Below are 144,179 nucleotides of genomic sequence, written 5' to 3'. Positions count from 1 at the left end.
TTCTCTTCTCAAGACTGGTTGTTCATTCCTTCTTAGTGACTTTTCATTGGGGAAATAAAAGTTATGTCCATGTGAACCAACACTGGAAATTCAAGATTCAAGGAAGCCATTAATAGTTTGAGATAATGTCTGAGAACAGATTAATTCAGTTTGACTACTTTGAAATTTTTTTAAAAATTGTCCTAGGATCTCATACAGTAGCCTCGAAATAATATGTAGCTCTTCTTTGTTTGGCTGAATAGATGAAAACAAAATACCTTAACAGGTATTAAATCCTGTGATTTCAGCTGGATATTTTCAGGGATTTCTGTAAGTTGAGATATAAAGCTATGCTAGCTGGCCCCAGAGAAAGAAGCTGACACAAAACCAATGACACGCTGGGAAGATGATCTCGTGTGAGCATGCGCGCCGGCCACCTGCTCTTGCGGGTTTCTGATGCACATGCATGCACAAAGACCAGCTGGCCAGTGTGCATGCGTGCACCAGAAACAGGAAGATCATCTTTCTGGCACATGTGCACCGGGCAGCTGGTCTTTCAGTTTCTGGTGCTCCCACGTGCGTGAAGACCAAGTGGCCAGCGTACCGGAACCTGGAAGAGCAAGGGGAGCAGAGCTGCCAGCCAGAATGGGCGGGCTGGGCTTCCCTCCCTGCCCGAGCAGGCTTCTTGTGCAGCCCCAGCCCTCCAGCTTGCAGCACCGATGCGCATCCATGGTCCGGAGCACATGGTCAGCTCGGGCGCATGAGGCAATGTAGCAGTGTTTGCTGGCTGGGTGTCTGGCCGCCCTGCCTGCTGCTTCTGCTGTCGTGAGGGACGAGGGGGCGGCAGCAGTTCTTGTGCTGCCACTTCCGGCCGAGATGCTGGAGCAGCCAGAAGAAAAGGAGGAGCTGCCGTCAGGGAGGCAAGCTGCCCCACGAGGGCCGGAGACCGCAGCATGGAGACACTGCCAAGGGGTAAGAGGCGTGCCGGGCCTGCTGGGAAGTGGGAAGGCACCGCTGAAGGATAAGAGGGGGGCTGCGCTGGGTCTCCCGTCTGCTGGCCACCTAAGCCAAGCCCCAGGAACGCTGACGCCTCTTACCTCCAAGGCCGGAAAACGGCTCCGGCTTTCCCGCAAAGGGAGGCAGCATTCCCCACCCAACTTTCTCTCCCTGTCTGGGGCTGCAGAACTGGGTCGTCGATCGGGATGTCCCGTCACCCTGAACGGGGACCAGGGGGCAGGCAGGGGGGTGGGCAGGGAAGCACGAGGACCCCTGAAAGGCAAGAAGGAGCTGGTACATGAGCGCCAGACAGCTGGTCTTCGCATGTGCATGCACGCCAGAAACCGGAAGATCAGATGGCCAGTGCGAATGCACGTGCCAGAAACCAGAAGTTAATCTACTTTTCTGGTTTCTGGTGAGTGCATGCGGGCACACACATGCTCCCATTTTGGCACTTGGTGCCAAAAAGGTTCACACATGCTCCTGTTTTGGCACTTGGTGCCGTAAAGGTTTGCTAACACTGCTCTATATAATGGTTGATCCTTTAAAAGCAGCCTTGTTTTAACATGCCTTTTGGCTTTCAGTATTAAAATATGGAAATACTTCTTGTTATGCTGATGCTTGAATCTGTATTTTGCTCTGTTAATTTCTACATTGTATTTTCTGTTATATTGTTTTTTACTTTTACAACATCCAGCTTCTTGGCTCAGATGAAAATGTAAACCAAAATGACAATTACTCATGAAATGTCTCCTTTTTACAAGCATCTGGATCCATTCTTCACTTTATGAGAAAACTGTCTCTGTACAGTTTACTTTCAAAAACCATTCAGTGTAAAAAGATATACAAGTATTTCTTATTCAGAATGCTGAATCATTCATTGACTAACATTTGATTTTTGATATTTTGCAGTTATTCTCCTCTAAGATGAAAGTGATAACTTCTTAACTGACTGTAAACCAAAACTATTTTCATATAATTATTACAAAAATAGTAACATATCAAATTAATTCATCAATGTAAACAGCCACAATTTTTCTACAAATTCTAAGGGAAGCATTAAGGAATGGGTCATCTATCATTAAATCATAGTTTTAATAGGTTGCATAAGTTTCATTTCCAGAAATGTACCCTAACCCTGCTAAAACTATCGTCCAAGTAATTACTAATTTAAGTTATGCTTTTGACTATCAATCTTTGTTGACTCTGCTCAACAAAACTAATGCTGGTTATTTTAATGCTGTTTAAAAAGTTCTAACATGAAATATGCAATTGTCTAATTAGTTTAAAACTAAATTATTATATTTAATTGTGGATATTGTAGGCTGCTACAGACTGTTATAATAGGCTGCATTGCATTCTTTTAGTTTAGTTTATTTTGGATTTATATACCGCCCTACTCCCGAAGGACTCAGGGCGGTGAACAGCCAAAGATAAAACACATATAATATAAAATTTAAAACACATTAAATAAATTTGGCCCATACTGATTAAAACCCCTTGTTTTTTTAAAAAACCAATTAAAATTAACAATTAAAAGAAAGTTAGGCCAGGCCAGCCTGTTGGAATAAAAAGGTCTTGAAGGCATGGCGGAAAGTGCATAAATCCGGGATCCTCCGTATCTCCGGGGAGAACTCGTTCCAAATGGCAGGTGCCCCCACAGAGAAGGCTCTCCCCCTGGGGGCCGCCAGTCGACACTGTTTGACCGATGGCACCCTGAGGAGCCCCTCTCTGTGGGAGCGTACTGGCCGGTGAGAGGCTACTAGTGGCAGAAGGCGGTCTCGTAAGTACCCAGGTCCTAAGCCATGGAGCACTCTAAAGTTGGTAACCAGGACCTTGAAGTGCACCGGGAAGACCACCGGGAGCCAGTGCAGCTCACGCAGGAGACATGTTACATGGGAACGCCACGTCGCTCCCATAACCACGGCCACATTCTGGACCAGTTGGAGCCTCCGGGTGCTCCTCAAAGGGAGCCCCATGTAGAGAGCATTACAGTAGTCCAGGCGGGAGGTGACAAGGGCATGAGTGACCGTGCGTAAGGAGTCCCGATCCAGAAAGGGACGCAACTGGCGAATCAGGCGAACCTGATAGAAAGTCCTCCCAGCCACAGCCGTCAGATGCTCTTCTAAAGTCAGCCGTGTATCCAGGAGGACACCCAAGTTGCAAGCCCTCTCCGTGGGGGCCAGCGACTCGCCCCCAATAGTCAGTGATGGCACCAACTGACTATATTGGGACGCCGGAAACCACATAGTTTGTACAACTATTACAATAGTCTCTTACAGACTATTGATATCACATTGTGTCACTGAAGTATAAAAACTAACTAAAACAGAAATAATTTAAAATAGCAGCCCCCAACCTTTTGGGCATCAGGGGCCAGTTCTGGAGGGGGCATCGTTTCATTTGCTGCCTGCATCCTGTGGATGGGGCTTTGCTTGTTTGTGTGGACCTTTTGTTGACATACCATGAACCGCTGCCGATCCACAGACTGGAAGTTGGGGAACTCTGATCCAGGGGTGAAATGCTACCAGTTCGGTCCGGTTCACTGAACTGATAGTAAAAAATGTTTTTTTTAAAAGTTCCGACGATCAGCTGAGCAACCTGCGATCATCGAAACTTTTTTTTTAAACTTTTTTAGCATTTTTTTTACTACTGGCTCTGGCGAATAAGTAGTAAAAAATGCTTTTAAAAAGTAAAAAAAAAAGCTCCGATGATCACAGCTGTGCCGTGAAATCATTGGAGCCTTTTTTTTTTACTTTTTTAAACCATTTTTTACTACATATTCGCCCGAGCCAGTAGTAAAAAATGCTTTTAAAAGGTAAAAAAAGGCTCTGATGATTACAGCTGTGGCGCGCGATCGCCGGAACCTTTCTTTTATGGGGGTGGGGTGGGGGGTCCGTTTTTGCTCCCAGCATGCTTCCCTGAAGCCTGCTAGGCCAAAAATGGGGGATGTAGGCAAAAAACGAGGTGGGGGGGTCCGTTTTTGAAAGAGAGAGAGAGAGAGAAAGAAAAAGAAAGAAAGAGAGAGAGAGAAAGAGGGAGGGAGGGAGGGAAGGGAAAAAAAGGAGAGGAAGAAAGGACTACAAACCTGACACTAGACACAGCTTCAGAGGATAATCCAGGGCTGGAAGGGACCTGGAGGTCATCTAGTCCAACCCTGCTTCAGCAGGACATTGTGAGTTTCTGTCTTTTGATCCCCCAGTCACATGGTTACATAGCCATGCCCACCCAGTCACATGACCCCCCCACCAAGCCAAGCCCACCAAGCCAAGCCCACAGAACCGGTAGGAAAGAAATTTAGATTTCACCACTGCCCTGATCTACAATACAAAGTGTAAGCACTATAAACAACCACCATGTCAGGCCTGCTTCCATTCAAAACTTAAGAAAACTGCCAACTCCATTGATTTAGAGAAGAGATATGTTGGAAATGAATTCAACCAACAAGCATGGGTCGATGAAAACAAAGAGACTGTATTAAAAGAAAATAATAAAAACAATTTTGCAAAATAGGGTGGTATCCCAAGCAGGCCTCAACAAGGAGTTTGAGCCAGGAAGCCACACCTGAAATTTCAAAAGCATTACATTTTATAGTTCCCTATCTCGACGCCCCCCCATGCCCCTCCTACATCGCATCCAGTGACAGATCATGGCTAATCCGAAGCGCCTTTTAGAGAGAACATCATCTCTTTCTCTAATTACATGTTCATCAACACCTCCCTATACCCACACAATATTTTGCAAGCATAGCTCTTTCTTATCTCTATTGCCTTGGCATTCAAGAGTGGGCCTCTTTCTAACGGTCCTAAAACAAAAGAAGATTTATTCTAACACAACATTGTTACATATTGGTATGCTTTCAACATGTCTTTTCTCCAACTATCTTAAAGCAGAATAATATCTAACAAATTTATCAGAGTAGCAGAGCTGGAAGGGATCCTGCAGGTCATCCTGTCCAACCCCCTGCCTAAGCAAAATTGAATCTTCACTTATATGCATTTCTAACCTATATACCTACATACTATTTTATTTTTGAATTTTCTCATATCCTACAGGTACTTTTACTAAGTTTGAAGTGATAGCAGCTAAAGCAAGGCAAGATCTGATTCAAAACGCATGAAAGTTACAGATTAAAAGTCACCCCAAATCCCTCCCCCAGCACTGGTCCAGCACTGAGAGTCCAATAAATTTCCAGTATAATGTTGTGGAAAAGCCCGCCTTCAGGTATTTCTCTCATCTGGAATCTCAGGATGGTTGGCCTTGACAGAATGTAAACACCTCCCTTCAGTAGTGCCATAATTCATGAGTGCAAACCACCCTTTCAGTTCTCATGAGACTACACCTGCTCACTTTCCCATCCAAAATATCCAAAGCCCCTTCCCCGTTACTATGGTAACCAATGGCAAGCATGCTGAAGAAACCCATGCTGGAGATCCGGCTGACACACCATGTCAAAAAGACAGCAAGCAGGGGAAGAGAGGAAGGTAGGCAGAAGACTAGCAGAAAAATAAATAAATATATTAATAAGTGAAATATGTAGGGAACATAACAAAAGTAACAATATCTCAACAGTATTTATGCAATCTTCTTTGAGAAGCCTTTTACTATTTATCATTTATTTATTTATAGATGAACCAATTTTTCAATCTTGATGCCTGTCAGCACTTGCTGTTTCTTCAGTGAAGTTGTTACCAATCTACATCTAAATATATCATTACAAGTATCTATTTGGTAAATAATGCTGTGCAGTATTATAAGCAAAATAATATATTTCATAATATTGCTACACGGCATTTTATTAAATGATTCACATTCACTGGTAAAACTGCACAGTGATTAAAAAAAAATCCTGAATATCACTCAGTCTAATAGAAGAAATGAATAGAACAATTTGCCTCCTTGAAATTCATAGTAAATAGTAAAAATTGCCACAGTATGTCCAAACATGAGAATTTAAGACCATGTCAGGTAGCAATTAATGTTTACTTCCCCAAGTGATGGAAAATTGTCTTTTTTTTTTTTAATAGAAAAGTAGCTTGCTCTAGGAAAGGAAAATAAAAACTAAAATTATAAGGTTTCAAAACAGTGCATTTTAGATAAATATAATAACAACTGCACTACTGACAGTGATCTGTAACAAGCTGCAGCAGACTTTATTGAGGCAGTCCTGCAAAATACAAGAAACAAAATTTTATTTTAAAACTGTTTGGGTCTGCATATAGCTACATTTTGATGGTTTGACTCTGTATCTATCAAATAAACTTGTACTGTAAACACACATACCCAAGTATATATGTCCAGAGAGATGCACCTATAGCAGGGGTGAAATGCTAGCGGTTCGGACCATTTTGGCTGAGCCAGTAGCGATGGCGGCAGGTAGTTTGGAGAACCGGTAGCGACGGCAGCGCAAGGCTCCGCCCACCCACCCGGTTGTCATTACTTCCTGGTTTTAACCAGGAAGTAACCTGTTTTTTACCCTCTGCACATGCGCAGAAGGGTTTGCGCATGCGCAGAGGGTCCACGCAGCACGTGCACTTCCGAACCAGTAGGGAAGGTAAGTAGATTTCACCCCTGACCTACAGGGACAAAAACACAGTTGGTAATTGCTTTCTTGGCAAAGAAAATTGGGGTGCAGAGCATAGCAGCAAGGAAAGCACTAGATTGGGAGGGGGGGTGAAAGGTGCAGTACCCAGTAGTCTAAAATGAACACTTGGCAACTTGGTATCAAAGTGTGCCAACACAAAGAATGTGTTTTCAATCCAGCTTTGAGTCCAGAGAGCATCAGTGAGGAACAAGAAAGCTTGAGGGTGCAGTGAAGCTATGCAGTTAGGCAGGGAATTCAGCTAAATTGATTAGATAGCAAGTTGAAACAAAGAAAGACAGAGCACTTCATGAGAGGTATACTAGGCATTAGTGTAATTTATATTTTTAAGTGAATAACATTTCAAATGATTTTCAGCTCCGATTTGTTTCCCCATTTGTGAGTTTCTCAAACACTTCTGAATTGCTGGTCTGCATTCTAACTCATGAATACAATGCATTCAGAAAGTATTCAGACCCCCTTCACTTTTGTCAATTTTGTTCTGCTGTAGCCTGATTCTACAGTTGTTGAAATTCATTATTTTCATTAATCTACACTCAGTACCCCATAATGACAAAATGAAAACAGAAATTTAGAAAAGTCCATTAATTTATTAAAAAAAAAAAACTGAAATACCACATTGGTATAAATATTCAGACCCTTCACTCAGTACTTTGTTGAAACACCTTTGACAGCAATTACAGCCTCAAGTCTTTTGAGTATGATGCAACAAGCTTTGCACCCTTGGATTGGGGGATTTTCTGCCATTCTTCCTTGCAAATCCTCTTAACTCAGTCAGGTTGGATGGCAACCATCGGTGGACAGCCATTTTCATGTCTCTTAAAAGATGTTCAGTAGGGTTCAAGTCAGGGCCCTGGCTGAGCCACTCTAGGACAGTGTCCCTAAGCCAGTGTCCTGTATTGTCTTGGCTGTGTGCTTAGGATCATGGGGATACCCTGTATTTTTCTCCATTCAGCTTTCCCTCAACTCTGATCAATCTCCCGGTCCTTGCTGCTGAAAAACACCCCCACAGCATGATGCTGCCTTTACCATGCTTCACTGTTGAGGTGATATTGGGCAGGTGATGAGCAGTGCCTGGTTACTTTCAGATATAACATTTAGAATTGACAACAGTTCAATCTTGGCTTCATCAAATCAGAGAATCCTGTTCCTCACAGAGAGTCCTTCAGGTGCTTTTTTGCAAACTTCAAGCGGGCTTTCATGTGTTTTGCACTAAGGATAGGTTTCCACCTAGCCACTCTGCCATAAAGCTCAGTTCGGTGGAGGGTTGCAGTGATAGTTCTTCTGGAACTCCGTCCCATCTCCACACAAGATCTCTGGACTCTGGAGCTCGGTCAGAGTAACTAACAGGTTCTTGGTCCCCTCTCTTACTAAGGCCCTTCTGCCCAGATTGCTCAGATTGACCAGGAGACCAGCTCTTGGAAGAGTCCTAGATGTGCCAAACTTCTTTCATTTGAGAATTATGGAAGCTACTGTGCTCTTGGGAACCTTCAGTGCAGCAGAAATTTTATTGTAGCCTTCCCCAGATCTGTGTCTTGCAATAATCCTGTTTCTGAGCTCTACAGACAGTTCCTTTGACCTCATGGCTTTTGCTCTGCTACAGTATGCATTGTCAGTTGGGAGGCCTTCTATAGAGAGGTGTATTCCAAATCATGTCCAATCAATGTAAGTTACCACAGGTGGACTCCAATCAAGGGGTAGAAATATGTCAGCAACAATCAAGAAACATGTCAGCAATGATAAAGACAAGTGAGAGGCACCTGAGCTAAATTTCAAGTGTTGTTGCAAAGAGTCTGAATATATCTTCTTTACAGCAATAAACTGTATATATAACTTACTGTATAATATATTATAACTTTACTTCTTACTCTATTGTTACAACATTCTTCTATAATCTGTACTGTCTAATCATCAAAACCATCAAAACTTCATTTTTTTCTATAGGGGATTTCCAATCAGAAATAACATAGTTAACCTTTACTCTGATCAAGGAAGTTAATTTAGCTATCTCAGCAAGTTCCATCAACTTCAACAAAACTTTTTTTCCCCAATAGAAACTAGCAATAGTAATAGAAAACAAAGTATATTTTTCAGTATGTAACAATTTCTCCTGGTATTTTAAGTAGAAATATAGTATTGACATTCTGGACAATTTAGTCAGAGAACAGACGGAAGCCCTCTTAAGTTCTCTTCAAATTCAGAGTTCTGAAAAAAATTGCAAACTGATGTCTCACCATGGCAATACAGCAGCAAGCTAGAGGAAGCAAGATAAAGTTGGAGGAAGAAAGATAATTTGAAGAGAGAGTTTCCTAAACATAAAAATATTTAGGGACTGGAACAAATTACACAGGAAGTTGTAAAGTCCTCATCACTAGAAGTGAACTTCTTTAAAAATAGATTATTAGGTAAACATATGTCAGACTGTTTTAATGCTGTTTTGTACAGTAAAATAAGTAGGATTATCTGTTATGGTATTTCACCATTGTTAGTGATGTTGTATCACAATTATTTTGCCTTTCTGTTCCATAAAATAGAATACAATAACATTTAACATTGAATTATAAGCAGAATCTGTTCGGAATTGCTCCTAAATCTGTAAATTTATGTGAGTGAATGAATTTACTTCCTATAAAGGGCTTGATAGCTCAGTGGGGGAAGCCATTTCATGCAGATATTGCTACATTCAGTCTGCAAAATGTTTAAATAAGGCTGCAAAAAACCCATATCAGAAACCCCCTGAAAATAGTTTCTAGACAGTACTCATAATAGATGGATCAATGCTATGACTATTTAAAAGACTCAATTTTTAATAATCAATTATAGTTTGTAGGAGTTTTTGAAAAGTATGGTGCCTTTCAACTTTTCTGCTACATGTTTGAATAATCTTCCTGGTGTCAGCCGGATCTCCAGCATGGTGCTTGCTTGATGCTTGCTTGCTATCAGCTGCCATAATAAGAAGGGGGGGGGGCATAGCATTGGGATTTGGCAAGTGTGCTGGTGTGATGAAGGCCTATGTGAACTAAAAAGGAGGTTTGCTTTCAAGAATTACTGCGCTGCTGAATGGAGTTGTTTACACTTAGTCAAGGCCAACCATCCTGGAACTCCAGATGGATGAAAACATCTGAAGATGTGCCCCACATGATACTATGTGGGGTGTGGATTGGACATTCAGCCTAGGTTCCTGTAAACCTAGTCTACTGAGGGGGTTGAGCACACAATGTCAACCCATGGGAATGCACCATGCGAGGTGGCCTAGCATGGATTGGTGCTAAACTATATGTCCCTGCCAGATTTAGGATAACTGCTGCAACGGGCCCATGATTCAAAAGCTGCTGGACACTTCGGCTTCCTGAAAATTTTACACCTAGTCAAATGGCAGTTCTGGTGGCCCTCGTTGAAAAAGGACATAGAAACCTACGTGGCCAGTTGTCCTGTGTGTGCTTCTGCTGAAGCCTGTTGGACTCCTCCAGAGTGTTGCCAGTCCTAGTGCCCCATGGAAGGAAATGTCTATGGACTTCATTGTTGAACTACCTGAGAGGGGAGGAACACAGTCATTTGGGTGATCATGGACTTATTTTCCATGCTTATTTTCCAGGGTACTTTGTACCCTGCTCCAAGATCCCCTCAGCAAAAACGCTTGCCAAACTGTTTGGTTTTTGTTTTTTTTTTGCAAAATATATATATATATATATTTTCAACATAAACATAAAATATATCTTTCAAGAGCGGAGTCTCGATCCGGTCACAGATAGGTACAATCGCTTACATTTTTTGAAAAAAAAGGGAAAAAAAAGAAAAAAATGAAAGAGGAAAAAAAGAAAACTCCATTCACCAATTCCATTGCCACTTTAACAATTAAAAAACAGAACATAGAAAAAAAACTTTTTTAACATAAATTGTAATATCTTAGTCAGAACTATTCAAAAACATAGAAAATTTTTTCCCCTAAAAATATTCTAACCTCTTAATCTAATTGTTTACCTTACAATTTTATCACCACACATCTTAATTTCAAATTCAATACAGCTCTATTTTTATTTCAATTTATACATGAGAATTCTTTCTATATTTCTTGGTATCTAGACCCTTTCAACAAATCTCTAAATCTTAAGCTTTATCAATTACCTTTAATTTTACACATTTCGTAATGGACAAATTTATCTCAACATCAGTATCCCCCTCCATAACTCCTACTATTATTTGGCTGATTTCCAGCATGTTTCATTTTAGCTAATTTCCAGCATAGTCTCCTCCATACCTCCTTTCTGTTTGGCTGATTCCCAGCATAATCTCCTCCAGACTCCCGTTATTGCTTGACTGATTTCCAGCATATTTTATTTTGGCTGATTTACAGCATACTCTCCTCTATACCTCCGATTTTTATTTGGCTAGTTTCTAGCATATTTTATTTTGTCTGATTTCCAGCATAATCTCCTCCAGACCGCCCATTGTTACTTGGCTAATTTCCAGCATATTTCTATTTTGGCTGATTTCCAGCATGTTCTCCACCTAATCTTCATCTCTTACTTGGCTAGTATTACCAGCGTGCTTTACAGCCTATTACATAGGTTGCGTTTTCAGCATATTCTCCTCTACATCTCCCCCCAATTTTATATAGACATATATTTCAACAACAAACTTCTTGTATATTTTCTTCTAGATTGTTCTATTTTTTTCTATGAAGATCACACTTTTTCCCACCTTAAAAATCACTTTTCTCTGATTATTAAGTCTGTAAGTAATTCTTATTAAAAATTCAGAGTTCAATTAAACATGAAGACATTTAAAAAATCATATTTTTCTTTCAATCTTCATATTTTTTCTGGTTTTTCTATAGAGATTATATTTTCTCCCGCCTTAAAAATCACTTTCCTCTGATTATTAAGTCTATAAATAATGCTTATTAAAAATCCAGGGTTTCAATTGAACATTTAGACATTTAAAGAATCATATTTTCCTTTCAATCATTTATACTCTTATTACCTAACCAAATTAATATTTGTATATTTATATAGTCAAATTCAATAGAAATGGAAGTAGAAAGAGAAAAAATGGAAAATAATAATAGTAATAAAAAAGAAATAAAAAAGAAAACAGAGAGAGAAGAAAAAAGAATAAAGATGTAACAGAAAGAAAATAAAAAGAATAAGAGAAAAGGGAAAAGAGGGGGGGAAGGGAGGAGAAGGAAAACACCTCCTAACAATATTCAAACTTCAAATAAACAGAAAGTGTTACATCCATTTTAATCAAACTGTATTATTTTTCTTATCTTGCTACCCAGTATATTCAATTTTTTTTCTTTCTCCAAACTATCCAAAAATGTTTCTTTTCAATTTCAATATTGTCAAGGTTATAAGCTCTATAAAGTTTAGTTCTTTTGTAGAAATTATTCCATATATGGTATCATCATCTCTTCTCTTATTGCCACACCTTTCCCTTTTATGTTGCGCTCGTTAATTCAATTTTAATTGTTCCATTCCACTGTTCTGTCCCCGTCTCACACCCACACACCCACAGACAGGCAACAGTTAAAGTACTCAGCCGACAACAGTTTATCTGGTATCAGAATTGGCAGCATCTCAGTGGCTGGTTGCCAGGTATTCTTTACTCATAAGGGGGGAGTTTCTCCTTCGTCTGGGAACAAAGCCAATACACAATAATCAACAAAGTCCAGTAAAACAAAGAAGGTCGTCCAATATCCGTTTTTTGCTTGTCACAGAGCTGAACCGGCCACCACACCCTCTTTTATACCCTGTGGGGTGTGGTCAAATGACTCAGCCTAATCCCTGGCACGCCTCTTCTTCTGTTGTGCGCGCTTATCTCTGCGACGCTGCCGAGGATCCAGCCAAGACTCATCTTCCTCATTACTGTCCACCTGTGGCTGCGTGGATGTGCTTGGCCCCAGGCCTATCTCTTGACCTTCGTCGGACACCGAAGGCATTGCCAGAGAGGAGGGTCCTGGAGAGGGAGGCCTTGCCAACTCCTCTCCTTCACTCTCGGAGTCCTCTCCTGCCGATAACACAGGCTCAGGTAACGGAGCCACAACATCCACTTCTTCTCTCCAACCAACAATAAGTTTTCCAATAGACAGATTGGATATCTCCAGAATCAAGCCTCCTTAGTTTTTCCCAAAATAATCCAGTTTAAGTAACAAGACACAAAGTTTCTCCTTCCAGTCGCTAGCAATCCACATTTTATCATTTTCACTTTGTCACAGCTGGTGTCCATTTTGTCTATCACCGCTTGTCTTTTCTCCTTGCTTTAAAAAGTTCCTGTTTACCTTTTCTTCCCTTTTTCTCTCTTCAAGTAATCCATTCTCATTAAGAAAAGAAAAAGTGCCAAATTTTTGTATATTTCCAAGAAAATGATTCTTCCAAAACAATCAATGATTACTCTAATCCGTTAATGAGTCTTTTCCTCTTGTTGTTTATTTTGCAAAATTCTTTTGCCCAGATAGTTTGTAGCCGTTAGTTAAGGCTAGGGTACACTTGTTATAAACCAACACTTGAAAGCTGCTCCCGCCTGGGTTAAATCTCACTCACCAGGCATTTGAGTACATCACTCTGTTTTTCCACTTCTTCCTCCTGCATGTTACTTCTCCCAGTTGTCGCAGCCTCGAGGCAGCCGCCATGGCTGCCGCTCACCCGCCGCCGACACAGAGGACAATCCTCCAGCCCCGAGGAACCTGCCCATTCCTCTCGGCTGTCCGAGGGGTCCTTCTCTTACCCCCTGTCCCTATAGGACAGGGTAGGTCTGCAGACCTGCTGGCAGCGGCTTGACAGACGGGGTTTTCGCGGGGCTCCTTAGAGCCCCACTATTTCCCCGTCTGGATCGCCGCGACGCCAACCGGAAGTCCAACGCTTGCCAAACTGTTTATTCAACATGTGTATCGGTTACACTGGGTTCCTGACTGCATCATTTCTGATAGGGAGGTACAATTCACTTCCCACATCTTGAGGGTTTTCCTGAAGTTGTTAGGCTCTGCCCAGGTTCTAAGATCCACCAACTAACGGGCCTGTGAATGCGCAAACTCGGTTCTGGAACAGTACCTCAGGTGCTATATAAACTACCAGCAGGACAATTGGGCCGACTTGCTGCCTTTTGCAGAAGTCACTTACAATAACTCGATCCACAGTAGCACCACCCCATTTAAAGTTGCTTCTGGTCCCAAGGGAAACCCCAGATCCCTTCCTTAATGGAATGGATTGAACAGTTTCAATGTATTTGGCCCATCACCCATTAGGCACTAGACGAGGCACATCAGCTCATAAAAGACAGGCTGACAAGAAAAGAGTTAAACGGAAAGAGTTTCAAGTAGGGGACAGGGTCTTCCTATCCTCAAAGACCACCCAGAAATCAAAGAAACTGGGGCCCAAGTATGTAGGCCCTTTCCCCATTGTTAGGATCGTAAATCTGGTCACGGTACAGTTAGAAATACCCAAAACCCTTAGACAGATCCACCCTGTGTTTCATGTTAGCTTGTTGAAACATGAGCATGTATCTCCTCTTCGACCAGGCCAACCTGCCCCTCCAATTCCTCTTCTCATCAAAGGTGAACAACACTTCGAGGTCAAAGAAATCCTGGATTCCAGGAAGCATGGGGGAAAGTACAGTATTTGGTGGCTTGGAAACATTTCCCTCCCTCACAGTCTGAATGGGTGAATGCTCGAGATGTCTGGGCCCCTAACTCCTACAACTATTTCATACTAAATACCCTGACAAGCCTTAATGTTATTTTACTCCTCTGTATGGTAGATTGCTTCTATCCTGTCTATTTTGTCTTATTTTTTTTTCCTTAGGGCTAACACCTCTACTGCAGGAGGGCCGAATGTCAGCCAGATCTCCAGCATGGGTTTTCCCTTTGATGTTTGCTTGCTATCGGCTGCCAGAGTAATGGGGGGCGGCATGTCAATGGGGTTTGGGAAGTGTGCTGGTGTGATGAAGGCCCATATGAACTAAAAGGGAGGTTTGCTTTCAAGAATTACTGTGCTGCTGAATGGAGTTGTTTACACCTAGTCAAGGCCAACTGTCCTGGAACTCCAGATGGACGAAAACACCTGAAGATGTGCCCCACATGACACTATGTGGGACGTGGATTGGACTTTCAGCCTGGCTCCCTGTGGGGAGGGATTTGGGGAAACTTCCATTATGTAACTTTTGTGCTGTTTGGCTCAGATCTTGCTTTTCTTTCCCTGCTATCATTTCTCTACTTCAATGGAGTCGGGGGTTTTCTTTCTTGGGTTTTGAACGGAGACAGGCCTGACAATTGGTATATAAGTGCCACAGAGGTATTGCACATTGTCACTGAAAAAAAGAAGACATACTCGGAGACTAAAATGAATTGTTGGAATCTGCTAAAGTTCAGAGTGTTATGTTTTTGATTAATAATGATAGGATTCCCTTCTCACCAAGGAAAAATAAGCCTTTTCATGTTTCTTCGGCTAAACATCCTTCCTATTTTTATTTGTTTGCTTGTTAGAACAATGTGACATACACAGCATTATCTTTTTCCATAACTAGAATCCTGTGAGATGAGTCAGCTGAAAGAAAGTGACAGGCCTAACGATCAGCACTTTCCATGTCTTAGGATGGATCTAAACCTGGTTCTTTCACTCCTAATCCAACCTCTTAATCACTATACATTAGTTGCACTTTGCCTATGGAGATTCTCAATTATCCAGATCATGCTATTTCCAAAAGGCAACTGGATTTTCTTTTTTTTTCCTTTGAAAACATCTTGCTTCTCATCCAAGAAGCTTCTTCAGTTCTAATTGATTAGTGGGAAATGGAAGGATTTATATTTTTTGCAGTCATCTGATCATTAGCACTCTGAGGGGTCAGTCATTAGTTCTCTGAAACTCTTTGAGGCCACTTGGAGGTTTATCTGTACTCTCAGAGTCATCTGAAACAGAGTATAAATGGGTGTAAATCTTGGGACTGCTGAAAGAATTGTATTGAAGACAGGAGATAGATGATGCCAGAAGAAGAAGAAAGGAGGAGGGGGGGGGAATAGCATTCTTGGAATAATTGCATTTTGATTCATCCATCTTGCTAAGTATCCATCATGATATTTTTTAAGCCACAATCTACAGCCTTAATGCTAATTAAACCCTATCTGACACTGTCAATGCCAAAAAAATCAAATTATGGCTTTTGATCTATGATCCAGCCAATCTCTGCAATAGTGGATCCTTTTTCTTTTTCCTTCTTTCAGTCTTTGCTGGCATGATGTCTGTAGTTCAGTATAGTTTCAGTAGCTGAATAGTTTGCAAATATATTACTCTTACAGATACAGATGTATTTCCAACTATGTGATAAGAAGTTGATAGCTTCTTTTTGTGGGAAAATGATTTTTCTTAATATGAGGAAAATTAAAATACTAGTTCAGATCTTATCTATTCTGGTTTACCACACAGACTTATTTATAGATTTTGAAAGTACATAACCAAATATGGTCAAAAGCTATTTCGAGGGAAACAGTTTTTCTGTTTACCTGACTGCTTTCATATTTTGAAGCAATAGCTTTTGTTCAAGAAATGCTTCAATCTGAGATTAATTTCTTCTGTGTGCACACAGTATGCTGCAAATACGGCCTACCTTTGCCAATATGGGGCAGATTTGAATGACATATTAATCTCGTGTTTGATATTGTTCTGTCCTCACTACACGTTAGTCTATGTGCAGCTCAACATGCAGCTAAACCCACCTATCTTGCAAGAAAACAGACCATGTGGGCAGATCTGGATGCTTCATTGAAAGAATAGGATATGGTATAACTGGGGAAAATAGGAATACATACAACGAGAACCAAATACAAGATAGGCAGTATTGAGTTACTGCTGAACATAGCAATTAATAAATATAAATAATCTAAATCTCACCAGCAATCCTCTGTGTGTGGGATGTGGGTTTCTCCTTGGATGAACATGTGCCACCGATTAAGATGGATTTTTCTTTGTGTTTCTACCTCATCCAAACGCTAAAGGAAAATGGAGTTGGCTTCCCAGCGTGCACTTATTTTGAGCGTGCAGGCTGATGGGTAAAGTGGCTGGGTCAGCTTCAAACAATATAATTGGTATTTGTCCTTCCAGACACTAGATGAGGCTAGAGAGCAACAACAGTATAAAGATTATATGTTGGGGCATGACAGATATCATTCTAAATAAATCAGAATGTTATATTACTCCACATCAACAGGGAATCTACTGAAACTAGCATTTTAATTCTAGTGATGCATGAAAAAACTGCAGCCTGCACTTACGGAGAAAATACTAGGAAGAAAAAAAGACTGTATTGTTGTGGAAAATGAAAGGCTGAAACACATTCCTGGGTCAGACAGATTCATTTATTTGCTCAAAGGTTCAGTGCAGTGTTTGGTTCTAGCAAATCTGAACAAGGATTAATTATGATTTCACGATTTAAATATGTTTTCAAGACAAAGAGTTCTATGAGCCCTTCCGGCTTCCATAAATGGTTACATTAAAAATACATTATACTTACATTACACTTTACTAATTACCAAACCATTACATACTAGTTAATAAAATTATTTTGGCTACACATTTTTAGTACTCCATCATTTACTCATAATTAAACTATTACAACTTTACTGAACCCATCACTTTATAGTTTACAACTTTCCTTTAAGTGCTGTTATGTTTAAATGCAGAAATTATGGCTAAACAATAAGTAACCTTCTGTCTCCCATGTATATCCGTTTGGATGTTCACATATATCTGAATTTCCGTAGTTTTTGATTCTATTAAGAAGATGTATAGAATCAGTGTGTTTGACACAGGGCCATAGGTCAAGTAATTATAGGGACATCCATGACCGGATGGATGACAGCTGGGCCTCATCAGAAGATATATTTACCAATAATGAAGTTCAACTGCCTTTAACAAGCACGTATACTCACGTGAATAGATAAGTTCTCTCAAAGTTTAATAGAGAAGGTTATTCAAAGTTCATATATTTGATCTGACTTTATGTTATCTGACTTGGTATGATGATTTCTTTTATTCACCTTATTTGCTATTGGCTATAATTACCTCATTTCCCCCCCCTTATGGAAGTTTTTCCATGCATAAACTTTCATTACTTCTTACACAACACTCTATGTCTTTAATACACAAAGCTAATATATAATATTCCACACAATACACAACATAAATTAATCTAGGCAAGATATAGGTCTGTCTGGATGTTTTATTCTCCTAATCTATGGAGGTATTCCCTCCATTCTCTCCCCGACCCCATTTTGACATATGTGTCTGTTTCAGGAACTTTTTCTTCAAGAAAGCGCTCTGTCAACACGAACGCCTTCTCATTCTGTATCTCTTTCACTGCTCTGATAGATAGCTGTCTTAGCACAGGGATTGCACAAGGAATAAAAGCTAGGCCCGCCACAGCACAAATCAACAAAAATAACATTTGTTTAATCCACCCAGATCCAGGCACCCAAGAAAACCACATGTTTGTAATCTTTGACCTATCTTGGATGCCCTATCCTGCAATTCCTTGGCAATTCCTGTGACCACACCTGATTTATTCATGTAGAAGCAACAATCTTCTCCCTGAAATATATACATACCTCCTCTCTCTGTGGTTAGAAGGTCTAAGGCACGTTGATTTTGTAGGACCACTGCTGCCAATGAATCTATCTGGTCTTGGCTTCTACCAGGGTCCCAGCTATTTGATTCAGGCTTTCTTGGAATTCTTCTGATAATTGCTGAAACTGTATTACTGAGTGTGTTACACCACCTATACCTGTTCCTACAGCAGTACCTATTCCCATGACTACTAATAGTGGGACTAGGATTGGTACCCGTTTTTGAACATGCCCCATGACAGGAACAGGGATGGTATGTTCTCCACTGACAACACCTATTTTAGGAAAAAAGTGTACTAGTGTGCATGTTCCAGTCCAATTTGTTGGCATCTTTTCCGCAGAAGAAGAAAACTCCCTTTTCCCCTACACACACGCCTATGTTCATGGAGAAAGCATGGGTCCGATGGTTCTTTTCATTAGTCCAGACCCCCAAAGTCCCTGCCACAAACATTCCAGCCAGGGGCTGTAATGGGACTTCTAGTGAAGGGTCCCTTTGCTTATCTCTGAGGATTGGGCCTTCTAGAAGATATCGGGAGGATATCTTCCCCAGGGGGAAAGAGGATACATAAGCCTGTGCTGGATGTAATGGAGAGCCAGATAGGGAAGCGAGGGGGTTGGAATACACTGGGGCACCTTTCCTGGGATGCATTCCCGGATCCCTTCCATCCTCCCCATCTTGTGATGGTCGCACTAGGTGGTAGTGAGAAAGTGACCTTATGATGAGATGAGTGATGTGCAGAAGGAAAAAGATCTTTGGTTAGTTTTACATCCATAAGGTCTGTTTTAGGACCAAAGGAAACTTCTGATGGACATTGTTCTTCTGTGAGAGATCCTATAGGCCTACCAGGTTTCTGATATCTCTTTACACACAGTGAAGGTGTTCCTATGAGTTCCACACCAGTGGCTATTGGGCCAGCAATAGGGAGGCGGCTTTTTCCCAGCTGTTGGAATGCCTTATAAAAATCTCCTTGTATCGGAGATACTGGTGCTTTGTTCCTACTATCTTTTTCAAGGACTATTGTAGCCTTTGTCCTAGCCCAGAGTTGTGGATTGACAGGAATGGCATGATAAGATGAGGGGCTAGCAGATAAACACAACCAGCATTTTTGACCTAGGTTAGGGTCATACTGATTGACAAGGTTTTGACCCAATTCCAGTATCCTTGATATGTAGTCTCCTCTTCTTAGTTGTTGCATGGGCCTGCTCTCCTTTTCTATTCCCCCAGGTACTGGGATTGTTAAACTCTTGACCTCAGGTCTAGGAGTTGGTTTAGGTCTAAGGCTCCCTCCCCACCTTATGATACCATGCTGTTGGCGGGAGTGGACTTTACCCAAAGTGTCCCCATTCAGTGTCCTGATGCTGTTAGTTCCCCTGGGATTCTTGACATCTTTAATTCCTTCTACAGGGACAAGGGGAATTTCTTGAACATCCACACAACATGGGGAACTACTGTTCAAGCTAGCATCACTCATTAGACCTTTGGCTAATAGTACCCACATCCCTAAATAAATCATAGTGACCTTATTCCCACACCCACAGGACCTTAAGAGCGCAAGACCCGAAGTTTACAAATTCACCAGGTCAGGAAGAGATTTAGAAGTATACGTAACTTGGGTGAGGTCAATATCAATCGGATCCCTAGGTTTCCCACAGAGTTGGTCCTTATATATATAAAACAATACCCCCAGAAGTACTAAACCAGTGGTGGCCCAGAGTCTCCACACCCAATCTTCCTCAACCATGAGTGTGTTTTTAATAAGTGCTTACTGGATACTATCACTGTTAATGGGTTTTACATTACAATTTACAATCTTGGAATGTTGTCTTTCTCCGTTCCAAGCTTCGGCCGTGCGCTGGGAACCAGCTTCCGGGGTGGTTCAGCAAGGCTGACGATCACCACCGTGCATTGAGAGTCCATTGCCGGTAGGACTCAGCAGGGTGTATTCTTCTTAAACCTCAACACCAAGGGCCTGTCAGTTTTTGTCACCTGGTATGTGACTGGATCACTCTGGTCTGCGGGCTTCAGTCTCATCCAGTGGATCCAGGATCTTCCTTCCAAGGTCTTAACTGCAAGAGGTGAACACATCACAACAGTATATGGCCCTTTCCATCTAGGTTTTAAAGGCTCATTTTTCCAATGTTTTATCCATACTCTATCACCAGGTTTGTAGTTGTGACCTGTAGTTGTAATAGGGGGAGGTCTACATTCCTGCATATAATGCCTCAGTTTGTTGACATGATTGTTGTGCTGTTGTAACTGCAAAAGTAATTTTCTTGCTTCTACCCCCACTTTTTGAACTAAATCTGGCCAGCCTTGAAAGTGGTGCTTGAACAAGGCAGGGGATCTCCCATACAGAAGTTCGAAAGGAGACAGCTGGTATTTGGTTTGAGGGGCTGTTCTAAAAATGTACAAGGCCATGGGGAAAACTTGAAGCAATGGCAAGTGGGTTTCTAAGCACAGTTTTGTAATGATTGCTTTCAATGATCGATTCGCACGTTCAATCTTCTCTCTCGATTCTGGCCGAAACGAACAGTGATACCGCCATTTCAGGCCTGCAGCTTCAGCCAAGTGGCGATTTATACGTTGCACAAATTCTGGGCCATTGTCAGAGCTGATGGTAGATGGACATCCAAATCTAGGGATTATTTCCTTTAAAAGAAAGCGTGCTATTTGTATAGCTAACTTATTTCGAGTGGGGAAGGCCTCAATCCATCCAGAGTAAGTGTCAATGAAAATGAGCAGCGCTTTATAACCATTGCATTTGGGCATATCAGTAAAATCCACCATTAAATAATCCATGGGTAAGTAGGACTAGTAAGCTGCTGTCCTGGTGGTAAACGCGGTCCTTGCTTAGCATTTACTTGTGCGCACGTAGGACATTGGGAAGTTGCTTTGGCAACCAGATTCTGCAAGTTAGGTATGTAGAATGTTGCTTGCAACTGTTGGGCCAAAGCCGTTTTGCCACTATGTGAGGTTTGGTGTGTCTCTGATACTAAAGGCCAGGCGAGTGAAACTGGTACCACTAGGCAATTGTCTGGAAGGGTATACCATCCCTTCACCAGATTGGCTTTCAAATCTCCTTCGGCTTTTTCCTTCTCTACCTGAGTGTAGGTGGGATAAGATCTTTCAATGTAGGATTCAATTTCTTGTGCCATATAGAGATAATAATCATTCCTATCCAGGGGCAGGTGTGCTGCCAATTTGGCCTCTCTATCAGCAAATCGATTGCCTTGTGCAATGAGTGTGTCCGTCTTCTGATGACCCGGACAATGGATGACAGCTAAGGATTTGGGAAATTGTGCAGCAGAAATCAACCTTTTAATTAAAGGGGCATGTTGGATTGATTTGCCTGTAAAGCCCCTTTCCTTGTAAATAGCCGCATGTGCTTGAATAGTCAAAAAGGCATATTTACTGTCCGTGTACACATTAATAGTCTTCTCTGTGGCTAATTCTAATGCTCGGATGAGTCCCCACAACTCAGCTGCTTGGGCACTGGTACCCACTGGAAGAGGGGCACTTTCAATAACTGCGTGTTGGCTAACTATAGCATATCCTGCATAACTAGCTCCTTTTTCCATAAAGCTTGAGCCATTAGTGAACCAGGTAAGCTGGGCATTTGGAAGAGGGGTGTCAGTCAAGTCTGGTCTACAGGAATACTGATGATCTAACACATGTAGGCAGTCATGCAGCGGGAAGGATGTATCAGGTACAGGCATGAGAGTAGCTGGATTAATAGTGGCACATTGGTGAAGACTTATCTGGGGGTTTTCTAACAGCAGAGCCTGATATTTATGCAATCTCTGGTTACTTATCCACAAGTGTCCTTTGTTTTCTAGGATAGTTTGCAATGCATGGGATGTGTAAACTGCTACTTCTGAGGTAAAAGTTAGTTTGTTTGTGTCTCTCATAAGTTCTGCCACAGCGGCCAAAATTTTAAGACAGTGTGGCCAGCCTTGAGCCGGGCTGTCCAACTGTTTGGACAAATAAGCCACCCGCCGTTGCCATGATCCTTGCTGTTGAGTTAATACCCCTAGTGCCACATTCTGACGGACATCTACATAAAGACGGAAGGGTTTGGAAAGGTCTGGCAACCCTAACGCTGGAGAGGATGTAAGTGCTTCCTTTAAATGACTTAATGCATTCGTTTGTTCTTTGCTCCCTTCAAACGGGTCTGTTTCTGCTCCCCGGGTTGAAGCGTACAGGGGTTTGGAAAGTAAGGCAAAATTGAGTATCCATAAGCGACAAAAGCCCATGACTCCCAAAATGCCTCACAGTTCTTTTCGATTTTTCAGCAGGGGCAGTTGCAAGATCGCCTGTTTCCTAGGCAAGCCTAAATTTCTCTGACCTTGAGACAGAGTGTATCCCAAATATGTAACCTCTTTCTTTACTAATTGAGCCTTTTTCCTTGAAGCTCTGTATCCACAGTCTTTCAGTAATTCAAGGAGGGTTTGGGTATTTTTGAAACAGTTATCCTGAGTGGTTCCTGTTACTAACACATCATCTACATACTGAAGGAGACAGTCCCCTTCTTGAACAGGTTGGAAGTATTGCAAGTCCAGAGCCAAGGCGTGCCCAAAAAGGGTAGGAGAATTCTCAAAGCCTTGGGGTAATCTTGTCCAGGTATACTGACAATGTCTTCACAGTTTAGAGTCTTTCCACTCAAAGGCAAACAAGTCTTAGCTATCAGAGTGTAAGGATATAGTGAAGAAAGCGTCTTTCAGGTCTATGACGGAGAACCATGCGGCTGAATGAGGGATGGTCCCCAACAAAATGTAGGGATTTGGGACTATTGCATGTAGCATGACCACAGCATTATTGATGGGTCATAAATCTTGTGCCGGTCTCCACCCCCCATCCGGTTTTTTTATGGGCAAAATTGCTGTATTCCATGGGGATTGAGTTTCTCTAAGTATCCCGGCGGCTAAGTATTTGTCAATTAAAACTTGAATGGCTTCTGCCGCTTCTTGAGGAACATAATACTGGGGTACTCTAATGGGCTTGTATCCCAATTTCAGTTTAACTTCTACTGGGGAGGCAAATTTAGCTAGCCCAGGGGGGTTGTCCTCTGCCCACAGGGTAGGAACGTTAAATTCTTTCCATATACTTTCCTGAGTTGAGTCTTGCATTAACATTAATCACCAAGTTTCTTCCACTGGATGTGACACTGTCAAGTACTGTCCATTATCATTGAAGGAAATGGTGGCTCTCAATTTAAAAAGTAGATCTCTTCCTAACAGCGGAACTGGGCATTCAGGCATATACAAGAATTGGTGTTCTACTAGGCCATTCCCAACCTTGCATTTAACCGGTTTCAGTAGGCTGTGTGTGGCTGGTGTGCCTGACACTCCCTGGACTCTGACTTTCTCCTTTGATAAGGGGGCCACTTGTTGATTAATTACTGATCGACTGGCTCCGGTATCAATCATCATGCGGACTTGACGTCCTCCCATCATGGGCTCCAGGGGTGGGTCCGTGGGGCCCTGGCCTCTTCAGTCATTCCATTCCATCTTGGCTAGGCCGATTACTTCCTCCTTCTGGTACTGCTGGCTGGGTTGTCTGTCTGTACCTCTTCTTCCTCTTAAAGCTCCTCTCGGGGTCCCTCTAAAACTTCTTCCTCTCAACATAGGTCGCCCACGCCCATAGGATACTCCTCTTGATCCTGTACTTCTATGGGGGCACTCTCTCTGCCAATGTCCTTCTTCTTTACAGATGGCACATTGGTTGGCTCCTAAAGTAACTCCTCCCAGGGCCAAAGCTAACATTTCAGTCTTCTTTCTTTCTCTAATAACTTGCTTCTTTTCTTCTTCTCTATCTCTATTTAGGTAAACTTTTCTGGCAATTTCTAGGAGTTCACTGGTGTTCTTTCCTAGAGTTCCTTCCAATTTCTGTAATTTTCTCCTGATATCCGGGGCACTTTGACTGATAAATCGTTCATTCAACAGGTATCTATTTGTCACATCTTCTATGTCTATCCCAGTATGGATTTTATAGGATTCTACTAATCTAGTCAAAAAGATCTTAGGGCTTTCATCTTTTTCTTGGAGTATAGTAACAGTTTTGACATAATTAACAGGACCTTTTGCTGCCTCTCTTAAAACATTTATGCATAAGAGGCGGTAGGCATCTAATAGAGGCTGGTGTTGGGTACTATTGGGGTCCCATTTGGGGTCAACTTCTGCAGCTGCTTCTGTTTTCTGTACAGCATTTCCATTACCTGGAAACATTTGGGTTAAAACTTTTTTCTTAGCTGTTTTGAATTTTTCTCGGTCCTCTATGGAGAGTAAGGTGTTTAATAATTGCTGAATGTCTCCCCATGTGGGTCTATGAGTTTGCATTATTGTACTGAATAGATCCACTATTTCATTGGGCTTTTTGCTAAACGGGCCATATTGCTGCTTCCAATTAAGTAGATCTGTAGTTGTAAATGGCTGATATTGAAACAAGGGACGAATGATGGGCAGTCCCTGGGCATCAGTTCCATGACTTAAAAGCTCCCTCAAGGGGACCAGAGTTTCTGCCTTCTTCAAACTCGTCTGGCTCCGAGTTCGAGAACTAATGGGTTTAGATTCTTCTTCTCTTTCTTCTTCCCCATCACTCTTGACTTCCCGTTTGGCTTGTAGTTGGTGTTTCTGGGGGGGCTGGTCTTTGGCACCTTATCCGCTGGCAAGGGTGGATAGAGGTTTTGTCTTGGGGCTGGCAAGGGTGGATAGGGGTTTTGTCTTGGGGTTGCGGGATGTGGTGCATATGGGGGAGGGTGACTAACTTCTTCCTCCTCCTCCTGACTGAAAACTTTGTTTTTAAATATCTTTCTGTTGGTTCTATTTTTCTCTTTCATCAAACACAATTTCACACATTCCTGCTGACATTTCTTAAGCCAAGAGGGGGCTGCCTTTTGAGCAATCTGCCACTGATCTATGTATGGAAATTGGTCCCAATGGCCCTCCCGGGTAATGATCCGATGTACCTTGGATATCACTATTGGATCCAATGACCCTTCTTCTGGCCACCTTATGCCAAGGGCAGGCCAGGTACTTTTACACAACATCTTCAAGGTTTTGGGATCACACGGGGAATCACCATAAGTTCCACTATAGGCACTCTTAAAATTGGCTAACATGCATTGTAATGGTGTCCTGGGGACACTATTACTTCCACCCATTCTAACAACACTACCCCTGGCTCACGATGCTGGATGTTCCGACAGTCGTCTATGAGAACCGCAGAGGTTTAATCACCCACGCCAAAAAATTCCTTACTGGAGGTTTTAGGACGACACCTTGTCTCCTAGGGGGGTGATTAGACCCCCTCTTCTACCACTAAATTGGTAAGTAACCCTTTTTACTTATACTTGCCTGCTGGCTTTTCTTCTGTCCTGGTGGCCATCTGTGGAGAGGTATGAATCTGGTCTGACCTGAGGATCCTTGACTGGTCTGCGTCTGGCAGCAGGGTTCATGGTGTCTTCTCACCGAAAGATTCCGTAGACTTCAATGGAGTCTTTGTGGCCGGCCTGTGGATTTTCCTTGGGAAGGCGTCGGTCCCTGCCGGAGCAGCTATCAAGGCAGAACAAAACGTCTTTGTCCTTCAGTCCCTTCGTGGTAACGCCAGAAAATGTTGTCGAAAATGAAAGGCTGAAACACATTCCTGGGTCAGACAGATTCATTTATTTGCGCAAAGGTTCAGTGCAGTGTTTGGTTCTAGCAAATCTGAACAAGGATTAATTATGATTTCATGATTTTTTTTAAATTTGATTTATATGCCGCCCTTCTCCGGAGACTCAGGGCGGCTTACAATGCGCTAAGCAATAGCCTTCATTCTTTTGTATATTTATACAAAGTCAGCTTATGGCCCCCACAACTGGGTCCTCAATTTACCTACTTAGGAAGGATGGAAGGCTGAGTCAACCTTGAGCCTTGGCGAGATTCAAACCTGCAGTAATTGCAGGCAGCTGTTCTTAATAACAGGGTGCTTTAGACCACTGTACTACCAAGGCTCTAAATATGGCTCTAAATAATTTAAATATGTTTTCAAGACAAAGAGTTCTATGAGCCCTTCCGGCTTCCATATATGGTTACATTAAAAATACATTATACTTATATTACACTTTACTAATTACCAAACCATTACATACTAGTTAATAAAACTATTTTGGCTACACATTTTTACTACTCCATCATTTACTCATAATTAAACTATTACAACTTTACTTAACCCATCACTTTATAGTTTACAACTTTCCTTTAAGTGCTGTAATGTTTAAATGCAGAAATTATGGCTATACTTTAAACAATAAGTAACCTTCTGTCTCCCATGTATATCTGTTCAGATGTTCACATATATCTGAATTTCTGTAGTTTTTGATTCTATTAAGAAGATGTATAGAATCAGTGTGTTTGACACAGGGCCATAGGTCAAGTAATTATGGGGACATCCATGACCGGATGGATGACAGCTGGGCCTCATCAGAAGATATATTTACCAATAATGAAGTTCAACTGCCTTTAACAAGCACGTATACTCATGTGAATAGATAAGTTCTCTCAAAGTTTAATAGAGAAGGTTATTCAAAGTTCATATATTTGATCTGACTTTATGTTATCTGACTTGGTATGATGATTTCTTTTATTCACCTTATTTGCTATTGGCTATAATTAATTCAGTATCATGAGACTAGGCATATAAAATAATTTAAAACAATATAGTACAAAATGATACAAAAGCAAATGGTTTGACAAAATAATACAAATAACAAACAAATCATCATGGAAAGACTCTTCACTGGACTCTATCCAAAGGCCAGAAGCAAAACTACAGATTTTAAGGGTTTATTTAATAAGTTCAAATAAAAGCTGTAAAAATCTGGGCAGAGATCATTCCAGAAAAGAGGAACAAAATCGGGTCAAAGTTGTCTTTCTTTTTTAAATTGTAAAATAAGTTATAATAGAAAAAAGTGAAAATTTATTTATTTATTTTTATTTTATTCAATTTGTATACCGCCCTTCTCCTAGTGGACTCAGGGCGGTGCACAGCCAAAACTAAAACACATAACAATACAAAATTTAAAATTATTAAAAGAATTATATACTTTGGCATATAATATCTATTCCTATTTTAATTCAGTACTAAATATCCCCCTAGTTCTGATTAATAACAGAATAACAGTGTTGGAAGGGACCTTGGAGGTCTTCTAGGCCAACCTCCTGCTCAAGCAGGAGACCCTGTACCATTTCAGACAAGTGGCTGTCCAGTCTCTTCTTAAAAGCCACCAGTGATGAAGTAGCCACAATGTCTGAAGGCAAGCTGTTCCATTGGTTAATTTTCCTCACTGTTAGGAAGTTTCTCCTTAGTTCCAGGTTGCTTCTCTCCTTGATCAGTTTCCATCCATTGTTTATTGTCCTGCCCTCTGGTGCTTTGAAAAATAAATTGACTCCCTCTTCTTTGTGGCAGCCTCTCAAATACTCTTGTTCTTTTCTGTACTCTTTCCAGAGTCTCAACATCTTTTTTATAATATGGTGACCAAAACTGGATGCAGTATTCCAAGTATCATCTTACTAAGGCTATATAAAGCAATACTAGTACTTCACATGTTCCCTCTGTTAATGTCATCTGTAAATTTGATAAGTTCCCCTTCTAATTCCTCATTTAAATCATTTAAGAAGATGCTGAAGAGTACTGGGCCCGAAACAAAACCTTGGGATACCCCACTTGGTTTCTGGTTATAACTTTGCTTGTTTCTAGGTATTTGTAGATCTGTTGCTTGATTATCTTTTTCAGGATCTTCCCAGGTATTGATGTCAGACTGATTGGTCTGTAATTTCCTGGATCTGTTTTTTTAATGAGTTTAAATATCATTAGAATTTCCACCATCTTAATATGACGACATGTTTGAGAATTCACCTAGAATGTTAAAATGCTACTAAAAAGGTAAAAGTTTCCCTGTCATGTCCAACTCCAGGGCACAGCGCTCGTCTCTGTTTCTTGGCTGAGGGAGCCAGTATTATCTGAACACAATTTCTGTGGTCATGTGGCCAGCATGGCTATATGGTAAAGGTGCACAGAATGCTGTTACCTTCACATTAAAGTCATACCTATTAATCTACTTGCATTTGCATGCTTTTGAATTGCTAGGTGGGCAGGAGTTGGAACAGGAACTGGAGTTCACCCCATTGTGTGGTATTCGGTCTCAAATTCATGTTATTTGGGACCTAGTCCCAAAGGTTTCAAAAGCCAACTGAACTTCCCTTCTCATCCAAGAAACATCCTCAGTCCTGACTGAATGCTGGTGAATAGAAGGATTGTCATTGCATCCTACCTTTGAAATACATTGGGGGGGGGGGGGTTAATGATTCTCAGAGAGCTAATGGTTCACCTTCAAAGTGCTAAGAAACAGATGACTGCAAATAATATAAATCCTTCCATTCCCCAACATTCAGTCAGAACTGAGGATGCTTCTTGGATGAGAAGTGAAACATCTCCAAGAAAAAGCACAAAGTCTAGTTGTCTTTTGAAAAAGCACTTTTGGGACTATGCCTTGACAATGAATGGGAAAAGGAACTTTATAACACTTTATAAAGTCTTTAAGAAAAGGGAATCCATGTTGGTGTTGAGGACATCTAGAATCTTTAGAGTTATCCATTTTATTTTTAGTGTTCCCCCCCCCCCACACACGATACATATATATATATATACATAATGCATTTCCAATGTATTATTAAGAACACAGGACACTGCATCTGTAATTCACTATATTGTAGCTTGTGAAGCATTGAACAAATTTAGTTTCGCACTGAAAAACTATCGCCGATTTAGTAGTGTGGAAATTCTCACGATCAATGGGAAGAGAGGTTTTAATTACCTAACTGCCTTGTAATTTTTAAAAAAATCTCCTTGTACGACATAACAAAAAAAATTCATAGGGGAATGCTTAAAAATGTAGGCAAATGTATGTCTGATACAGTGACATTCTATTAGCTTCCTCGTGGATATTATGTGCAGTGCCCGAGCCTCTAAATAAGTGCTGTGAGGTAGGATGATGAAGAGAGGAAGATAAGATTATGTAATTTAAGTGTATATATATCTGGTTTAACAATCCCTGTGGCTCTCAGGACCAAGGAGGTTGTCCACCTACATATTCTCCAATCGAAGTATGGGGCATCAAAGACAAATGGACAAAAATGTTTGAAAAAGAATTTTTTTAAAAAAAAAAAATCCTCTTAGAATACTTCTGTCTATTTATGTGTATTCACCTAAATACAGAAAAATATAGCTTCATTTTGTGTGATAAACTACAATTAACTGGATCACAACTATTATAAGCTATATTTCTTTGTTTAAAAAATTTATATAGCTGCCCATGGTATTAGTATAATATAATATCGGTATTATAGTATAGTATAAATCACCCAGGGTGATTTATACATATTCTTGAGTCTGCCTCTTCTCAGGGGATGAATTTTTAATCAGATTAAACAACACAGATTGGCAAAATAATCTTAAAAATGGTGTATGAGAGATACAAACAAGGTCATCTATTAACTTAAACATGTAGTAATAATACCCATACACAAATATACAAACTGGTTCAACCTTAATTCTTACTTCAATTTCATTGCTAGAATCATAAAAAGAAGATGCTAAATTTGTAAATGAACAATCATATCCTATGAACCATACAAAGGCTAGTTATATGGTGAGAGAGAAAAAGCAATTGATACGTTAGGGGTGAAATCTGGTATGAGTATTTCTTTTTAATGAGTACATTTTAATCCTTAAACTCTTATCTCTTGCATTTTAAACATGAAAGTGTCGAATGTTCTTTTTCATGCACAAATATTTATTGAATGTGTTTATGAAGTAATCACAAAAAGCATCTATTGCACACATGAGAAATTACAGATAGTCCTTGACTTATAACAGTTCATTTAGTAACCATTCAAAGTTACAAAAGTACTGAAAAAAGTGATTTATGACTGTTTTTCATATTTACAATGGTTGCAGCATCACCATGGTCACAAGATCAAAATTCAGGCTCTTAATATCCAAATTAAGCAATATAATCAGACACTTTTAAAAGAACTCTTTGTAGAAACCAGACTTGAAGCTTTGTTCTTGTCATTTTTCCACTTTCCTGAGACTAAGAATTATCTTCTTTTCAAAAAGCTTTTTAAAAAACAGTGCATTAGTTGGGATTCTAATTCCTGAGAAGCAATAATCCTGATGCTTCAAAAACAGTTTTTTTAAAAAAATAAACTGAATGGCTAAATATCTCAGCTAGTGATATCCCTGCTCAATCAGCTTTGTTCACTGTTCTGGGAAGGGATTGGAAAGTGGAATTCAGTATTAGATTCCATCTGTTCGGTGCTTGTGAACTGGCAAACATGGAAATTACATTCATGCTGAATGATATAGATATCAGAAATAAACAATTCAAGGCTTAATCAAACAAATAGTTTGATTAAGTTTATAGTAAATAGTTTAACTATTTAAGTAAACTATTTAAGTAAATAGTTTAACTATTAACAAATAGTTTGACCCTACTGTTCCGACAGGTGGGGTTGTCTAATTGAATGATTTTAAATTGGGTTTTAACTTTGGGTTTTAAAATTCGGCCAAAACTATTTAATGATCTCTTCTGCGCATGTGCGAAGATGGCGGCATCCAGCTAGCTCCCGTCTGATGATGGGACTGTTTTGGCCTTTTTTGGGGGCGTAGGGGCCGTTAATACTTTTTACGGCCCCAGCCCCGGCGAGGAGAACCCCCACCCAACCTGGGGAGGGCTTTATGCCCCCCGGAACATCTTGGCTGGAGCTAGGGAGCCAGCGGTCTATGAGGCCCTGTGGAGCGCCGTGGAGATAAGGGTGGCAGCGGCAGTGAGGGAGGCGACGCCTTAACTCAGCTGCAGCGACTTTCCTGGCTGCAGCTTGATGCCAACAGAGACAAGGGGCTTGGAGGGGGATGGCGACTCTGGCGGCAACGCGAGGAGTCGTGGGCAATGTCCCCCCTCCCCCCCATTTGAAGTGGCAGCGGCGGCGGCAGTGGCAATGAAGGAGGCGACGCCCTAACTGCTGCAGCTTGATGTCAACAGAGACACGGGGTGACCCCCTCTCCCCCCTCCCCCCCCACTTGAAGCGGCATTAGCTGAGATGTGAGGGAGGAATGAGGAGGTGAGGGCGGCCAGGACTTATACATCGGCGGAGGAGGAGATGTTATCCTCCTCTGGGGATATAATTCCCCCCTCCCTCTCCCTGCCTCACCCTCCCCCCTCCCTTTGCGGGTTTACGAAGTGCTATGCAGGACCTTTTCCCATGTTCCAACTTACGCCTCTCGCCGGAAGGAGAGACCAAGCACTACTATGGGGGAGCTGAGGGACTTTTTATACCCAACGGAGGAGACAGAACATCATCCCTGGTGTAACCATCTCTAGGGAGACTAACCATCGTGAGAGGATGGTTTGGATATGGCCCTCCGTTGGGTGAAAGAAAAACATCAAAGGACATTGGATCTTCTCCCTGTCGTGAGAGGACAGTGGAGTCCAGCTCTACGATGGACATTTGTGATCTGTGCATGGTTATCTCTCTGGACTAGGATTAGTGCCGCCACATGTTTATTGGACCCGTGTCCCTCCTGGTTGGTACTGGCCTCCCGGGAGGTTACACGAGGCTGGCTCCAGGGGATTATAAGTGCTTCTCTGAGTGAGGGTGCCTTTCCTGCTGCTTTGAAAGAGGCGGTGGTGAGGCCCCTCCTCAAGAAGCCTTCCCTGGACCCGGCTGAATTAGCCAACTACCGTCCGGTCTCCAACCTTCGTTTTGTGGTGGAGGTTGTTGAGAGTGTGGTGGCACGACAACTGCCCGGGCACCTGGATGAAGCTATCTATCTGGACCCATACCAGTCGGGCTTCAGACAGGGGTACAGCACAGAAACGGCATTGGTCGCATTGGTGGATGATCTCTGGAGGGCTCGGGACAGGGGTTGCTCCTCTGTCCAGGTCCTGTTAGATCTTTCAGCGGCTTTTGATACCATCGACCATGGTATCATGCTGCAGCGGTTGAGGGGGTTAGGAATAGGGGGAACCGTTTTGTGGTGGTTCTCCTCCTTCCTCTCCGACTGCTCGCAGTTTGAGTTGATGGGGGGCATGGGGAGTGCCGCAGGGGTCAGTCCTCTTGCCCCTTCTGTTCAACATTTATGTGAAGCCGCTGGGTGAGATCATCTGTGGTTTTGGGGTGAGAGTCCATCTGTACGCTGATGATACTCAACTGTACATCTCCACCCCAGACCACCCCAACGATGCCCTTGATGTGATGTCTCGCTGCCTGGAGGCCGTGCGGGTCTGGTTAGGGAGAAATAGGCTCAGACCGCGACGCCTTGTGCACAGTCACTCACGCCCTTGTCACTGTTGTGGCTCCGCCCTCCGAGCCTATCCCATCAGAGGAAGAAGGCTCCAAACATGAAGAAGAGGAGTCGGCCAGGCCTCCCTCTCCAGGCCCCTCCCCTCTGGCACTGCCTCAGGTGCCGGCCGAGGAAGAGGAGATTAGGCAGGAGCCAGGTGTCTCCGATGAGAGCGAGGGAGGTGATCTGTCATTCCTGGATCCACACCAATGAAGGCATGATAAACGGTTGCAGCAGTTAAGGAGGCGTGCCAGGGATTATAACTGAGTCACTGGACCACACCCCAGAGACTATATAAGAGAGTGTGGTGGCCATTTAAGACTCTGTGATGAACAAAAACTAACTCTGGCTAGTCACTTGAACAACACCTAAATCTGTCGAAGGTTCCTTGTTTTGAGCTGGACTATTTGCAATTTGTATGTATTTTTCTGTTTATCTGATGAACTAAAGCCCTTGGCAGTCGATGCTCGTATAACTGCCAAGTTTTAGATAACAACCTGTGTGCATGCCAAGTGCTTTCTTAACCCTCGGCTGGCTGTGTTTGTGTGTGTGTGGAGACGGGGACAGAACAGTCACCTCCCAACTGGACTACTGCAATGCTCTCTACATGGGGCTCCCCTTGAAAAGCACCCGGAGGCTCCAACTGGTCCAGAATGCGGCCGTGCGGGTGGTTATGGGCGCAACTCGTTGTGCCCACGTGACACCCCTCCTGCGTGAGCTGCACTGGCTCCCAGTGGTCTTCCGGGTGCGATTCAAGGTGTTGGTTACACCTTTAAAGCGCTCCATGGCATTGGATCTGGATACCTTCGAGACCGTCTTCTGCCACCAGTAGCCTCCCACCGGCCAGTTCGCTCCCACAGAGATTGTCTCCTCAGGGTGCCATCAGCCAAATTATGTCGGCTGGTGACACCCAGGGGGAGGGCCTTCTCTGTGGGAGCCCCTGCCCTTTGGAATGATCTGCCCCCAGAAATTCGTAAAATCTCTGATCTCGGTGTGTTTCGCTGTGCCCTCAAAACCATGTTGTTCCGCCAGGCTGGGCTATCAATGTAAAGATTTTAATTGGTTTTAAATGGGATTTTAAATTTGGAGTTTTATAAATTGAGCCTATTATTTAATAATTTTAATTATTTTTAAATTTTGTCTGTCTTTGTGTTTTTAATTAGGCTGTACACCGCCCTGAGTCCTTCGGGAGAAGGGCGGTATAGAAATAAAATAAATAAATAAATAAATAAATTTTAAGTATGATATTGTATATTTATGTTTTTAATTTTGGCTGTACACCACCCCAAGTCCTTCGGGAGGAGGGCGATATATAAATAAAATTATTATTATTATTATTATTATTATTATTATTATTATTATTATTATTATTATTATTATTATTATTATTAAATAGTGAAGTCTGCACTGAGATCAGGCAGTTTTGTATAGCTCAAAAAATAGTTAGGGCTGAAACTTTCATCTTCTGTTCTTGGCAATTTAAGAAGCATGCTACATTTTCTGTTTCTTGTTAAAGCTTATTTAGCAGTAGCAGCAATATAAATTGTGCTATTATTCTTTGTGACAGAAGAAAAGCCCAAAGAGCTGTATAATATTTTGCTAGTTCCTGTCTCCTCTCCAAATAGATTCTGGAAACTTTTAAGACAGTTGAACCAAATAAGAATGATTAGGTGTGTTTAAGAGGGGAAAATAATTCATTGTGCTGTAAAGGAAACAAATGAGCCTTTCTGTCTGTAAGAAACTGTTTTGTAATAGCAAAAACAGATAAGAAGAAAATATGCTATTACTCTTAGACCTTTTGCATACGAAACATTAGGGCATTGTGCTTCTAATGATATTGTTGTTGTTGTTTTTTGCTCAAAACTCTTGGGACTGCTGTCAGAATGTATTTCAATTGTAATTTGATCTGTCCTCTGTCTGTTTATGACATCCTGAAGGACAGGGCATTTCCGTTTATCTCTCTGGATTTTAATCCAGCAAATCTTTCTTTGTTCTGTGTTTAAAATAGAACATCGCACACTGTTTTGCAATTTGCCATCAATGTTTTAGTAGCTTCCTCTTGACAGCAATGAGAAGTTAATGAAAAATTGATGGCAAAATATGGTCCATAACTGTGATAATTAAATAATTTTAATTCTTGCACTTTATATCATTTTACCAAACATGTATCATCCTCATCAGATAAAGTAACTTGATCGGAATCATAACATTTTAGTTAATTTTAATAAATTTGAGGGGAAAAGCTCAGAACAATCCGGTTTTTAAAACTAGCAATTAAACTACAACTTAAATCCTTTATCAGTCAATCAAAATCATGGGGGAATCCTAAAACTTAACAAATGTTTTTTAGTATTCAAATTAAGTTTTAAGCAAAGTATATGTACCAGTTTATACATTTATACCTAGCATTGCTTTTTATGCTTACATGCACCTGTTATGCAGTTTTCTCCAAAAGCTGAACAGCAATTTACACACTTAGAAGTCTTACTCTTGTGTAGATGACTTCATTTATTTGATATCAATTGAACAGTTGGATATGAATTTTCTATATCATATAGAAAGACAAATCTATAAAGAACTACAGAACATTATATTTTCTAGTTTCTTTAAATGAGTTTCCTTTTCAGTTTCATTTTAAAGGTGCTGTAGAATTTCTCTATAATATTGACTGTTAAATTTACTTTACTGTATTTTGCTTAATGCTTAATCAAAGGCTGTTTCTAATGCCAAAATGAGTTTAGTACAAATTGGATTTTTCAAAGAGATAGTCTTATATAGGTAAAAGGAGGAGAAATTTCCTTATTTTAATAAGGGCTACAAGGACTATGATTTCACTCTCCCTATAATGTTTAGGAAATAAGATTTGGATGGTTCAAATGGAAAACAAAAGTCATAACATTATCTCATGTTGCTGGGTCTATGTGGTAATATAAATTATACATCAAATAATATTTCATGCAATTCATCATTGCTTTTTAAATAGACAACATATTAGGCTGCTGTCTATCAAATCAAACTGATGATCCACATGGTTCAATATTGTCTGAATTCATTGGCTGGGGTTTCTCCAAATGTTTATAGCTCCTCCAAAGAGTTCCCATCTGGGATTCCCTGCTTGGAAAACAGGTTCTCCACCACCAAACAACAGTTTTCCTCTGTGATATTAACAGCACTGCTATTTAAAAAAAGAAAAACATTTTCTCATACCAACTTGGAAGCATTTCATGGGAAAAGAAATTTTCCTGCCCCTGCCAAGTTCAACAGTTTCTTTCCCCTAGAAATTCTAGGTTAAATATTTTTGCTTATATGGGTTGGCTTCCAAGTCATTGACATTTTTAAAATTCTTGAAACTGTGGCTGTTTCGCACATGGGTCAAAACTATACTGAAATGTACAGCTCTGGTTGAAGGCATTTCTCTTCTTGACAACCCATTGGGGAAAAACTACATATTGTAGAATTTTAATAAATACCTATTCATTAGTGTTAATAGTTTTTAGTAATTTTTTAGAAGACAGTTGAAACAGTTTAGCTCAACTAAATATCCTTATTAAAGCCTTAAAATATGATTAAATTGGAAACACTCTAATACTGTGTTTCCCAAAAAATAAGACCTATCCTGAAAATTTTATTATTGATTTTTATTTGTATGCCTAATATAAGCTCAACCCCAAAAAATAAGCTAAGAACCCACCACTCCATCCCACCATCTGGTTGTACGAGGTAGGGTGAGGCACATGCGTAAAAATCAAGCTAGGGCGGGGGGGGGGGCTGGAGCTGCCCCATGTGCCCCGCACTCACTTATCTTAGGACTACCGCAGCCAGGCCTTCCATGCCCAGAAACCAGTGGTGGGTTGCCTCCGGTTCGCACTGGTTCTATAGAACTGGTAGTAAAACTGGTGGGAGGCTCCGCCCACTGACCCTGATGTCATGAAAATGCTTCTGTGCTTGCGCAGAAGAACATGCATGCGGCCCCGTTGTGAACTGGTAGTAAAGGTAAGTAGAACCCACCCCTGCCCAACACCTATCACTCTGCTGCCTGACTTCTGCATCTGCTTACAGCCACTTGTGGCCAGACGCCATGTGGTGCATTGTGCTGGTGCCACTGCAAGCAGCAGGAAGCCACGTGGTGCACTGGTGTTAACACTTGCACATGCAATGGCACAGCATACCATATAGCCTCCAGCCATGAGCAGTGGCACTGGCGTGATGTGCCTTGTGGCCTCTTGGCATGAGTGGTGGCATTGGCATGATGCGCCATATGGCATCTGGCTGCAAGCGGTCTAGAAGAAGTCAGACAGCGGCACGACAGGTGTCAGAGTGTGGGAGACCTGACTGTGGTGGTCCTAAGATAAATGGGTCAGACATCCCCCAAAATAAAACATGGTGCTTATTTTGGGCCCCCCCAAAAAATAAGACTGGATCTTATTTTCAGGGAAACACTGTATGTCAAAGTTTCCTGCATGAGTGATTACTTGATAGATTGAAGATTTTTCAAGGGATTCAAGAGAAGGATAATGTCACACTAGTTCCAGACAGTTCCAAATAAAGAAGGAAACTTGTGGAAACAAGGTTTTATTTATGCAATTGCATCTAAAGTTCTGCTCAGTCTGCTGGTTCCCCAATACCAGTGGACTTTTTTTAAAAAAAAAAAATCCACTTTTCAAAGAAGTAAGCCTATTTATTTATTTATTTATTTATTTATTTATTCATTCATTCATTCATTCATTTACTTACTTACTTACTTATTTTTCATACAGCCACCCATCTCACAAAAAGTAATTTTAATCTTTCAGCAGTTTGGATTTCATGTTATTATAGATATCAGCCTTGGAAGCCATATTAGTCCGGAAGCTTCAATGCTGCCACTCCTCATGTGTGGGAAAGTAGGAGGGGGGATTTAGGAGAGGGGAGTTAGTAGACATAATAGCATTTTTCCTATCGGTCAAGGTCAGGGCGGTCCAGCATCTGGAGGAGGAGTGGTCAGGGGCTGAGCCGAGGCGAAACCAATGGTGATTGGAGCATGTGACCAAAAGGGGAGAAAGGGGTGGTTTTGGGAACTTTGTATTATTGAAGGAAAGCCCAGGTTTTTCAGATTCAGGATTTCCCAGATGTGCCAGTTTACCTATTGCTAGTAAAGAGAACTATCAGGGTAAATGTCTAATTCTCCCAGGCAGGGACTGGCACCTCCCCATATCCCATCATGCCCCCTTACCTCAGACTTCTCCCCTGGTGTATAAAAGGGTCCTACACGTGGGCATCCAGCAGTTCCAGATGTGTGCCTGCAAAGACAAGACAGAGGTCAGTGACCTTTACCCTGAATTGGGCCTAGGAGGACTCCAGGCCTAGAATAAAGAATCAATGAAGAGATACCATTGTCTCCTGTGAGTTATTGGGTTAGATCCATCCAGCATTAACAAATTGGTAGCAGAGGATGGTTGCCCATAACTCTAAAGAATGACCGAACAAGCCGTTCACTCTGATAAGAAGAGCAGAGTAAACACCAGGGCATTCACCAAGAGGATGGCTGCTCAACTGACACCCAAAGGTGCCATGCCAAGAGCCACCCCAGCTGAAAGTGGACAGGACATCGAGCCGGGCCCACTCCTCTGTAAAGAGAGACCACGGGAGGAAGCAGATGACCACGAAAGAGAAGAGCCACGAGAGGAAAACGAACTGAGAATGGCCCTGCTGAAAATGATGGAAGCGCCCATCAGCAATGGAGAGCTCATCACGAAACTCCAAGGCCTCCTAGAAACCCATGGAGCAGCGATGAGCACTCAAGAGCAGGCCCAAGAAGACGCCAGCCCGGTAAGGGAAGGGGATTCCCTCGCAGAGGCCCCGGACATAGAGGGGCTCAGTTTCGCGCCAATTTCCCGGTGGCCATCTTGGAATGGCCAGCAACCAATGGGAGGCCGGGATTTGAATCCAATGGCGGGAACCAGCCAAGGCCCTGAAATGAACGAGGGGCACCCCGAAAATAACTGCAATAGACAAATCCAAGTAAATCAGAACTTGCCTAGCATGCTCGAGATAGAGAAAGCAATAGAGACTCTAGCGGCAGCCTTTGGCTCCACATTCAAGCCTCCCGCACTAACCGCAAGCCGCAAGGAAAACTTTGAGGGCCAAGAAGGCACCAGAGTGACCACCGGCTACGAGACACCAACCCTATCACTACAAAAGGGGGCAATGTGCTTCCACGACAAACAAGAAACCCGGACCGCCTATGGAGCAGAACAAAGGCAGGACTCGAACTCACCACCCGCCTCACTAACTACGAGGGATCCAAGAGAAGAAAGATGTGCCAGCTACCTACCTGCTCCGTGACCTCCGCCAGGCTTCTCCAACCGACCAGGGGCCAGCACATCCGGATCAGGACCAGCGATCGCCGCTGCTGCCGCCGCGCCACCAATCCTCAAAAGTCCTCGACTTACGACCGCTTCGATCCCGAGCCTCCAGCCATTCTTCGCCGGGGACTACACGGCCCAGCAGTGACTTCCAGGGTCCCACGACGCATCCAGACCCACCAGGCGTGAGTCAAGCGCTCCACCAGCAGGCCTAGGCCTAGGCCTGAAAACTGCAGCCATGAGCTCCCATCCGGACGGCCTCAAGCATGAAATGGGCCTCGCACATGCCCAGACACCACCTGCAGGAAGAGAAGGGAGGAACATAGAGATAAGTCAGAACATAGAGACAAGTCAGTACAGAATAGCCATTCCCATGCCATATTGTGAGTTCCCTCGCTCACAAAACCATGGACAGCTACCCTCTGTAAGTAACCATTCTAACAATTCTGGGGCTTTACCTGTCAACTTTCCCAAACTGCAAATAGATGGAAAAAATTTTCTAGAGTGGAGTCAACAGCTGCAGATAGTTTTTATGAAAGAAAACTTACTTTTCCTAATATCAGATCCACCCCAGAAACCCTGGACTTTTGACTGTAACCACCACAGGGCTTTTTGTATTTTGTTAACCAGTATTTCTCCAACTTTTCTCCCAAGCATAGGGAATCACATGACAGTGCATGAAGTGATACAAAAACGTTATAACCTTTTTTTACAGCAGAAGTAGAGCAACCACAACTAGGATTTCCAGAGAATTCCATTCTGCCAGACTTAGACCAGGGGTCCCCATGAGTGAACACCTGTTAAAACTTAACACAACCAGGACTGAATTAATGCATAGGGGTGAAGCAATCACTGAGGAGAGTATGATGAGTATAGTCATAAACTCTTTAGACAGTAGCTGGGACAACTTTGTGATGCAATTGGACAGCCTCAGTCTAAAACACTTAACATTAGACACACTCACTAACCGCCTTATTGCAGAGGATAATTTAAGGAGGGACTGCCACATGTCAAGAAGGGACCTCAGACTCACCAAAAGGGTTGAGTTTCAGGACATGGGAAAGGTTGCCCCAGAGTGTTTTTCCTGTGGGTCCAGGAATCATTTAAGGAGGGATTGCCCCAGAGGTGATAGGGACAGGGGATATAGAGAGAGACGGTCACCAGACTGCAGACATTTCAGGGAACGGGGACGTGGGTGGTCACCCAACCCTAGAAAAAGCAGTGAACGCAGGGATGCTTCCAGAGATAGCAACCCAAGGACCATGTACAGCTTCAGGCATGGTAAAGCAGACCCCAAGCAGGGGACAGATGAGAACATGTGGCTTCTGGATTCAGGAGCCACTAATACAACACACAACCCCAATCTATTCACCTCCCTCGTAGAGACAGACTTCAAGATCAGAATGGCTAACCAGAGGTCATAAGGAGAGGGAATGTACATATACCAGGGGTTGGGAAAATAGAGGGGGTACTGTACATACCAGAAATACCCCACAATGTCTTAGCCATCGCAAAGCTCACAACAGACACAGACACAGAGGTAACATTCAAGGAAGGCAGGGTACAGATACTCAACCAAGGAAAAAGGGTTGGCAAGGTAACCACACATGATGGATTACCGTACTTTACACCCAGTGAGAACAGCAAGGGAAGTATAAACACAAGCATCACCCATGACCAGGGGGAAGACACTGAAACTAGAGGGGGACCCCAGGAGGAAACAAACACTGTGTCACCTGGCAAAAACAAGGTATCTGTGGGAAATCCCATCCACGACAATTGTGCCCACCTCCTTCACAGAAGGCTAGGACGTATCAGTTTCCCGGTTGTAGAAAAAATGCTAGGATGTACAGAGGGTTTGAAAGTAAAGGACTGCAAAAATTATTTGGAGTGTTCAGTGTGTAAATCTTCAAAAATTAAGGTCAAAGTGAGGCCCAAAAGGTCAGAGCGCACAACTGACCACCCATTTCAGCTAGTACACATGGATTTAGTGGGACCACTGAGACCTTCCATTGGACACAGGAAAAGGTTTTTCCTAACCATAGTAGACGACTACAGCAGGTATGGCTATGTGTACTCTCTCAAGCATAAAAATGAGACATTCCAAAGGTTCAAAGACTTTTATAAAAGGGTGAAACTACAACATGGGGCGAAAATCAAACAGATAATGAATGACCGGGGCACAGAATTCATGGCCAAGGACTTTGCAAAATGGTTAAGGGAGAGGGGCATATTACATTTTAGCTCCACCCCTTTTTCCCCATTCCAGAATGGGGTCTCAGAATGAAAAAACAGACTACTCCAAACAATGATGAGGTATGTTTTGGAGGACGCTGGAATGAACCAATCATTCTGGTCAGAGGCACTACACTATTCAAATTACACACTAACCAGGTTGTGGTCAAGCTCAATCAATAAAACCCCATACAAACTAATGTACAATAGAAAACCCAACCTAGCCCACCTACACGTATTTGGTGCCCCAGCTGACGTTCACATTCCCTGACAGCTAAGGAAGAAGGGAGAAAAGGTGTCAAAAAGACTAAGGTTCGTGGGCTATGAGCCTGGGACAAAGGGATTCAGATTTGTGGACTGCAATAACGAATTCATTGTATCCAGGTCTGCGGAATTCCATGAGCACTCGAATTGGTCAAAGCTCCACTGCAATGACATTTTCCTTGGCAGAGACATGCAACCACATAACCAAAGTGACAAGGAACTGACCACCAGGGGGCCAGAGGAAACTGAAACAGACAGACCCAAACACCAAGAACTGAAAGCCAAGGAATAGAAAGGACACCCTACACTGAACCTAGATAGCCTCACCGAAAAAGAAGCCGAATGCCTGCATGAAGCAGATACGCCTCCAGACAGACCAACTAGATCCAGTAGGAACAAGTTACCAAAGAGACTAGAGGACTATGTCATGTCCATACACACAGAGCATTTCACACCCAGTTCCTACGAAGAGATACTCGGCCTCCCCCAGGAAGAGAGGGAAAGGTGGAAACAAGCCATGGAAAAGGAGATGGAGAGCCTCCGAGACCTACAGGTATACTCGCCAGCTCAAGCACCTGAGAACAAAAAGCCAATTGGGACCAAGTGGGTGTTCAAAGTCAAAACACTCGAAGACAACAAAACACTCTACAAAGCGAGGTTGGTCGCACGAGGCTTCGCCCAAAGGTACCCGGAAGACTACACGGACACCTACTCCCCCACAATCAGGGCTGAGAGTGTCAAGAGCACCCTAGTAATTGCCACCATCCTAGGGCTGGAAGTATTCCAATTCGATGTGCAAACCGCATATCTACACGCAGAATTGGATAAGGAAATCTATGTTAAGGCCCCACCAGGATACAACGATGAAAGGACAACACATGGCTCCTGAACAAAAGTTTATATGGACTCAAACAGTCTGGCAAGAGGTGGTACGACTGTCTAGCCAAAGCTCTCAACACCATGGGCTTCAAAGCCACCTCTGCAGACAAATGTATTTCACAAAGAGAAAGGGAGGAGCATTCGAAGGTGTTCTTGTGGATGTGGATGATATATTGTACATAGGGAAGCAAAGGACCAAATGCGATAATTTTGCCACCGAGTTAGGAAATCATTTCTCTCTGAAGTCACTAGGGAAGATAGACAAGTACCTAGGGGTGCAAGTGATTAAAACTGACAAGGGCTTCCGGATCTCACAAAGAGAGAAAATCATGGAACTGTTATCCAAATGCAACATGTCAGGGGCAAAACCCTGCGAGAATCCATGCAACCGGACTTCATAAGGAGCATGTACAATGAAGCTGAACCCTTCGTTGACAACAAGCTGTACAGGTCAACAATAGGCTCGCTACTCTACATCACCAACTGGACGAGGCCTGACATTGCTCTGGCCGTCAATCTACTGTCCAGACACGTGAGCAAGCCTACTGTCCTGCACTGGGATGCCATAAAAAGACTGCTCAGGTACCTGAAACACAGTGCCAACGCCCAGCTGTGCCTCGAACCAGACCTGTCTGAGAAACCCAAGTTAACCTGCTATGCAGACGCTGACTGGGCCGGGGATGCCAAAAGCAGAAAAAGCACTTCCGGGTACGTAGTCTTCTTAAACAATTGCCCTATACATTGGTATACAGGAAAACAGAAGCTGGTGGCCACTTCTATCGCCGAAGCCGAATTCATCTGTTTATCAAAAGCTGCAAATAACCTAGTGTGGTTTGATGATTTACTTACTGACATCTGGGCCGAACCAACATACCCCATAGTCATACATGAAGACAACAAGGCAGCTATAGAAATATCAAAAGCAGATGTTGTGGGACAGAGATCAAGGCACATAGACATAAAATATAAACACGTTAGGCAATTCTCAGAAATGGGGTTCATTAAAGCCATATATTGTGACACTGAACAACAAACAGCAGACATACTTACAAAGCCACTACCTCAAAAGCAACACGCATATCTCACATCAAAAATATGTGTATATATGTAGATCATGTGTTTTATGTACCTAACATGCATGTTCACAGATTTATTTATTTATTTTATTTATTTTATTAAATTTCTATACCGCCCCTCTCCCGAAGGACTCAGGGCGGTGAACAGCCACAAGATAAAACACATAAGTACAAAAATTTAAAATAGATTAAAAACGAATTAAATAATTTGGCTGAATTTAAAATACAGATATCATATGTCCGCCGTTAATTAGATATTTAGAGGGGGATTTGTCAGGGTAAATGTCTAATTCTCCCAGGCAGGGGCTGGCACCTCCCCATATCCCATCATACCCCCTTACCTCAGACTCCTCCCCTGGTGTATAAAAGGGTCCTACACGTGGGCATCCAGCAGTTCCAGATGTATGCCTGCAAAGACAAGACAGAGGTCAGTGACCTTTACCCTGAATTGGGCCTAGGAGGACTCCAGGCCTAGAATAAAGAATCAATGAAGAGATACCATTGTCTCCTGTGAATTATTGGGTTAGATCCATCCAGCATTAACAAGAACTTTGGAAAATGCCTGCTTCCGTATCTTTATTGGGAGTCGGGGGTTTTCTGGAACGCTGACAATAGAAGTGTCACCACTTCCTTCAGATAAATTTGTTTGCTAGCAGATACAAGGGATGGTTAGAACTGACTGTTGCCACAATACTATTTCCAGAGTTTCTAAACAGTCAATTTCAAAAATTTTATTAGTTTTTTTGATAAACTAATAAAATATAGAAATACAAAGAAAAATGAAAATAATGGGGAAATAAAAGAGGAAAAGCAAAAGAGAAAAAGGAAAGGGGAAAAAGGAAAAAAAAGACATTGGGTTCTGCCTCCTTTTGGTGCAGCAAAATAAGGTAATAACATGAAAACCCAACTTTTTACTTTTATATAATAATATATACTAGCTATTTCTATAACAACAGCCCTATCAAATCAGCAAAACCCAAATTCATTTTTTTCCACCTTAAGCACAAAATCCAAAAGTGGTTTCCAAGCAGAAAAAAAATTATTTGTGTTCTTTTCTTTAATCAAACCAGTCAATTTAGCCATCTCTACTGTCCATCAACTTTTGCAGCCATTTGTCCATTGTAGGAATTAAAGTGTCCTTCCATTTTTCTGCATAAACTAATCTTGCTGTCATCAGCAAATTTAACACCAAAATTCCATTTCCTCCCCAAGTTCTTTATCCATTAGGCCTAAGGAAAAAGTCTCTGGTTTTATCTTTTATATTCACTTTATGAATCTTAGAGTTTCTAAATAGTGTAGGATATCATGGACCCCCTAAATCTAGTGCTCAACCAAAGAAATACTTTAATCGGCTTTATTGGGGCACCTATTTGAGATAGATATGTATTTCAGATGTGTAAATTTAAATAATACTGATCACATTGTGCATCTGTATACATGAGACTCATGTCTTAGTTCTTTTACATTTTTTTTTGGCCAGTTTTCATTTGTTTTAATAAAAGAGAATATTCTTCTTTCAGAAAAATGAAAATAAAGATTAGGAAAAGGGAAAGGAGGGTGCAGAATAAAAAGAAGAAAATAAAAGAAAGCATAGACTCCGAACTTTTTCCAATACAGTAAAATACTAATTATAATTACAGCCTCAACTTTTTCTATTACATTTAGTCAGTCCAAGCCATTTCTATAGCTACAGTTATCCAATCTTCAAATTAAAGTCAAAATTTCATTTTTTTTTCTCTTCTATTTTGAGCATACAGTCTGGAAGCAATTTCCAAATGGAAACAAAACTGGATAAAATCTTGTTCTTGTTTAAAACATCTGATTTAATTTGTCAACTCAATGAAATCCATTTTTTCAATCCATTTTTTTTTTTTGGGTTGTGAGAAATAATATATCTTTTATTAGAAATTACATTTCTTGGGTATTTTTGCACCCAAGAAATAACAAAAGTCCACATATTCTTTGAAGTTCTTTGTCTAACAATCCTAAAGAGAAAACTCTTACCTGATTTTATTTTCTTTTGGGCTCCAAAATAAGCACTAGGGCTTATTTTCATGGGATGTCTTATTTTTCCCCCCATGTACTTTAAGACTAGATGGGAGGCCCACTTCTTCTGCTTGTTTGCGGCAGGGCAGAAGGCCATGCAGTGCATCAGTGCCACCGCCATGAGACAGAGGGAGTGGAGCTGCCACATGCACCCTGCACTGGCTTACCATAGGGCCCCTGCAGCCCTGACACCTGCCTTGCCTCATGGCGGCAGCTCCAGCAGCCCTGTCCAGCAAGTTCTCATGTAGCCACCGATCCACTTCTGCTTGCTCTGGTTGATGAGTGAGGTGAATATACTGATTGACGGATATGCTGGAAATAAATTAAGTCTGGGATAAAATGGCTTTTTACAAATTGTAAAAAGCCATTTTATTCTTTTAAAATTTTATTCATTTATCAAATTTATATAGCCACCAATTGTATCTTCTGTTTTATATGTCAGTCTAAATTTGGCAGGAGCTACAACAAATAATGTATTTTAAAAATTTTATTTTAAGACATTTAAATAATAAAGTATTATAAAAGAAAAAGTGAGAAAGGGCTAACTGATTGGGAAATATCTGTAAAAACACAGAATTTACAATTGTCATAATATTTAGAATTCATTATTAAATTAAGTGATCATTCATTCAGATCATTGTATAATCTGGAAAAATAATTATAAATCGCTAGAAACTTTAAATGGTGATGTATATATATTAATATACATATATGTTATCCCTATTTATAACTATCTAAAATAAATAGGCATGATCATCACACTAAAAACAATAATTAAAACAATATTACATTTTACATTGCCTCCCATTGTACCTGATTACATTAAATTATTTATAAACATTTGGATTACATTTATTTATTTATTTATTTTATTTTATTAAATTTTTATACCGCCCTTCTCCTACTGGACTCAGGGCGGTGAACAGCCAAGAATAAAAACATCATATACAAAATGTAATTTAAAAAAAAATTAGACAAATTTTGGCCCAATTACATTTAAAACACCCCAACCAAAATCAATTTACAATTAAAAATATCTAAAAATATCTAAGGAGGGGGGGGTTACGCCAGCCCAGCTTGATGAAATAAAAAAGTTTTAATGGCACGGCAAAAAGCACGGAGATTTAGTATTTTACGTATCTCCGGGGGCAGGTCGTTCCAGAAGGCAGGTGCTGCCACAGAGAAGAGAATAGTAACATGTGGTTACTATTTTACATAGAATATTTTTCCCTTAAAAATGTAGGTTTAATTAACTAACTTTCCCTTGTTGTGTGAAATATAATGTATAGTAAGCCATTCTTGTTTGAATTTAATCAGACTTTTTGATGTTGTGAATGATCATTGTTCCGTTGTAAATTTTGCAGATGTTTATATGTTATAACCTGGGATTTGTATTTCATAATCTTATGGCCCCAATTCATATATTTTCCCATATCTAAATCAACTGAGCATAATAAATCAAATAATGTAGATGCTAATCCCTGAAAGACTTGATGCAAGAGAGCTAGAAAAATTAAAATATAAGGCCTTTGCCATATTTTTCGATAGCTAGGCCCTATGCTCCATGGCATAGGGCCTAGCTATCTTCGAGACCGCCTGCTGCTACTGATGACCTCCCACCGACCTGTGCGCTCCAACAGAGAGGGCCTCCTCAGGGTACCATCAGCCAAACAATGTAGGCTGGTGACCCCCAGGGGGAGAGCCTTCTCTGTGGGGGCACCTACCCTCTGGAATCAGTTGCCCCCAGATAAGGAGAATCCAAGACCTCAGTGCCTTCCGCCGTGCCCTTAAAACCCACTTTTTCCAGCAAGCTGGGCTGGCTTAAGAAGAAATTTTTAAATTTTTAAAATGTTTTAATTGGTTTGTGATTTTTAAATTTTTGGGCCAAATTTATATATATATTAATTGTTCTTAATATTTGTAGTTCATGTTCTTAATTCTGGCTTAATTCTGCCCTGAGTCCTTAGGGAGAAGGGCGGTATATAAATTGAAAAATAAATAAATAAATAAATAAAATAAATAAATAAAACACACCTTTTTACCCCCCCAAAGGGGGTGAAAATTTAGGTGCATCTTATACACCAAATGTAGCTCTGACCACCCACTGGCCCCCATCCTTTGGTCTGTGTCTTGCAGCAGTTATCTTCTTGCAAGCAAACAGCAAGAAAAAACAGCCCCTTCCAGCTTCAGCATAGGTTAATTAGCACAAGTTGATTAGATCGGCCTCCCGACTCTCAGCTGATTTGCTCTCAGCTGTTTTGCGCAGGGCTCTCCTGCTTGCTGCAAAGAGTGCTGGAGCAGATTTTTTTTCCCTAGCTATGCTGAAAAAACGAAACTGAAAGTAAAGCAGGCTCTTTCCTGCAACGTGACAAAATGAGGCAGAGAGAGATTTCTTTTTTTTTCCTCACCAAAAAAGGTAGGTGCAAACAATGGGAAATTTAGGGAAAAAGAGGAGAGTTCAAGATTTTAAAACACAAAAGAAAAAAAGCTCTATTTAACTAGGGAATTGTAATAATTGAGATACTATTAATTGTATATTGTGTTGAAAGCAGAAATGGTTAAGTTGTGGTTTGGAGGAATATATGGGGGGAATTATTTGGTTTATTATTATTGGTAAATATAATTAATTGATTTGTAAGAAATTGGATTGCATGGAAATAATTGGAATATTCAAGTTCATATTGATTAATATACAAAAAAGATAGTTATAACTAATTGATTTATATTAAAATGTTGAATTTGTATTAAACAACTGTAATATTAAATAATTAACCAATGTGAGGATGGATGTAAAAATAGATGACAATGGGAAGGGGTATAATATAGAATAGAAGGGGAAAATTGAATTTGATTAAGATTAGAGATGAGAATGAAGGGTAATATTGTTTTTTTAAAAAAAAATAGATGAGGAATAAATATGGAATATTTATGGAATAAATATGGAATAAAAAAGGAAATATAGAAATTGTAAATTTAATTGAAATGACTAAACACTGTTTAAATTTGTGAACTGGCCAAATACTCTGTTCAAAGAAAATACATTGTATGTTTGTATGTGTGTTTGTCTAAAAAAAAAACACTTTTTTTTTAAAAAAACAACCAAAAAAGGTAGGTGCGTCTTATACTCCGAAAAATAGGGTAAGTTTTAGGAGACTAAAATAATTACTCTTTGAAATGTGTTGCTTCTTGTGCAGGACTAGAAAGAAAATCTCTAATGTGACCATTTTTACATTATAAAAGCAAACAGAGGTAGTCCTCAACTTACAAATACAACGGAACCCAAAATTTCTGTTGCTAAGGGAGACATTTGTTAAGTGACTTTTGCCCCCATTTTATGACCTTTTCTTGACACATTTAAGTGAATCACTGCAGTTGTTAAGTTAATAACATGATTGTTAAGTGAATCTGGCTTCTCCATTTGCTTGTCAGAAGGTTGCAAAAGGTGATCACATGGTCCAAGGACATTGCAATCATCATAAATATGAATCAGTTGCCAGGCATCTGAATTTTGATCACGTGACCATGCAGATGTCATAAGTGTGAAAAACAGTGATAAGTAACTTTTTTCAGTGGCATTGTAACTTCAAATGGTCATTAAGGGAACTGTTCTAAGTCAAGGACTGGCCTGCATTTTGAAAAAATATATATGGTCTTGTGCCTGTCATGTTGGATGAATTAACCATAGCCCTTTGAAATGAGCACACAACAATCAATCATTACTAATTTTCAGCAGCCTCTAATTGTGTATAAAATATTACCTTTTCAAAAGATTAATTGGGGAAGATATTGCTGATGCCTTTTATATGTGATGTCTACATAATGTTTTAAATATGTTATTTTATCTTTAGAAGTTTTTGTAATTCCTGAAAGCAAAATGGCATTGCTAATTCAGTTACATCAGCAGCATTACCGTACAACCTTTGAAACTAAAACAGAGATCTCAGTATGTACAGAATTGTGACCTATTTAGTTCAACTGGCATCCAAGATATGTCCTTACTTGACCTTACTTGAATCTGTGTTGTTAGTAGTATTGTCAAGTGTTATAATCTTTAGAAAATGACAGAGACTGATTAATTGCATGGGTCATTTGTAATAGATTTTTCTCACAGAATGCAGTAAAATAACTTTTTATGTAATACTTCTATTTGGGGCAATAATTAATTCAACTGGTTCCAACTAGACAATTATTGTGAACGCCTCTGTAATTGGTTGAAGAGAAAACCTGTCTATTTTTTTAGAAAAAATATTTTAGCTTTCAAGAGAAAGCCAATGTTAAAAATCAAATGTTTGATTTTGTTGAAGTGATAGGTTCTTTTAGTAAATATTGCTTGCTGTAGTAAAGGCAGGCTAGAACTAAAATTGCCATGCAACACGTTACAAACTTTTCCCTTCATCCCAGCCCTCCCCCTTGACAAATTTGTCTTGAGCCAATGGCATAGGTGTTTTGAGAACCTCTCAGATGTTTGGAGCAATCCACATTTCATTCTTGAGCTTCATGGCCTCAAAGACTGGCACAGGCTGGTTTCCTGCACCTCTGGTGTCTGTCAAGCTGTCATCCCCTCCCTTTTTTCCAAGCTGTCATCCCCACTCCCTATGCCCATACATGTTTATTGCCCACTTGCTTGCCTTCCCATTTCCCCTAAAGTTGATAGCAGTTGATAGCAGAATGCCAGCGAGGATGCCAGTGAGGATGCAAGCTGAAAATGGCAGAGCTGACACTAAGTGCTACTGCTATTGCACGCGCTCTCTCTCTCTCTCCCTCCCTCCTTCCCTCTCTCCTATCACTTTCTGTCTGTCTGACTATCTGTCTATCTATCTATCTATTTGTTTTTGTAGATTTTCATGGGTAGAGGTATGCAAGTTTTGGTGTATTCGGGTCTTTTCCCGTGTAAGATTGAGAGTATCTTGGCGACGTTTCGACGAGGTCCCACTCGTCATCTTCAGGCTGGTGTCTTTGGCTTCGTGCTTTCCTCGCACAAGCACGAAGCCGAAGACACCAGCCTGAAGATGACGAGTGGGACCTTGTCGAAATGTCGCCAAGATACTCTCAATCTTACACGGGAAAAGACCTGAATACACCAAAACTTGCTATCTATCTATCTATCTATCTATCTATCTATCTATCTATCTATCTATCTATCTATCTAGACTTATTACTATATTTCTACAAAAGACATCCAGATGGACCTCCAGAAGGTCCAAGCTGTACTTAACTGACAAGCCCCTTGTACAGCCGAAGATGTCTAGTGCTTCCTGGGCTACCAGGGTTTGCTTATAAAGCCAAACCATTGATCCAACTGATTAAGAAGGGAGTTAAATTTGCTTGAACTCCTACAGATCAAGCAGCATTTAAAGAGTTAAAGCATGCCTACAGTACCATCTCTGTCCTAATGTTTTCTTTTATTCGTATCCTTTTCATGTATTTATAATTATGTTTACACTTGTATCTGTCATAAAATACATGCTTGATGAAATAAAACAACTAACTAACTAACTAACTAACTAACTAACTAACCAACTAACTAACTAACTTTTTGCTTGCCAGCCCCTGCATCAGCACCTGGACATATTAAAGAGCTTTGTGGTCCAAACAGATGCTTCAGATGTAGCCATTGGAGCTGTTTTCTTACAAGAGAGAGGGGAAGACAACAACCTTCATCCATGCGCCTTCTTTTCCAGAGCCCTGACAACTCCAGAACGCAATTATGACATCTTTAATAAGGAACTCCTTGCCGTTAAATCAGCATTTCAGCATTGGAGACACTTCCTAGAAGGTGCATGCTTTTCTATATAAGTCAACACTGACTGCAAGAATTTACATACATTGCCACAAACCAAGCCGCTTTTGTCAAGACATCAGATGGAGCCAATTCTTCTCATGCTCTGATTTTTACAATAAGTGCATCTCAGATTCCAAGATCTTAATGCCAGATGTGCTCTCCCACAAACCCAAAATATTCCCTTGTTCAAAAGATTCCAGAACCAACAACAATCCTGTAAACTTCCAATTTCCAGCTTCACCAATCACCACCAGCCAACTGAGAGATTGAGAGCTGTCCAATTGTACCAGAACTTAATCACCAAAATAAAGGAACAGCAACAACGAGATCACTTCTCAGTGGCCATGATAGAGGACCTCAAGGCGAGCCCAGCAGATACAGTAACCCTGTTTGCAATGGAGGGAGATATCCTGAAACACAGAGGCAGAATAGTAGTTACCCCCCAATGCAGGGAAGAGGTACTGCAGCTTTGCCATGCTAATCAAACGACAAAGCATAGAGACATGTTCAAAACCCTGCACTGCACAGAACTTTAAGAGACTTTTGGTGGCTTAGGATGGATGCAGACACCAGGGAATTTGTGGCTTCTTGCCACACATGCAGGAGGGCCAAACCATTTCATCAGACGCCTGCAGGACTATGCTCCCCCTCACCCTTGGCATATGGTCTCTCTGAACTTCATTACTGATTTACCTTCTGTCCAAGACTTCATTACCATATTAGTGGTGGTAGATATTTTCACCAAGATGGCCCATTTCATACTCTGTAAAGGATTGCCCAATGTCAAAGACACAGCCCCACATTCTTTCACTACCATAACATGGTCTCAGCACTCGTGTCAGACAGAGAGGCACAATTCCAATCTAGATTTTGCAAAGCACTTTTTCAGTTACTAAATGTCAAGGTAAGTTCCCCCACCACAAATGGGAAAGTTTGAAAGACTAACCAGGTCCTCCAACAGTATTTGAGGTGCTACTGCACCTATAGCTAAGGCAACTGGCCATCAATACTGCCATTTACAGAATTTTCTTACAACAGATCATTGCACTCATCAAATTCAATGACACCATTTCAAGGCATGTATGGCACACATCCTAAAGTGTTGCCAGACCAGCCTGCACTGGACTCCATGGTTTCAGGGGCTGTTGGCGTCTTCCAAGAGCAACTTGCATCCCAAGGCATGTTGAAATAGCAACTTGTCCAAGCAAAACAGGCTTACAAGAAGGTAGCAGATGCACATCAGCAGGAGGGTCCACCCATAGCAGTAGAAGACAAAGTTTGGCTCTCTAATAAGTTCTTAGCCACTTCAAGACCTTCCAAGAAGCTAGATGCTAGGTTTGTGGGCCCATTCAAAGTTCTCTGACAAATCAAGCCTGTGGCCTTCAATCTACCATTACTCCCTTCAATGAAGGTGCATCCAGTATTTCACCGAGCATTAGTTTCCAAAGATGCTCTTCCCCCACCCCCCAAGCACAGTAAGATCCCAGTGACACATCAGTCATATTGGAGGGAGAACCAGAATATGAGGTCAAAGAAATTTTAGACTCTTGGAAAAGAAGAAAAGGCATTCAGTAAGTACTTGATTCATTGGAAGAGCTACTCAGTTTCTGATCGCTCCTGGGAGAATGAATGCACGGTATGTTCATACCCCTGATTTTGTCCATGGTGGCACAGTGGTTAGAGTGCAGTACTGCAAGCTACTTCTGCTGATCACCGGCTTCCAGCAGTTTGGCAGATCGGTTGTCACCAGGCTCAAGGTTGACTTAGACTTCCATCCTTCCGAGGTTGGTAAAATGAGGACCCAGATTGTTGGAGGCAATATGCCGACTCTGTAAACTGTTTAGAGAGGGCTGTAAAGCACTGTGAAGTGGTATATAAGTCTAAGTGCCATTGCTAGTGCTATTGCTATTTGTTCATCAATTCCACCAGTGCTTTCCTGACAAGAAAAGGCTGACCAGGCTACCAGCGCCCCACCTAATTTTGCCTGAGGAATCTGTCGATGAAGAGGTTAACCAGATCTTCTTTATTCCTCTGGGGTGAGGAGGGAGACTCACCTACAATCTGGCCTTCAATTCCTGGGGGGCGGGAGGGAACCTCTAACAACGTTTTTGTCTTATATCAACCACCATCTGGCTCACCAGCTCCTGCAGAGAAATGGGAGGATGATTCCTTTGATATGTCCTCCCTTCCTCCCTTGCCAAGTTCCCATGAGAACTCAGACTTTGAAGACACAATACTGGAAGGGAAAAGCAGCATAGAAGAACCCATGGAAAAGGAGGGGGCCAAGATGGAGGGATGGGTGAGGTAGGAGATGACTAGGCTGAGCCTGAGGGAGAGGTAAAACCAGTGGTGAAATCTAAAATTTGGGTTCTGTGAGCGTGGCTTGGGGGGGTAATGTGACTGGGTGGGTGTGGCCAATTTTTTTTAACTTTTAAAACCATTTTTCCTCAACCTCTTCGGTGAAGAGGTTGTAAAAAAATGCTTTCAAAAGGCTCTGACGATCCCAGCTGAGTTGCCTGATCGGCAGAGGTTTTTTTTAAAAAAACTCAGCTGGGATCGTCAGAAGCATTTAAAAGAAAAAAAAGGGTTTTTTTCTTTTAAAAGCCTTTGACAATCCCAGCTGAGCCGCATGATCTTCAGAGGCTTTTTTTTTTACTTTTAAAAGCATTTTTTTGGCCAAAGAGGTTGTAGAAAAAATGCTTTTAAAAGTAAAAAAAAAAAGCCTCTGATGATTGTGCGGGTCAGCTGGGCATGGAGGGGGGGTAGGGATTTTTGCTACCAATTGTCCGAACCACCCGCCTCCATTGTTACCAGATCGGGTGATTTGGTTCGAACCGGGAGCATTTCACCCCTGGGTAAAACATATCATGTCACAAATACCTGCCCGCCTGCAAGAGCCCTATATCCAGTCCACCTTAAATGCCGCTCTTATCTCTCACTCATTCCTCTTGACCGCAAGTTCGTCAGAAAGCTTAAGCTTGCAATAAATCTTTATACTCATTTGAACTGCCTGAATCTCCTGATTTCCTTTGCACTTGACCATATGTTATAGGTTGGAGTCCCCAACTCCTGGACCACAACCCACTACAGGGCCATGGCCTATTCAAAACCGGGTTGCACAAGTGGCAGGCTGACATGCATACGTGAGCAGCTCAACTCACACAAGTCAAGCTGCATGTGCATGTATGTGCACTGGGCTACTGCACATGTAGTCCACTTCCGTTCTCCCCATCCCCCAGCTGGGCTGCCAAGCTGCAAGGGTTGGGGACCACTGTTGTAGATGACTGTTTCGTCTTCTTGAGCTATCATGTCTTTTGGTTTACTTAAGATGTTTTAGAGGGCTAAATATTTCAAGTCATTTCTACAACAAAATCATTCTTATCATCAAAACCTAAAATTAGAATTTTATTTTTTCCAGTTCCAAGCACAAAATCCAAAATTTATTTCCAAATTGAAAGAAAACTAGATAAATTCTTCTCTTTAATTAAAACAGTCAATTTTCCATCTCCACTAATTTTATCACCTTCACTACCCATTTCCAACCTACCTGTCAAGGTTCCAAATAATGAACCCAAGCAAATCAGAACTCTGAGAGTAGAATCCTCCTTAAAGCGCTTCTTTATTGAGTACAGCATATCAGCATAGCTTCAAAGGAAAACCAACTCTAAATCTTTCCTGTGGTTTCAGCATAATTAAAATAGGAAATAACCCCATCCCCCAAGTACACACGTCACGTTGGCCAATTGGGTTAATTGGCGGGCTCTCCAGGCACTCCTTCCCTGACCTTATCCATTGTCAGTTGAGATGACCTTGGTTCTCACAAGAATGTTGTGCCACATTCCAACCTCTTCCCCCCACTTTCCCCCTCTGTGTGGCAACTGAGGAACAGAAAAATGGCTGCTGCCAGGTTCGGTTCAACGTTGACAGTCAGCTCTCCCCCTAGTAAGTGAGAAGTATCTGGAAAATATCAAATACAGACAGGTTACATTTTCACCAGCCATCCTTGCCATCCCCTGGCTATCCTTTTGGCTTTCGGAGATTTTCTCATGGAATTTTCTGATCAACTTATCTTTTTTTACATTCTGACTCTTCACTCAAGTGGCTTCAGAGAGGAGGTAACTCTTCCACTGTACTAAGTATTGTAGCCTACCCTTATATAGCCTAGAGTCTAGGATTCTTTTTACTTCATAATGGGTTTCTCCTTGCACTATGATGGGACCTGGGGCTACCTGAGCTACTGGCCTTAGCTCTGAACCTATTACTGGCTTCAACAACTGCTGAGGAAGACCAGATGTACTTTCTCTAACTGTGTGGAAGTTTCAGCTCCACCGTGACTGGGTTAATGATCTTTACAATGGGAAAAGGTGCTATAAACTTAGGACCCATCTTTTTACAGGGCAATTTCAGTTTTAGGTGCTCAGTAGAGAGATAAACTTTCTCCCCTATGTGAAACAGTCTCTAGGGGGATCGCTTTTTGTCTGCCTGCTTTTGTTAGTGCCCCTTTTACATTCTCCCAGGCATCCTGGAGGGAGTCTACCCATTCAGTCAGGCTTACTGAGAAGGGTGCTCCTGAGGGTACCCAGGCATGGGAACAAATTCCACCTCTGTGGCCACCTTAAAAGGCATAAAGCCCATGCTGCAATGTGCAGCATTGTTGTATGCCACCTCAGTGAAAGGCAATAGGTCAGCCCAATTGGTTTGTTGGTAATTGACATAGCACCTCAAGTACTGCTCTATCATTGCGTTAGCTCGTTCCGCCATCCCATTGGTACCTGGATGAAAACCCAAACTAAGCCCCTGGGAAGACCCAATTTATGAACTCCCTCCAGAATTTGCCATTAACTGGACCTCCCGATTAGATATGATTCTCTTTGGAACTACATGCATTCGGTAAATATGCTCCAGGAACAGCTTTGCCAGTTTGTGGGCTGAAGGGAGGTCGGAACAGGCAATGAAGTGAGCCTGTTTGAAAAAAGATCAATCACTGTCTAAATTATGGTGTTTCCCTCACTTTCTGGGAGTTCCACGATAAAGTCATTGCTATCTTCTCCCATGGTCATGACAATTTGGCCACTTGTGGTAACAATCCTGGGGGTTTCCCAGGTCTATTTTTCATTGTGCACATACCACACAGCTCTTTACATAGCTTTCAATGTCCTTTTTCATTGCTGACCATGAAAATTATTTTTGTACTTCTGCAGCTTCTCTGCAGAACTTGGACCCAGAAGGTACCGGGGATATATAATTTGGAACCTTTTCATGCCAACCCATCCCAGGAGGTTAAGAGTTGGTTTAATGTCAAGGTTCCGACTAATAAACTCTAATTCTTAGGGAAGGTTGTGGAAAAGGTGATGGTCTGGCACAAGGGTAAAATGCTCCCAGATTGGACCGGATTAGCCGGTCCGGTAGCAATCTTGGCCGTTGGTTCAGTGATCTGGTAGCGATGGTGGAGCGAAGCTCTGCCCACCCCCAGGTGTCATTACTTCCTGGTTTTAACCAGGAAGTAATGTGTTTTTACCTTCTGTGCATGCGCAGAAGGTTTTGCACATGCGCAGAAGGTCTGCGCGTGCATGTGTCACATGCGGGGTGCATGCGCTTCTGAACCTGTAAGGAAGGTAAGTAGATTTCACCCCTGGTCTGGCAGCTGCAGAGGGTCCTGGATAAAATGGATTATCTGAACTCCTTCCAGTCAGGATTCAAGCCCAGTTATGGACAGAAATGGCATTAGTCATGCTTGTCAATCATCTCTACTGAGAGCGGTATGAGGGTAGTGCAACCATCCTCGCTCTCCTGGACCTCTCAGCAGCCATCAACCATGGTATCCTTTTGGGCCGGCTGCAGTGACTGGGGCTGGGCAGCACAGTATCAAAATAGCTCTCAACAGCTATTTTGTGGTGTGCCACAGAATTCAGTACTCTCTCCACTCCTTTTAAACATCTATATGAAACTGCTGGGCAAGATCATCTGTCACCACAGGTTGAGGTATCTACAGTATGCTGATGACACCTAACTCTATATTTCCACTCTTTGTGACCCAAGTGATACTGTGGCTGCCCACTTGGGTTGCCTGGAGACTGTGGAGGCCTGGATGGAGGACAACAGACTTTGACTGAACCCTGGCAAAACTGAATGGCTTTGGGGACATGGGGCTCCATGATCCAGGACTTTGTCATCTTTGACTCTGGATAGGGCGGCACTGCCCAGACAGATCCAGTCCACAACTTGGGCATTCTCCTTGGGCTTCTCTCTTGCTCGAGAAGCAGGTGCCAATCACAGCTAGGAGAGCCTTTGCACAACTTCATGTTGTGTGCCAGTTGCAGCCTTTCCTGTATCAGGATTCCCTGCACTCAGTTATTCATTCTATAGACATCTCATAGTTGGACTATTGTAATGCACTCTACATGGGGCTACCCTTGAAGAGCTTTTAGGGCTACAGCTTATGTAAACCATCCAGGCAGTTTTGGGGACCCCAAGAATGGGCCCTGTAACACCGCTGTTTTGTGAGCTGCATTGTTTGCCAGTCTGCTTCCGGATGTTGGTGGTCACTTTTAAAGCCCTACATGGCATGGGTCCAGGTTACTTGAGAGACCATCTCATCCTGCTGGGATTGGCCCATCCTACTCCTGTCAGCAGAGGAGGCATGCTATGGGTTCCATCAGCCTGATTTTTCTGGCTGGTGGAAACCAGGAGGACCTTCTCTGCTGTTGTTCCTACACTCTGGAATATTTGCCCCCTGATGTGAAATTAACCTCAACCTTCCCAGCCTTTCGTAAGGGCCTAAAGATGTGGCTCTACCATTTGGCCTGAGGCACAAATGGGGGAACAGTACAGTGGAAGTGGTTGATTGAATAACAACAGATCTCACCTCCCTCCATTCTGCCTCACCCTCCCCATGTGTACTTAGTGTCAGCCCCACATCGCCACCAGGCTGTCATTCCAGGGAGGATGGGGACTAACAGATCCTGCCACCTTGCTTCCCGAAACTGAAACACTCACAAGAATGCCACCTGCTTCCCCCCCAGACTCTCCCCACTGGTTCCAAGGTGTTCCATGTCCTCCAGCGCCATCGGATGAGTTGCCACCCCTCAGCTGAGAGGCGGATAGAACTGCGTCTGTGCAAACACCACTTTGGCTGCCTTAGCCAGCATTAATGAGGGCTTCTCAGGGCCGACAGTCCTGGATTAATTGCGATCCATGCCTGAATGGGGGGAGCAGCCAGAACACACCAATCAACACTGGGGTATGGGGTGGAGCTAGAGGGTGGAGTAGATGGGCGGAGTGCACAGAGTATAAAAACAGTGATGGGAGCACAACTGCGGTGGCAGTTGATACCCCCAGATTTATGGTCATGGGGGATTTTAACCTGCCGTCCGCGGGTGAGGCATCTGAGGTGGCTCGGGAGTTCATGGCTTCCATGACGGCCATGGCCTGACCCAGCTAATTCATGGCCCTACACACAGGGAGGGAAACACACTGGACCTGGTTTTTGTTTCTGGACAGTGGTTGAGTGATCTTGAGATAGGGGACATAGTCATTGAGCCCTTGTCATGGTCGGATCACTCTCTCCTTCGCCTTGACCTTTGAACTGTGGTACCCCGCCGCAGGGAGGCGGAACTGGTAAGATGGTACCGCCCCAGGTGCCTGATGGAACCTGATAGGTTCCAGATGGAGCTTGGGCCAATCCCAGAGGATCTTGCACATGCCTCGACGGGAGACCTAGTGGCCGCCTGGGATAGAGCGGCTGCTAGAGCTCTGGATCGAGTCGTGCCTTTGCGGCCTCTGACCCGGTGCCATTCTCACCTGGCTCCTTGGTTTACCGAGGAACTGAGGGAGATGAAGCGCCAGAAAAGACGCCTAGAGAGTAGTTGGACCGGACACTGGTAAGATCTCATATTAAGAATTACCTAGTGGCGATAAAAGCAGCAAAATGTACCCATTTTGCTGCTCTTATTGCGTCATCAGATAATCACCCGGCCGCCCTGTTTAGGGTGACCCACTCCCTGCTCCACCAGGAAGCGTGGGAGGACCCCTTGGAGGGGAGAGCCGAGGACTTTGTTCAATATCTGCATGACAAAATCACTCAGATTCGGGAAGGTCTGGACTCCGACTGGGTAAGTCCAGCGAGGGTGACGGAGGCGGGTCTTGAGAATGTTATCTGGGACGAGTTTGATCCTGTGACCCCAGATGACGTGGACAGGATTCTGGGTAGATTGAACGTGACCACATGTTTGTTGGACCCGTGTCCCTCCTGGTTAGTACTGGCTTCCCGGGAGGTGATGCGAGGCTGGCTCCAGGGGATTATAAATGCTTCATTGGGTGAGGGTGCCTTCCCCGCCGCCTTGAAGGAGGCAGTGGTGAGGCCTCTCTTCAAGAAGCCTTTCCTGGACCCAGCAGTATTGGCTAATTATCGTCCAGTCTCCAACCTTCGCTTTGTTGCAAAGGTTGTTGAGAGTGTGGTTGCGCGACAGCTTCCCCAGTACCTGGATGAAACGTCGTATCTAGATCCGTTCCAGTCGGGTTTCAGGCCTGGGTACAGCATGGAAACGGCATTGGTCACATTGGTTGATGATCTCTGGAGGGCTCGGGACAGGGGTTGCTCCTCTGTCTTGGTCCTGTTAGATCTCTCAGCGGCTTTTGATACCATCGACCATGGTATCATGCTGTACCGGTTGGAATAGTTGGGGGTGGGAGGCACCGTACTATGGTGGTTCTCCTCCTTTCTCTCCGACCAGTCGCAGTCTGTGTTGACAGGGGGGCAGAGGTCAACCCTGAGGCCCCTCATATGTGGGGTGCCGCAGGGATCGGTCCTCTTGCCCCTTTTGTTCAACATTTATGTAAAGCCGCTGGGCGAGATCATCCGTGGTTTCGGGGTGAAGTACCATCAGTACGCTGACGACACTCAGCTGTACATCTCTACCCCGGACCACCCCAACGATGCCCTTGAAGTGATGTCCTGGTGCCTGGAGGCCGTACAGATCTGGATGGGGAGAAACAGGCTCAGGCTCAACCCATCCAAGACCGAGTGGCTGTGGTTTCCGACGTCCCGATATAGTCAGCTGGTGCCATCGTTGACTATTGGGGGCGAATCATTGGCCCCCACAGAAAGGGCTCGCAACTTGGGCGTCCTCCTGGATTCACGGCTGTCTTTAGAAGAGCATTTGACGGCCGTGACCGGGAGGATTTTTCATCAGGTTCGCCTGATCCACCAGTTGCGTCCCTTTCTAGATCGGGACTCCCTACACACAGTCACTCATGCCCTTGTCACCTCTCATCTGGACTATTGTAACGCTCTCTACATGGGGCTCCCCTTGAGGTGCACTCGGAGGCTCCAACTGGCGCAGTGTGTGGCCGCGTGGGTGGTTATGGGAGCAACGTGGAGCTCCCATATAACACATCTCCTGCGCGAGCTGCACTGGCTCCTGGTGGTCTTCCGAGTGCGCTTCAAGGTTTTGGTTACCACGTTTGAAGCGCTCCATGGCTTAGGACCTGGTTATCTACGGGACCACCTGCTACCACCAACAGCCTCCCACCGGCCAGTATGCTCCCATAGAGAGGGGCTCCTCCAGGTGCCGTCGGCCAAACAATGTCGACTGGCGGCCCCTAGGGGGAGAGCCTTCTCTGTGGGGGCACCTATGATCTGGAATGAGCTCCCCCTGGAGATACGGAGGATCCCGGATCTGCGCACCTTCCATCGCGCGCTTAAAACGTGTTTATTTCATCAAACTGGCCTGGTCTAAATCTTCTCCTCTTTTAAATTTAAATTTTAAATTTTAAATATAAATTTTAATTTGTTATGGGGTATTTTAAAATTCAGCCAAATTATTTAATTCATTTTAATCTATTTTAAATTTTGTATCTCTGTGTTTTATCTTCTGGCTGTTCACCGCCCTGAGTCCTTCGGGAGAAGGGCGGTATAGAAATTTAATAAAATAAAATAAAATAAATAAATAAATAAATAAATAAATAAATAAATAAATAAATAAATAAATAAATAAATAGGGTTAGAGCTGACAATATTTCACAGAAATGCTGGGTGATTGTTGGAACGTGCCGAATCTCGGAAGCCAAACCTTTACTACAACATCCCTCTTGTGGTCTGGTGTTTCTTTCCACTTCCTGACTCGGAACCTGACACTTAGATTTTAATTTTTGGTTTTAATTAATTTATGTTTTAATGTAGATATAATTTTTATGACTGTAAGCCATCCAGAGTTACTTTATGGTAAGATGGGCAGCCAATCAATCAATCAAAAATCAATCAATCAATCAATCAATCAATCTTCCATTATGGAAATCAGTATACAGTAACTATACTTGTACATTTTTATTTTATTTTATTTTGTTATTTGCCACCCATCTCACTGTCACGTGATTGTGGGTAGTTTACAATTGGATAAAACTATAATATAAAAATTGAAACAATCAAACAATCAAACAATAAGTACCTTAAAATTCACAAAAAACTAACTAAGATACTGGGGGTTATGTAGCAGAGTAAAGATGAGAGTCTATATAAGATTCTTGCCACTGCTAACATATGTAGCAATAAAGTTCCAAATTTAGTGTGGGTGGTTTTTTTGATGGATGTGTTTCTAATTTGCTGCCATTTCTTCTGATGATGATATCCAGGATATCCAGGATATCCTCCTGAGGAGGGAGATGACATGAATACCTCCCATCTAGCCCCTCAGCCATTTTACATGGTGCAGCCACTTTACGAGCCATGGTTTTGCAGGCTACTTCTGCTGACAGCCAGCTGTCTGCAATTTGACATTTCGAATCGCACCAGGCTCAAGGTTGACTCAGCCTTCCATCCTTCTGAGGTTGGTAAAATGAAGACCCAGATTTTTGGGGGCAATATGCTGACTCTGTAAACCTCTTAGAGAGGGCTGTAAAGCATTGTGAAGCAATACTGCTTTATAAGTCTAAGTGCTATTAAAATTTACACAGCGCTTGGCTGTATATAATTCAGAATTGCCAAAATCTGACTCCATGTGGTGATACCATCTCACAATGCTACCTGGGATTCCTTTTGGTCTGTGACTTCAAATGAAAGTGAATAGGTTGTTATCTGCCCTTTGCCTTTGAGACCTATGCCAGCTACTGTGTGGAAAAGGCAGAGAGGTGAACCTCTAGATCTGGAAAATTGTGACCACCTCTTTACAGAATAGAAAGTTTGCAGCAGCCTTGAGCAACTCTCTGTGCAACAGCTTCTGAAGAGGTTGACGCTGGATCTTGGAACTTGGACAACTATGACAGAATTTCCAACCTTTCTTTTTTAGAGAAGTTGTTGAGACAGTGATAACAGATTAGTTTCACAGAGACCTAGCTGAGATTATTTGGAGTCTATTCAGTGGTGGGATTCAAGTAATTTAACAACCGGTTCTCTGTCCTAATGATTTCTTCCAACAACCAGTTTGCCAAACTGCACAAAAAGTTAACAACCGGTTCTCCCAAAGTGGTGCAAACTGTCTGAATCCCACCACTGAGTCTATTCCTTTGGAATTCTGGCTCAGAGATGGGACAGAGATTATCCGTGTCAAGATTTGGATGGGAGTAATGCATCCCTTCTTGTCCTCTTGAACCTCTGAATGGTTGTTGATACTATTGAGCCTGTATCTTTCTGGACCACTTAAGAGAACTGGGGATTGAAATAACTATTTTGCAGTGGTGCCATTCCTTCTTTAGTGGACAATTTCAGTTAGTGACAGTAAGAGGTCTTTCATCATTTCAAGGTTTGGTATCATCAATAAACTGATGATAATCCAAATTTACATCACCGCAGAAGCTGCAAGGGAAATGTTTCCTTTCCTAGTGCTTGAAAGCTAGATAGCTCTGGGTGGGAGAAAATAGACTGAAACTGAATACAAGTAAGGCAGAATTATTGTTGGCATATTAAGATTCTCTATCATGTCAGTGTTGTTTCTGGATGGGTATGTACTACATACACAGGAAAGAGCAGATTTAAGATGTGAGGGCTTTTCTAGGCCAGGGGTGTCAAACTCACATCATCACAGCGGTGTCACGTGACATATTGGGACTTTTTCCCCCTTTGCTAAACCAGGCAGGGGCAGCACATGATGCATCCGGCCTGTTCTAGCTCCTGCTAGAACAGCAAATGGAGGCCTTGACTAGAGGAGGTTTTGCCCAGCTGCAACTGATGTAAAATGATGATCCTATCTCGTGGGGAAGATCTGAATACACACTTTCATTGGCACTTAGCTGGACTATTGCAATATGCTTTACCATATCTGCAACTGGTACAAAATTTGGCAGCTTGTGTATTTACTGACCTTGGGTGATGGAAACCCATATTTTGAGGGCTCTGCACTAGTTACAGTATGCTTTTGAATACAGTTTAAGGTGCTGATATTCACTTATAAAATCCTTCATGTTAATGAAGGTGTTAATCTGACTGTTTCTTCCAAGTAGAATCAATTTATCTTGTAGATAATTGTTGCTCTCAGGAGAGCCAAAGCTATGTGACATTATTTTTATATGGTGATGCTATAGTTGAACAGCCTCTTCTGTCTCGCTGCCTGGAGGCCGTGCGGGTCTGGATGGGGAGGAACAGGCTCAGACTCAACCCATCCAAGACCGAGTGGCTGTGGCTGCTGGCGTCCCGATATAGTCAGCAGGTGCCATCGCTGACTATTGGGGGTGAATCTTTGCCCCCCACAGAGAGGGCTCGCAATCTGGGTGTCCTCCTGGACACACGGCTGTCTTTAGAAGAGCATATGACGGCCGTGGCCAGGGGGGCCTTTTATCAGGTTCGCCTGATCCGCCAGTTGCAGCCCTTTCTGGACCGGGACGCCTTGTGCACGGTCACTCATGCCCTTGTCACCTCCCGGCTGGACTATTGTAATGCTCTCTACATGGGGCTCCCCTTGAAGAGCACTCGGAGGCTCCAACTGGTCCAGAATGCGGCCGCGCGGGTGGTTATGGGCGCAACTCGTTGTGCCCGCGTGACACCCCTCCTGCGCGAGCTGCACTGGCTCCCAGTGGTCTTCCGGGTGCGATTCAAGGTGTTGGTTACCACCTTTAAAGCGCTCCATGGCATAGGACCCGGGTACCTTCGAGACCGTCTTCTGCCACCAATAGCCTCCCACCGACCAGTCCGCTCCCACAGAGAGGGTCTCCTCAGGGTGCCATCAGCCAAGTTATGTCGGCTGGCGACACCCAGGGGGAGGGCCTTCTCTGTGGGAGCCCCAGCCCTGTGGAATGAACTGCCCCCGGAAATACGCAAGATCTCCAACCTCCGGGTGTTTCATTGCGCATTGAAGACCCTGTTGTTCCGCCAGGCCGGGCTATCGACATGATAATTTTAAATTGGGGTATTTTAAATTTTTGGGGTTTTAAATCGGCCAAATCTATTTAATTATTTTAATTTTTAATTATTGTTGTGTCTTGTGTTTTTCAATTGGCTGTACACCGCCCTGAGTCCTTCGGGAGAAGGGCGGTATAGAAATAAAATAATTATTATTATTATTATTATTATTATTATTATTATTATTATTATTATTATTATTATTCTTAGAAAATCTCCCCTTCCACACTGACTTTCAGGGAGATATGAATACTGAAGTATTTCATAGAGCATATGCTCAATTTACTGTATAGCATCATTTTTAATTTTTAATTGACTCCCCCCACCCTTTTTTTGACATGTATGTCAGTCTTTTTATATACATATTACTGCTTTGCATATTTGAAATCTACTGAACTGCTGTTGTAGTAGAGTATAAATAAACCAACCAATAAACAAAAACAAACTTCTGCATAAGTGTGAACCTTGTTCAGTTTCTCATCTTCATAGGATTGAGTCCACATAACTGTAGTGTCTTGATTCTCACCAGCAATCAGATGCAAAAAGGATGATCCTGCTCATCAGGAGCATTAGCGATTGAGAAATTTTGAGTAGTTACATAAAAATTCCACCCAAGCATTTCATATTAGTGAAATCAGTTCTAAATCAAGACAAAAGTTGGTTTATTTTTATCTATTTTTTATTTTATTCAAATGAAAATTAAAATACAAAACTTCAAAAAACTAAAAAAAAAACCCATACAAAGTGATTCCCCATGACTGTTTTGTGTGTGTGTGTGTGTGTGGTTTTTTAAAAATTTTTGGAATTTCGTACTTAACCTTCATTTTGAATGGCTCAACATCTCTTGTTTTCATAAAACACTGTTTGGAAGTTTTTAATCTACTTTAGAATACTTTGTATGTGGGTTTTTCTTTTTCCAGCATGCATTTGTTTGCCAACAGCTTTTTCAATATAATTGTTATTATGTTATGGCAAAGAATATAAAAACTATTTCAATTCCAAAAGAACACCGAGGCATGCAATTCAGGATTTCTTAATATTGTGGAGAAACATATGGCAGGATAGAGAGAGGAGGGAAGGAGAGGAAGTGAAGTTAGATGACTAACATGCCTACCATCTAATCCAGGGCTGTCAAACTTGTGGCCCGCAGGCCGGATGTGTCATGCACTGGCCAAGCCCATGCCTGGTTTAGTGAAGGGGGGGAAAAAATCCCGTTACGTCACGTGACGACGCCATGACAATGCGAGTTAGACAACCCTGCTCTAATCACATTTCCTCAGAAAGTCTCTAACCACAGTCCTTTGGTGAGATATTTGCCTGCAGGTTTCTCAGGACTATAGAATTGCAGGTTTAGTCGTTTTCACCATATCATTAAATTGTTGGTTTTATAACATGAACTTACTATCCTAAACTCTAATGGGAGAGAGGGAAATACAAAATGTAACTATGACCTGGAAGATGTCTGCACTGTAGATCTGACAGAAGCTGAGAGAAAGTCAAGGGGGGTATCAAGAGCAATGAGTAGAGAGAACGCTCATTTTCACTGCTGATGCTGTGAATGTATTTTGGTGCTTTGTGGTTACTTTCTGTATGCTAATGAAGTCAGTTATTTTCTTTTCTGTAATCCTTTTTGACATGTAATTCACAATCTTTCAAGCAAAAAAATTGTCCATATTAGGTCCACATTATTCAGCAGGATAACAGGCTTCATGCTATCTTTCAATTCAGAGTCTAAAAATATAGCATCAGAGACAAGGCAGTATTTTTATGACTCAACACTTGCATAAACTCCTCCAGAGGGTCACATTGCACAGCCAATAACTGCTTTCAGCTTTCTGTGGCTTTGTGTCTGAACCATTAGTTGTGCCAAAGAGAGTGTCAGATGTAAATGCCTTATTCTCCAATGTGTAAATAATGTATATATGGAACATCAGAGGTTAACTTATTCTTTGGACTTTAATGTATTCATAACTTACCACTCCCATTCCTAGCTCCACCCCTTGTATATATAAGGAGCCACCCTCACCATTCTCGTCGCTTCTACCTTGAATATTCAGTGAATATAGAATGCCTATCATAATTAAAAAGAAATATATTTAAAGCTTTAACTTCTATTATCTTTATTGAGTCTGATCCTGGAAATATTGCAACAAGCTGGTAGCAGAGGATGGTTAATTGACTCAATAAGTAATTAAAAATGTCCAAGAAAGATAGGCTCAACACCAGGGCCTACAGCAAAGAAATAGAAACTGATCAAGAGATGATCAACGAATACACCAATGCGATTTCGAGAGAATCCGAAGAATACACCACTGAAGAAGAAGAACTAATGAGTGAAAATAATGACCAGAAAGAAATCGAAATAGAAAATAACGAACTCAGGTCAGAGATATTAAAGATACTAAAAAGCCAAAAGAATGATGAAAGTCTCATCGCGGACCTCCAGGAGATGCTGAAGAACAGCGGAGCAGCGAGAGAGAAAAACGTCATTAAAGAAAAACCCAAAGATCAAAAAATCGTAAGTGAGATGACTACTGAGAAAATAGTTGTTAAAAAGAAAAGATGTGATCCCGCGCGAAATTTTGAATGGCAGCCATCTTGGTTTCAACGAACTTCAAAAGAGAATGGAGCAGAGCCAATCAAAACGCTCAGTTCAAAATTTCTGGCGCGAAAAACACTATCAGACGAAGAAAGTGAGAAAGAAGTCTCAAACTCTTCAGATGATCCAAAATCAGAAAGTGAAGACGATTTAACAAAATCTCAAGTAAAATCAGCAATGAAAACGCTTTTTGCTGCTTTTGGGCCAAGACTGAAAATTACCAAGACATCTACGAAGAAGCAAGAAATCAAACCGGCGACTCAAGACCTGCACGCTCCCATCCTGACTTCGAAAGCGACGACGCCCGAGCCCAGAGAGCCATGCCGATTTCGCCCTACACCACAGACAAAATCGAATACCAACGCACACAAAAAGAAGAAAAGAACCGTCACCACCACCAGAACCCCAAAAACCGAGCCAGAGACCGACTCATCTGAGGAGGAGCGGATCGAGAGAGCTGAAAGGGAGAGAACCTTCCACGACGCCACCAAAGAAGAAATGAACAACGCGCATGTGCGAAACTACGTAGACGACCCAGAAGGACTTGAACTGGCCAGAGAACCGCGCAGACTCATTGCAAGCATCCCAATGCCGTTCTGTAATTTCCTGCACTTGAGAGATCACGGACTGCCCCAGGTTGTAAGTAATGGACAGAATAATGTAGGTAACTTACCCAGTGACTTCCCAAAACTTAGAATTGATGGCATTAATTTACAAGAGTGGTATCAACAGCTTCAGGTTATTTTCATGAAAGAAAATTTACTATTCTTTATAACTAGCCCTCCAAGAAGACCTTGGACTTTAAAAATAGATTGTTTACATCATAGAGCATTTTTCATAATAATATCTAGCGTGTCTCCTGCAATGTATCATAGCATCAAACCAAACCTAACTGTATCAGAAATAATTCAATGCATGTTTAATCTATTTCACAGCGATAGCGTAGCTACAACCACAAGAATGTCTAAGGATTTCTTTTCCTCTAGAGTAAAACCAGGGGTTTCTATAAGTGAGCATTTGATAAATCTAAACAAAATAAGAGCTGAGCTACAATTGAGGGGGGAAGTGATTTCAGATCAAACAATGAAAAGTGTTATTATCAATTCACTTGATCCATCATGGGATAGCTTTATGTCACACTTAGATACCATTAATTTGGGATATTTATCCATAGAAAGTCTATCTAACAAATTGATAGCAGAAGACAATTCAAGAAAAAATCGATCCAGTAACCAAACAGACCACAAACCTTTTAGGAAAGTAGTCTTTCAAGATAAACATAATGAGGCCTTTAGGTGCTACAATTGTGGATCCAGGGAACATAGTAGAAGAGACTGCCCCAAAGTCTCAAGAGAGAGACATAGACCAGAATATAGGAGCAAATATAATTACAGACAATCTTCCACAGATAGACACAAATATAGAAGCCCACCAAATTACAAAGAAGGTAGAGGGGGTAGAGAAAATTCAAAAGAGAGGAAATCTGGGTCACTGAATGGGCTAAATAAACAAGACAGCACCAGAACACAGCAGGATGAGAATAACAATTGGCTTATTGATTCTGGTGCAACAAATCACACCACCAACAACAAAAGTATATTATCTTCATTTATAGAAGATAAGTTTGTGATAAAGGTAGCTAATCAAGAAAAGGTTCAAGTACTAGGCAAAGGAAATGTGACCTTGCCTGGTCTAGGGAAAATAGAGGGGGTATTATTAATCCCAGAAATACCTCACAACATACTAAGTGCCATAAAATTAAGCAGAGAATCTGATATCAATATAGTTTTCTCAAAGGGGAAAGCAACTATAGAAAAGAACAAAACAAATGTAGGTACTGTAATGATAAAAGGAGGTCTACCCTATCTGATAACTAAAGAAAGATGTTTACATAACATTGATTCAAATATAGAAGATTGTATTGAAGCAGATGATGAAAATGTCAGTAACAGTGACAATGATGAGTGTAGAATAACTCATGATCACAAAAACACATACAAGGAAAAGAAACCAAAAATAGGTAAACCAATTCATGATGAGTGTGCTCACATCTTACACAGGAAGTTAGGACATGCAAGCTTTCCTGTAGTACAAAAAATGACTGAACACGCAGAAGGTGTCAAAATAAAAAATTGTGAAAATTATTTGGAATGCTCAGTATGTAAGTCCACCAAACTAAAAACCAGTCCCAGACCAAAAAAATCTAACAGATCAACTAACAGTATTTTTGATTTGGTACACATGGACTTAGTTGGTCCATTAAGTCCCTCAATTACCTATAGAAAACGTTACTTCCTAACAATAGTGGATGACTACAGCCGATATGGTTTTGTTTACACATTAAAGCACAAGGATGAAACATTTCAGAAATTTAAGGAATTCTACAAACGTATAGAAACACAACATAATATCAGAATAAAGCAAATTATGACAGATAGGGGATGTGAGTTCATGTCTAAAGAATTCTCCCAATGGTTAAAGGATAGAGGAATGTTACATTTCACGTCCAATCCTTTTTCTGCATTTCAAAATGGAGTTGCAGAGAGGAAAAATTCCACACTACAAACCATGATTAGGTGCACATTAGAGGATGCTGGTTTAGGCAAACAATTTTGGTCAGAGGCATTACATTATTCGAATTACACTCAAAATAGAACCTGGTCCAGTATTGTGAATAAGACACCATATGAGGTGATGTACAATAGAAAACCCAAATTATCACACATGCACATATTTGGAGTCACTGCAGACGTACACATACCTAAACAATTGAGGAGAAAGGGAGAAAACGTATCCAGGAGATTAAGATTCATGGGATACGAAACTGGAACCAAAGGGTACAGATTTATTGATAGTAATAACAAATTTATAGTATCCAGAACAGCTGTGTTCCATGAACAGGCCAATTGGTCAAAATTGCACCTTAATGAAATATTTCCTAATAAATGTAAAGATACGATATCTTGCGAGGAAGGAACAACAGAAAATCAAAATATTAACAAAAGTAAGAACAAAACCAAAACTTGGACTAATAGTCAGCATAAAATAAAGACAGACACATTAACAAAAAAGGAAGCTAGATATTTGCATGATAACCATAGCAAGCCTGAAAGAACTATTAGAAACAATAGAAACCAAATACCAAATAAATACAAAGATTACATAATGCATATGAATGGAGAACAAATAACACCTAATACATATGAAGAAGTATTGAAACTTCCACATGAAGAAAGAGAAAAATGGGAACTAGCTATGGAAAAAGAGATGGAAAGTTTACAAGGATTAAATGTATTCACACCTGCGATCGCACCTAAGGATAAAACAATTATAGGTACCAGGTGGATTTATAAAATTAAGAACTTAGAAGGAGGCAATACCTTATACAAGGCTAGACTAGTTGCACAAGGCTATGCACAAAAATATCCAGAAGACTATACTGATACATATTCACCCACAGTGAGAACAGAGAGTGTCAAAACAGCCCTTGTAGTAGCATCTGCACTCAATCTGGACGTATTCCAATATGACATACAGACCGCATACTTACATGCAAAATTAGATAAGGAAATATATGTAAGAGCACCACACAGTCAATACACTAATAAGAACGAAATTTGGTTATTAAATAAGAGTCTGTACGGATTAAAGCAATCCGGCAAAAGATGGTACGATTGCTTGGTAAAAGTACTTAAGACCATGGATTTCAACGCCACCACTGCTGATAACTGTTTCTTTGTAAAAAAGAGTAATGATCATATTGAATTTGTATTAATTTACGTGGACGATATTTTATACATTGGAAAGCATAAAGAGAGCAGGGAAATCTTTGTAAATAAGTTAAATGAACACTTCTCACTGAAATCTCTGGGTAAAGTGAATAAATACCTTGGTGTGCAAATTAACAAAACTAAAAGGGGATTCAAACTTACACAGAAAGATAAAATCATCGAACTCCTAAACAAATGTAACTTAAATAATGCTAAAACCTGTGACACCCCTATGCAAACTGATTTTCTTAGAAACACTGATGAATCTTCCCCTGAGTTTAAAGACAACACATTTTACAGATCAGTTATAGGTTCACTCCTTTATATATCTAATTGGACTAGGCCAGATATTGCATTACCTCTCAATCTATTGTCAAGATATGTTAGTAAACCAACCTTGTATCATTGGGAAGCTGTCAAAAGAATTCTAAGATATCTGAAGGGTACATTAGATTTTTGTTTAATGTTGGAACCCAATAATGACAGAGAACCAAAAATTACTTGTTATGCTGATGCAGATTGGGCTGGTGATACATCATGCAGAAAGAGTACTTCTGGTTATGTTTTTCTATTGAATGATTGTCCAGTTTACTGGTATACTGGTAAACAAGAACTAGTAGCCACTTCTACTACAGAAGCGGAATATGTTTGTTTGTCCAAAGCTGCAAATAACCTTGTATGGTTCAATGATCTGATCACTGATGTTTGGAAGAAACCCACCTTACCATTTATTATGCATGAAGACAATAAAGCGGCCATTGAAATATCCAGATCCGATGCAATTGGACAAAGGTCCAGGCATATTGATATAAAGTTTAAGCATGTGAGACAACTGTCTCAAGACGGATTCATTAAAGCAATACATTGCGATACTTCTGAACAATTAGCTGACATATTAACAAAACCCTTACCTTCTAAACAACACAAATATTTAACTTCTAAATTATATGTATTATATTGTCCTGAATCAGAATGTAATTGGTGTTGTGTAACGAACCGGTATTTAGAGGGGGATTTGTCAGATGTAAATGCCTTATTCTCCAATGTGTAAATAATGTATATATGGAACATCAGAGGTTAACTTATTCTTTGGACTTTAATGTATTCATAACTTACCACTCCCATTCCTAGCTCCACCCCTTGTATATATAAGGAGCCACCCTCACCATTCTCGTCGCTTCTACCTTGAATATTCAGTGAATATAGAATGCCTATCATAATTAAAAAGAAATATATTTAAAGCTTTAACTTCTATTATCTTTATTGAGTCTGATCCTGGAAATATTGCAACAGAGAGGTGTGGAATAAATAGTTATACACTGTTTTTTTAAAAAAGCAGTTAACTAGTTCTGCTAGGACATGTAATAGAATTAACGGGTTCTTGTAATTAATATCCAAATCCACTATAATTCTTACCAAATTGTGAGTGTATAATTTTTTCCAGGCAAAATAATTCTCAAGTAACCTTAAGTACTAGGAGACTAATAATGCAATTCTGTAAGTTCTATTTTCTTCTAAAAATATTTATGTATAGGTCTGCTTGTCAATTTCTTTATTTTCCTATTAAAGTCAATTGGATGCAATAATAAGCACATATTGAAATCTAAAGATATGCTAAATGACTAACAATCCCTGTCAAAAAGATAGCAATAGTTACCATAACAGATGAAAATGTTAATTGGAAAGGGAAATTCCTAATTTCATGGAATATAAATGAGATACAAGCAAAAAATATTAGCTAGAGACCCTTGCTAACTACTTTCTGTCACCATAAACAGTACAAGTACAAGTTACTGGATCCTCAGAGGCTTTTGCCTCTGGCTGTTGTTGTTGTTGTTGTTGTTGTTATTGCAATTTTTTATTTTATTTTTTAAAACACACAGACAAACATACAATGCATCTTTTCAGAACAGAGCATTGATCCACTCATAAATTTGTTCAGCTTTTTGTTCCATCTTTAACACAATTTTATATATTCTATTTTTGCCATAACATTTATTTCTTAATCTTAGCTCACATATCTCAACTATTACCATTTTATAGTAAGTTTACTCATATTAACTTAATCAAAACGGGTACCCTTCTATTAATCCACCTTAAATCTTAATTCAAATAATATCTCATAATACATTTCACAATTCTTACCCTAAATTCTCACTATTAACAATACAGTGCAAACATGTTTATATTTCTGAAACTTATTTCAATTTCTAAAACTTCCTTACATTTTGTTATTACTTCATATAATATTCATTAAATCTTTATTTAATTATTACTTCATCAAATTTAAATCTTATCTCTAATCTTAAAAATATATCAATTTAACAATTAAACAGAGTTCTTAATTCAAATGATGCAACATAATACAATTCCCAATTATCTCCCTAAATTCTGTCTATTTAACAGTACTGCTTAGTATTGCTTAGCACATTGTAAGCCGCCCTGAGTCTCCGGAGAAGGGCGGCATATAAATCAAATTAGGGGGGGGGGGAAGTACCATTTATATAAAAGCCAATTAAATAAGTCTTATTTAATTAAATCATAATCCTATATCGTTTCAATTTTCTTTTCTTTTTTGCTTAGATAAATGTATTGTTAAGAATATTCAAATATTACAATTGTTATAAGTATTTAAACGATATCCCAATTATTATACCCATCAATTTTCTCAAATAATACCATCCAACATCTTAATAAAAATTAATTCATTATGTCCATTAATATCTTTTCTTTTGACATAATCTAATTTTCAAATATTTTAGCTTCAATCCATATTTCAATTCTAAGTATCTGTAACATTCTTCCCTCATTTCTATTTTCCTTTCTCTCTTCCTTTTTTTTTATTTTTACCCTTTTCTTTCCCCTTTTTTTCTTTTGTGTTCTAACTTCTTGAGTTCCCCTATTTTGCCTATCTGTCCCATTGTTTCCCCTCTCTTTTCTCTTTCTCTTGTTTTACCATTGTTAACCTCAATGTAATCATTTGTGAATCAAAGTCCTGGACTCCTCTATTTTGCCCTATATTTCCTAGTATTTTCCAATCTTTTTGTCAGCCTCAGCTTTGCCTGCTTCAGCTGCCATAAGAAAGGGGGGGAGGGATAGTTATGGAGCAAAGGGTGGGGGGAAGCAGGAGGTGTTTTTTCCTTGTAGGATGTGTCTTCATGAGAAACGAAAGTGGATCTTCGAAAGGGGACGGCTGACCAACTGCCCTACATTCCTGATGGATGACGCTGCCAACCATGTTGCCACCTGACCTTTGGAAGACCTTTGGATTGGCTGATGATTTATGAACACGGGAGGGGGAGAAGCTTAGTAGATGCATTTCGCGCATTTTGCTCACTTCCAGCTTTACCTGGGTTGCTATTCATTTCATATTCAGTAAAAGTACTAAATTCTTCAAAATGCTTGAATTTGGGTTTTTCTTTCCTGGATACTGAAGGAAGCATACCTGACACTTTTTCTCTCTTTTTTGTCATTCCACTGATAATCCCAGTGTAATCATCTAAACTTTTTGTGTTTTTTTTTGTTCCATCTCTCTATCCAGCTTTGTCTCTTCCCATCCTCTTTATTTTTCCCATTGTTAATTTCAATATAATCTCTAAAAATCTCCTTTTTATTGTTACTGTCCTCATATTCAGTTAATTTTACATACTTAATCTCATTGTCTTTTTCTTCTATGTTTTCAATCTCTGCATCTTGTATCTCTGTCTTTAAATCCTTGTCAAATTGAACGTGTTCTATCTCAGTTATTAAGTCCTCAGATTTCAATTTTCCATGCAATGTCTTCATTTCCCTTATTTCTGTTTTCAAAGTCGAATACATCATTATAATCATCTCTCTGATTTCTTGCTCCATTTTACTCTTTCCAAATTAGTCTTATTCCAATTTTAAAAGTCTCGTTAAAGATCTCTTTTTCTTTTCTTTCTTCCCTCCAAAGTCAAGCCATTTGCAAACAGAAAAATCCTTCCCTAAAGTTCTCACCACTGTTATCTCAAACAGAGTTCAGAATTTTCCAAAACAAAAGTTACAAGTTGCACCGTTCTTTTCCTTCTGAAGATGTCTCTCTACAATCCACAATTCTTATAGGTAATTTAACATGGTATCCATTTTGTTTCAGTTAACAATTTTACTAGTTTCTTTTCTTCTCTTTCACTTTAAAAATATCCACTCAATCAAGTCCAGTCCCAATTAAGCAATACTTTCTTCTTCTCTCTCTTTTTTTTTAAAAATATTTTTTCAATTTATAAAAACACTTCTGTGACAGGGGCTTATTTCAATTCTCTTTTGTTTGTCTTAACCTTCAAAAAAGAGGAAAAAAGGATCTGCTTATGTTTTCCAATCCTTTTTCCATATTTAGGGTTATTTCTTCTGATCTTTGATGTTCTCCAAATAATTTCCTTCCAAAAGTCCATTTTCTTTTCAGGTTTTTATCCCTTTAAATTCTGCTTCCGACCTCCTCTTTTTTTCCCTTGTGCCCTTTAGCTGCCAATTTCTCGCTGGGGTTTTTCCAAATGTAAAAGCTTTTTAGTGCTGTTATTTCATCTGGGTTGGCTGTCACTCACCCAGCTTCAAAACTTTTTTTTTTTTTTTCCTTTCACCATTCCTGCTCATTGCTTGGCCTGGTTCCCCAGCTTTGTGACAGCCGCAATGACTGCCATCCCTGCTGCTAATTTAGAGAGAAATTCCTCTGACCTTTGAGGAACTTGCATGTTCCTCTCAGTCTTCCAAGGTGCCTCTCCTTCTTCCCCGTGCCTACAGGATGGTTCTGGTCCAAAGACCGCTCGACAGCGGTTCGTCAGTCCGGGTTTTCTCAAAGCTCATCGGAGCCCACTAATTCCCCGACTGTCTCACCGCTACGCTTCCGGTGATCTCTCTGGCTGTTATTATTGAATGCCAGATCGGCCTGTAATAAATTCTTTGTCTGCATTCCAGAAAACCCCCCACTCCAAGTAAAGACACGGAAGCAAGCATTTTCCAAAGTCTTCTTTACTAGAATAGGCAAACTGGCACATCTGGGGAAACCCGAATCTGAAAAGCCTGGGTTTTCCTCAGTAAGTCAAAGCTCTCAAAACCATCCCCTTTTCCACCCAGTCGGTCACCTGCTCTAATCAATGTCCGTTCCATCCCGATCCAGCCCCCTGACCACTCCTTCTCCAGATGTGGGATCGCCCTGACCTTGACTGACAGGAAGAATGCTATTATGTCTACTAACCCCCCTCTACTGCTTTCCCACACATGAGAAGGTGTCAGCATTGGAGCTTCCGGCCTAACATGGCTTCCAAAGCTGACATTCTTCCCAACTCATGACCTTCTTGTGGGTGAGAGGACAGACTATTTTATATTACCAAAAATCTGGATGGGTGAAAAGAGGAAGGGTCATGTTTCACAGATATAACCAATTGAGTTTTGGGGTTTGTCATCAAGTACATGGTCAGAGCAGGGGAAATATGCCAGCAGTGTTTTCCAGGAATACTGTTCCACTTGAGATGTGTTATGCATGAAGTTGGGCTTTTGAAATAATTTTGGATTTCTCTTATGGTACCAGCCCTCCTGCTGCACAGTAGCATTCATGCCAGGGCCATTCAACCTATTGCTGAGGAGGCAATGGAATTCCATAGGCTATTGGTACTGATGGAATTTAAAGTTGTCTTCCTTGAAAGGGAGATCAGAGGCAGCTCAGGAGTTTAAAATCACAATGACAACCACAGACTTTTCAGAATAGAGCTAGAAGGGTCCTTCGCGGTCTTCTAGTCTAGCCTCCTGCTCAAGCAGGAGATCCTGTACCATTTCAGACAAGTGATTGTCCAGTCTCTTCTTAAAAACCTTCAGTGATGAAGTACCCACAATGTCTGAAGGCAAGCTGTTCCATTGGTTAATTGTCCTCACTATTAGGAAGTTTCTCCTCAGTTCCAGGTTGCTTCTCTCCTTGGTTAGTTTCCATCCATTGTTTATTGTCCTGCCCTCTGGTGCTTTGAAAAATAAATTGACTCCCTCTTCTTTGTGGCAGCCTCTCAAATACTGGAATACTGCTATCATGTCCCCACCCACCCCACCACAGTTGTTCTTTTCTCTCGACTAGCCAAATCCAAATCCTGCAACTGATCTTCATACATTTTAGTCTCCAGACCTTTGATCATCTTAGTTGCTCTTCTTTGCATTTTTTCCAAAGTCTCAACATCTTTTTTGTAATGTGGTGACCAAAACTGGATACAGTATTCCAAGTGTGGTCTTATCAAAGCTTTATAAAGTGCTACTAATACTCCCTGTGATTTTGATTATATGCCTCTGTTTATACAACCAAAGCTTGTATTAGCTTTTTTGCTGCTGCTGCTGCATACTGCTGACTCATATTTAAGTGATTGTCCATTAAGATGCCAAGGTCCCTCTCACAGTTACTGTTTTTGAGCCAGATTTAGCCTAATCTGTACTTGTATCTTTGGTTTTTTCTGCTCAAGGGTACAACTTTGCTTTTCTCCACATTAAATTTCATTTTGTTGGATAGGGCCAATGGTGAATTGCTACTCAGGCGAACCAGTAGTAAAAAAAAGTTTTTAAAAAATACCAAACTGGTATTTCCAACAATCAACTGTGCCACACAATTTATATTCACTAGAAAGCAGGATTTCCTGCTTTAGAAAAGCTGATATTGTGATCCTGAACAATTCTGCCATAAAATTGAATATAAGTACACTAACACAAGCCATACCTTGTGAATGGGTGATGAAAAACCTTTGCTTAGGCCTACCTTTAAGTTTAACTAAAGTGATTTATAAAGAGTGCACTTAAAACATAATGTTGGTTGCTTTGCAAAGTTCATCCTTGAGGTGAACTTATCGTCCCTCCCACATATTTTTCAATACATCTGACCTGTAAGTGAGGAATTGGATGGGATTTTCATCAACAATGACACTGATACTGACCGTCTAGATCAGGGGTGTCCAACTCGATTTCATTGAGAGCCATATCAGGGTTGTTTTTGACCTGGGGGGGTTGGCCAGAAGGGGTGTGGCCAGCTTGACGTCACTCATGTCAGGGTGGTCCAAGTGCTCTGCCAGCAAAAATGGACTCCTGAGTTCCATTTTCAGCTGCTACAGTTTCCTGCAACCCTCTGCCAGTGAAAACGGAGCTCCAGAGGGCTGCCTGGGGTCCTCCCAAGCTCTGTGTTCACTGGCAGAGGCACAGCGGGCCAGTCCTTTGCTGTTTCCAGGACAGCCCCACGGGCCAGATCTAAGCACCCTGTGGGCCAGATCTGACTCCCAGGCCTTGAGTTTGACACCCCTGGTCTAGACCTTGCTCTCATTAGTTGATTAAAATATCAAGGGAGGTGACTAGAGGCTGGGTTGGAGCAGTGGAAAATGCATCTTCAATATATGCATTCACTCTTCTCAAGAAGCTATCACACAATCTAAGAATTCTGGACAAAGATTAACCAGTCTACAATTTTTCCTTTCTTGGTAAGAGAGTTGCAATACAGGTAATCCTCGACTTACACACTTCATTTAGTGACCATTCAAGTTACAATGGCACTGAATAAAGTGATTTATGACTGTTTTTCACACATAAAACCATTGCAGCATCCCCATGGTCATGTGATCAAATTTATGATGCTTGCAATGTCCTGACGTCATGTGATCATCTTTTGTGACCGTCTGACAAGCAAAGTCAATGGGGAAGCCAGATTCACTTAACAACCATTTTACTAACTTAATAACTGCAGTGTTTCACTTAACAACAGTGGCAAAAAAGGTTATAAAATGGGGCAAATTCACTTAACAACTGTCTTGCTTAGTAACAGAAATTTTGGGCTCAATTGTGGTCATAATTCAAAGACTACCTGTAATATAATGTCTTGGAAGAAATTACTATCAACCTTTTTCGACTTAGATTTTCGAACCTTTTTAATTGAGTTCAGGCCTCGGCATGGCATTGAGGTTGCATGGTTGAATGCCATCTGATAAAACAAATAGGGAAGTACGAAACCTTTTGGCATTAATTGATATCTCAGTAGCCTTTGATGTCATCAGGATTCTTCCCAGAGTCCAAATGCTTCATACCATATTAATTATCTATTAATTGATAATTGGATGATAACCAAGTTATCATCTTTATCACAGGTCCCTTTTAAAGGTAACAAGAACAAAATCTATTTTATGTCTTCTCATGAAATAACATATAAAAATGAAGAATGTGAAAGCTTTAATGGTCTGTTTTATAAATATCCATAAAGATTGTTTTCCAAGGCAGAGCAAATTAGTATTTAGGTCATATCCTTAATAAAAAATATGCTGGGATGCTGCATAATTAGAAACAAGAGGAGGTAGTGGATTCCAACAGCCATTCTTTATCAACCTTTCTCAACTGGTTACTTAGCACTTATCTCAGTGAAATAATGTGCTAAGAATGAAAATAGGCTGATTTAACAGAGACTGCTTTCACAGGAAAGTTTTTAAGAATAAAGGAAGGAGGAAGCTATTTAAGGTACCAATAAAACATAAACAAATAGCTATACAGACCATCACCATCTAGGTCAGATAGTTATTTGGATATGGCATGTACAGTCTACAGTTTCCAGGCAACAAGCAATCCCCAGATCTTTTTCTCATTATTCTTTTCTTTTACAATTATCTCATAGCACTTTTTCATCAAGATTTCTCTAGTATCACCCATAACTTGTGGAGTAGATATCTAAATGTTTGGAATTACTAAGACTGTGGCACTACTAAAAATAAAATGCTTTAGTCATGGTATTTTTAATATTTGGCTGTCATTTCTCAATGCAAAGAACTTTCAAGAAAATGGTAAGAATGTAATTGTTTCTTTCAGAACTCTAGCTGCTTCTCAAAATTATATTTCAAATCAGTTGGCTATAAGTTGTAGTAGTTCTGCAGGTATTAAATTGTAATGAGGATGAGAGTTTTAGCTGCCTGAGATATACTCAGATTGAGGTAAATATAGCAAATAAGGAATAATGTAGATAAAAGAAATAATGTGAATAAAAGAAAGGAATCATACAGAGTCAGATATATGGGCTTTGGGGGACCCTCTCTATTCACATTATTATAAGGGAAGACGTGCTTAGATACATGAACTCTGAGAGAACCTCTCTATTCACATTATTTTAAGAGAGGAAAGTGCTTGGTGGAAATTACATTAACAAACAGTTAAACCTCATTAAGTGGTAATATATCTTCTGAGACCTAGATGTCACGGAAAGGACTGCCATAGGGAAAAACATCTGAGTGACCTCACTGTGAATGACACAAAGACCTATATGTTACAAAGAGTTACTTAATCCAATAAATTTACCCAAGGACAGTAGTAACTCTCCTATTAGCAACTCCGAGCACTTAAGAAAAGTTGTGTGGCTAAGATAATTTTATAAACTAAGATTAATGCTTTAAGTAATTAGATGAATTTATTATCCAATGTATGTAACCATATAGGGAAAATTGGATGTATGATCTCATGATTAACCATATATGGAAAATGTATGATCTCACTGAATCCTTTGTCTTAGAAATGTATAAAACCGCTGTATCAGAATTCTCTCTTTGTTCAAAGCTTCATGTACAAAAACTGGCTCTGAACCTTGCGCAATAAATCTGTCTCTGGCTGACCTAGGAATGTTGCTTTGGTCTCATCATTCCACAACATTTATGGCACCCCAGATGGGACTAAGGAACAAAGAACTTTTGTTCTTCCAGAAAGCTTGCCCCAGCGGGAACTGATGCCTCCCCAAGGAAAATCCACTGGCCGGCCATTAGGACTCCTTTGAAGTCCACGGAATCTTTTGGTGAGGAAGCTGCCGTAAACCCACTGGCGAAACAGGCTAGTCAAGGATCCTTAAAGGTTAGCCAGACACAGAGACTTTAACATAAAAAAAAGAGAGAAAGAAAGAGAGAAAGAAAGAAAGAAAAAGAAAAAGAAATAGGAAGAAAACAGGTAAGTATAAGTCAGGGAGTTCAAGTCTCTCTGTTAAGAAATACCCACCAATTTAGTGGTGGAAGAGGGGGCCTGATCAACTCCCTAGGAGACAAGGTGTCGTCCTAAAGTCTCTGGAATTAAGTATTTAAGTATTGGAATTAAAGAACTAAGTATTGTGTGTGATCTTATGTGTGGTAAGAGAAAAGAACTAATTGCAGTGTTATAAATTGCCATTCTTAAAAAGCCAGAGAACTCTGAAAGAACTAAGAATAAAGAAGAAATTGTTTACTGTTCTTCCCACCTGGGGTTTAGCAGGCAGTAAAAAGGTAAAGCCTGTCTAAATGGGAAGACTCAGATAATTTGACTTGATCAATTTGGTGTGATTTCTGTTAAAAAAATTGCTGGATGTGCATCTATAATGATAGTGTGTAAAATTGAATGGGATTGAATTGATTATGATATGTTTGGCTGGCCAGCAAATTAAGTAAACTTGTGCTTGAAGCTGTGGGAAATGTTTGATGATATGTGTGCATGTGTATGTATGTAATCATTTCCAAACCTGCAGGGAAGATGAAATCCTCTAACAATAGTGGCTTGTGAAAAAGCTCACTGAAATAATTGTAATGATTGGTTTGCATTAAATGAAATTTTTGTATGTGAGATTGGTTTATACAAGAAGTCTGATTGCAGTACAAATGTGAATGTGTGTGTGTGAGGTGTCCCCAAGCTCATAAGGAGTGAAAGTGTTGCTTTGTTGGAAGAATGCTGAGTGAAGGGGGAGTGAGGCTTGGCTGCTTGCAATAAAACATTTTTTTCTCTCCCTCCCCCCCTTTTCCTTTGGAGGAGAGAAGCAGGAAAAGGGTGGGTTGCTGGGCTTTTCAGCATCTCTCTCTCTCTCTCTCTCTCTGCTGAATAAGCCTGAGAAAGGAGGGGGACATGGGTGATCGGCATGAAAGCTTTTCTGCTCTGAATACAATTTTGATTTTATTTTTTTTCTGGAAATTTTTGAGGTTTAAAACGCTTAATTAAACCTATATAAAAGAAATGATATTGAAAGTTTTTTTTTTGAATCTGACTGGCATTTTACTAAAGGCAGAGAATTGATGCTAAAGTTTGATATAAATATATTTCAGATTTGTTTGTTTGATTGTTTGTTTGTTTGTTAGCAGCATAAGTTGTTGTTCCTTTCGAAGAAGGAGCTAATTTGTTTATAAAAGAGATATTCACTAAAACACAGAAATAGCAAACTGAATAATTATAGGGAACGAACAACTACAAAGGGCTAGGAAAAACAGAGAGTGGACTATAAAACAATTACTTATTTGCCAGATCCAAGACAGAAGAACCTAATCACAAACAAAAACAGGATTTAAACACCATAAAACAATCACACACATGAATCAAAGAATTCACACTGTTGTGGATTTAATAAGACCAACACAACTTTTCAGGGTTAGCCAGAGACATTGTATATTGCGCAATAGGTTCAAAGCTCTGTACATGAAGCGTTGAACAAAGAAAGAACTCTAATACAATGGTTTTTATACATTTCTAAGACAAAGGATTCAGTGAGATCATACATTTTCCATATATGGTTAATCATGAGATCATACATCCGATTTTCCTTATATGGTTACATACACTGGATAATAAGTTCATCTAATTACTTAAAGCATTAATCTTAGTTTACAAAATTATCTTAGCCACACAACTTTTCTTAAGGGCTCGGAGTTGCTAATGGGAGAGTGACTACTGTCCTTGGGTAAATTTATTGGATTAAGTAACTCTTTGTAACATATAGGTCTTTGTGTCATTCACAGTGAGGTCACTCAGATGTTTTTCCCTATGGCAGTCCTTTCCGTGACATCTAGGTCTCAGAAGATATATTACCACTTAATGGGGTTTAACTGTTTGTTAATGTAATTTCCACCAAGCACTTTCCTCTCTTATAATAATGTGAATAGAGAGGATCTCTCAGAGTTCATGTATCCAAGCACGTCTTCCCTTATAATAATGTGAATAGAGAGGGTCCCCCAGAGCCCATATATCTGACTCTGTATGATTCCTATTTTATTCACATTATTTCTTTTATCTACATTATTCTTTATTTGCTATATTTACCTCATTTCCCCCCTGCAAGTTTTTCCATGCATAAACTTCCATCACTTCCTACACAACACTCTATGTCCCTTAATACACAAAGCCAACATATAATATCCCCCAACATATGACTAATCTAGGCAAGAGATAGGTATTTCTTGATCTTCACCCTATTAATCCTTGGAGGTACTCCCTCCATTCTTTTCCCAGACCCCATTTCGACATATGTGTCTGTTTCAGAAACTTTTTTTTCCCCAAGAAAGCGCTCTGTCAAAACTAATTCCTTCGCAGTCTGTATCTCTTTCAGTGCTCGGATAGATAGCTGTTTCAGCACAGGGATTGCACAAGGAATAAAAGCTAGGCCTGCCACAGCCATATCAACAAGAATAACATTTGTTTAATCCAGCCGGATCCAGGCAACCAAGAAAACCACCTGTCAGTTGTTTGTAACCTCTGACTTATCTTGGATGCCCTATCCTGCCATTCCTTGGCAACTTCCCTGACCACACCTGATCCACCCATATAGAAACAACAGTCTTCACATACCTCCTCTCTCTGCGGTCAGGAGGTCTAAGGCATGTTGATTTTGTAGGACCACTGCTGCCAATGAATCTATCTGGTCTTGGACTTCCACCAGGGTTCCAGCAATTTGGTTCAGGCTTTCTTGGAGTTCCTCTGATAATTGCTGAAATTGTATTACTGAGTGTGTCACTCTACCTACACCTGTTGCACTGCAGTTCCTATCCCCATGATTACTAATAGTGGGACTAGGATTGGTACCCATTTCTGAACATGCCCCATGAGAGGAACAGGGATGGTATGTTCTCCACTGACAACATCTATTTTAGGAAAAAGGTGTACTAGTGTGCATGTTCCGGTCCAATTTGTTGGCAAACATGAATACACATCCTCCCCTCAGAAGAAGAAAACTCCTTTTTCCCTTACACATACCCCTATGTTCATGGAGAAAGCATGGGTCCGATGGTTCTTTTCATTAATCCAGACCCTCAAAGTCCCCGCCACAAACATTCCAGCAAGCGGCTGTAATGGGACTTCTAGTGAAGGGTCCTTTTGCTTATCTCTGAGGATTGGACCTTCAAAAAGATATCGGGAGGTAGTATCCCAGGGGGAAAGAAGACACATAAACCTGTGTTGGACCTAATGGAGAGCCAGATAGTGAAGCGAGGGGGCTGGAACAGACTAGTGCACCTTTCCTTGGATACCTTCCAGGACCTCTTCCATCCTCCCCATCTTGTGATGATGGCAGTTGGTGGTGATGAGAAAGTGAGTGATGTGCAGAAGGAAAAAGATCTTTGGTTAGTTTTACATCCCTAAGGTTCATTCTAGGACCAAGGTAAAATTCTGATGGACATTGTTCTTTTGTCAGGGATCCTATAGGCCTACCAGGTTTCTGATGTCTCTTTACACACAGGGAAGGTGACCCTATGATTTAACAAGGTTTCGACCCAATTCCAGTATCCCTGATATGCAATCTCCTCTTTTCAATTGTTGTAGGGGCCTGTTCTCCTTTTCTATTCCCCCCTGTACTGGGATTGTTAAACTCTTAACCTTAGGTCTAGGAGTTGGTTTAGGAATAAGGTACCCACTCCACCTTCTGATGCCACGTTGTTGGCAGGAGTGGACTTGACCAAAGTGTCCCCATTCAGTGTCCTGATGCTGCTAGGTCCCCTGGGATTCTTGACATCTTCAAATCCTTCCGCAGAGACAAGGGGGATTTCTTGGACACTGATGCAACATTGGGAACTACTGTTCAAGATAGTATCACTCACTAGACCTTTCGGCTAATAGTACCCAAAGCCATAAATAAATCATAGTGACCTAATTCCCACACCCACAAGGCGTTAAGAGCGCAAGACCCGTAGTTTACAAATTCATCATGTCAGGAAGAGGGTTAGGGATATGTGTAACTTGGGGGTAGGGCAATATCAATTGTATTAAAACAATACCAACAGAAGGGCTAAAGTAGCTGTTGCCCAGAGTCCCCACACCCAATTTTCCTCAACCATGAGTGTTTTTAATAATTGCTTACTGGATACTATCACTGTTAATGGATTTTACATTACAAACTACAGTCATGGAATGTTGTCTTCCTCCGTTCCAAGCTTCGGCCGTGTGCTGGGAACCAGCTTCCGGGGTGATTCAGCAAGGCTGACGATCACCACCGTGCATTGAGAGTCCGTTGCCGGTAGGACTCAGCAGGGTGTATTCTTCTTGAACTTCCGCACCAATGGCCTGTCAGTTTTTATTACCTGGTATGTGACCGGATCACTCTGGTCTGCAGGCTTCAGTCTCATCCAGTGGATCCAGGATCTTCCTTCTAAGGTCTTAAAAGCACAATTACAAAACCAATACATCTGGGAGAGCGCACAATGGAATCTGATCAGTTGTAGTCCTCTTCAGTTGGGAAACAGCATAGGCAACCACTCAATCCTAAGAAAGAAAAAAATACAAAAATAATCCAGATGATGAAGAGCGCTATTTCCACTGGTTACTGCCCACCAGTCCATTGGGTTCTTTGGATCATCAACTTCAATGGATCTCCTTGGTGAGATTCCACCTTCCACTCCTTTGGGGCTGGCACGGGCCCTTTCACTTGGGGTTTTACTTCCTTCCAGCTCCGGATCAACATCCAATCATCGTGGTGGAATTTGTGGACTGGAAACTTCAAAGGTGGTGTTTGGGCTAATAGTCCTTGTTTCCTAAAAACTTTAAAATATATGGACAGTTTATTGTTGTTTCAATACTGTTGAAACTGTTCAATATTGTTTCAATACTTTGTCTCTGGTTTCTAGGAAATTAATGCATATGCTTCCTGTAGTGAAAACTACTCCAAACAACAGTTCATATGATGATAATCTTTCTAGGTTGGGTATAATAAAACTCTTGACATCACTGTTGCTGTAGCATTACTGCAGAGAAAAGCTTCAACCCACCCTGTGAGGTGGTCCACTATGACCAATAAATATTTTACTCTCCCCACTTTTGGTAATTCTGTAAAATCCACAGGAATACATTGAAATGGTCTTAAAGCTGGTGGTCTCCCACCCATCTGTTGTTTCCTGACAGCTTGTTCATTCACCTTTTTACAAATCAAACATTTGTTTATAATTGATGTTACTAAAGGATATATCCCAATACAACCATAGCTTTTTAAAAGTTCATCTACAATAGCTTGAATTCCCCAATGACTCCACCCATATTTTGCCAAATGAATGCACTATCCCAAATGCATACTTCCTTCTAAGATGCATAGAGCCCCCCCCCTTTTTTTTGATTTTTTTAAAATTTATTTATGTGCCGCCCTTCTCTGGAGACTCAGGGTTACAATGCGTTGACTCAGCCTTCCATCCTTTCTAAGGTAGGTAAATTGAGGACCCAGTTTGTGGGGGCAATAAGCTGACTTTGTACAATATACAACAGTATGAAGGCTATTGCTTAACGCATTGTAACCCTGAGTCTCCAGAGAAGGGCGGCACATAAATAAATTTTAAAAAAATCAAAAAAAGGGGGGGGCTCTATGCATCTTAGAAGGAAGTATGCATTTGGGATAGTGCATTCATTTGGCAAAATATGGGTGGAGTCATTGGGGAATTCAAGCTATTGTAGATGAACTTTTAAAAAGCTATGGTTGTATTGGGATATATCCTTTAGTAACATCAATTATAAACAAATGTTTGATTTGTAAAAAGGTGAATGAACAAGCTGTCAGGAAACAACAGATGGGTGGGAGACCACCAGCTTTAAGACCATTTCAATGTATTCCTGTGGATTGTACAGAAGTACCAAAAATGGGGAGAGTAAAATATTTATTGGTCATAGTGGACCACCTCACAGAGTGGGTTGAAGCTTTTCTCTGCAGTAATGCTACAGCAACAGTGATGTCAAGAGTTTTATTATACCCAACCTAGAAAGATTATCATCATATGAACTGTTGTTTGGAGTAGTTTTCACTACAGGAAGCATATGCATTAATTTCCTAGAAACCAGAGACAAAGTATTGAAACAATATTGAACAGTTTCAACAGTATTGAAACAACAATAAACTGTCCATATATTTTAAAGTTTTTAGGAAACAAGGACTATTAGCCCAAACACCACCTTTGAAGTTTCCAGTCCACAAATTCCACCACGATGATTGGATGTTGATCCGGAGCTGGAAGGAAGTAAAACCCCAAGTGAAAGGGCCCGTGCCAGCCCCAAAGGAGTGGAAGGTGGAATCTCACCAAGGAGATCCATTGAAGTTGATGATCCAAAGAACCCAATGGACTGGTGGGCAGTAACCAGTGGAAATAGCGCTCTTTTTTTTTATTGCAAAAGTTTTTCAATTACATTTTCACCCCTTTTTTCCCCCCCCACCTCCCCCCCCAAATTTCCCAACCTCCCTAACCCTCCCTAACCCTCCCCTCCCCCCAGACTTCCCTATAATATACTCCTAACTGGTAAAAAAAAAAACACACACAGAAAAAAAACCCTTAGTATGACACTTATGTGTAGACTTGAACCCCTCCCTCCCCTGTATAATTTTTCTTTTTACCTCATTTCATTAAAATATTTCTAATACATTATTTTCAAATAAAAACTATTTGATACTTTCTAGTTTGATATTTGTTCTGAACATATTCTATCCACCTTTTCCATTCCCATTCATAAGTCTCTTGTGAACAATCTTTTAAGTATGCTGAAATCTTCGCCATCTCTGCAAAACTGGCCATCTTCAAAGTCCATTCTTTGATAGTGGGCAAAGCTTCATTTTTCCAGTATTTACCTATCAACAATCTTGCTGCTGTTATCATATACAATATCAATTTTGTTTCACCCGATGTAAAACCCTTAACTATACCCAATAAAAACAATTGTGGAGAGAATTGAATTTTTTTCTTCAAAACATTCTGCATGACCCACCAAATTTTTATCCAAAAAGCCTTAACTTTCCTACAGGTCCACCAAACATGATAATACGTAGCATCCAAACATTCGCATCTCCAACATTTTGGCTGAACATTAGGGTACATACATGACAACTTTTTGGGATCTAAATGCCATCTATAAAACATTTTATAAAAATTTTCCCTCAGATTCTGCGACTGTGTAAATTTAACATTCTGAACCCAAATTTTTTCCCATGTTTCCAACATCACTGGTTCTTCAAAATTTTGTGCCCACTTAATCATACAATCTTTAACTAATTCAGTTTCTGAGTCCCTTTCTAGCAAAACATTATAAAGCCTTTTGATATGCATTGGACCTTTCTCTTTTATATGTCTAACCAATTCTTCCTCCCCAATTCTTCCTAATACCAGTTTTTTGGTCCTGTTTCCATCTCAATTGTAATTGATTATATTGTAACCAAGTTAGATTAATCCCTTCGTCCAACAGTGTCTGCAATGTCTTCAACTGCCATCTGCCCGCATCTGTAAAAAGAACCTCTTTGTATAAAAACCCCCCGAGTGACATTATATTTGTATTCCACAAAGTATGACCAAGATCCAGCCATAGCGGTATTTTATAATCCCATTTGAGTCGGTGCTTCTTCCAAACTTTCATCAACGAGTCTCTAAGTATATGACTTTTAAATACTTTATCAACTTTGTCATCATAAAATAAGTAAGCATGCCATCCAAATTCAAGATCAAAACTTTCTACATTCAATATTCCAGTCTTTGTCCTTCCAAACCAATCACTTGTTAAAGTTAAAGCTGCTGCATCGTAATATAACTGTAGGTTTGGAAGTTTAAGACCTCCTCTTTCTGGAACATCTTGCATAATTTTCAATTTCACTCTCGGCTTTTTCTCGTTCCAGACAAACTTATTGAGTCCAGTTTGCCAGACTTTCAATTGTTTATCACTTTTAAGCACCGGAATCATTTGAAACAAAAAAAGAAATCTTGGCAAAATGTTCATCTTAACTGCTGCTATTCTTCCAAGTAGAGACAGCTGCAGTTTTTTCCAAGTCTCCATGTCTTTCTGCACCTCTCGCCACAACACCTCATAGTTATTTTGAAACAATTTCATGTTTGATTCTGCAACCTGAACTCCTAAATATTTTACCTTAGGTACAGTCTCAAAACCTGCCCTCCTTTCAAGCTCATGTTTACGATCTTGTGTCATGTTTTTAGCTATCATTTTAGTCTTTTTTGGATTCAGTCTAAAACCTGAAACTTTACCATAGTCTTGTATAATGTCCTTCATCAAGATTATTGATTCCATTGGTTGTGATAGGGTAACAACCAGATCATCTGCAAATGCCTTTATTCTATAATCCTCTTGCCTAATCATTATACCTTTCAAGATATTAGAGTCCCGTATTGTATTTAGCAAGACTTCTAATGTTAGAATAAATAAAAGTGGGGACAACGGACATCCCTGTCTTGTTCCTTTTTCAATTTTAAACTCTGTTGTCAAACTTCCATTAATAATGATCTGTGCCTTTTGCTCTTGGTAAATTGCTGAAATCGCCTGTATAAATTGATTCCCAAAATCCATCTTTTTTAAAGTCTTTAGTAGAAAATTCCAATCCACTCTATCAAAGGCCTTCTCTGCATCCAGAAAGACCAGCACTGCAGGAATCTGTTTATTCTTCTCAAGATATTCCAATAGATCTATTACTTGCCTTACATTATCCTTCATGTGTCTGCCCTCAATAAATCCCGCTTGATCATCATGAATCACCTTTTGGATTACTGGCATCAACCTGTTGGCTAATACTTTCGCATAGATTTTATAATCTGTATTCAAAAGAGATATTGGTCTATAATTCTCTGGTTTTTTAGGACCGACTTGTTCTTTTGGCATCAAAGATATATAAGCAGTTGTCCATGATGGGGGTATTTTACCCCCTTGTTGAATATTGCAAAATAAATCTCTGAGTTGTCCCACCATTTCAGCTTGCAAAGTTTTATAATACACTGCGGTCAAACCATCCGTGCCAGGAGCTTTGGCTATTTTTAACTGTTTAATTGCTACTATTATCTCCTCCTCTGTTATAGGATAATTCATTCTTTCCTTTTGTTGATCAGTAATTTTTGTAACTCTTTTATCGTTTAAATATTTTTCTATAAGTCCATTCTGCACCTCCTCTTTGGCATATAGTTTGGTATAATAGTCCACAAAAGCTTCTTTAATTAATTTTTGTTGAAAGATTTCTTTCCCTCCAATATCAATACTATCAATAGTCCGTATACTTTGTTTTTTCCTCAATGTGTAAGCCAACCATCTGCCCGGTTTATTAGTGTTACAAAATGTGTTATGCTTCGCATATTGTAAGTTTGTTGCAACTTGTTCCGCCATAAGCATTTGAAATTGGTCTTTCAAAAGTTTTATAGCACTGCGTATTCTTTCATCTGTTGGATTTTTAATGAGTAACTGTTCTTTATTCTTTATTTCTATTTCCAGTTCAGATCTTTTCTTTTGTCAAAACAGTCTATGTTTAGAGTTCATGTAGATAAGTACCCCTCTCATATAAGCTTTACTTGCGTCCCACACAATTTCAATTGGGGTACCTTTATTCAAATTTATTTCAAAAAATTCTTTCAAATGCTTTTTAAGTTGTATTTTTTTCATATCTAAACAAATTCTCATTTAATCTCCAAGAACGTCTCTCAACCTTATCCATCTCAATTTCTATCCATACTGGGCTATGGTCAGTCAAAGTTCTTGGAAAAATCTTTGTTCTTTTTGTCTTAACAAGTAAGTCATCTGTCAACAAAATGAAGTCAATCCTAGAGAAGGATCTGTGTCTGTCAGAAAAAAAAGTGTAGTCCAATTCTTTTGGATTATGTATTCTCCAAACATCTTTTAGTTCCATATCTTCTTTCATGTCAAAAAAGGTCTGTGGTAATCTGATCCTAGACTTTGCCAAACTCTTTTTATCTAATTTAGAATCAATTACTCCATTCCAGTCTCCCATAATTAAAATAGATCTGTAATCCCATTGCAGTATTTTAGTATGTAACATTTTATAGAAATGATCCTGTTGTTGATTGGGAGCATAAATTCCAATCAGAAGAATTTGGCCATTTGCTATAAGCAATTCAATTGCTACAAACCTACCATCTTCATCTGCTTCTATAACTTTAGCTGTTAACTTTTTATTTACATAAATAACCACACCATTCTTTTTTTGCGAAGTTGAAGATATAAAATGTGTTCCTAGTTTGGAGTTTATCAAATATTTTTGATCTTGAGTTGTGATATGCTTCTTGTAAACAAATTATATCATTATTAAATTGTTTCAAATATGTAAATAATTTCTTCCTTTTCTGTGCTGAATTCAACCCATTAACATTCCAAGATAAACACTTAAACGTCATCTCCATCTTTCTGGAGCAAAGAGCAGAATAATCGAAGGTCATCCGAAAGCTTCGATCTCGCTCCCCCCATGGCTCCAGTCTCTTGTGCAGTACTCTTAACTGCCTCCTTGTCTTGTCTTTCCTGTTGTTGTTGTTGCTTTTGTTTAAGTAACTTAGATTGAGCTCGAGTTATACGTTGATCCTTAACTTCAATCATCCGAACCGGGTCCAAGATTGGAGAAGATTCCAGCAAAGCTCATCCAGAAAACCTCCTTCTGCGCCTTGCATTTCCTCTAATTCCTGCTTAGACTGTTCTTGCAGTTCTCGTTGAGGTTGCTTCTCTTCACTCTCCTTAATCTCCAAAACTGTAGATGTACGTGGAGATGGTGTTCTTTCCTTAAGAATAGTAGTGTAAAAGTGCTGTGCCTTCTCCACGGTATTCAAACGATATCTTTCTCCCTTATATCTGAAAATTATACCAACTGGGGCGTCCCACCGGAATGGTATCTGTAAATTTTGCAATTCCTTAACAAGAAAGCCAAATTGTTTTCTAGCTTTCAGCATTTTAGGAGGTAATTCTTTATAAATTCCAATTCGTGAGCCCCCCACTTGCACAGAAGTGTAAAAGGATTTTTGCAGGATATCGTTTCTTATTTCTCTATCTGTAAAATATATGACCACATCTCTAGGCAATTGTCTTTGTCTGGCCACCCAGGAATTCACTCTGTAAATTTTGTCTATTTTGTGAAAAACCACATCAGGATTAACTTGTAGAATCTTGGCCAGGGCCTCAGAACAAACTTGTCTCAAATCCTGTCTTTCCTCCTCTCGAATTCCTCGAAGCCGTATGGCAAACTCCATTGCCCTGAATTGTACCATGACAATCTCATTTTCAACTCTTTGCATTTTATTGTCAACATCAGCAATTTTATAATCATTGTCTTTCATCTTAACATTAACTTCTGATTTAAGTTCTTCAACTTTAAAATCAACTTTCCCAATAAATTCTGCCAGGCCAGATGCCACTTCTGATATTTTTTTGGTCACCTTGTTTTGGTTCTGTTTCACCATATCTTTAACTTCATTAATTTCCTGCATAAATTCCTGATGTGATTTTTGAAGTTTATCATCTATCTCCTGTTGAGATTTTTGAAATTTATCATCCAAAGTTTTAGAAATAAATTCTTTTAAATCTCCCACATCAAAATCTTTTTTCTGAGTCTGTATCTGTTGTGCTGGGGGAGGCTGTGCTTTATGTGTGGGAGATCCACCTCCTGTTGCCTTCGCTTCCTGCTTCTTTGAGGCCATCCTGCCACGTAGGCTGGTTTTACTAAAAAGGGAAGTTCTTCTTCCTCTCCCACCTCCACAAAGACCTCTGAAAAAGTCCCCCAGATTTAATCAAATAAGAACCAAAGTAAAGCAAAGTCCAGTATTAAAAAGGGAGAAATTTCTCTGTTATTCTCTTGTTACAAGCGAAGCAACTTTGTAGCAACTTAATAACTTTGTAACAAAGCAAGATAACTTCACCAATCCACACTTACTGGCTCGTTAACTCTAATGCTGGGCGCCATATTTTTTCAAGTCACTTTCACTCATTTGCATTTTTCTTAAATTGAAAAGTCAACAAAGCGCTAATACTTGCAGTTCCAAGTTTCAGGATTCAAGTGTATATCTGCTGCTTGTTAAAATTAGTTCCTTTCGCTTTAAATGTTTACTGCAGCCGGCTTGTTCTGCAGAAGCAGAATCGTCCCACGCCGCCCGGAGTGTCAGCAGGTTGGAAGGGAGCCGCGCCTGTTTCCTCCCCAGAAACGATTCCCTGGGGGGTTACAGGGGCTCAACCTGTGCCCTGCTATCTCTCCTCCAACAATCTTCAGGATTTTGAAGTTTTCGAGCCGCTTCTCGATCGCGAAGCGGCTCTACAGGCGGCGGGGCTGGCGGAGCTTCAAAAGGCACCGCCGCCGCCGAAGGCTAGCAAACCGGAAGTCCGAAATAGCGCTCTTCATCATCTGGACTATTTTTGTATTTTTTTCTTTCTTAGGATTGAGTGGTTGCCTATGCTGTTTCCCAACTGAAGAGGACTACAACTGATCAGATTCCATTGTGCGCTCTCCCAGATGTATTGGTTTTGTAATTGTGCTTTTAAGACCTTAGAAGGAAGATCCTGGATCCACTGGATGAGACTGAAGCCTGCAGACCAGAGTGATCCGGTCACATACCAGGTAATAAAAACTGACAGGCCATTGGTGCGGAAGTTCAAGAAGAATACACCCTGCTGAGTCCTACCGGCAACGGACTCTCAATGCACGGTGGTGATCGTCAGCCTTGCTGAATCACCCCGGAAGCTGGTTCCCAGCACACGGCCGAAGCTTGGAACGGAGGAAGACAACATTCCATGACTGTAGTTTGTAATGTAAAATCCATTAACAGTGATAGTATCCAGTAAGCAATTATTAAAAACACTCATGGTTGAGGAAAATTGGGTGTGGGGACTCTGGGCAACAGCTACTTTAGCCCTTCTGTTGGTATTGTTTTAATACAATTGATATTGCCCTACCCCCAAGTTACACATATCCCTAACCCTCTTCCTGACATGATGAATTTGTAAACTACGGGTCTTGCGCTCTTAACGCCTTGTGGGTGTGGGAATTAGGTCACTATGATTTATTTATGGCTTTGGGTACTATTAGCCGAAAGGTCTAGTGAGTGATACTATCTTGAACAGTAGTTCCCAATGTTGCATCAGTGTCCAAGAAATCCCCCTTGTCTCTGCGGAAGGATTTGAAGATGTCAAGAATCCCAGGGGACCTAGCAGCATCAGGACACTGAATGGGGACACTTTGGTCAAGTCCACTCCTGCCAACAACGTGGCATCAGAAGGTGGAGTGGGTACCTTATTCCTAAACCAACTCCTAGACCTAAGGTTAAGAGTTTAACAATCCCAGTACAGGGGGGAATAGAAAAGGAGAACAGGCCCCTACAACAATTGAAAAGAGGAGATTGCATATCAGGGATACTGGAATTGGGTCGAAACCTTGTTAAATCATAGGGTCACCTTCCCTGTGTGTAAAGAGACATCAGAAACCTGGTAGGCCTATAGGATCCCTGACAAAAGAACAATGTCCATCAGAATTTTACCTTGGTCCTAGAATGAACCTTAGGGATGTAAAACTAACCAAAGATCTTTTTCCTTCTGCACATCACTCACTTTCTCATCACCACCAACTGCCATCATCACAAGATGGGGAGGATGGAAGAGGTCCTGGAAGGTATCCAAGGAAAGGTGCACTAGTCTGTTCCAGCCCCCTCGCTTCACTATCTGACTCTCCATTAGGTCCAACACAGGTTTATGTGTCTTCTTTCCCCCTGGGATACTACCTCCCGATATCTTTTTGAAGGTCCAATCCTCAGAGATAAGCAAAAGGACCCTTCACTAGAAGTCCCATTACAGCCGCTTGCTGGAATGTTTGTGGCGGGGACTTTGAGGGTCTGGATTAATGAAAAGAACCATCGGACCCATGCTTTCTCCATGAACATAGGGGTATGTGTAAGGGAAAAAGGAGTTTTCTTCTTCTGAGGGAAGGATGTGTATTCATGTTTGCCAACAAATTGGACCGGAACATGCACACTAGTACACCTTTTTCCTAAAATAGATGTTGTCAGTGGAGAACATACCATCCCTGTTCCTCTCATGGGGCATGTTCAGAAATGGGTACCAATCCTAGTCCCACTATTAGTAATCATGGGGATAGGAACTGCAGTGCAACAGGTGTAGGTAGAGTGACACACTCAGTAATACAATTTCAGCAATTATCAGAGGAACTCCAAGAAAGCCTGAACCAAATTGCTGGAACCCTGGTGGAAGTCCAAGACCAGATAGATTCATTGGCAGCAGTGGTCCTACAAAATCAACGTGCCTTAGACCTCCTGGCCGCAGAGAGAGGAGGTATGTGAAGACTGTTGTTTCTATATGGGTGGATCAGGTGTGGTCAGGGAAGTTGCCAAGGAATGGCAGGATAGGGCATCCAAGATAAGTCAGAGGTTACAAACAACTGACAGGTGGTTTTCTTGGTTGCCTGGATCCGGCTGGATTAAACAAATGTTATTCTTGTTGATATGGCTGTGGCAGGCCTAGCTTTTATTCCTTGTGCAATCCCTGTGCTGAAACAGCTATCTATCCGAGCACTGAAAGAGATACAGACTGCGAAGGAATTAGTTTTGACAGAGCGCTTTCTTGGGGAAAAAAAAGTTTCTGAAACAGACACATATGTCGAAATGGGGTCTGGGAAAAGAATGGAGGGAGTACCTCCAAGGATTAATAGGGTGAAGATCAAGAAATACCTATCTCTTGCCTAGATTAGTCATATGTTGGGGGATATTATATGTTGGCTTTGTGTATTAAGGGACATAGAGTGTTGTGTAGGAAGTGATGGAAGTTTATGCATGGAAAAACTTGCAGGGGGGAAATGAGGTAAATATAGCAAATAAAGAATAATGTAGATAAAAGAAATAATGTGAATAAAATAGGAATCATACAGAGTCAGATATATGGGCTCTGGGGGACCCTCTCTATTCACATTATTATAAGGGAAGACGTGCTTGGATACATGAACTCTGAGAGATCCTCTCTATTCACATTATTATAAGAGAGGAAAGTGCTTGGTGGAAATTACATTAACAAACAGTTAAACCTCATTAAGTGGTAATATATCTTCTGAGACCTAGATGTCATGGAAAGGACTGCCATAGGGAAAAACATCTGAGTGACCTCACTGTGAATGACACAAAGACCTATATGTTACAAAGAGTTACTTAATCCAATAAATTTACCCAAGGACAGTAGTAACTCTCCTATTAGCAACTCCGAGCACTTAAGAAAAGTTGTGTGGCTAAGATAATTTTATAAACTAAGATTAATGCTTTAAGTAATTAGATGAATTTATTATCCAATGTATGTAACCATATAGGGAAAATCGGATGTATGATCTCATGATTAACCATATATGGAAAATGTATGATCTCACTGAATCCTTTGTCTTAGAAATGTATAAAACCGCTGTATCAGAATTCTCTCTTTGTTCAAAGCTTCATGTACAAAAACTGGCTCTGAACCTTGCGCAATAAAGCTGTCTCTGATGACCTAGGAATGTTGCTTTGGTCTCATCATTCCACAACAAGATGAATGAATGTAGTTATGCTTTTTGGTAGTTGAATATTGTCTATAAAAGAAAAATATTCTGCAAAGCTCATTCTTTCTGGATACTCTTTGAGGCCCCACTTTCCAGAAAAGAGTTAGGATTACTTTTTAAATAAAGAATTAAGTCCAGTAAAAATTAGTTTGCCTTTGATTTCAGACCTTCCCCCCCCCCCACAAGTATTTCAATGTGCTATACAAAATCCAGTACACTGTAGAGTTATTATCTGATACAATAGCTAATCCTGTAATGGACTTTTGCATTCTTTAGAAAGCAACACAGCCAATGATTTCCTGGGGCATAATTTTTTTGGCCACTTGCTGTGTAAAATCGGCATGCATTCATCTTCCAATAATGCAAAAGAAGAAATATTTTGCATGGGTGTTATATTCATTTCCCCAAATCCTTATGTATGTATCATTCTTAGAATTTTGCATCATAATAATATCAGTGATGTTGGCTAATGAAAATACATTTTTTCGTGGCTAGTGTTATTGTCTCATAATGGCAAATGCAAAATATTATGTGGTATTGATAAGTTCAGGAAACTATTTATTCTGTTCTCAATTGTTATTGTAATTCAGAAATGACATGAATGACAATACTGAGAGAAAGCTTAATCCAAATATAAGAAGAGTATCATCCAGGAATAGTGGAATCACTCACTCTATTTTTTTTTCTGATGTACTTGGCCAGCCAAAGTTTTTGGCTTGTTAGAAGGATTTTGGCAGCAGACATCCTCACAGTTTTTTAAAAAAGAAATCAGTGACAATTTAAGAGTGGCATGTTTAACAACAAAGAAAGTTGTTGATAGTGTCTCTTTATGTTTAGTTTGATTCATTCCATTTCTGCATCAGTTTAGGAGGGAGAGGAAGACAAAAAATGTTTTACATCAAAGCACTTATGTCCATTTCCCATCCATCCTTGCCTGGGTGAAGCAATAAAAATGAAGTGGGGCTTTTTTTGGAGATTAGCTTCAACTAGTTGCTCTTTCTGAAGCTTCATCAAAGTGAAAGGGCATCTCAACAAGCTGCACACCTGTACATACACACAGCCTCATAAACAAATGGATATATACCAGTAGTGGGTTTCAATTTTTTTTACTACCGGTTCTGTGGGTGTGGCTTGGTGGGCATGGCATGGTTTGGTGGGCATGGCATGGTGGGCGTGGCAGGGGGAGGATACTGTAAAATCTCCATTCCCACCCCACTCCAGGGGAAGGATACTGTAAAATCTCCATTTCCTCCCAATCAGCTGGGACTCGGGAAACAGAGAATAGATGGGGGTGGGGCCAGTCAGAATTTTTACTACCGGTTCTCCAAACTACTCAAAATTTCCGCTACCGGTTCTCCAGAACTGGTCAGAACCTGCTGAAACCCACCTCTGATATATACACTTAAACACATCATACAGTGATATTTACTCATCCAATTAGGTCTGGTAGAAGAAGCTTTTAGAGGTTCCATCCACTAGAGATGCTGTCTGTTGAGGAGTATGGCCCTTCTGGCTGTTGTGTTCTTGAATAACTGTGCTCTCCTGGTGATTGTACTGTATGGTTTTTAATTGTTTAAACATTGTGTATTGTTTTTATAGTTGTTTTATTTTTTGCTTGGTTGGTACTGTTTATATTTTAATTGTAAGTAATCCAGAGTCATGAATGTGAGATGAGTGGCTATATAAATTGAACAAATAAATAAATATAAAAACACACAATTATTTTCATGGTAGATGGTATTTTTGCATATTGTTTTCATTAATATGTTGCATTTTAGAACTGAGATCTATACTGAACAAACATGAATTTCAAATGAATTATTGTTGATATGTTGTTTTGAAAGTGTGATACTTCTGGATGTATTTCTCTTCCATTTCTATTCTTCATTTATTACACACACACACACACACACACACACACACACACGGGGAGGGAGGGAGGGAGAGAGAGAGAATTTTCCAGTGCAGCAAGTTTTTTCTTCCATATTTTATGTTACTTTGTTTTACAGGACAAGGTGAGATTCTTGCAAAGAGCCAGCTTTAGCTTCTATCAAACAGTGCAGCAGAGCCTTGTGCCCACTCACCACCTTCTCCCAAATTCCCCAGCACTTTTCAATGCTTAACATCAATTTATGTATTTCAAAATGTGGATGCTTAATAAAATATTTGGAAAATCATATTTATTCATATCCAGATCAGCCAACCTCATTTAGCACAGATGGCATTTTACTATACCTGCTATCTGCCTTCTGTTAATTGTCTTGACAATCATAAAGAAAAAGAGGGTATCCATGAGGACTGCTAATGCCAAGATGGCATTTGTAAAAGTTTTCATTAAAATTAAATTATTAAAATATATTCAGATAAACATGCCTGATTAGAGCAAAAGAGCTGAGTTGCTCCAAGTCATGAAAGTCTTCTCATATGAACCTATTCCATAATGCAGTGGAGACCTTTAAGGATTCACAGGACTCTTTAAGTTTAGGGCCTGGATACACAATGCATGGCCAACCAAGTATTGCTAAACTATTATTTTCCCGCCTCTCTTACAATTGACTGTACTGACTGGGTCTGTTGGGAGATATGTCGCCCTTGTGCAGTTCTTAATAAGATTCAGCTACCAGGAGTATAGCTATTCCATGAACAATATAAAACCAGAATAAAAGTCCTGCTGGAGCAGATCAAAGCTCTGTTTAATGCAGTATGCTGTTTCCCACAATGGTGAAGCAAAACCGACCAGCAGAATGGAAGAAACTAATATTTAGAGACTTACTTTCCTGGAATTTAAGGAGTATAATAAAAGTGGGAGAAGCCTTTTCTCTGTTCATGATTTCTTTCTTCATCCATTCTGGGATGCTTCCACTTAGTCACCTCACCAGTTTTCTTAAATTATTTACTGTAATTTCTTAAAAAATGTAAGTGTGAGCTGTTTTAGATACATGTAGATGGACAACCTGTTAATGTCATGGACCACATTTTATAATTTTTTGATTCAGTAAGAGGTACTGTGATTCTGGTAATGTTACATAGTTGGAAACTACTCAATTAATTTTGGCAGCTGTAGTACATAAATTTGGCAATGTAGTTGGGAGGGAGGTTTGTTGGATTTGAAAAAAGGCTTGCAGGGATACAAACATTTTAGAATCTGGGTATATAAAAGACTTATCTCAATATCCAATATTTACTATAGAAAATATAGAAAACTCTCCAAAACTAAGGCTAGATTTGGAGGCTTTTGTATAGAGATTGTATTTCTATGGTTGATTCATTAAGAACAATAAACCAACACAAAGTATTTAAAAAAGAAAGAAAATTGGGAATAGATATGAATACATCAATATAAAGACTAAACTGTTAAACCAGACGGTTCTCAGGTTTGAAAGATGGCTGCATTGCCATTTCCAGCCTCCAGAGGGCCTCAGGGGGGAGGGTGGAAGGCCATTTTCATTCTCCCCAGGCTCCAAGAAAGCCTCTGGAGCCTGGGGAGGGTGAAAAACGGGCCTACTGGGGCCACCATGCCAAAAGCGGGGGGAGCGCAGGGGGGGTCGTGTGTGCATGCATGGGGGGCGGGGTGCATTGAATTATGGGTGTGGGCACACATGCGCGCAACCCACTCCCCGTGCTCCCCCTGCTTTTGGCACACAATGGCAAAAAGGTTAGCCATCTCTGGCCTATAACATTATTAGCTTTTTTAAAAAAATAGTATTTATTGAAATTTCAACATTTAAAATACCGTACAAAAGTACAACACAGAGGAAAAAAGAAAAAAACCATAGAAAAACATAACAAAAATTTTCCACTAATAACAGCTTTTCTATATCGGTATCTCTATCATAACAAACATATTTACAAAAGTTCTAATTCTATATATCTCTATCTTAAATTACATCCTTATTTATATTATAATTAGCTCTATTCTTAATTCAATTTCTTATCCTATATTTTTTCAACAATTTTACCTTCTACATAATATATTTAACAGATTATCCCTTATTTTTTTTGTCTCCTCTCAAGCCAGGAATACCATCTGTTCCAAATTTGATAGTACTCGATTTCCTCCCTCTCTTTCATTTCCATGGACAGTCTGTCCATTTCTGCACAATGATAAATTTTTTAATTAAAATTTGGTCTGGAGGAATAACTGGTTGTTTCCAATTCTATGCTAGGACAATTCTACTTGCAGTTAATATGTGTATTGCTATATATTGAAGTTTTTTTCTCCATTTTCCCTTCAAGAATGCCCAAGAGAAAGAGTTCTGGCTTCATCTCTATTTTCTGTTCTGTTATCCTCTCCAGCCACTTTCTTATCTTACACCAGTATTTTCTAATTTTAGGGCAGGTCCACCACATGTGGTAGAACGTTCCTTGTTTATGACCACACCTCTGACATTCCGGGAACCTGTTCAAGAACATCTTGGCCAATCTCGCTGGTGGCAGGTGCCATCGATAAAACATTTTGTAAAGGTTCTCCTTATAAGCAGTTGACATCATAAACTTATAGTTTCTCTCCCACAATTTATCCTATTGATCTAAATGAATATGATGACCAAAATTTCTCGCCCAATAATCATTTTCTCTTTCACATTTTCTTCTTCCATTTTGAATTTTAATAAAAAATTATACATTTTTGTAATCATTTTTTCCCCTGTTCCTAATAATATCTTGTCAAGTTCCAATTGTTCTGTATATATACCATATTGTTCCCGGTCTTTTTTGTATTTTGTTCTAATTTGCAGGTATGGCCACCAATCAATTTTTATCCCCTGATTTCTTAAATCCTGCTCTGATTTTAAGTTTCCAAATTCGTCTAAAAGTTCCGGGTATCTTACTAGGCTCAAGGTTGATTCAGCCTTCCATCCTTCTGAGGTGGGTAAAATGAGGACTCAAATTTTTGTGCGCAATATGCTGACTCTGTAAACTGCTTAGAGAGGGCTGTAAAGCACTGTAAAGCAGTATATAAGTCTAAGTATTATTGCTATCTTTCCCAAATTATTAGTGAAAGAGAAAGAATAACAACCTTACAATGTAATCAGTTCCCCCCTGTGGTGTTAATATTCACTATTAGCTTCCACCCTGCTGAACATATTGTTGCTGAAGTTCAGAAAAAGCATATATTTGACTTACACATATAAATGTATAAACAAATATATTACAACTGCTATAACCTAAAAGAATTCCCCATCTGTGAATGCAAAGGTGAAAAGTGTATGCCAAGCCATTTCATTTATGTATTTATTGTGAATGCTGCCTTCAGGCATTCAAGCTTGAGCCCTGAGTCCAGTGAGTACGCCCTAGCTTAAAATCTTCAGTGCAATGCTAATCAGAACCTTTTAATACTCAAATAAACAGAAATCTCATTTCCCAGAAGTGTAAGGGATCTATCCCAATTATGAAAAAAGTGTGTGTGGGGGAGAGCCACATCTAATTCTCCAGGGGAAGTTGCAAACAGAGTAAAATGTCTTTTCCCAAAGAGTTGACAGTTGTTTACATTTTTCATATGGAAGAATCCAGCCAGTCTACAAGTTTATTTTTAGCGAACATAAACTTGACTACTTGCCTCCTCTCTGAAGCTGAGGGATGGACATAAAAATGATTAAATGGCAAGATGAAGCAATGTCTGAACTCCAGTAAGGGAGGAAAACTTCTGAATTTATATAAATATTCTTCCAGTGGGAAAGGGCAGAAATCTTTTACTGTACAACTTTGAATTTTACTAATATGTTTTTGATTTAAAGAGAGGAGGGGAAAGCATGTGTTACTCTTGAAAAGTTCATATTGAAATACAATTTCCACACAATGGTAATGCTGACAGAGAAAATGTTAAACAGCGCAAGAGTATTTTGCTTTCTAATATCTGTGAAAATGATTGCACAAAAACTTGGCTCTGATTTTTAAGAAGGATTAAAAAGGGCTGCTGTAGTGGGAACTGGTTGAGAAAGATATTAATGATTCTAAATTTATCTAGAGGATAAATTGTGGCTTCACAGCTGCTGTCACTACATCTGTGGGAATTTGCATATCCTCCCATGAACTGTTTTAGGCTTTTTGGCATAATTCAAGGATATGCACTCTTTGGGTGGTACAGTATTCCTGAAAGTTCATAATAGAAATTGCTACAGAATATTCCATCTTTTTTGGCAAGAAGGTAATTAGCCTTGCTGGATAAAAATATCTCATTGTCAAGAAAATAGCTATGTTGTTTGAAATATTTGTAACCAGCATACTAAACTCTTCCATTTAAATTAGAATATTTCAATAGTTACTTTCACCAAAGAACATAATATGCCCACAAAGCAGAACTGGCAGAGAAAAAAGTGATTGCTAAATTGGCACAGCAAGAAAGTAAATATCAAGAGAGTAAATTAAAGTTCACAAAACAGACAAGACTTGGTAGAACAGTATTATTCATTACCAAAGGCAAATTAAAGCTCTGTGCCACTACTTAGTCTCCTTTTACATTGAAAAAAATATTTCCCACACTACCAAAGTTTAAACCAAGAAAATTTCTCAACAATTAGGTAACTGATTGGGAATGTAAAGTAGGGAGGAGATAGTGCCTATCAGATCCGTGTATCTGCCATTCTTCAGAGGAAGGGTTTTTTAAAATTACTTTATTTACTTATTACTCTCTTTCTTTTTCTTTTTTTTTTAATTTTTATTTATTTCTTTACAACAAAATATTTATTCACACACAGATCGCGACGGGAGCTTTACAGAATATATTAACTTCAGTCAAGATATACAAATAAATAAAAAAAATCTACACTAACCTTATCCTTTTTTTATTCTATTATTCAACCAAGTATACCATTGGTCCCAGCACTGAAAATATACGGAGTCCTTTTGATCTCTCAAAATTTTTGTTAACCTGTCAGCTTCCGCATATTCAATAATTTTCCCCAGAATCAGGTCTTCAGCCGGTAGGTCTTTCCCCTTCCAATGTTGAGCAAAACATATTCTTGCTGCGGTTGTGATATATGTAGACAAACACCATATATTCGTGCCTATCTTATCTGGCCTAATATTTAATAGATAGTATTCAGGTTTCAATTGTAATTTATATCCCGTGATTTCTAATATCCACCTCTGTATAGATCTCCAAAATTCGATTGCCTTAGGACAGGTCCACCATACATGATAATAAGTACCTATCTCCCCACACTTCCAACAATTTGGGGAGAGTCCTGGAAACATTTTGGCTAATCGAGTGGGAGGGAGATGCCATCTATACACGATTTTATACAAGTTTTCTTTATAAGTAGTTGCCATCAGAAATTTCAATTGTTTCGTCCAAATTTCTTCCCATTTTATCAATTCAATTGAGTAACCAATATTTCTCCCCCAGGCAATCATTGAGTCTTTAACAATCTCATCCCCTATCCAATAAGTTATTAAGACTTTATAGATCTTAGATAGTATACTTTCCTCCTTTCCTAATATAATACTATCTATTTCTTGCTGGGTCATATCTATATCACTTTTTTCCTCGTCTTTCTTATATTTAGAGCTAATCTGGGCATAAAACCACCAATCCAGTTTTATTCCTTGAAGCTCTAACTCAGTTCTTGTTTTTAAGCAGCCTTGGGCATCCAACAGTTCCTGATAGGATAGGTGTTTTTCTCTATTATAAAGCGAACTATATGTTGTAACTTCTAACGGGACCAACCAAGAAGGAGTTGAAAAGTAGAGGTTTTTGGTTACGTCATCGTGTCAAGCAAGACGGGTATGGAGATCGCTCCTGTCCCCTTCTTGTAAACTTTCCAGCCTGGGCAGTTTTTTTGTGCCGGCGGCGGCCCCTGAGAGGCAGCTGTAAGTGGAGAGGAGCAGAGAGCGCGTGTGGCGTGGCAATCCGACGCGCGAAGGCGAATCTCTCCTGTCACAGGCTGGGAAGATGGCGCCAGTAATGGCGGCCCCAGAGCAATGACTACCTATTTTGGAAGGGAAACCCGATCACAGACGGGCAAGGAGCCCTCTTCTTATGTAAATTAGTCTACATTGTGACAGACCTTTGATCCTTTTGATCTCCCTATTGTGAGTGCTGTGGTGTTGGAGGAATGTTCTGAGTGCCCTTTTACAATTGGAGCTAAGACGAGGAAAGCGGCTGCTAGTTTATTACACCAGGAACTTCGAGCCGCTATTAAATTGTGCTGACTGAAAGAAATATTGGATTTGTACTCGATTGATGGGAAGTATTGTTGGATGATTTCCTCCCTCCCTGCGGACAAATTAAGAATTAAATTAAGAACGGTGGTCGAACGGACAGATATATCCCCTGGTAGAGAAATACTCCTCTCCCTTCTTTTCTATTATTAGAAGGTGTGTGTATGGAACAGTACTCTACCCCCCTCTAGTGGCAAACTGCACAATCACATTATATACTGTGCTCTTAGGAGAGAAGAAATTTGAATCTGTTTGGTATTTGATTATACCTGTCTGAATGAATTACCCCCCCCCATTGATTATTATCTTTGTTGACTAGACTTGACCTGAAGGATTTGGAATATAATATATTTGCTGAATTGACTAACTTAAAAGCTGATTAAGATATTTTGAAAGTGATCGGGAATATCCCTATAAGCAAGATGTCAAGTGCAACAATTGTAACGACCACAAAATCAGGGAAAAAAGTTTTGACACTCCCAATGGTTGCTACTCCAGCCACACCTACATCATCATCTTCATCATCATCTAAATCTTTGAAGGACTTAGCAGCTGCAGGGAAACCTCCATCGTTATTAAGTCTACAAAATATGCTGCAGGCAATGTACGAGGTGATGACAAAAAATCAAGAAGATATTTCCAAAAATTTAGAGGACTTAACGTCAGACCTTAAAGGGGAGCTGGGAGCTGTTAGAAATGATATCAAAATGTTGAATGAGAGACTGGAAGGTGTTCAGGGGGTGTTGACACAACAGGAGAGTAAAGTTCAAGATGTAGAGAAGAGAGTGGGACGATGTGAGGAGAGACTGGATGGAAATGAAAGAGAGCAGCTCTCGGTGAACAGGGCCCTGGAAGAAGAAATTATATTTCTTGAAATGGAAATGTCTGCCTTCTACTTGAGGATACAAAATGTGGTGGAAGAACGGGGGGAGCCTTTAAGAGATATTGTAGCGGATATTTTGGCTGGGATTCTGGAGATAACTAAGAAAGATGTCCTGAGAGATATAGACGACGTTTTCCGTGTATTTACAAGCTACGCTAGGAGGCAGAGACTTCCAACAGAGGTTCATGTTAGACTATCAAAAAAAGCTCTTAGGGAAGAAGTGATTTTGAAGTCCAGAGACAAAACGGTGACATATAAGGACAAACAATTGATAATATTGAAGCAACTCCCCAGACGGGTACGGGAAATACGACGAAACTATTATTTCTTAACCACTCAATTAAGAAAACACAAAGTACTATACAGGTGGTTATTACCGGAAGGGTTACAATTTACTTGGGCTGACAAAAAAGTGAGAATTGATAACCTTAGAGATGCCAGAGAATTTTTTATAAGTCATTTGAACCCTTTAGAAGTGGAGGTGGGAGAAGAGTCAGAGGGGAAGAGTGGGGAAGAATTACTAGAGGAGGAAGAGAGAGGGGAACTAGAACAGCCAGGTGGGAGAAAGAAAGGAAAAGGACAGACACAGACACAGGCAGAAATAGGAGCCGAGGGACTAAACCAGAGAGAAACAAGACAAACAAAAAAGAAACTTCAAGTAGAAGGCAAGTAAGGGCAACAGAAGGGAGAAGGGATGGCGGAGGAAATTTGACTATTGTCAGTTAACATTAATGGGCTGAATACCCCGAATAAGAGAAAAAAGATCTTTAATAAATTAATAAAAGCACGTTTGAATATTATATGCCTTCAAGAAGTACACGTGAAAAGAGATCATCTTTATTTACTGAATTATACCAAATTGGGTCAATTATATACATCTCTAGCGGAAACTAAAAAAAGAGGAGTAGCGATTTATGTTCAAAAGCATATAAACTCGAGACTAATTTTTGCAGATGAAGAAGGGAGACTTTTGATAATTGAAGTAGAAATTTGTGGTTAAAAAAAGCATATTGGTTTGTATTTATGCACCTAATGGGAATCAAAAAGTTTGTTTTCAGAATCTTTATAGTAAATTGGTAGAACTTGATTACTCACATATTTGTGTAGTGGGGGATTTCAATGCCATAGATGATAAGGAGAAAGATTATATATCTGGAAATAAGAATCAGGAGGGAAAAAAGAGATCAGCAAAGAAAAGATTGCCTACTATTTGCCATCAAATACAAGAGGAATTTGGACTTAGAGATATTTGGAGGGAAAAACACCTGGAAGATAGACAGTACACATATTTCTCCGCCAGGCACTCATCTTGGTTGCGGATAGATGCGGTTTGGATGTCGGGGGAACTGAGGCAGGGAACACAGAAAGTAGAAATAGGCATTAATGAGTGGGCAGACCATAATCCACTATGGATAACATGGGGAGGCTTGAAAACAAGGCCCAGGTGGAGAATGGATGTAAGGGTCCTCAAAGATGAACAATTCTTAAGTTATTTAAAGAAGGAGATGGGTTTTTTCTTTCAGGAAAATAATAAGGAAGATGCGAACTTTTTAAATGTTTGGGAAACAGCTAAAGCAGTGTTTCGGGGTTTAGTGATTAATTATATAGCTGGGAAACGGAAGAAGGAGAGGGCTAAACGAGATAAATTATTAGAAGACTTGACCAAAAGTGAGGCTATGCTGCAACAGGACCCAAACAATAGAGAACTCAATATGAATTTGAAATTAGTACGACATCAAATTAACTTATTAGACCAAGAGGACTTGGGGAAAAAAATTAGGTGGATGAAACAACAGCAATTTGAAAACGCGAACAAACAGGGAAGATGGCTTACATACCGATTAAAAAAAGAAAAGGAAAGGAGTAGAATTCATAACTTGAGAGATGGGAATGATGAATGGATTACAGGGGAAGAAGGGAAGAAAAGTATAGCGCAGGAATTTTATTCCAATCTATATAGAAAAGAGGATAAATCTGAGCAGGAAATAAAGAAATATTTAGAAGAATCTGATCTACCCAAAATATCGGACATGTCTAGGGAAATACTGGACAGGGAGATAACCGAAGGGGAAATTGAAAGGGTTATGGGAAAACAAAAAACAGGAAAGACTCCTGGTACAGATGGCCTCCCAATAGAATACTACAAGGCACTTTGGGAAGTCTTAAGTCCTTATATGACAGACCTATTTAATGGGGTAATCCAGGAGGGACAGATTCCGAATTCCTGGTCAGAAGCATTAATAACCCTCTTGCCGAAGGAAAGCAGTGACCTATCCCTGATCCAGAATTATAGACCTATTTCGCTTCTTAATGCAGATTACAAATTATTTGTGGCAGTGCTAGCAGAAAGGCTAAAAGGTTTCCTAAATCACTTTATACATGAAGATCAAAATGGTTTCCTTCCTTGTAGGCAGATTAGACATTACGTGAGAATAATTATGAACGTCTTGGAACATTATGAAACCCATATTGATAAACAATTGGCTTTGGTCTTTGTGGATGCACAAAAGGCCTTTGATCGAGTGAGTTGGAGTTTTTTAGGGTTTATTACAATATATGCAATTCGGGGAAAGGTTTATTCAGGCAATTCGTTCAATTTATTCGAAACAGTCTGCTAAGATGCTAATTAATGGAGATATTTCTGAACAAATCTGCATTGAGAAAGGAACTAGACAGGGGTGCCCGCTTTCTCCATTGCTATTTATTTTAACATTAGAACCTTTATTGAGGGAAATTAGGTGTAATTCGGGGATAAAAGGTTTGCATATTAAAAACCAACAATATAAGGTACAAGCATACGCTGATGACCTAGTATTTATATTGGAAGACCCCATTTTATCAGGTCCAAATTTGATTAATTAATTAGGAAAATATGGAAATGTAGAGGGTTTAAAAGTAAATAAGGAAAAAACTAAGGTTATTACTAAAAATTTGACAATAATGCAGGGGAAGGAATTAGAAGCGAATTTGGGATTCCAAATTGTCAATAAATTACGATACCTAGGTATTATATTATCAGCTAAATGCACAACAATTAAAGAAGATAATTATTTGAAATTACTCCAGCGAACAGAACAGGATTTAGAGAAATGGAAAAACCTTCAGACGTCTTTACTAGGTAGGATCGCGATTATAAAATCCTATATCCTCCCAAAATGGACATATTTATTTTATACAGCACCAGCTAGATTAGACAATATTTTTTTCAAAAAGTTAAATCAATGTGTTCTCAAATTTATCTGGCAAAATAAAAAGCCCAGAATTAAACTTAAAATGCTTCAAGAGATGAAAGAAAGAGGGGGATTTGGCTTACCAAAATGGGAATATTATTATCAGGCTGCAAATTTAGTTTGGGTAAGGGAATGGATTCTACTGAGAAGAAGACGGTTGTTGATTCTGGAAGGTTCGGGGTTACAACAGGGTTGGCACTATTTTCTTTGGCAAGATAAGATTAAAAAACATGTAAGTTTTGCAGGACATTATGTAAGGAATATTCTAATTGATACATGGAGGAAAGTTAAGGGTAAACTCTAAAGTTAAGGGTATTACTCTCTTTCCAATATATCCTGTATCTGCAATTTATTGATTTATAACTTCTAGCCTGGAGCCTAAGCGCCCTGGCATTTTCGCACCTTTTGGGGAATGTAAGAGGAGGGAGAGCCATGTGGGTTGCATCACTCGTGAGCCGGTGGAGGATGACCATAAAGATAAAGATAAAGTTCCCTTATCTTTTTCCCAGAGTGGCCAGTACAATAACATCTTCGAACCTGTGGATTGGCTGAATCTACATTGGACTGTTGGGAGGGGTTTCTAATTCCTTTATTTTAGCTGTATGGCCTGAGGGCCCCCTCAGAGTCTGCTTTCTTTTTGCCCTGCTATAACCTCTATTCAATAAAAGGTTCCTTTTGAAATGCCAAGTTTCAAGAATCTTTACTTTCTTGAATAAGAGGAAGAGGCTGGGCTTTACACAAAGCAGGCCCTGCAAATGTGGTCAACCTGGAGAGAAAAATTTTACTCTACCGAGGGGATTTTACAAACCATGTCCGAACAGAGCAGTAAGCAAGGGGAGGCTGAATGCTGGGGGCAGACCTCCACAACCACCCAGCTGGACGACGGCTCCATTGAGGACATCAAAGCTGTCCTGGAAGGCTCCACGAAATCCCAATGGTCAATCAGCATGGGGAAGAAGGACAGCTGGGATGGAAGAACCAAGGGGATCACCCTCACCCACAGTAGCCAAAAATTGGTGGGGAAGATGGAGTTGGAAGCCCTATCTGACCAGGAAGACCTGATCAAAGAACCGCTGGGGAATGACCGACTCAAATGGCACATCACCCGGCTCGGGAGGGAGGCTCTAGGAGACCTAAATATCCAAAGGGAGCCGGATTGCCAATGAAGGAGGGCAGAAGCAGCACCATCCACTGAGGAAGTCAAAGCCATCACTCCGGACCCTGCAGCCACCGACCAAGTAGCCGCCCACCGCTGCTGGAGCATCTGCCGCACCAGGAAACCCTCCTCTCGCAGCACAAACCCAGGTGAATGTCCCTGGCCAACTCAGGGGACCTCAGTTGGAAAGGAAGACTCTCTCCCTGGGTGTAAAGTATGATGGAGACCCCCAGAAGCTGGGGGTTTTCCTAGCCCAAGTCCTCACACATATGCAGGAATCTGGCCAGAATTTCCTAATGCAGGGGGCGTGGGTTTGAGTTGTAACCCTGGCCCTGGAGGGGGCAGCTGCCCACTGGATGGTAACCCTCCACAATGCTAACACCCTTGAATTGCAAAATTTGGACTGTTTCATGATGGCCCTGCACCGGTGTTTTGAGGATCTGCAAAGCCCACAATTTTTGCAGTTGACTGCAAAGTCCACAATTGCATCAGTCCACAATTGCATCACAATTGCAACTGAAACAGAGTCACCGGCCAGTAGCTGAATACACAGATCTACCCTGCGATCTAGCCTGCTGTGTGGATTGGACAGAAGACATCTTGGTGAGCTGGTTTAAGGATGGGCTGAATGATGACCTGTACATCGCTTACTTGGCCAGGGGAGCCCCTAACCACTTGCATGAATGGTACCTGATGGCAGAGGAAGCCGAGATCAACATGACCCGAAACCAATCCTGGGTGGGTAGAGTTTGGAGAAGATCCCCACCCCAGGGAAAAAGAGTGAATCATTCAAGCCACAAACTGTCCTAGTACCGAGACCATTGAGCTGTTTCAAGTGCAGAAAGGAGGGGCACCGCACAGCAGAGTGCCGTTCAAAAACTCTCACCAGGAAGCCAAAATGTCTGTCTGGAGGAAAACCCATGAAATCAACCCCCCGAGGAAAAGAAACTGCTTTGAGAAGCAGAGAGGTCAAGAAGTTTTGCCCCCCTCCACCCGGGAATAAGGAACTCCAGCACCCCAATGTGAGGATCCAAGCCTGTCCGAAAGTGACCCAGATGACGACCCGCTGGTAAGCAACCCAATCAAACCCCTCACCCTATCCCTAATACTTTTCATCCCTAGCCAAGGTAGAAGGGAGGAAATTTCAGCATTACTGGACTAGGGTTGCACCCGGTGCCTAATTAGCCCTATCCTGGTGTGGAAACTGGGGATCCACCTAAGGAAACCAAAAGCCTCCATCACTTTCTGCCACCTAGACAGGACAGTAAGCGCGGGGGGGGGGACACCCAACCATTTTTGCCACTGAACCTCTGCAAATAAACATGGGAAGCCATGATGAAACAGTCATGTTTATCATAGCAGCCAGAACGGAATAGCCACTAGTCCTAGGCCTCACATGGTTGAGGAAATGGAACCCTAAAGTAAATTGGAAGAAAGTGTCTATAAGATTCCAGGGACACAGATGAAATAGAGGAAAGCCACAGAAAAGGGGGGAGCAAGGAAACAGTGATGACTGGCTGGTCCATGCCAACCCAGGGCATCCCAAAAGAATAAAGGCACCTAGCCGAGGTATTTAGTGGAGAAGGCTCTGAGGAGCTCCCCCCTCCCACTGAGCTACCACCATCAAAATATTACCAGGGGCCAAACTTCCAAAACCAAAAATGTGCAGCATCTCCTTCCGAGAACTCAACGAGCTGAGAGTGTTCATTGACAAAAACCTAGCAAGGAGGTTAATTGAACCTACCTGGCCAAAAATCGCAGCCCCAGTACTGTTCCGTGAAAAAAAAAGATGGCACTTTACGCCTTTGTGTAGACTATCAAAATCTAAACATGGTGAGCATAGAAAATATGTACCCCTTCCCCCTTATGAAGGACATGCTAACACACCTTTCAAAGGGGAAATCTTTCTCCAAACTGAACTTACAAGAGGCCTATTATTGGATCAGAATAAGGGAAGGAGACGAATGGAAAACCATGTTCAATACCCCACTGGGCTCCTACCAATTTAAAGTGTTCCCTTTTGGATTACAGGGCGTCCCAGCCATTTTTACGCAACTGATAAACAAAGTGCTTCACAAATATTTATACAAACAGGTTTTGGTTTATCTTGATGACATTTTAATATACACAGAAACAAAAGTGGAGCACGTAAAATTAGTCCATGCAGTCATGAATAAACTCCGGTCAGCCAAACTCTATGCAAAACTTTCCAAATGCGAGTTCCTCCAGGACAAAATAAACTACCTAGAGTACCAAATATCCCATGAGGGGATAGAAATGGACCCACAGAAAGTGCAAATGGTAATCGATTGGGAGCCACCCTGCACGCACAAACAGCTACAAAGTTTTTTGGGGTTTGCCAACTTTTACTACCAATATATTCCAGCATTTGCAAAAATTGCCCTCCCCATAACAAACCTGATAAAAACGAAAGGGGAAGACAGACCAAACTCAAGGCAACCACTAAATTGGACAATGGAATGCCAAGCAACATTTGAGAAACTTAAACAGCTGTTCTCTGCTGAACCGGTGTTGAAACACCGAGATCCAGAAAAAGCATTTGTCATACAAGCAGATGCTAGTGATGTAGCAATCGGAGCTTTTTTATTGCTTCAAAAGAATGAGTGCAACCAATTGCAGCCATGCATCTACACCTCCAAAAAATTAACAGAAACAGAGCAGAGATGGGCCATCTGGGAGAAGGCGACATATGCCATTCATTGGGCTCTCCTGATTTGGAGACACATCCTAGAAGGGAATAAAATCCCCTTCAAGGTCTGGACTGATCACAAAAACCTAGAAGCCTTTGAAACCCCATGAAAACTTTCTCCCAAGCAAGTTCACTGGGCACAATACTTTAAGAGACTTGATTTCATTTTAAAATATTTCCCGGGGGGGGGAGCTTTCTAGCAGACACCCTGTCCAGAAAACCCTAATACAATAGCACCAAGTCTGAAGTAATCAAACCTCTGCTCCAAAACACTCAGCTGGCATCTAAAGTAATCACCAGGGCACAAGCAAAACAAGAACCCCCCACCAACAACACTACCACTCAGGCTTTTAAGGAAGCACTTAAGGACCACTGGTTCCTAGCACACAAAAACAATTGCCTGGTTAAAGATGATTTAGTGTGAGTGGGAGGAAAACTATATGTCCCTGCAAGCCAGAGACTAGACCTTATGAAATGATGCCACAATTCTAGATTAGTGGGGCATTTTGGATTTGTAAAAATCTTGCACCACATCAAAAGACAATTTTGGTCACCATCACTCAAAAAGGACATTGAAAGTTATGTGGCCACCTGCCCTGTCTGCATGGCACAAAGAGGTGGCAGGAAAAATCCCCCAGACTTTTACAAACCGTAGTTGACCCTTCAGCACCCTGGAGAGAGATCTCCATGGATTTTATTGTAGAACTACCAGAGAATGCTGGAAATACCGTTATTTGGGTAATAACCGACCTTTTTTTCCAAACAGGTCCATTTCATTCCCTTCCCAAAAATCCCAACAGCAAAAGCACTGACAAAACTGTTCTTAATTCACATTTATCACCTCCATGGGGCCCCCCAGAGGATAATTTCTGTTTGGGGGGGTCCAATTCACTTCAAAATTTTGGTGGGCGTGCCTGAGCCTGTTAGGCACCGCCAAAGGCTTAAGCTTCTCCCACCACCCCCAGACAAATGGGCCATTAAACACGCAAATGGGGTGTTAGAACAATATTTAAGATTTTTTTTATTTAAAAAGTTTTACAAATACATTTTCTCCCCAATTTCCCCCCCCAACCCTCCCTAGTCCTTCCTAACCCTCCCCTCCCCCCATGACTTCCTCAGAATATAGTCCAAATCAAAATCACATTTTATAAAACTTGAACCCTTCCACCCCCTGTATATTAGTCAAATCTTCATAAAAATTCAATTATTCTGTCCCTATATAGTACATTCAGTTAAAAGCTATCTGATATTTCCTAGTTTGATATTTATTCTGCACATAATCTATCCATTTTTTCCACTCCCATACATAAGTCTCTTGAGTCCGATCTTTTAAATATGCTGAGATCTTCGCCATTTCTGCAAAACTGGCCATCTTCATAGTCCATTCTTCAATAGTAGGCATAACATCATTTTTCCAGTACTGACCTATCAATAATCTCGCTGCTGTCACCATATACAGTATCAACTTTGTTTCATCCAATGTGAAACCCTTAACTATACCCAATAAAAACAATTGTGGAGAAAACTGTAGTTTTTTCTTCAAAACATTTTGCATGACCCACCAAATTTTTATCCAAAAAGCCTTCACTTTCTTACAAGTCCACCACATATGGTAATATGTGGCATCTAAGCAGTCACATCTCCAGCATTTTGGTTGAACATTAGGATACATACACGATAATTTCTTAGGATCTAAGTGCCACCTATAAAACATTTTATAAAAATTTTCCCTCAAATTCTGCGACTGTGTAAATTTAACATTCTGGACCCATATTTTTTCCCATGTTTCCAACATCACTGGCTCTGCAAAATTTTGCGCCCACTTTATCATACAATCTTTAACCAATTCATTTTCTGAATCTCTTTCTAACAAAACATTGTAAACCGTCTTAATATGCATTGGACCTTTCTCTTTTATATGTCTAACCAATTTTCTTCATGCATCATTATACCAGTTTTTTGGTCTTCTTTCCATCTCAGTTGAAGTTGATTATACTGTAACCAATTTAAATTAGTCCCTTCTTCCAACAGTGTTTCTAATGTCTTTAATTGCCATCTGCCCCCATCCATAAAAAGAACTTCTTTATATAAAACCCCTCCAAGTGACATTATATTTGTATTCCACATGATATGACCAAGATCCAGCCATAATGGTATTTTATAATCCCATTTGAATCGGTGCTTCTTCCAAACTCTCATCAAAGAGTTCCTAAGTATGTGGCTTTTGAATACTTTATCCACTTTATTCTCATAAAATAAATATTCATGCCAACCAAATTCAAGATCATAACTTTCTATATTCAATATTCCAGTCTTTGTCCTTCCAAACCAATCACTTGCTTGCGTCAAAGCTGCTGCTTCATAATATAATTGTAGGTTTGGAAGTTTAAGGCCTCCCCTTTCTGGAACATCTTGCATAATTTTCATCTTAACTCTCGGCTTTTTCTCATTCCATACAAACTTGTTCACTCCTCTTTGCCATTCTCTCAGTTGTTTATTACTTTTAAGCACCGGAATCATTTGAAACAAGAAAAGAAATCTTGGCAAAATGTTCATCTTAACTGCTGCTATTCTTCCAAGTAAAGACAGCTGCAGTTTTTTCCAAGTTTCGATATCCTTTTGTACCTCTCGCCACAACACCTCATAATTATTTTGAAACAATTTTATATTTGAATCTGCAACTTGAACTCCTAGATATTTAACCTTTGATACTATTTCAAAGCCTGCCTTACTTTCAAGTTCCTGTTTTCGATCTTGTGTCATATTTTTAACTATCATTTTAGTTTTTTTCTGGTTCAGTCTAAATCCTGATACCATACCATATTCTTCTATAATGTCTTTCATCTGGATTATTGATTCCATCGGCTGTGTTAGGGTAACAACCAGATCATCTGCAAATGCCCTTGTTCTATAATCCTCTTGCCTTATCACTATTCCCTTCAAAGTACTCGAGTCCCGTATTGTATTCAACAAGACTTCTAATGTTAAAATAAACAACAATGGGGATAGCGGACAATCATGTCTTGTTCCTTTTTCAATACTAAAGTTCGTAGTTAAGCTTCCATTAATAATAATTTGTGCTGTTTGTTCTTGATAAATTGCTGAAACCACCTGTATAAACTGATCCTCAAAGTCCATTTTTCTTAAAGTCTTTAATAGAAAGTTCCAATCCACTCTATCAAAGGCCTTCTCCGCATCCAAAAACACCAGCACTGCAGAGATCTGTTTGTTCTTCTCAAGATATTCCAATAAATCTATAATTTGCCTTACATTATCCTTCATATATCTGCCTTCTATAAATCCTGCTTGATCATGATGAATCACCTCTTGAATAACTGGCATTAACCTGTTGGCTAATACTTATGCAAATATTTTATAGTCATTATTCAGAAGAGATATTGGTCTAAAATTCTCTGATTTTTTAGGACCTGTTTGCTCTTTCGGTATCAATGAAATGTAAGCTGCTTTTCATGAAGGGGGTATTTTGCCCCCTTGTTGTATACTACAAAATAGATCTTTAAGATGTTCAACCATTTCTGTTTGTAAAGTTTTATAATACGCCGCAGTTAAACCATCCGTCCCTGGTGCTTTAGCTGTTTTCAATTGTTTAATTGCGGCAATAATCTCCTCGGCTGTTATAGGTTGATTCATTCTCTCCTTTTGTTCACTAGAAATTTTTGTAACTCTTCTTTTTTCTAAATATTTCTCTATAAGTCCATTCTGTACATTATCTTTGGCATATAATTTGGTATAATAATCTAAAAAAGCTTCTTTAATTAATTTTTGTTGAAAAATTTCCTTCCCTCCACTCTCAATATTATCAATGACCCGTGTACTCTGCCGCTTCCTTAGTGTATAGGCCAGCCATCTGCCCGGTTTATTAGCGTTACAAAATGTATTATGTTTCGCAAATTGTAAATTTGTTGCTGTTTGTTCCGCCATAAGCATATGAAATTGATCTTTCAGGAGTTTTATGGCCCCTCGTATTCTTTCGTCTGTTGGGTTTTTTATAAGTAACTGTTCTTTGTTCTTTATTTCTGCTTCCATTTCAGATCTTTTCTTTTGTCGGTTTAATTTATGTTTAGAGTTCATATAAATGAGTACCCCTCTCATATATGCCTTGCTCGCGTCCCACACAATTTCAATAGGGGTACGCTTATTCAAGTTCATTTCAAAGAATTCTTTCATCTGCTTTTTAAGTTCAGTTACATTCTTTTCATATCTGAACAAATTTTCATTTACTCTCCATGATCTTCTCTCAGTCTTTCCCATCTCAATTTCTATCCAAACCGGGCTATGGTCAGTTAGAGTCCTTGGAAAAATCTTTGTTCTTTTTGTTTTTACAAGTAAATCAGATGATAGTAAAATAAAATCAATCCTAGAGAAGGATCTGTGTCTATCTGAAAAAAAAGTAAAATCCAAATCTTTTGGATTCTGTATTCTCCAAATATCTTTTAATTCCAAATCTTCTTTCATATCAAAAAAAGTCTGTGGTAATCTAATCCTTGACTTTGCCAAGCTCTTTTTGTCTGTTTTAGGATCAATTACTCCATTCCAAACTCCCATAATTAAAATAGATCTATAATCCCATTGCAATATTTTAGAACGCAAAGTTTTGTAAAAATTTTCTTGTTGTTGATTAGGAGCATAAATTCCAATCACCAGAATTGTGCCATTTGTTGTATAAAGTTCAATTGCTATAAACCTGCCACAATCATCTGCTTCTATAATTTTAGCTGACAGTCTTTTATTTATATAAATCACTACGCCATTCTTTTTTTCCAAATTCGAGGCTATAAATTGTGTTCCTAATCTTGAATTTATCAAGTATTTTTGATCTTGTATTCGGATATGAGTTTTTTGTAGACAAATGATATCATTATTAAATTGTCTCAGATAATTCAATAATTTCTTCCTTTTCTGTGGTGTGTTTAATCCATTCACATTCCAAGATAAAAACTTAGTTGTCATCTAAATCTTCTCGAAGCGATAAGAACATTTGCTGAAGGCTTCCCAGGTTGGTAGTCTTCAGCTTTGCTCCTCCCATGGCTTCACATTCTTGTGTATTGCCCTTAACTCCTTTCTTGTATTGCTCTGGCTTGGTCCTTTCCTGTTGTTGTTTTTCTTTGATTTGCTTAGAAACTGCTTGAGTTATACACTGATCTTTGGCTTCGCACATCCGGGCTAGGTCCAAAGCCACTTCTCTTGTATTTTTAGGTGGTCCAGTTACAATTTCCGAAGGAAGGTCTATCAGAGGCGCATCCAAAAATGCTCCTGTAGCTCCCTGCATTTCCATTGCCTCCAGTTCCAACTGCTTACACTGCTCTTCAGTCTCTTGCTCAAGTTGCTTCTCCTTATCACTCTCCTTTATCTCCAACACAGAGGATGTACATGGGGATGTTGAACTTGTTTTGAAAAAATTAGAATAAAATTCTTCCACCTTCTCAACAGTATTTAATCGGTATCTTTCTCCTTTGAACCTCAATATTATGCCAGTTGGAGCATCCCACCTGAATTGGATTTGTTGTTTCTTTAATTCATTCACTAAAAATCCAAAATCCTTCCTATCTTTTAACATCTTAGGTAGCATCTCTTTATAAACTCCAATTTCCTTTCCATCCACTTGCACAGTAGAGACAAAGGACCTTTGCAAAATATCATTTCTTATTCTTCTATCTATAAAATATATCACCACATCTCTAGGCAGTTGTCTTTGTATGGCCACCCAAGAATTCACGCTGTACACTTTATCCATTTTGCAAAAAATCTCTTCAGGACTAATCTTTAACATTACAGCCAAAGCATCAGCGCAGATCCTTCTCAGGTCTTCCCTAGTATTCTCTTTTAAGCCTCTCAGCCTTATGGCAAACTCCATAGACCTGAATTGCATCATTGTCATCTCATTTTCAAGTCTTTGCATTTTATTGTCAGCATTGAAAATTTTGTAATCAGCCTCCTTCATTTTAACATCTATTTCTGATCTGAGTTCCTCCACTTTTTTATCAGTTTGAATAACTGCATCTGACAATCCAGTCACCACTGTCATTAACTTTTTGGTCACCTTGTCATATTTTTCTTGTACCACCTCTTTAATTTCTTTAATCTCCTGCTTAATTTCCTGTTGAGACTTTTTAAACTCATCCATATATTCATCTTGCCTCATCAAAGCCTGAGCAATAAAATCCTTTAAGTTTTCAAGATCAGTCTCTTTTTTCTGGCTCTGCTGGCTGGGAGGCTGTTGCTGAGGTTTGTGTGTGGGGGATCCCCCCCTGCTGCCTTCCCATCTTGCTTAGTCTGTTTAGAAACCATTCTGCCACGTATTCTAACTTTTTCAAAAAAGGAAGTCTTTTTTCCCTTTCCTCCTCCACCAAATCCTCTGAAGAATTTCCCCAGGTTTAGTCAAATTAAGGATGAGATTAAATCAGAATCAGGCTTGCTTTAAAAGAATTTCCCTTTTCCTTCACTTGTTACCAGCAATGCTACTTTGTAACGTGTTGAAATAGCTATGCAAATCCACTTCCACTTTCAGCTTTTGTTAATGCTGAAGCCGGGCGCCATTTTCAGGAGACTTTCAATCTTTCGTTTTAAAATTAGTCACAGGGCTATCACAAATACTTGCTTTTTGTAGTTCAAGTCCCGATTTCACCCTGTTCGTTTGGAAAATTCACTTTATTTTCAATAGGAAGGTTGGTCCCGCCGCCTTGTTCTACGAGATGTAGAATTGTCACCGCTGTCTGGAGCCTCGGTGAGCTGGATAGGGAGCCTCGCCTGTTTCCTCCCCAGAAGCAAAGGGGTGCAATCTGGGGGCTGCACAGTGGCTCTACCTGACTCTCGCCGGCTCTATTCTCGATTCCTGCAGGATTCGGAATTTTCCGAGCCGCTTCTCCTTTGTCAAAGCGGCTCTTTACAGGCAACGGGGCTGGCGGTCCAGGAAAAGACCGTCTGTCAGCGACGGGGACCAAACTGGAAGTCCAAGATTTTTTATTAACTACCAACTGGACAACTGGACTGACTTGTCACCTTTTGCTGAGGTGCCATACAATAATTCAGTACACACCAGCACAAGGCTTCTTTTCTTGAATAAGGGGAAGAGGCCGTGCCTTACAGTGCTAAAAGAATCTGCATTTCATCTGCTCTTTCCCAATCTTTATTTCTACAATCAATGATTTATGATGTCAGGCTAAATCTAACCACTTATGCCCCATATTTTTTTCATTCAGATTAGGTACAGATGTGCTTGCATTTAAATTACTGGGGCATTATTTTCATAGAAGTGTGCCTGCAAAAAATAATTACATGCTGTTCTTACATAAAGGCCTTGACATGCTTAGAATTGTGTGCAACTTGGCCCAAAGGCATTGCTGAAAAGAGAAATTACAAACTATATCACATTATCAGATAAGACAGATTGTAATTTTTGAGACTGTACAGAAACCAGCATGCAATTTTTTTGCTTTCAGATAAACTGAAGGATCTTCCTTATTTTCAATGTTGAACAAAAATTTAATTGCAGACCTGGCCAGATGGTACAAAATCCTTGGGCAAAATTTAGTGATCATGCAGTGTCCACTTTCCATATTGCTGTTAATTAACATATTTTGCATATTGCTACCCATTAACTCCAAAGAGCATTTTAAACTATTGTATCCTTATTATTGTTAGGAAAGTAAAGAAAAAAATCAGTGAGGGCAAAAACACCTTTCTTTCTCTTTTAACCTTGTGGAAAAGGACAACATAAGGAGAAGGAAAAAGTAAAGCAAAGCATAAAATGTAGAGAGGAGGCCAACATGGTTTTTAGACATAGCAGTTACTCACACTTACTCATATTGGTTCCTCTTTACATAGCATAATAATAACAGTTCCTAAATGTATTTTGACAATTACTATCTGGATACATTTTAAAATTTTTCAAGTTTTAAAAATAAACTTATAATTATACACCAGAAGGAAAAATGCACATAGAAAAAAGGAAAAGGAAAAAGGAAAAGAATGATCTAAGGCAACAAAAAAGCATGTTTTATAGTATAGGAAGAAAAATTGAGGCCGGTTCCAAGCTGGGAGAAAAAAAAAACCAATGGAGCCTGGCTACAAATAAAAAAGGTCTCTGTTTATTTGGTTTCCAGAAACTTCAGTGACAACAGCAATGTTTCTGGGGTGGCTGACAAAATGGCTGAGTGAGTGGATGAAACTTTATTGTTGTGGAATGATGAGACCAACGCAACATTCCTAGGTTAGTCAGAGACAGGTTTATTGCGCAAGGTTCAGAGCCAGTTTTTACATGATGCTTTGAACAACTTATGATTCTGAGACCAGAGTTTTATACATTTTCAAACAAAGGATTCTGTTAACTCAGCAGTTTATATGGTCATATACATTTGTTATATTTAATTGACATTTCCTAATTACTAAAGTTTCATATTATTCTTGCCAAACAATCATAATTCTTCTGTAAATTACTGGAGCATAGATTCAAATTATCTTCTGTTGATAAATGACTTATAGCTCATGTGGATACCCTTGACCTAACCAACCTTTAAGCTGTATGTCATTAGGATGTTCCTTTCTTCTGACAACTTAGAGGCCTCCTAAAAGTATCAAAAGGATTTTGGCTGAGTTTGTAATTTTTCCAACCGGATGCATTTCCTGCCTTTAGAATAGAGTGAATAGAAAGTTATCCAGTGGTCATCTATCAGAGCCTGCTTCATTTACATTATTATAGTGTTCTGGACAGTGGTCCAGAATAATTTAATAACCAGTTCTCTGCCCTAATGACCGGCTGGGTAGGCATGGCTGGGTGGTCATGCGACTGGTTGGGCATCAGTCACATCGAGGAGCACCTTTCCTTGCCATGCTCGGCCACGCCTTGCCCTTCCCCTCCCAGCCACTCCTTGTCAAGCCCGGCTGCTTGCCTTGCTGGAACAAGTAGTTTTCAAATAAAAAGAATGCTTGCCTTGCGCAGATAAATAACAAACATCTTGACTTCAGGTTTGATGCAGCTTGCAAAGTATTCCTGCTCATTCTAGTCTCCTTTCCTATTAACAATCATTCTCAGATTGTAATTTGCTACAACCTCTCTTGTCTTCTATGGGAGATTATTCTGAAATGCTATCTGATGTTTGCAGCTTTATAGGTTTGTTTCCTCCAGCCCTGTTTTCATATGTAATTCTTACAAGTTATTTTAACATTTCTTCCTCCTTTTTAAACAAAGTAGTGGTTAAGGTGCTGGCCTAGAAACCAAGAGACTCTGAGTTCTAGTCCCATTTTAGGCTTGAAAAAATGCTGAGTGACCAGTCACTCTCTCCCAGCCCAAACCACTTCTTAGATTGTGGTAGTGGGGAAACTAAGAGGAGAAAGGAATATTAGATAAGTTTGTCACCTTGAGTTCCTTATAAAGTAATAAAGATAGGATAAACATCTAACAAAATAAATAAATCATTTGTGAGAATGTCCTTCTAAAGGAAAAGGGGTGCTGACTGCTGTCACATGCCTTACACTACTCCATTTATTTCATTTTTATCCACTTTATTTTTCTCTACTTTTTGGTTTATTCTTCAATTATGGCAAAGCCTATGAAATTCTTACCTGTCTCACATGCCATGGTTATGTGGGAAAACATTAGATAAACACAGCCATGTCACTGGCAGGCAATAGCAGCAGAAATCACTAAGCAGCTACATTAAGACAGAAAGGTGGAGGCACTAGGGTGCAAAAAGCAAAGGATCTCAGGAAGAAAAGGGCTGACACATGCACCTTTCACCAAACTGACACAACATAGTCAACTATAGAAAGGTAGGAAAGTCATCCATGCCTCTTTTATGTGCTCTTTCCATTGGAAATTTTGAGATTGTTTCAAATTAACAGTGCAAAAATTGCCCCAGCTCTACAATACTGGTGATCTTTTTAATGATCTTTCACTTTTTATCTAGAGAAGTGATGACAGGATTTAAAAAGCAAATTCAATCATGCCCTTTTTCCTGTTTAATCAATTTTGCCAAACATATCCCCAACTCACAATAAAATAGAGCTCACAACCCACAATAAAATAGCACTGTTCCAATATTTGAGGGGCTCCTACAAAAATGAGGGGGTCAATCTATTTTCCAAAGCACTAAAAGGCATGACAAGAAACAATGGATGGAAATTAACCATAGAAAAAAGCAACCTATGACTAAGAAGAAATTATCTAAGGGTGATAGCAATCAACCAATGGAATAGCTTGCTTTCAGAAGTTGTGGGTGTTCCATCACTAGAGGCTTTCAAAAAGAGATGGGACATCTATTTGTCTGAAATGATATAGGGTCTCCTGCTCAAGCAGGGAGTTGGACTAGAAGACCTCTGAGGTCCCTTCCAACTCAATTATGTTATCTATGTTCTAAATTGGGTGTTTCACAGCAGAAGCAATACAGCTAGCTGGACCACACATGCATTAAATTCAGGGCCTGTATGATCAAGCTGCATCATTGTCCCATCCTGTATCTTTTTCCCCCAGGAAGAAATAAGAAGTAGCCAACACTGCAGCAGCTATAAAAGGTCTTGGGGAACTCCAGGGAGTATCAGCTGATCATAGAAGTGTTACTTAATACCCTTTATAATTTAAAAACAGGTAATAATCTTGGTCAATCAGCTGGATGCATTGTCACCAAAATTCATTTCATTCTATTTTGGAACAGGGCATCCTTTTTCTTAAAGAAATGGACATTTATCTGCATGATGATTGTGGTATGGTGGCCTTGGTTAGAATAACTCCCTAGATGTACATCCTGCCTTTCTTTCCCGAACAGTATTCAAGGTAGTGAGTTCTCACCAGTGCTATTATAAGCCTCCAAGCAAGATCCTTGGGAACAGGACCTACCTGCTCTGTCCTTGCTCTCGTTGATGGCCTGGACGGCCAGGTGAATGGATGGCTGGCTTTGGCTCAGGTCATTGTTGGAAGGCCTGAATGCAGCTGGCATAGCTGGGCGGCCAGGAAAACTGATGGCCTGGGTGGCCAGGTGAGTGGGCGAGCAGGCAGCTGGCATTGGCCCAGGGCATCATTGGAAGGCCTGGATGCAGCGAACTGAGATGTGGCTGGGAGGGAGGGGCGAGGCATGGCAGGAGAGGCCAGCTGTGCCCAGGCCTTCTGATGACACCCTGGGCCAAAGTGAGAGCAGGTAGGTCCTGTTCCCAAAGATCCTGCTTGGAGGCTTATAATAGGACTTATCATAGGTGCACAATAAGCTACCAGTTTACTGAACTGGTGCAAACCGGCTGAATCCCACTACTGGTTCTGGGGTTTTGTGATTGAGATGCTCCAGCGGGTTGTGCAATGTAGTAAGCCTTGTATCTTTTACTATTTCAATGGTGGTGAGTTAATCCTATTATATTCTAAAGATCATGTCTTGTCCTTAGGAATTGGACGGGGGAATGTAAATTCTTAATCCCATCAGCTGGAGCTGTGGCTGAAGGTGTTTTGTTTATGAATAGATTGGCCCAGTCTTTCTGAATGGATACAAAATCTGCATTCCTAAAAGTCAGCCTCTTCAAGCTTCTTAGTTTGAAGCTGTTTTCCTATGGCAGGAAGACTGGGACTGCTTTCTGCCTTTGTTAAGATTTTTCTCCATTTCTGTTTTGGGGAAATATTCTATCCTGCCTCTTTTTAATATTAAGAATAAAGAATATTTTAATCTGGAGAGGGGGCTTCCTACAATAGAAAATTATGATGCCAGTCAGGTGCATTAGCTATTCCTTGTGGAAATGCCACCTTGGCTATGGTATCTCTTGGCCCAGTTAGCCAGTACTTGACTGTTCCAAAACAGTCTACCTTGAAGAGATTTTGGAAGCTGCAGTAATTCAGAACACATCTGTAATTTTCTTTATAATTTAAATTATAATTGAATTTCTTAGCAATTACTTTTTAAAATATAAAGCAGTTTAGGCCCAGGATGCTTGCCTTTTCCTTTACTAGCCATTTTCTTAATGTCATTAAGAAATGCAATTCTTTGCACCTCCACGAAGTTGACAAAGCAGAGTCTTTGTACTTACTGTGTCAACATTGCAGAATATTGTGTGTCTGAGCTGCCTGCTTCTAGATGTCTGATATAAAGTTTTCTATTCTTTTGAGAGCTGTGTTGGTTTTACTTACTGTTTTCTTTATAGAATATGTCTTAGAATTTTTATTGCCATTGTATTTTTATTGTTTATTATTGAGCGTATTGCTGTGATTTCACTGAAAACAGAGAAATCTATTAAAATAATAGAATTATTCTCACTGTATTCCATTTTAGTTCATTGTTAGAGAGTAGGAAAAGGATAATAACTGATCCAGACAATACATGTTTTTCCATATCTACACTATTCTTAATTTCTAACTCTGCATTTACTTACAAAGCTTCCTTGAGATTGTTAAACTTGTTAGATCAGCGCTGGAAAGAAACGCGACTCAGCTCTGGTCCGTTCAGCTCTTTATTAGAAGGGTGAAAAACAGACTGCCAGCAGTGGCTCCCAAGCCTCCTTATATACAGCTCGGGCCAGCCAGCCGGCCAATGACAGCTGTTCAAACTTCCCGCCTGTGGAAGTGACCAATCCCCCGGCGGATGTCCTTATAAGGACATAACACCCCTCCCCTCTTAGTCCTCAGTCAATCATTACATGGCGTACGTGAGTCACGTAGTCGCGCAGGTAGGCGGAACGGACAATGGTCCTACCTGACCTGCGTGGTACAGTTCGTTCTCCGGTGCTGCTCCCGACGGGTCTGGCTCCTGCTGGTTCTCGTCCCCTCGGTGGGCAGTCCCGGAAATCGGCCGTTGAGTGTGCAGGGCCTCGCCTAGTGCCTCCGGCTGGAGTGGCCAGCTCGCCCAGCGGCTGGTGGATTACCTCGTCGCTGCCGGTATGATGTTGGGTCAGTTCCTGTCGTTCGTCATGGAGTCGGACTGGACAGCTGAATCCCGGTAGGACCCTTGGTTGTTTCTTTTGGTCTCTGGCTTGCTTCTGTGGGCTTCCTCGGTCGATGGGGGGGGTCCCCCCCTGGCTGGGGACCTCTGCTGGGGTGTTGTAGTCCTCCCCTGCAGGGCTGGCATTGGGTCCCCTCAGTGTGGTGGCGCCAGTCAACATTGCTGGGGTGGTGGTGGTCGACTCTGCCAGGTTGGTGTGGATGTGGGGGGGTGGATGGTTGATGTCCTACCTCGCTGTGCCAGCGTAGGTCTCCCTCATCTGGCTGGCTGATGTCAACTCGGTCGGGTTGGTGTTGGTTTTCCGGGTCGGGTTGTCCCTGGTCTACCTCGTCCTGGTACTGGTGATGCCATGTCTCAGAGGGTCGCTGGCCATCGTCACTGTTGGTTTGGTGCCTCGTCCCACTGGGTCGGCCCTGGTCTACTGGGCTGTGGCTGCGTTGCTGGCGGTCGTCCCCTTCGCTGTGAGGTTGTAGACCTACCCTGTTGGGGTGGGGTAGGCCTACCTTGCAGGGGTGTTTTGGGCCAACCTCGTCTGGGTATGGCAGGCCTACCTCACTGGGGTGTTGTAGGTCTACCTCGACGGGGTGTTGTAGGTCTACCTCGTCTGGGTGTGGCAGTCCTACCTTGTCGGGGTGGTTTCCTTCGACTCCCCTCACCCTTTTGCGGAGTTGGTCGATGTGCCTTCTGCATGACTGGCCATCGTCCAGCTCCACCTCATATGATCTTGGGCCTGTCACTCTCCTGATCCGACCCTTGATCCACTTCGGCTGGCCCTGAAAGTTGAGCGCGAACACCAAGTCTCCGCTAGCGAAGCTTCGCGTCGGTGGTGGGTTGATCGGCTTGTCTTTCGGGTTGTACTGTGGATGGAGTCTATCTAGTGGTGAGCGGAGCCTTCTCCCCATCAGAAGCTCGGCTGGGCTTTTCTTCGTTGTGGCGTGCGGTGTGATGTGTTGTGCCAGCAGGAACTTGTCGATTTGTTCCTGCCAGTCTCCTGGGCCCATCCTGGTGAGCGTGTCCTTCGTGAGCCATACCATTTTTTCTGCTTGTCCATTTCCAGCTGGCCTGTACGGGGCGATGAGGGCATGCCGGATGCCTTGGCTTGCCAGGAAATCCTCCATGGTCTTGGCTGTGAATTGCGGGCCATTGTCAGAGACCAGGACGTCCGGCAGCCCATGTGTGGCGAATAGGTGGAGGAGTGCCCTGATGGTGCCCTCTGTCGTGGTGGATGGCATCGCGATGACCTCCAGCCATTTTGAGAACGCGTCCACGATGATGAGGAGGGACTTTCCATTCATTGGCCCAGCAAAGTCGATATGTATTCTTGACCACGGGCCGCTGGGCTGCTCCCACTCTGTCGGCTGGGCTTGAGGGGGTGCTGGTCTTGTCGCTTGGCATGGGTCACACCTAGCGATCCATGCCTCTATGTCTTTGTCCAAGGCGGGCCACCAAACGTAGCTCTGTGCCAGCGCCTTCATGCGAACTATGCCCAGATGACCGCTATGGAGGGTTTCTAAGGTGCTCTTCTGTAGTGTGGGAGGGATCACGACCTGGTCACCCCAGAGGAGGCAGCCATTCATGGTGGCCAGTTCGTGCTGCCTCCATATGAATGGGGTGAATTCTTCGCCCACTCTTCCGGTCGGCCAACCCCTCAATGTCCATGAGAGTACCTGTTTGAGGGTCTTGTCCCTCAGTGTGCGGGTCGCCACTGTTGCAGATGACACCGGGCATGTCTGGTCATTGTCTATGTGGTGAAGTCCGAGAGTAGGTGCCGGGTCAACGACTGGTTCTCGCAGGGGGCATCTGCTGAGGCCGTCAGCATTGCAGATGTTCTTGCCGGGGCGATGGATGAGTCTGTAGGCGTAGCCGGAGAGGAAGATGGCCCAGCGTTTCATCCTGGGCAACATGTAGGTTGGCGTTGGCTTGTCCCCAGCAAGCAGTCCAAGTAGAGGCTTGTGATCGGTGACAATTGTAAATGACCTTCCATACAGGTATTCATGGAAGCATTTAATGCCAGCTACGATGGCGAGGGCTTCCTTATCGAGCTGGCTGTAGTTCCGCTCCACTGATGACATGGTTTTGGAGAAGTAAGCAATGGGGGCTTCGGTGCCGCTGGGCAGCTGTTGGCTGAGGACAGCTCTGACTCCATACAGTGAGGCATCACAGGTCAGGATCAGTGGGAGTGACTCATGGTATTGGATGAGGACGCTGTCGGAGGAGAGAAGACTTTTGATTTTCTGGAATGCTGCCTCTTCTTCCTCTTCCCACTTCCAGGGTACCGCCTTCCCTAGCGGGCGGTGGAGCGGTTCAGCAACGGTGGCTTTCTGGTTCAGAAAAACACTATAAAAATTCAGCAGACCCAGAAAAGCCTGAAGCTCCGTTTTTGATTTGGGGGCTGGAGCCTCATGTATAGCCCTGACTTTGCTTTTGGTGGGGTGGATGCCCTTGCTATCGATTAGATAGCCCAGGAACTCGACCTCCTGGACCCCAACAACGCATTTGTCCCTTCTAACTCTTAGGCCCTTCGCCTGGAACCGCTGTAGGGCAAGCCTGAGCCGTTCCATCAGTTGGGCTTCTGAGTTTCCAGAGATTAGTACGTCGTCAAAGTAAGGTACCACCCCAGGAATGCCTTGGAGAAGACGTTCCATCATTGATTGAAAAATTCCCGGGGCGGCACTGACTCCAAATTGGAGACGGTTGCACTTAAAAGCCCCCCTGTGTGTGACGATTGTTTGTGCCTCCGCAGTCCTTTTGTCTACTGGCAATTGCTGGTAAGCCTGGGCCAGGTCCAGTTTCGTGAAAATGGTCCCGCTGCCAAGCGAATGCAACAGATGTTGCACCACTGGCACGGGATATGCGCTCTGCGGCAGTGCCCGGTTGATGGTACACTTATAGTCGGCGCAGATGCGCACAGACCCATCATGCTTCATGGGAGTCACAATGGGGGTCTCCCATGCCGCATGATCAATCGGTTCCAGAATGCCCTGGGCAATTAGTTTATCTAGCTGGGCATCCACCTTAGGCCTGAGGGCAAATGGAACTCTGTGGGGCTTGAGCCGAATGGGTACAATTTTGGGGTCTAAATTGAAAGAAATGGGTTTCCCCAGAAATTTACCTAGGCTCCCATCGAAGACGTCCTTGAAGTCCTCTAAGAGCTGGTCGAGTGCGCTAGCCTGAATTTTGTTGATTCCGCCAATTGTGAGCCCTAGGGGCTTGAACCACTCCACGCCTAGTAGGGTTGGACGGGCTTCCTTGACAACGGCGATGGGGAGGCGTCCTTCAAAGTCCTTGAACTTCACCCAGATGTTGGTCCGTCCCAGGATGCCAATGGAGTGCCCTCCGAAATCCACCAACCTTGCTTGGAATGGCTCTAGCTGTTTCCTGGATAGCCGCGGTTGAAGTCTTTTTAGCTGGTCCCAGGCTATGATGGAGTACGGTGAGCCTGAGTCTATTTCCATGGGGCATGGGGCCCCTTCCACGTAGACAGTCACATGGAACTTGTCGGACCCCTCTGCTGCGGCATGTGCAATTGTTGTCTGGTGGATCCCTCTGCTTTTGGGTTGGCCGTCGCCGTCTCGCCGTGGGTACTGGGACCATTTGGATGTCCTCTGGTATTCGCGGTCTGTGGGTCTGGGAGGCTCGAAACTTGGCTCTGCCGCCCTGCAGGCTTCCGCAATGTGGCCCTTCCTCTGGCAGCGTCTGCAAGTTGCATCCCGCCAACGACATCTGGCGCGTGGATGGTCCCCTTTGCAGCTGGCACAACGTTCCTCCCGTCCACCATCTTGGGGTTTTTCCCGCCGTTGGGGTCTTGTGACCTTATGGATGGCCATCTCAGAGTCAGAGTCCGACCCCGTGGAGGTCTCGTCCGATGGCTGTGGGTTCCTGCGGGCCTTGTGGATCCCCTTGGATCTTCTCATTGCAGCTGCTGCCCTATCGGAGGACTCGGCGGCTGTGGCTTCCTCGATGACCTCTTTTAGGGACACTTTCTTTCGGCTAAGGAGCTTTTTCTGGACTGTGCTGTCCCTCATGCCGAAGATGATGCGGTCCCACAGCTGAACGTCCACGTTTTCAAATTCGCAGCTGGCCGCGATCTTCCGGAGTGCCGAAACGAATTCCTTGACCGATTCTCCTTCTGCTTGATTTCTCTGGTGGAAGTCGAATCAATTGGCCAGAGGCGTGCTTACTGGGGCATAATGGTCCTGGAGCACTTCCTGCAGCTCGGACCACGGCATCTGCTCGATATCCAGCGGTGCCACGAGGTCCATGGCCATTTCCAGGACCTCTGACCCGCAGTGCGCCAGGAAGAGAGCCCTCTTTCTGCTGTCATCTAGGTCTGTGAAGCCGCTTCCCACCAGGAACTGCCTGAAGCGAACCATGAAGGACTTCCATTTCTCAGTGCTCGGGTTGAATGGAGCCATTGAGATTTGTGGTCCAGACATGGTAGTGACTTAGCTCATGCTTCAGCTCTTTGCTTAAGGTGGCAGTTGGCTTGCAGTCAGTTCTTCTCTAGTCCTTCGTTGCCAGTGTTAGATCAGCGCTGGAAAGAAACGCGACTCAGCTCTGGTCCGTTCAGCTCTTTATTAGAAGGGTGAAAAACAGACTGCCAGCAGTGGCTCCCAAGCCTCCTTATATACAGCTCGGGCCGGCCAGCCGGCCAATGACAGCTGTTCAAACTTCCCGCCTGTGGAAGTGACCAATCCCCCAGTGGATGTCCTTATAAGGACATAACAAAACTGCTTTCACTCCTTTCCTGCCCTTCTCTCAGCCCTGCAATTCCTAAACCAATTCCAAAGATTTTATTAATTTCCATTTCTCTCTAGATCACTTTGCTTTACTTTCATTTCCTGCCATCTAGCCTTTTCTGAGGTAGAGGAGGAGGAAGAATCTGAGCACTCCTAAAAAAGCAGCCTGTCTTTGTGCTTCTCCACTCTCTTAGACTCCCTGATTGTCTTTCCAACATGGCTTCTTTTCTTTGCATCATCCAGTCCCTTCATCAGCTAATTTGCTGGTAGAACTTTGGTTCACACTGTGCTATTACATCTAGAGTTGTCCATTGTTCACCCTCTTTTCATTCCATTTTCTTCTTTTACTTGCACCTTTGGTTGCTCTGCTCCCTTGATTAGATGAACAGCACCTGAGGTATACTATCAACAAACACAAACAAAAATTCCTTTTCTTATAAGTTTTATACTAGGAGATAGGCATCCTTGCTCACCAGCTGTTCTAGGAAAATTCAACATTTTATAGCTGCCCAAATGATTTTCCTCATGCATCTGACAAAAATCACATTTTGTATCAAAGTATAAAGAGAAGTATGTCCTCTGAGTAAACCATACAATGGCTTATCAACTTGCCATTTTTGGAAGGACTCAGAAATTTATAAAACGAAGTACACAAATCACTGAGCATATGCAAAGAATCATTGGTGTAGTTAGGCAAAACTTCATAACAAGAACAAGAACAAGTCCATACTAAAATCAATTCTCGACTTCCGACGGTGATGTCATCATAGAGAGGGTGAGGAAACGGGGCACCGTATCCGAAACCCAAAAACTCTGTATCAGGAGCTCTTATAGGGCACTCTCGATCCCGTAGAGATTGGAAAATAAAAGGGGAAGTTCTAAAGTCCCTGGGTGACACGCTATTGCCCTGGAGGACAAAGGACAAATTCCTTTAAAACTGGTGGAGAGGAAGTCGGCCTGCAAGGCGGATAGGAGCGTTGGTGGCCATATAAAGAGGAAGCAAAGAGTGAAGAAAACAGTTTTGAGTGGCAGACAAAATAGCCCCAAAAGAAGGAAATCGAAAAACACGGAGAAGCGTGGAGTGAGGAGGACGCAAAAGAGATGGACAAGTAGTAAAGTCCAACAAGCGGCAGCGGACTAGGAGGGAAGCACAGCAAGAAACAGAAAAAGAGACCAGTGCGAGTTGAAGAGGATCCCAGAGAATGAGACAGCAGAATGGGAGGAGAAATAGCGACAGAGTTAAGACCCCTGTGATGGAGAGAACTGGAGAAGGCGAAAAACCAGAGAAATTAAATGACTTTAAGAGGTAAAGAAGAAGTTAAAGAACATAATCTTGAAAAATTTGTGGAATTTCAATTGTGACTGGTGACTGTAAAAGGGAGATATAAAACTAAAAACTAAAAAGAAGGAAAGACGAGATCCTATAGACCAGTGGTTCTCAACCTTCCTAATGCCACGACCCTTTAATACAGTTTCTCATGTTGTGGTGACCCCCAACCAGGGGTGGGTTCTAATTTTTTTTTACTACCGGTTCTGTGGCTGTGGCTTATTTTGTGGGCGTGGCTTGGAGGTCATGTGACTGAGTGGACGTGGCTAGCTGGTCATGTGACCGGGTGGCCATGGCTATGTGTATAGGGACTACTCAGAGGGCTGAAAAAAGTCATTTCTAACAGGTCCTCGCACTTTTGACTGGTCCTCACACTTATGACCATCCTCACATTTATGCCTGTGCAGCATTCTTAACAACCATGACACTCATTTCACTACTGCTTCTCTTCAACATGGTATAAGATAGGGCAAAAAACGTAAAATGTGAGGACAGTCGTAAGTTCGAGGACTGGTCAAAAGTGCAAGGACCAGTCAAAAATAACTTTTTCAGCCCTCTGAGTAGTCCATATGCATAAAAGGATACAGCAATAGAGAGGGATGAAGGAAGGGAAGGGAAATTAGAGTAGGAGTGAAGGTAAGAGAGGAAGGAAGAGAGGAGGAGAAGGAGAAAGAAAGAGGAAGTAGGGAGAAGAAGAAGGTGGGGGGAAGAGAAAGTAAGAAAGAAAGAAAAGAGAGAGATGGTAGGTTTGAGGAGAAAGATTGCTGTACAATAAAAAAGATGAAAGGGAAGAAAGCCAACCCCAAACAAATATTAAGATATTAAGATAAAGAATGAATTGTTAAACTTTAAAGAATAAAAGAGAACAAATAGCAATAAATAGCAATAATTAGAAACACACATACAAACATACAACGTATTTTCTTTGAACAGAGTATTTGGCCGGTTCACAAATTTAAACAGTTGTAGGAGGTTAGCACCCACCCCTTTCCTAGAAGAATGAAATATTTTGGGAAATATTAAAAAGGCAGAATATTATATTTTCCTGTATGAGAAATGGAGAAGCATATTTTACAGACAAAGCAACTCCCACCTTCCTGCCCCCCACCCGTTGTTAATGGGCCAGAGGCAGAAAGTCAATCCTTTGTCAAAGGACATTTGCAACACAATAGCAACAGAAACTAACACAATGGGCCCCATCAAGCCATGTGATCCTGTCCACCATTAAACCATCTTTCCAAGCAGTCTCCATGTTTCCAGTGTCTTTTTCCCCACTTGGAGCAGAACCCAGAAGGATATTTCTTCCAACACAGTATTTAGTCATTTCAATTAAATTTACAATTTCTATATTTCCTTTTTGCCATATTTATTCCTCATCTATTTTTTTAAAAAAACCAATATTACCCTTCATCCTCATCTCTAATCTTAATCAAATTCAATTTTTCCCTTCTATTCTATATTATACCCCTTCCCATTGTCATCTATTTTTATATCCATCCTCACATTGGTTAATTATGTAATACAGTTGTTTAATACAAATTCAACATTTTAATATAAATCAATTAGTTATATAACTACCTTTTTTGTATATTAATCAATATGAACATGAATATTCCAATTATTTCCATGCAATCCAATTTCTTACAAATCAATTAATTATATTTACCAATAATAATAAACCACATAATTTCCCCCATATATTCCTCCAAACCACAACTTAACCATTTCTGCTTTCAACACAATATGCAATTAATAGTATCTCAATTATTACAATTCCCTAGTTAAATAGAGCTTTTTTTCTTCTGTGTTTTAAAATCTTGAACCTCCTCTTGCCCTAAATTTCCCATTGTTTGCAGTTTGCACCTACCTTTTTTGATGAGGAAAAAGAAAAAGAAATCTCTCTGCCTCATTTTGTCACATTGCAGCCAAGACCCTGCTTACTTTCAATTTTGTTTTTTCAGCATAGATAGGGGGAAAAAAATCTGCTCCAGGAATTTACCTCTTTGCAGCTAGCTAGCAACAGAGCCCTCCGCAAAACAGCTGAGAGTAGGGCGACTCTTTGAAGCCCAGCGGCAAGAATTTAAAGTTTTTTCCCCCTCTAGCCATTAGCTGGGACTCCGGAGGCAGCAATAGATTGGGAGTGGGCGGGGTAAGCGAACGACGACCGGGCGATCCAGCAGAGGCAGAGGGTGAGGGTGAGTGAAGGCATGGGGGGGGGGTGAGAGAGGGCTTTGGCGACCCCCGTGAAATGGCCGTTCGACCCCCAAAGGGGTCACGACCCCCAGGTTGAGAACCGCTGCTATAGACGGACTTAAGGGGAGAGACTAAGACTTGAAAGAGGACTGATGCAATAGCACAACAGAAAACAACTACAACTACAACCAGAAGTAAAACTAGAGGAAAAAAGATTGTATTACAGTTATAATTAATTATTGCATTGTTAATTTACAGAGTTTGAAAGAGAGGAATGTTATAGACATTTTCTCAAAGCTGATATTATGTGGGTATGTTAGACCAGAACTCCCACTATCCAGACTAATTGGTTGTGTTTAAAAACTGGAGCAAGAAGTCAAGTAATGATATGATGCTGTATTGCTACCTATGATATGAAAACATTTTTAAAAATTTGTGACTAGGTTGCAAAATTGCCAAATTCTGTTAGATTTCACCTGACCCTTGAGAACATTGCCAAACTTATGGGAACTTGTTAGTATTTTGTGAAATGTAATACTATATAGTAATATAATCTCTCACAAGATCTTATATGAATTAACAAATCAATCATCATTATTTTAAAAGTAATCTAATTGGGGAAGAGGTGTTCTGGAAATGCTGTGTATAGATATCATGCCCCTATTAAGGCAGGTTTGCAACTTAAATGTTATTTAAGATATTGGCACAGCATACCAGAACATTAACTGATATTAAATCAGAGTTTACTGCTTCAGGAATAATGAGAACTTGTCTTGATATAAGAAGGGAGGTGGAAAATGTGAAGAGTAAGAGGGGACACTTGATCCACTTAATAGCTTTTTATGGGAATCACATTGATTCATACTCAACCTAAAGGTACATGAAGTTTTTTGTTCTTTGAAATACAAGTTGCTAATATTTTTCTTATTCTTTTTGGGTGAAGACAAATCCACCAATGAGAAATTTTAATAAACTGAAAATGTATTTTTTCCTGATTCATCGTGAACCATCATCTGCTAAAAGCTGAGGAAAAAGTATTATTTGTATTCATGTCAAGCCAAAATTCTATATGAAAAAAGTCAGTCTACATTTGCTTGAAATATAAAACAAACCTACTCTTTTAAAAAAAAACACACACACACAGAGGCCACCATAGGTAAATCATTTTTAAATATATTATTTGGCAGCAGAGATTAGAGGAAATTAGATCTGCTCATGAACAGCTAAATTTTAAACTTTTAGATGAAAGTAAAAAGAAATTATATTACTAATCAGATATACAAATAAATGCAATATTATATTAATAGTGTAAAACATAGGATGAGGCTAAAACATACGATGAAAGGTTGCAGGAACTGGGCATGACTAGTCTAGTGAAGAGAAGGACCAGGGGAGACATGATAGCAATGTTCCAATATTTGAGGGGCTGCCACAGAGAGGAGAGGGTCAACCTATTTTCCAACCTGGGTCGAAGGGTCAACGTGGCACCTGAAGGCCAGACAAGGAATAATGGATGGAAACTGAACAAGGAGAGGTTCAACCTAGAAATAAAGAGAATTTTTCTGACAGTGAGAGCAATCAACCAATGGAACAGCTTACCATCATAAGTTGTGGGAGCTTCATCACTGGAAGCTTTCAAGAAGAGACTGGACTGCCACCTGTCAGAAATGGTGTAGGGCCGTGATGGCGAACCTATGGCACTCGTGCCACAGGTGGTATGTGGAGCCATATTAGTGGGCATGCCAGCTCAGCTCTGGGGCGCATGCGCGTGCTGGCCAGCTAATTTTCGGGCCTTCTGGGTCCACCAGAAGTAGGGAAACAGGCTGTTTCCTGCCTCTGGAGGGCCTGGGGGGGTGGGGAAGGCCCGTTTTTCTTTCTTACCTGGCTCCAGATCCTTTCTATGCATCTGGGAAGGGCGAAAACAGCCTTTCCCACTCCCTTGGAGGCCCTACGGAGGCTGAAAGGGCCCATTTCCCGACTCCCGATGGGACAGGAAGTGACTTTTTTTCTGTCCCCAGCCTCCAGACACTCCTAGAGAGGCTCCTAGAGACTCCTAGAGAGGCTCCTAGAGACTCCTAGAGAGGTACTGGAGGCTGGGGACAGCAAAAAAATGTCACTTCCTGTTCCACCTAGAGTTGGGAAATGGGCCCTTTCAGCCTCTGTAGGGCCTCCAAGGGAGTGGGAAAGGCTGTTTTCGCCCTTCCCAGATGCATAGAGAGGATCTGGAACCAGGTAAGAAAGAAAAACGGGCCTACAAGGCAATCATGTGCCAGGAGCGGGGTGGGGTGGGGTGGGTGGGTGGGTGGGGTTGTGTGCACATGCGCATGGGCACGTGTGAGTGCGACCCTCCCCCCCCTCTCCTGGCACGCGATGGCAAAAAGGTTAGCCATCACTGGTGTAGGGTCTCCTGCTTGGGTGAGAGGTTGGACTAGATGACCTACAAGGTCCCTTCCAACTCTGTTAATCTGTTAACCTCCAAGATCCCTTCTAACTCTGCTATTCTGTTATTCTATAGTATGTAGTTCTATCCAAAATTTCCTTTTTCACAAGTCCTCCATGCAAAGGTTAAATATTCCTTCATGTTTTTCACATTTCCAATATTGTTTACTTTTCTACAGTTTTATAATCTCATTCATGATATACCAATGGTATACAGTATTATTTTATAAAAATTGTCTCTTAAATTACAACACAATGTGAATTTTATCCTATTTGCCCATGTTGTCTTCCATTTGTCCATCTGAACATTATCAAAATTCATAGCTAATTTTATCCTGCAATCCTTAACTTGATCTTCTTGTTTCAATTCTTATAAAAAGTGTATTAGTTGTATGCAACTGTATGTTAATCATTTGTACATACCGTGTTTCCCCTAAAACAAGTCCCACCCTGAAAAGAAGCCCTATCATGTTTTTGAATGCATGCGCTCAAATTAAGGTCTACCCCCCAAATTAGCTCTAATTAAGACCCCACCCCCTGGGGTGTAGGGGGTTGGGGCAAAGAAAAATTAAGCTAGGGTGGAGATGGGGGGGTAGAGCTGCCCTACTTACCAGGCTTTGCAGACCCCAACACCTGCCTCACCTTTTTCTGCGGCCGCTTCTTCTGTGGCCCACTTCTTCTGTGGCCGCTTGCCACCACTTGAGGCTGGGGGCAATGCGTGCAAGTGGTGGCAAGCGGCCACAGAAGTGGGCTGGCAGCAGGCTCCTGCTGGGCAGGGCTGTCGGTGCCACGGCGGCAAGGTGAGTCAATAATTAGACCGACCTGAAAAGAAGCCCTGGCCATTTTTTCGGGGGTCAAAAGAAAATAAGACCGGCTCTTCTTTTTGGGGAAACACGGTAGTTCATTTTCAAATTCCATCTTATGCTGTTCATTTGCAGTTATTTTTTTATCCACATTGAGTCTTTTTCTTAGTTGTGCATATGAAAACCATTGAAAGTTAAATTCCTTTCAAGTCAATTGTCATCCTAACTTCATCTTAAATTATTCATCTTCTTGTATTAATAAATGTTGATATGTTAACCATTTCTCTTTGTCTGCTGTTTCATTTCTTTAAAATGCTTCCTGTGCTGAGATCAATAAAGATCTCTGGCAAAACCTGAGTTTGTAACTGCAGTTTTCTGAAGAAAATGACAGCCAACATCGTAGCAAAGGAAAAACAGCCAATATTATTAATCAGGCATGGAATATACATAAAGTAAAAAGAAAAAACAAATTTGCATGGCAGAAGAAATTCTAGCAATGATAAAAGAGAGGAAAAATAAAAATATAATTCTGAGAATAAAATATCTTAAAAAGCAACGAAAAAGAGCCAAGAAAACATTGCTCCAAAATAGATACAAAGATGTTCTCAACAGAAAGAACAAAAATAATGAACTATATTTAAAAAATCAGTGGACAAACCTTCAAGAAAATGATGATAATCAACCATAACTATTTAAATTAGAGGCAGCAGATGTAATTTGCAAGAAATTAGAGGCAAGAAAATAATCCTAATAGATGAACAAATATGCAAAAAATATACCTGTGAATGGTGAAGTGAAAAACTGCATAATTTTCCTTCCTCCAATGGTAATTTTAAGGAAACGAGATTGTACAAAAATAAAAACAATGGTTGATGATGCCTATTCTAGAAACTTAAGAATTTCATTTACCTTGGACATTTAATAAAGAAATATAGGAAACAAATGATACAATGAAGAAAATAACCAAAACAGCAGGATAATCTTTTTAAACATGAATATTCTGATCTCAAGAGAAGTGGATTTAAAACTAAGATTAAATGCTACATTTAATCAACTCTTTTTATAATTGTGAACAATATCTGAAAACAGTCTGAAAACCTTTGAAATATGGCTTTAAAGGCAAATAAAAGAATACTTTGGAATCATAAAAGATCAAGATCACCAAGTCATAAAAAGGCAAAAGAGGAGAGAAACCTCAAAAAACCATCAGACTAAATACAAAATATGAGGTCATATTCTCAGTTGGAACTCTAAAGAAAAGATCTTGCAAGAAAGAACGATGGAAGAAAAATAAGCAGGGATGATAAAGAGATACTTGTAATAGCTATATGCATATCTGTATTGATGTAAATTATAAAGAATGTGAAAGAATGGTAGAGAGACAGACATATTGGAGATTTACAATCATTAGCCTTCTGGAAGAAAAAGACACTTGAACTGACCTGAACTAAGCACTAATTATAGGCTTATAACCCCATAGTCAAATGTTATCCATGCTTAGTAATAATAAGTAGTAAGGGAGGAGTTTGAGCCGGTGACTCCTGAGGAAGTGGACAAGGCTGTAGGTGCGATGAGTTCCTCCACTTGTTTGTTGGACCCGTGCCCCTCCTGGCTGGTTTCGGCCAGCAGGGAGGTGACACGAGGCTGGCTCCAGGCTTTAGTTTTTTGTTTTTTTGTTTTTTTTTTAATTTGATTTATATGCTGCCCTTCTCCGCCACCCTTAACACGTCCTTGAGGAAGGGGTCCTTCCCGCAACCATTAAAGGAAGCGGTTGTAAGGCCTCAAGAAGCCTTTCCTGGACCCAGCAGAATTAAAGAACTTTCGGTCAGTCTCCAACCTACCCTTTGTGGGAAAGGTTGTAGAGAAAGTGGTGGCACTTCAGCTCCTGCGGTCATTGGGTGAAACGGATTATCTGGACCCTTTTCAGTCTGGCTTCAGGCCTGGCTACAGCACAGAAACTGCCTTGGTCACGCTGATGGATGATTTATGGCGAGCCCGAGATGGGGGTAATTCCTCTATCTTGGTGCTACTTGACCTCTCAGCAGCTTTCGATACCATTGACCATGTTATCCTTCTGGGACGACTAAGGGAGTTGGGAGTGGGAGGCACCGTGTTACGGTGGTTCTCCTCCTATCTCTCTGGTCGGTCACAGTCGTTGTTGGTAGGAGGACAGAGGTCGACCCCTAGGCCCCTTGTTTGTGGGGTGCCTCATGGCTCGGTCCTCTCTCCCCTCCTATTTAACATTTACATGAAACCGCTGGGTGAAATCATCCAATGATATGGGGTGGGATATCAGCAATATGTTGATGATACCCAGCTGTATATCTCCACCCCCGGTCAATTCAGTGAGGCAGTGGATGTGATGTGCCAGTGCCTGGAGGCTGTGAGGGCCTGGATGGGAGTCAACAGGCTCAGACTTAATCCAGACAAGACCAAATGGCTGTGGGTACTGCCTCCTAAAGACTATGTCGATTGTCCATCCTCGGTCCTGGGGAGGAAAAATTGTCCCCCTCAGAATGGGCTCGCAATCTGGGTGTCCTCCTAGACTCACAGCTAAGATTGGAACAACATCTGAGAGCTGTGGCTAGGGGGACCTTTGCACAGGTTTGCCTGGTGCACCAATTGCGACCCTACTTGGATCAGAAGGCTCTCCTCACAGTCACTCATGCCCTTGTCACCTCACGGTTGGATTATTGCAACGTGCTCTACAGGGGCTACCCTTGAAAAGTGTTCAAAGACTACAGTTGGTCCAGAATGCAGCCGTGCGAGCTATTGTGGGTGCACCTAAATACACCCACATTACACCAATTCTCCGCGAGCTGCACTGGCTCCCTATTGAACTCTGGACGCAATTCAAGGTGTTGGTTATTACCTTTAAAGCCCTACATGGCTTAGGGCCAGGTTATCTTCGAGACCGCCTTCTATCACATAGCTCCCAGTGACTGGTAAGATCACACAGAGCTGGTCTCTTCCAGGTCCCATCAGCTAAACAATGTTGGTTGGCGGGCCCATGGGGGAGGGCCTTCTCTGTGGCTGCCCCGGCTCTCTGGAACCAATTACCTCCTGAAGTCCGGACTATCCCCACCCTATTGGCCTTCCGGAAAGCGGTGAAAACCTGGCTTTTCTGGCAGGCCTGGGGCCATTGGTCTCGCTACGGCGATCTTGCGAGACCCGGCCATGGAATGGAGTGTATGGATTTTTAATGTTTTCTTTTAAAAAAATTTTATGGGATATTGTTCGCATTGTTTTTTGCTGTAAGCTGTAAGAGTCCCTAGGGAGTTGGGCGGCATAGAAATGTGACTAATAAAATAATAAATAAATAAATAATACAATATTTAAAATGAAGAACAATTTTAACCAACATAAACTAATACTTCAATGGGAAGTGTGGGCCAGCTTTTGGCTAATGAGATAGTCAATGTCCGGTTCCATAAGGGGAGGCTGGAAAGGGGTAGAAGGGAGGATTGCAAAATAAAACAACAACAACAATAATGCCAATCAAAACAGCTGTCAGCAACCTCTCCCAAGGAGATTCCCCCCCCCCAAAGAAAGGCGTCTAGGAAACCTATCGCAGTCCCACCAGCTCGGCTTTCTGAAGTGCTTGAATTCCTTCTCCAGCATTTGGGGCAGGTTACAGACTTGGGGGGAGGGGGAGACTTTCTTTGCCTTACTTGAAAACTTTTCAGGTTCCTCGCTCGGCATGGAGGGAGGGGAGAGTGAGGAAATGTTGCAGAGAAGTGGAGTGGGATGGAGTGGGGTGGGGGACACTTCATGGTCTTTGCCGAGAAAGCGAGTCTCAGGCAGGTGGCTGTCGGTGGCAGGCAGGCACAGGTGGAGCAGGGGCAAGATGCAAGGAGATCGCTTTCGTTGTTCCCATTGATTCTGAGCTGGGTGTTAATTTCTTCACTTCACTCGGTGTGCCCTCTGGCTGGCTGAGTACGTGGAGGGGGTGGGAAGCAGAGGGAGAGGCAAACAAGCTTCTGAGTGGGAAGTGGGTGGGTATGAGTGCTTGCGCGCATGGGGGGAGGAATCTACATGGAGTCAAGAGAAAGTTACCCAGGCAGAGGGAGGGCAAGCGCATGCGCCCAGCTGCACAAAGGGGAAAAATAACTTCCTTTTCACTTTGCCGTCACTGCCACCACTTGATCACAATGGAGGAGAAAAGTATGTGAGCCAGGGAGAAAAGGGGGAGGGGGGAAGGAGGAGGAGAAGGGGGGCAGAAGTTCCCTGGGTGCCTTCTCCCCACACTGTGCCCCATTTCTGAGCTATCCGAAGAGCTCCCCTCCCCCCTCTTCTCTTTCAGACAGAGGCTCCTCTTTCAGTCAATTTTTAAAGTGACAGCCACCTCCTTGGGTGAGAGCGGTCACAAAAAGGTTCCTGAGGCAGAAGCCCTCACCCAGCAGACTGATTATGGATGCACACAGCCCTGGGAAATGTGTCAGTCCCATCCGGTCACTGGTGACCAATCAAGAGATCTGACTTGGCTGAGAGGGTGTTTTTTCATTAAGGGGGGGAGAGCCCTCTCTCGCCCCTTTTTTTTTCACCAAGAAGGCTGAAAGGGAGCGAGGGTGATTTCCCATCTCCCCCTCATTCTGCTCCAGTGGGGTCTAGAAAGTGCAGTGCTCTGCCTCGCTCCGGCTATGTTGATTTAAGGCAAGTTTTACACACACTGACAGCACTTTAGTTTAGTTTTGAATGGCAGCCTCGGTTAAGTGAGAAGGCAAAGAGGCTCTGAATCACGCACGGTCTGGATAAATTGGTTCAGCGGGCCGTATCCATCCCACAGGCCTTAGTTTGAGGACCCCTGCTTCAAACAGTTCCAAGACACTCTAATGCAATATACACAGTATATGCACACTTCACACTGCATTTTACTATTTCCATATCCAGTTTACCTTTTTATTCATTAATAAAATTCCATCAGAATATTCCTCCTCACAGTTCAAAATTTATTATTCCATCAGAATATTTCCTCAGAATTCAAACGGGGGCAACTAGAGCCTTGCAGATATATAACATAGCAATTGTCAATCTCCTAATGCTAGTCAGTATTTGAATGATTTATTTCAATCATTCTCCAACAAAGGAAGAATGGTTAGCCTGAAGAAGTATTGGGTTAGAATGTAGTAAATATTGTTCTTTTTTTTTTATAAGGATGCATTACTTGATAAACTGGCATCCTCAGTCTGGTTTTATTCAGTTTTACAGAGAAATAGTTTTGTCAGCTTTATATTTTTTAGTCTATACTGTGTTTCCCAAAAAATAAGACCCTATCTTATATTTTTTTGAACCCTGAAATAAGCGCTTGGCCATATTTGTGGGGAGATCTTATAATTTTGGGGTGCGTGGAGCAAGACGGGGCTCCTCTTGCCAGTTTACCTGATTTCCAGCTCTGTCTCCCTAACCCTAACCAGAGGAAATGGTGGGGACCAGCTTCTCATGCATTTAAATATTTTCAGGGAGGGCTTAATTGGGTGGGTGGCTTATTTTAGTGCATGCATTCAAAAGCCTGTTTGGGTGTATCATCAGGGGATGTCTTATTTTTGGGAAACAGGGTACTTATTTGTACAATGCATGTGTATCATCTATATGTGTTTATACTTCTGTCAACTGAGGATAATACTTCATGAATCAGATAAACTGGGATTTAATTTTTAAAAGCTAGTGCCAAATGCCACAACTTTCTTGTTTTTTTCCAGACAAGCATGGACAGAAATACAGTCTTTTACCATGCAAACGTGAATTCAAACTCGATGATTTTTTCCATGCCTGTTTTTGCTTGGAATATTTCATTTTAACTGCAGAAAAGTTACTAAAAGAATCCTGTTTTCTAATTTGACTATAAATGGTGTCATCTGAATTAAACACAAAGCCATGAACATGTTCCAGTCTCTTGGCAACAAAATCTTTTGCTGCCATCCTCTGGACAAAATATTTATTTCAATGTTTTTTAAAAATCTGGTACTAATCCTTAAACAAAGGAGTCATAATGAACAGTTAAGGTAAATGTATTACATAAAGTTTGGAAATAAAATGTTAATGAACGTTCAGAAATGTGATGTCTAACATTTTGGGTTATTGAATATAACCAGTTAAATTTTAGAAAACTAAAGGGAAATGTTGGATAGCCAGTAAACAAGAATCAAAATATGTGAGAATATGTGAGATTTAGCAATTTGAACAAGAAAATCTCAAGATGTTACCTTCTAGTTTTAGCTCTTCATTGCATATGCATCAGGATTGGGTGAGGGACATATATATATATATATATATATATATATATATATATATATATATACATACATATATATATATATATATACATACAGAGGGGCAGATATGGCGGGAGTAGGGGGCCACATCAGGTGGTGGGGGCACGCACCCGCTATCTCCAAGCGGTGGCATGCCTCGGCCCCCATGACTCTTCTCGTTTCCCCGGCTGTCCAGAGTCTCAGAGCCCAGGCCTTAGACTGATGTTGTGCAACGCCAGGTCCGTGGTTAATAAGGCCCCCCTCATTTGTGAGCTAATACAGGAGGGGGGTGCGGACCTGGCAGGTATTACGGAGACCTGGTTGGGCCAAGAGGGGGGGTCCCCCTCGTAGAGATGTGCCCACCAGGTTTCCGCGCATTCCATCAGCCAAGGGCCCAGGGCAGGGGTGGGGGGGTGGCGGACGTTATAAAGGAAGGTCTTGATCCGAGGGAGGCCACTGTACCTCAGATAGCCGGATGTGAGTCTCTCCTGGTGAAGTGTGGCCATGGGATGCAGGTGGGCCTGCTGATCGCGTACCTGGCTCCCTGCCACGTGACAGCGGCCCTGCCCGAGCTTCTCAACGTTATTGCCGGGGTGGCGGTTGATACCCCCAGACTTTTGGTCATGGGGGATTTCAACCTGCCATCTACCGGTGGGGCGTCTGGGATGGCTCGGGAGTTTATGGCTTCCATGACAGCCATGGACCTGACACAATTAATTCATGGCCCCACTCACGCGGGAGGACACACTCTGGACTTGGTTTTTATCTCTGGTCAGTGGCGGAGTGGTCTGGATATAGGGGATATAGTTATTGAACCCCTGTCATGGTCGGACCATTCTCTCCTGAGACTGGACCTTTCGACCGCTGCACCCCACTGCAGGGAGGCGGAACCGACCAGGTGGTTCCGCCCAAGGCGCCTGATGGATCCTGATAGGTTCCAGAGGGAGCTT

The 144,179-nt window shown here is 41.2% G+C and overlaps 3 long non-coding RNA genes across 3 annotated transcripts; 1 reads left to right on the top strand and 2 right to left on the bottom strand.

Annotated features, from left to right (window-relative positions):
- Positions 1–19,918: 19,918 nt before the first annotated feature.
- On the bottom strand, positions 19,919–25,830 carry LOC148112681 (uncharacterized). The gene is made up of 2 exons (XR_015729250.1): positions 25,542–25,830; positions 19,919–20,255 (listed from the first exon to the last, which is right to left on the bottom strand). It is a non-coding gene; the product is annotated as an uncharacterized LOC148112681 (long non-coding RNA).
- An 11,417-nt stretch (positions 25,831–37,247) lies between these two features.
- On the bottom strand, positions 37,248–55,326 carry LOC148112680 (uncharacterized). The gene is made up of 5 exons (XR_015729249.1): positions 53,252–55,326; positions 52,846–53,033; positions 43,711–43,777; positions 38,885–39,214; positions 37,248–37,850 (listed from the first exon to the last, which is right to left on the bottom strand). It is a non-coding gene; the product is annotated as an uncharacterized LOC148112680 (long non-coding RNA).
- On the top strand, positions 55,244–98,586 carry LOC117674691 (uncharacterized). Its single transcript, XR_004593948.3, has 2 exons — positions 55,244–55,312; positions 98,419–98,586. It is a non-coding gene; the product is annotated as an uncharacterized LOC117674691 (long non-coding RNA).
- The last annotated feature ends 45,593 nt before the right edge of the window (positions 98,587–144,179 follow it).

This window comes from Pantherophis guttatus, chromosome 8, assembly GCF_059756535.1.
Source record: "Pantherophis guttatus breed Tessera chromosome 8, ASM5975653v1, whole genome shotgun sequence".
Classification (NCBI taxonomy): Eukaryota; Metazoa; Chordata; class Lepidosauria; order Squamata; family Colubridae; genus Pantherophis; species Pantherophis guttatus.
The sequence above is the reverse complement of the archived record's forward strand: the minus strand, read 5'-3'. Positions and strand labels throughout refer to the sequence as shown.